The sequence below is a fragment of the Pan troglodytes genome, chromosome 10 (assembly GCF_028858775.2).
Source record: "Pan troglodytes isolate AG18354 chromosome 10, NHGRI_mPanTro3-v2.0_pri, whole genome shotgun sequence".
Taxonomy (NCBI): Eukaryota; Metazoa; Chordata; class Mammalia; order Primates; family Hominidae; genus Pan; species Pan troglodytes.
In genome coordinates this window covers 69,959,562-70,103,740 of record NC_072408.2, presented here as the reverse complement: position 1 = coordinate 70,103,740, position 144,179 = coordinate 69,959,562, and the positions used below count along the sequence as shown (strand labels likewise).

The following is a 144,179-nucleotide window of genomic DNA, read 5'->3' as shown; positions in this document are numbered from 1 at the left end:
TTTTTTCTCTTTTTTTGGATAAGCTCTTACTTTAACTTAACAATTTCTTCCTGTGTTTTTCTAGTTTTTCCTTCAAATTCATACAAAGCCTTGGCGCCTTTTTCTTTTTCTTTTCTAGTTGCTCTTGCACTTCTTCCCAGATAGGCCTTGGTTGATGGAGAGAATCCTGGATTGTTGGCCCTTAAGACTGGATTGGACCCCTTGATCTGGCCATTGCTGTTGGATTCACGTAGGCTACCCGATGATCCTGCTTCTCCTTGGTGCCCGAGTGAGCGCACAGTCACTCATCAAGGAACACGGTCACCCACCAAGGGAAACCTGGCTCGGGAGGCAGCTGAAGTAGGCCTGCCGCAGGTCCTTCTGCACTAAAAGTTCGTATTTTCATGAAAATCTTACCAATGTGTTTAGCAGGCTTGCTTGTTTCATTTTCCCCCATTATTCAGTGCCTACTTGGTTTACCACTAGAGGGCATTGTTGGCAGTGATATCAAGAGAAAGCATACTACAGCATTTTGCCAAAAAATTTTGTGCAATCTTTTTCAATTTTCATTTCAGCCAGTAAATAAAAACATACATTTAAAAGCTACTTCATTTAATATTTTATTTTTATATTTTATGCATCCCAAATACTGAGCTTCTAGGCTTTTTGTGTGTATTAATTTAATAAAAGAGAAATCATTGTAAACTTTGGTTCCAGTTTTCCAACAAACGCTAAATCTAGAATCTGTCAGTTTTCCCCCTGCAATGTAATACACTCTCACACATCCGCTCTTGGAATGTTATCGAGCACTTGGAGACTCATTATTTTTTATTTCCCAAAAGAGTGAAACTATTCTATTTTCCATATCATGGCTTTCCTGATATTTGTCAGAGGATCTCAAACTAGCAAGGGACCTTCAGTTTATCTAGTTCAACTATTTATAATAGACAGAATTTCTTCTACACAGTGATGAAGGGCTGTCTAAACCTCAAAATGATAAGAGAAGCGTTTTCCATTTTGGGACAACTGTATTATTTATTGGAAAGTTCATCAGGTGAAGGCAGAAGTTTGCCTCTTTGAAATGTATCAGATAAGATCTTTTAGTTGCAGATAACAGGAACCAAATCAAGCTTGCTTATGAAAAAGGGGGGTAGATTAATTGTTAGAAAATAGAGGTGTCCGGGGCCTTTTGGGGGGTGGGGGGCAAGGGGAGGGAGAGCATTAGGACAAATACCTAATGCATGTGGGGCTTAAAACCTAGACGACGGGTTGATGGGTACAGCAAACCACCATGGCACATTATGCCTACATAAAAAACCTGCACATTCTGCACATGTATCCCAGAACTTGAAGAAGAAGAAGAAAACAGAGGTGTCTTGTGGGCTGTGGGTAACTGGACACCTGAGATCTGTCGGTACTCAGTCTCTCTCAGTCTGCTGCATCTGCTTCCTTCTATGTAATTACTTCATTCATTTCTCTCTGCACATCAGGATTTTCTGCTTCTCGCATCCCCATGGTGAAATATGCCATTTGAATGATAAAAATGACAAATAACTTTTGTTACCTAGCTGGAGTAGGCTGTTTCAGCATTCTATGAAGCTGGCCACCTCGGGATGGTGCAGTATGTGATTTGATCTGTCGTTCCCAGGGTCACGGGCCCACTCTCACACTGCCTTCATGGTGAAGTAGGTCTCTTGGTTGGATGCTTTGTTGTGTGGGTTTCCAGGTCTGTGGATGAGGCACTCCAGAAGCCCTTGGTAATGGTGCTGGCTAAGGCTGTGCAGGCAGGAAAGGAATACACACGCTTAGGACAGGTATCTGTCCCTGTGAGGATGAACGGCTGACTGGTCTTTCCAGGATGGAAGGGTTCCATGTGGTCAACTTGCTACTAAGTGGCTGGTTGATTCCCTCAAGGAATATGCCATATTGAAGATTCAATGTTTATCTCTGTCGGATGTTCAGAGGTAACAGTAGGTAGACAGGCATTGGTAAGTGAGATTCATGCTGTCAGGCTCACACATAGCCTCCATTTCTGCCACCATGTCCACCCTGTTCATGTGTTCATCATGCCTGCTCTGGGTGACCAATGACAAAGACAAGTTAATGTCAAGAGGCTGAGTCATCTCATTTTACTTGGTTGTTCAGTGCTTTTTCCATGGTAGATGCTTTCTGGTGGGTATCCACATGTAAGACACAAGTCTTGACACTTTATACATTCACCCATTTGTCTACCCACATGGCTTTTCCTCAGACTCCTTGTCTCTGATCTTCCAGTCCTTTTCCTTCCAGTTCCCTGCCTGCACAACTAGGCCATTGGCCATTTCCTAGGAATTTATATATATTTTCACCTTGGGTCATTTCTCCTTCTATCCAAAGTGGATGACCAGTTATACTGCTCATAGATCTGCCATTGGGAAGATTTCCTCTTTACTCTCTTTCCCTGAATGTGGTTGTAATGAAGCCACTGTCTATTTTTTGGTTTTCATCCATATACTGAGCCAATCCATCCATAAACCAAGCTTTGGCTTCTTTCTTTCTTTTATCTGGTCACACAGGACCCCTCTGGCCCACCCTCCCTCATTCCCACCCAAATATGTTCATAAGTGCAAGAGTTGGGGGCATTGACTGGTATAGCTGTGCTTGGTGATATGGGGTCTTGGTTTCCTACGCATGAAACTTACTCAAGCCTTCCAGCCCTGTTCAGGTTTAATCCCACATATATCAGCACTCTCTTACAATGGACTGCTACTAGCAGGACTGGAAGGCATGAGTAAGCATCATGTGGCTTTATGATTTAGTGAATCCTACAGAATTCAGTGCATAATAAGCATTTCCAGATGGTCATTTGGTCTCTCGTGGTCAATTGTTCCATCACTTCTAGGACCCAAACACACCAAAAATAAGAGCTGTTTTTCAAAGTGCACATAATTTGATGTTGATGGCATGGTTTTGCTCCATAATCTCAGGGGTCTGAGTTGTGATTCTTTCACTTGAGCTTGCCAAACACTCTTTACTACATCTTTTCCCACCACATGACACCTCTTACCATGGGGCCTGTTGAATCATATGGACCAAGTGACAGGGCTGATTGCACTGCGGCCTGGTCCTGCTTTGACACCTTTTCCTGCTCAAGGCCCCACTCAAAGCTGGAAGCTTCCCGTATCACCTGATACATGGGCTGTAGAAATATTACCAGGCATGAAATGTATTACCTCCAGAGCTCAAGGAAGCTGACAAGTGGTGGCCTTTCTTTGTGGCAGGAGATGGAGACGCAAGATGCAGCAATTTGTCTTTAGTTTGGAAGAGCTAACCCTACACACCACTCACCTACTGGACTCCCCAAAACTTCACTGAAGTAGCTAGTCATGAATCTTCACAGGTTTTATCTCTCATCTCTTGGAATACATGTCAAGTGATAATAAAAAATATAGATTTGCCCCTTGTCCCTGGTTTCTGACACAGATCTTCTAAAATTCTTGGAATTTCCTTAGTGATAGGGGTAATAGAATCATCTTTTGGTATTCATAACAAATATCTTTCAACCATACCTGAGTTTATGCTAGCAGAGTGACTCTTGATGGGCCCCTAAATAGCTTCAGGAGGGGAGCTAGTTGCCAGAGGAGTTGACCATTGTAATTAGTGGGTTGAAACTTTCAACTTCACCTCTGAACCTCCAGGGAGGAGAAAGAAACTAGAGATTGAGTTTAATCATGACCAATGGTTTAATCAATCATGCCTACATAGTTGAACCTCCATCATAATCCCTAAACGATGGGATTCAGAGAGCTTCTGGGTTGATGAACACATCCAGGCGCTGGGATAGTGGTCCTCCCAGAGAGGGCATGGAAGCTCTACATTCCTTCTCCCATACCTTGCCCTTTGCATCTTTTCCATTTGGCTGTTGCTAAATTGTATCCTTTATAGTAAAGCAGTAAGTAAACTGTTTTCCTAAGTTCTGTGAGGCCTTGTAGCAAATTAACAAACCTGAGGTGGGGATTGTGGGAGCCCCATTTTGTAGCCATGTCAGACAGAAGTATGTGTTCACTGGAGACCCAATACTTACAACTGGAGTCTAAAGTAAGAGCAGCCTTGTGGGACTGAGTCCTTAAATCTGTGGGGCCCAACTCGAATCCCAGATAGTTAGTGCCAGAATTGGATTGAATCATAGGACACTCAATTGGTGTCAGAGGATTGGAGAGTTGCAGACTTTTTTGGTTAAGGGAAAGACCCTACACATTGATATCATAAGTGTTGTAAGTAAAAACAGCACAGAATGTCTTACCAAGGCCACCAGTATACTAGCTACCTCCTGCTTGACCTGTCCAAAGCATATGATGTCATGATGTAGTAGATGAGTGTGATATTCTATGGGATGTCCAGGTGGTCCAGACCTTTTAGGACCATATAGTAGTCCCTTATTATCTGTAGGAAATATGTTCCAAGATTCTCAGTGTGTGCCTGAAACTGTAGATTGTAGTGAACCCCATACATACTATGCATGAGTTTCTTTTTCCTTCTCAATTTAACAGATAGAAGATTCATTCTAACCATAGGTCTTAACAACCTCAGCATAGGAGAACTTTTAGTTTCAACTTAAAGGAAGCAATTTACAGCTTTTCTTTGGCATATCGAATTGCCAGCATCACTACTCTTGCATTTTGAGGCCATTATTAAGTGAAATAAGGGGTATTTGAGGAAGCACTGTAATACTGTGACAGTCGATCTGATAACAGAGATGGCTGCTAAGTGACTAATGGGTGGGTAGTGTACACAGTAGAGAGATGCTGGACAAAGGGAGGATTCACGTCCAGGGTGGGCTAGAGCAGGACAGCTTGAGATTTCATTCTGCTACTCAGAATGGCATGCAGTTTAAAACTTTGGGCGAGGGCACCACACTAAACGTGTTCTTGATCCTGTCTGGGTACTCTTCCTGTATCTTGCTGATGAGGAAAGTACCCATCCCAGACCCAGTCCCCCGATCCAAAGAGTGAGCCATCTGGAAACCCTGTAGGCAGTCACAGCTCTCAGCTTGGATTGTTTATTTCCTGAATTTTCCACGTAATACGTTCATACCATGGTTGACCATGGATAACCGAAACTGTGGAAAGCAAAACCACAGATAAGGTGGGACTACTGTATTGTGAACAAGGGCAGAAGAATTCACGTAACAAAAAGGCAAAAATATAGGAGAATATTACCCTCTATCCCATGTGAATGTGAAAGATTTATTATCCTGTTTTCTATTAGGGATGGAAAAAGAGCGCATGTACCAAGTCAGTGAGCACATACCATGTACCTGAGGTTTAATTAATCCAGTCATGTTACCTCTTCCAGCACCACAGCTACAATTCAAGTACTTCTTGGTTAAATCTACAGTAGGCTATAGTCAGTCTCAAGGATCTATCTGGCTTCTGAAGGAATGAGATTGCTTGCTTAAGTGGAGAAATAAGGGGTCATTATCCTTGCATTCATTAGGTCTTTAATAGTATCCTAATCTCTCTCATTCCTCCTGGGACACAATATTATTTTTGATTCATTATCTTGGCCAGGGGTATGGAGGGAATTTTCAGAGATTTCCATATTACCTTCCCCACTATGATAGCTCTTGCTCCACAGAGCAATGACTCCTCAATATGAGGCTTTTTCCAAGTGGAAAACCTATCGATTCCAATTATGTACTTGTAGAGTGGGGAAATGACCACAGTGTGAGTGGGCAGACTTAGTGGCTCCACTGAGAATCTGATTTTAGATAGGACTCCATTTGCTACCTGTCCCCTATAGGCCCTCATTCTAACAGGGAGGAGTTGTGATGACATCTCCAGGCATTAACATCATCATCTCAGGTCCTGTGTCTAATAATCCTTTCCACAGTGTACAGTCCATTGAGTAAGTGGTTGTATATCCCTTTGAAGAAGGGCCAGAGGAATCATTATGGTATATATTTTTCATAGTATTGTAGGGTCCTTTCTCCTAGGAACCTGGATACATCTTTAATCAGTGGGCCTAAATATGCAAGTTTGACTCAGCTCTGGGAACTGAGCAAACAATTGTGACTTATATTGGGGTGATTGCCCTCATATTCCTGCTCCTTCATTCTTGCTTTTTAAAAAAAATTATATATATTGAGCAACATCCTTGTTGACTGCCCATCTGTTTTCCCTCAGAGACAGTGTGTACTATTAACCATCTTCACAACTCCTTGAGCATAAAGTCTCCTTGACTGTTCCCATGGTCTTGCTCGTTCTTATATTAGTTGTAGCCTCCTGGCTTCTGGGGGTTAAGTATAGCCACCTGGCCTCTATTACTTCAGGGCCTCATCGTCTCCCTGGATATTAATGCACCACACTCCCATAGCTAATATAGTGCATGTTACAATTTTCTCCATACTTTATTTTATTTTTTATCAGTTTTATTGATATACATTATAAATAAAAATTGTATGTGTTTACAGGTTCAACATGATGTCTTGATATATGTATAAATTGTGAAATGATTATCACAACCAAGCTAGTTAACTTACCCATTAGCTCACATAATTATCATTTTTTGTGTGTAGTGAGAATGTTTAAGACCTATTCTGTTGGCAATTTTCAAATACACAGTATATTATTATTGACTATAGTCACCATGCTGTTACAATAGATCTTCTCCAGAACTTATTCCATCCTTTTACTTTCAACATTTCTGTGACCTTATATTTAAAGTTTGGTCTCTTATAAATGGCACTTACAAATCTCCTTGATGGGGTTACACCATGATAAACCCACGTAAGTTAAAAATATCGTAAGTTGAAAGTACATGTTTGATTTACAATATTGTCAATTTACAGTGGGCTTATCTGAGTGGAAGCCCATTGTAAGTCTAAAGAATGCATGTTGCTTTTGCACCATTGTAAAGTCAAAAAACTGTAAGTCAAAGGAATGTAAGTGAAGGACTGTCTATATTGGGCCTTTTTAAAAAAAAATCCAGTCTTATAATATCTGACTTCCTAATTGAAGCATTTAGTATGTTTACATTTAAAGCAATTACTGATATGGTTGGGTATAAATCTACAAACTTATTAAACTTTTTTTGATCTATTTCTATTTTTGCTTCTTCTTTCCTGCTGTCTTTGGGATGAATCAAAATTTTTTATTACTTTAGTTTTAAAAGGAATGTTTAAAAAGAATTAGTCTTTTAAATTTGCCCATGTATTTATTGTTCCTGGAGCTTTTCATTTTTTAAAAATTCCACATTTCCCTTTAGCCCAAAAAACTTCTTTTAGAATTTTTATAGAGGATATCTGCTGGTGATAAATTTCTTCAATTTCAGTATGTTTGAAAATGTCTTTATTTCACTTCTGATGAAAAAAATTTTCATTAGCTCAAAAGTCCTAGGTTGGCAGTTTTATCTTTTTTTCCACACTTTAAAGATGTCATTAATTGTCTTTTGACTTCCACCATTCTTATAATAATTTCTGTGAGTATATCTTTTTCCCCCGTCACCTTAAAGATTTTATTTTATTTTTAGTTTGAAGTAGATAACTATGATGTTCTTAGGAATTTTTTCTTGTATTGTCCTATTTGGGGTTCACCGAGCTTCTTAAATATGTGAGTGATGTCTTTCATCAGTTTTGGAAAATTCACAGACATTATCTTTTCAAATATTGCTTTTTCCTCCTTTTTATTATCAAAAAAAGATTTATTGAAACAATGCCTTACTAAAGGAAGATGAACTTTATTTTTTATTATTTTGAATTTTTTAAATTTCAGTAGCTTTAGGGGTACAAGTGGTTTTTGGCTACATGAATGAATTGTAGAGTGATAAAGTCTGGGATTTTAGTCACCTGAGGTAGGGTACATTGTATCCCAATAAGTAGTTTTTCATCCGTCACCTCCCTCCCATCCTTCCCCCTTCTGAGTCTCCAATGTCCATTATATCACTTTGCATGCCTTTGTGTACCCATAGCTTAGCTCCCACTTATATGTGGGAACACGTGGTACGTGCTTTTCCATTTCTGAGTTACTTCACTTAGAATAATGGCCTCCATTTCCATAAAAGTTGCTGCAAAAGACATTATTTTATTCTTTCATATGGCTGAGTAAGTATTCCATGGTATATATATCTCATTTTCTTTATCCATTCATTGGTTGATGGGCATTTAGGTTGATTCCATATCTTTGCAACTGTGAATTGTGCTGTGATAAACATACATATGCAGATGTCTTTTTGATATAATGATTTGATATAACGATTTTTTTTCCTTTGGGTAGATATCCAGTTGTGGGATTACTAGATCAAATGGTAGATCTACTTTTAGTTCTTTCAGAAATCTCCGTACTGTTTTCCAAAGAGGTTGTACTCATTTACATTTCCACCAGCAGTGTATAAGTGTTCACTTTTCACCACATCCATGCCAACATATATTGTTTTTTGACTTTTTAATAATGGCCATCCTGGCTGGGTAAAGTGGTATCTCCTTGTGGTTTTAATTTGCATCTTTCTGATGATTAGTGATGTTGGCATTTTTTTCTTTTTTTTTTTTTTGGCCTTTTGTATATCTTTTCTTGAGAAATGTCTATTCATGTCATTTGCCCACTTTCAAAATGGGATGATTTGTTTTTTTCTTGCTGATTTGTTTGAGTTCCTTGTAGATTCTGGATATTAGTTCCTTGCTGGTTGCATGGTTTACAAATATTTTCTCCCATTCTGTAGGTTATCTGTTTACTCCGATGATTATTCCTTTTGGAGTGCAGAAGCTTTTTAGTTTAATTAGGTCTCATTTATTTATTTTTGTTTTTGTTGCATTTGCTTTTGGGTTCTTCGTCATAAATTCTTTGTGTACATCAATGTCCAGAACAGTTTTTCCTAGATTTTCTTCCAGAATTTTTATGGCTTCAGTTCTTAGATTGAAATCTTTAATACATCTTAAGTTAGTTTCTGTATATGGTAAAACAGGAATCCTGTTTCATTTTCTACATGTGGCTGTCCAATTTTCCCAGCACCATTTATTGAATAGGGTGTCCTTTCCCGTTTATGTTTTTGTGTGCTTTATTGAAGATCAGCTGGTTGTAAGTATTTGGCTTTATTTCTGGGTTCTCTATTCTGTATCATTAGTCTATGTGTCTACTTCTATACCAGTATCATACTGTTTTGGTTCCTATAGCCTTGTAGTAATATTCAAAGTCGGGTAATATGATGCCTCCAGGTTTGTTTCTTTTTCTTAGGATTGCTTTGGCTATTTGGGCTCTTTCTTGGGTTCTATCTGAATTTTAGGGTTGTCTTTTTCTCATTCTGTGAAGAATGACATTGGTATTTTGACAAAAAATTGCACTGAGTCTGTAGATTTCTTTGGTCAGTATAGTCATTCTCATGGTATTGATTATTCTAATCTGTGAACATGGAATGTATTTTCATTTGTTTGTGTCATCTATGATTTCTTTCAGCAGTGTTTTATAGTTCTCTTTGTAGAGATCTTTCACCTCCTTAGGTTAAGTGTCACCATTGCATTCAATAGCAAAAACTGCAATTACTTTTGCACCAACATAATATATTCTTGATTTTTTTTTTTGTAGCTATTGTCAAAGGGATTGAGTTCTTGATTTGATTCTCAGCTTGGACATCGTTGGTGTATAGCAGTGACACTGATTTTTGTTCATTGATTTTGTAACCTGAGACTTTACTGAATTCGTTTATCAAATCTCAGAATCTTTTGAAGGAGTCGTTAGGGTTTTTTACATATAAGGCCATATTGTTGGCAAACAGAGATAGTTTGACTTCCTCTTTTCCAATTTGAATGCCCTTTATTTATTTATTTATATTTGCCTGATTGCTCTGCCAGGACTTTCTTTTATCCCATTCTTTTTCTTCTCTTTTTCTAGAACTCTAATTACACATATATTAATATTAGATCATTTGACAGTGTCTTCCATCTCTTGTTCTCTTCTTTTTTAAAAAAATTCTCTATGTGCTTTAGTTTAAATCATTTACTTTGAGCTGTCTTTAAATTCATTGGCTCATTCCATGATATCTTAATTTCATATACTGTAGAGTTTTAGAAAGCTATTTGCTTCTTTTGGGAAATTCCATTTATCTGCTTAAATTCTTCATAGCTTTATCCATTTTGTTCATCTTTTCCTCTATTTTATTTAACATATTTATAATAGCAATCTTAGTATGTCTGTGAATTCCAACCTCTGGGTCATCTATAGGTCTGCTTCTATTATTTTCTTGATTACAAGTCACATTTACTGGCTTCTTTGCATAGATTATTTTTTATTTTTTAACTTTATGCTGCGCATTATGTAAAAAGATGTGTAGATACTGAAATACATGTATTTCCCTCTAGGAAGGACACACTTTTCCCTCTACCAGGCAGTATGTTTGAAGGCCAACTGCTTCAGTCTCATCAGAAATTGAGTTGGGATGAGGGTGGGTTACAGTTTTAGGTGGTTTCAGTTCTCACCTATTTTCCAATATATTGATAATAAAATAGGTTTGCTTTTCATTACAGCTGTTCTATTTGACTTTGGGATATAATTCTTAAGAGACTATGGAGATCTCTATCTACCTTTCTAAGAGTACTCCAACTTTACCTACAGCCCGGCATTCATCAAAAGTCTTCTGGGTAAAGGCTGACTGGTGTGGAGGACTGGATATGCTTTTGGGGGATCCTCTGGATTCCAATATATCAGTCATGCTAATTTGGCTATTAGAAACTCTGCTGGATTTTCCTTTGTCTTGGAAGAAGAAACCCTCTTCTTACGACACAATCGTTTACCCATCCCAAACTCGGCAAATGTCACCAGAGAGGAAAAGGCTCTTCCGTATCTGGAATTTAAGTCTTCCAGACTTTCAGACTTCTTCACATCCTTAAACTTTTTCTTTTTTCTTTTTTTTTTTTTTTAGTTTATCCATCTCCCCTCACCCCCACTACTTGTTAGAGTGAGAGCTATGGTCTACCACACTCTTTTATATCATAATCTATAACAGAACTCATCTAAATTATTTGTAATCCTTATGAAAACAATGCAAATTAGAGGTTATCATCTTTACTTACAGATTAAAATTAATCTTACTGAGGGCCACTTGCCTAACAACATCCTACTTGTTAGCAACAGAGTGAGAATTTCAGTGCAGGTTGAACTCTCTATGCCTCTAGAATGTATACACACCTCTTTTCCCCACCCTGCCCCCTTTACTCTTTCTATTGTAAGTGTGGTGCTGCAAGGTGATTCAGAAAATATGAGGTACTTTGTGGTCAAATCAATCTAAGAAATGTTGTAGGCTATTTCCCCTCCTTAAGATTCACAATATCCATCAGCATGTTAAAAGTCCTACGGTAAACAACTTTTAATAGAATGCTTTCTAAACTTATTTGACTTCAGGACTTCCCCCAACCTCAGCAAATAAAACCTATTAACAGTCCACAGAACTAGAGTTACGTGGAGTACATTTTGTAAAAATGCAGCACTACATTATTCTGCCTCCCAGATACTACTGGTTATAATATTCTAAAAGGTCATCTCTGCATTATTTAATAATAATAATTCACCAAGGCATTTGACAAAAACTTCAGTGCTAAATTTTATTAATTTTATCATTCCCTATGGAAGAAACATACGTTTAACTGAATATTTAAAATAAATATATGTTAAGCCATGACTTTAAAAAAAAAGAAAATAGTAAATGTAAGAGAGAATAAACAGTTAGCATAATAAGGTTCATCCTTATTTCAAACATATTCTCTTACCTAAATTATGAAATGAGTTGCTCTACCCATATCAGTAATGAATCATTTTGTTGCATGTAAAAATGCTATTTTAAAAGTATTTTGATATCAAAATGGCAAGGAAGGTCAGGAACGGAGAAATTTATAACTCTTCATACAGAGGTCATAAAAACAGAAATATTTTCACCATAGGGTAGATGCATTAGATATCACTAGCTTGCCCTGAAGTTTTTACCTGGATTTGACTATCAAGGTTAAAGTAAAACCTGTAAAATATTTATTTTGCAGGAAATGTGTTAGAATATGTTCATTTGGTTAAGACTCATGGAGTGAAGTTTCTTATGAACTAACAATTAAGCTGGACTCCACTGGAACTTCTGGAATTTTGACTAAATTTTAAAGTAAATGAAGATCCATGATCTTCTTTGAGGCAGAAGGAGTCTTTTGTGTGATTTGAAGTCATCATGGCTACAATCTGCTTAGTGGTAAAGTTCAGTGTATTGAACACAGATGTACCAAGCAATTGCTATATCCCATAACATGGTGACATACTCCCTGATCCCAAATACCAGATGTTTGCTGAGGAACATGTGACTGTCCTTGACTAAGAAGACTCATTACATTTATCTCCCCTGTGTTAAATCTGTAAATGCTGTTAAATGGTGCCCATTATAGGGAATATAAAAACACAACTTCCACCTTAGAAAAATATAGTCATCTCTCACATACCCATAATCTCAGTTTAATCACTCGTCAAGTCTTTATAAATCTTGTTTCATCCATACCTCTTTCCACTTTCCATCAGCCCTAGCCCTTCCACCCGAAATGGATTCAGAACGATTCCCTAAAAACTTTTTGTTGGCCAGGAGCGGTGGCTCATGCCTGTAATCCCAGCACTTTGGGAGGCTGAGGTGGGCGGTTCACGAGGTCAGGAGATGGAGACCATCCTGGCTAACATGGTGAAACCCCATCTCTACTAAAAATACAAAAAATTAGCCTGGTGTGGTGGTGGGCGCCTGTAGTCCCAGCTACTTGGGAGGCTGAGGCAGGAGAATGGTGTGAACCTGGGAGGGCAGAGCTTGCAGTGAGCCAAGATTGTGGCACTGCACTCCAGTCTGGGCGACAGAGCCAGACTATGTCTCAAAAAAACAAACAAAAAACCCCACCTTTTTGTTGCCTATACATCGCTTTCTTGTTTAATAAACCTTTTATTTTGGAAGCACTTTAGGTTTACAGAAAAATTACAAAGAGCGCATAGAGACTTCCCATATACCCCACAACCAGTTTCCCCTATGATTAACACTTTATATTAGTATGGTATATTTGCCACAATTGATGAATGTTAATGTTAATACATTATTATAATTACAGCCTATGATTTATACAGATTTCCTTAGTTTTAAAACAATCTAATATCCATGTTTTGTCCTGGGAACAGATCCAGGATACCACATTCTATCTAGTTGTCATGTATCCTTAAACTCATCTTGGCTGTGGGTTTTCTCAGACTTTCTCTGTTTTTTATAATCTTGACAGTTTTGAGGAACAGTGGTCAGGTATTTTTGTAAAATATCCCTTATTTGGAACTTTTCTGATATTTTCCTCATGTTCAGATTGAGGCCTGGGGGTTTGGAAAGGAAGATTACAGAGGTAAAGTGCCATTACCCTCACATCATATCAATGGTACATAACTATCAGCATGACTTGTCACTGTTGATGTTAACCTTGATCGCTTGTCAGTTTCTTCACTGCAAAGCTGTCCTTTCCACCCTATTTCCGTACAGTACTCTTTGGAAGGAAATCATTATGTGCAGTCCACATTAAAAGAGTGAGAAATAAAGCCCCACCTTCTTTAAGGTGAACTCTCAAGATAAATTATTTAGAATTCTTCTGCCAAGAAATTTGTCTATTCTCCTGCATTTATCTACTTATTTATTCAATCATTTATTTATATCAGTATGTACTCATGGATAGTTATGTTATATCTTGGATTATAAATACTTATTTATTCTGTTGCTTAAATTGTTCCTTCTTTGGCCATTAGGAGCACCTGCAGTTGATTCCTGTGTCCTTTTGACATACTGCCATCATTGGGAGTTTTTGTTTATTTGTTCATCTTTTGAGCATTTCCTTAACTGTGATTCAGGCTCATCTTATATATTACTTCTCACCCAGTTCTGGAATCAGTCATTTCTGGGTCCTTTATTGGAAAATGATACTAGAAACTATGATCTGGGCTCCTCTAGGTATGCTCATTGCTGCTGGGATATCACTGCTTCAAGGACTTCTCAGCTGACAGAGCAGGGAAACATATGCTTATGTCCACATATCTGTAAGGATTTCCGCCCCGCTGGATTTTGGACTTGCACGGGCCCTGTAACCCCTTTGTTTTGGCCAATTTCTCCCATTTGGAATGGCTATATTTACCTAATACCTGCACCCCGATTGTATCTAGAAAGTAACTAGCTTGCTTTTGTTTTTACGGACTCACAGGTGGAAGGGACTTGCCTTGTCTCAGATGAAACTTTGGACTGTGGACTTTTGGGTTAATGCTGAAATGAGTTAAGACTTTGGAGGACTGTTGGGAAGGTATGATTGGTTTTGAAATGTGAAGACATAAGACTTGGAGGGGCCAGGGGCGGAATGATATGGTTTGGCTCTATGTCCCCACCCAAATCTCATCTTAAATTGTACTCCCACAATTCCCACATATTGTGTGAGGGACCTGGTGGGAGATAATTTGAATCATGGGGCGGTTTCCCCCATACTGTTCTCACTGTAGTGAATAAGTCTCATGAGATAGGATGGTTTTATCAGGAGTTTCTGCTTTTGCATTTTCCTCATTTTTCTCTTGTTGCTGCCATGTAAGAAGTGCCTTTCACCTCCCGTCATGATTCTGAGGCCTCCCCAGCCATGTGAAACTTTAAGTCCAATTAAACCTCTTTTTCTTCTCAGTCTCAGGTATGTCTTTATCAGCAGCATGTAAACGCACTAATACATTACACATCTGAAAAAGGTCTAATATATCCAGCATCTATAAGTAACTTAAATTTACAAGAAAAAAAACAAAAACAAAAAACAAACACTCCCATTAAAAAGTGGGAAAAGGACATAATCAGACACTTTTCAAAAGAAGACATATATGTGGCCAACCAGCATATGGAAAAAGCTCAACATGACTGATCATTAAAGAAATGCAAATCAAAACCATAATGAGGTATCATCTCACAGCAGTCAGAATGGCTACTATTAAAAAGTCAAAAAATAATAGATGCTGGCGAGGTTGCAGAGAAAAAGAAACACTTATACACTGCTGCTCGGAGTGTAAATTAGTTCAACCATTGTGGAAGACAGTGTGGCAATTCCACAAAGACCTAAAAACAGAAATACCATTTAACTCAGCAATTGTGTTACTGGGTATATACCCAGAGGAATATAAATCATTCTATTATAAAGACACAAACTCACATATGTTCATTGCAGCACTATTCACAATAGTAAAACATGGAAGCAACCTAAATGCTCACCAATGGTAGACTGGATAAAGAAAATGTGGTACATATACACCATAGAATACTATGCAGCCATCATAAAAAGAATGACATGGATAGAGCTGCAGGCTGTTATCCTTAGCAAACTAACGCAGGAAGGGGAAACCAAATACCGCAGTTCTCACTTATATGGGAGCTAAATGATGAGAACATATGAACACATAGAGGGAACAACAAACACTGGGGCCTATCAGAGGGTGGAGATTGCAGGAGGGAGAGGATCAGGAAAAATAAATAATGAGTACCAAGCTTAATACCTGGGTGATGAAATAATCTGTACGACAAATCCCCATGACAAAAGCTTATCTATATAACGAACTTGCACGTATGCCCTTGAACTTAAAATAAAAGTTAAATTTAAAAAATGGTGATATTTTAATTTTGTTATTTTTAGGCATTTATGACTTGCAATTCTTTCATAAAGAACTTTACCTATTCAACTATTTGGTTTCCATGAAAAACAATTTGTACAGGAGACTTGATTTTTCTCTTTATATTTTAGTTTTCAGCATAATAAATTGACAGTCTAACATTCCTTAAAGGCGGCCAATTAGTTTTTCAGTAATTTCTTTCTTTTTTTTCTTTTTTTTTTTTTTTGAGACGGAGTCTTGCTCTGTCGCCCAGGCTGGAGTGCAGTGGTGCGATCTCCGCTCACTGCAAGCTCCCGGGTTCACGCCATTCTCCTGCCTCAGCCTCCCGAGTAGCTGGGACTATAGGCACCCGCCACCACGCCCGGCTAATTTTTTATATTTTTAGTAGAGATGGGGTTTACGGTGCTAATGGTTTTCTGTTTGAAATACAGTTTTGAAAGCAGTTTCTACTCTTCTGGTTGAACTCTGACTGATTAAAAATGTTGTAGGGGAGAATTCAAGATGGCTGACTGGAAGCAGCTGATGCACACGGCTCTCACAGAGAGGAGAGTGGAGAGTAAATCCTAGCTCTTCAAGTGGATTGTCCAGGAGGCCACGCTGAGATTCATCAAGGAAGCAACGGGACCCACGGAGAACAGAGAAGAGTAAAGCAGGGCCGCTGACCACCTGGGATGGGTGTGGAGCTGGGGAGACTCCCCACCAAGGGGAAAGGGTGAGTGAGCAAGATTCCCCTGGGACCCACACTTCCCCCATGCTCCTTTGCAATCCTGGGCATGAGAGAGTCCCCCTAAGCGCTCGCCCCTCCCCTGTTAACCTCCCACCCTGGGCCTCCAGACTGACACAGAGAGCTGCCTGGAGTCTGGGCAGAGCCACTGCTGAAGCCCACATGGAGCCCCACAGACCTTGGATCCTTGAGCACCCTGTAGCCAGCTGCCCTACCTCCACCAAAAAAGAAGGGCAGGCTCCTTCACATGCTCCCAGGATAAGTGTTGATAAGGAGTCAGACTGCAGGCCCTGTCTCCACTGCTCCTCCCCAGCAAAGGCCCCCTGGCCTAGGCTCCCAACACAGCCACCCCACCCCACCTGAGCACTCTGGTCCCCCATTAGGGCTCTGCATTTCTTTGCAGTGTAGCTCCCAGAGGTAACCAACAGCCCCTCTGCCACTCTGTGGTACCTTCTCCTGTTGCCCCCAGACTAGGGAGGAGGAACATGGAGCCTGATTGCTTTCACAGGCACCTCCAGCACACCGCAGCCACCCAACAGAGAGGAGGTCAGACTGTCTTTCTTGCAAGCTCCTGCCCACTCTGCGCATTTCCAGGCAAGGCCCCTGGGCTTGGAAGTGCAGTCAGTCCTATGGCCAGGGCTCTGCATTTCTCTGCGGTGGAGCTCCCAGAGGCAACTAACAGGCCCTCTGCCACTGGCTGCCATTGCAGTGCCCTCCTGCTGCTGCCCCCAGGCTGGGGAGGGAACAAAAAGCCTGAGTGCTTTGGGGAGTCTCCAGCAAGCCAGCAGCTGCCCTGCAGAGAGGCCATGACCCCACTGCACCTTCCCAACAGGGCTTGCTGCTTTCTGACTTCCAGTGCACCAACACCGCCCATGTATGAACATTGCAGCTGTGAAAACCTTATCTTCACAGGCCTGTGATCTTCCCTCGAGATCCCACCACCTGACCCTATGTGAGAGTTCATCTGGTGACTCAGGGACCAGCCTGCCCCTCCCTGTCACAACCAGCAACTCAGGCTCCACCCGATCCAGCCCCATCAAGACTCATACAAGCTGTCCAGCTGGCCATTTAGGGGCTGGGGAGTTGGAGAACCCCATTCCAATTCTGCTGACACCTGACCATTTCTCCCAGGGCCTGAGATTGGACCCACCCACCCAGCCAATATCACCACAACCTGCACAGGCCCAAAGGTGGAGGCCCCCTAACCCCTTTTACATGAAGATGTAGTGCTATCACATTGGAGAATGGTGAGCCACAATGCCATCTGTATTAATTAGGCTGAGTGATGAAGTTCTGCCCCAAAACCACTGCCACGGAGAGTCACAAATTAAGCAACCCCTGAGGCTCTCAACTACATTGTGGTTCAGAAAAAGGCTACAGTGTACATCTGATCTAGGAGTCATGAGCTCTGGAACAGAGATGTGATAGGGCAGCAGTTCAAATTCCTGTCTATCTAGGATGAGGTGGTGGTGCACCTTGTATGTCTGGTAGGTAGAATTCATCAGTGAATCTGTCTGGTCCCAGGCTTTTTTTTTTTTTTGGTAGGTTTTTTATTACTGATTCAATTTTAGAACTCAATTTTGGTCTGTTAAGGGTTTCAATTTCTTCCTAGTTCAATCTTGGGAGGTTGCAAGTGTCAAGAAATTTATCCATTTCCTCTAGATTTTCTAGTTTGTGTGCACAGCAAAGAGTTGGTACCAATTCTACTGAAACTGTTCCAAAAAGCTGAGGAAGAGGAACTTCTCTCTAACTTATTCTACGAAGCCATTTATCACCCTGATACTAAAATCTGGCAAAGATACAACAAAAAAGAAAACTATAGGCCAATTTTATTTATTTATTTTTTTGAGATGGAGTCTCACTTTGTTGCCCAGGCACAATCTCGGCCCACTGCAACCTCCACCTCCCAGTTTCAAGCAATTCTCCTGTCTCAGCTTCCCAAGTAGCTGGGACTACAGGTGCCCACCACTAGCCCCAGCTAATTTTTGTATTTTTAGTAGAGACAGGGTTTCACCATATTGGTCAGGCTGGTCTCGAACTCCTGACCTCAAGTGATCTGCAGCCTCCCAAAGTGCTGGAATTACAGGCATGAGCCACCACGCCAAGCCAACCCCATATTTTTGATGAACATAGATGCAAAAATCCTCGAAAAATACTAGCAAACTGAATTCAGCAGCATATCAAAAAGTTAATTCACTATGATCAAGTAGGCTTTATTCCTGGGATGCAAGGTTGGTTCAACATACCTAAGTCAATAAATGTGATTCACCACATAAACAGAACTAAAAACAAAAACCATATGATTATCTCAATAGATAACAGAAAAAGTTTTCAATAAAATCCAACATCCCTTCATAATAAAAACCCTCAACAAACTCAGCATATAAGGAACATCCCTGAAAATAATAAAAGCCATCTATGACAAACCCACAGCCAACATCATTCTGAACAGGAAAAAGCTGGAATCATTCCCCTTAAGACCTGAAACAAGACAAGGATGCCCACTTTCACCACTCCTATTCAACATTGTTCTAGAAGTTCTAGCCAGGGCAATCAGGCAAGAGAAAGAAAGAAAAGGCATCCAAAATTAGAAAAGAAGAGGTCAAATTATCTCTTTTCACTGATGATATGATTCTATACCTAGAAAACCCTAAAGACTTCACCAAAAGCCTAAAACTGATAAATGGCATCAGTAAAGTTTCAGGATACAAAATCAATGTGCAAAATCAATAGCATTTCTATACAGCAGTAATGTTCAAGCTGAGTGCCAAATCAAGAACACAATCTCATTTACAGTAGCCACAAAAATAAAATAAACTACTTGGGAATACATTGAACCAAGGAGATGAAAGATTTCTGCAAGGGAAGTTACAAAACACTGCTGAAAGAAATCATAGATGACACAAACAAATGGAAAAACATTCCATGCTCGTGGATTAGAAGAATCAATATTGTTAAAATGGTCATATTGCCCAAAGCAATCTACAGATTCAATGCTATTCCTATCAGACTACAAATGACATTTTTCACAGAATTAGAAAAACAATTTTAAAATTCATATGAAACTAAAAAAGAGCCTAAATAGTGAAAGCAATCTTAAGCAAACGGAAGAAAGCTGGAGGTATCAGATTACTGGATTTCAAACTATACCATAAGGCTACAGTAACAAAAACAGCATGGTACTTGGACAAAAACAGACACATAGATCAATGGAACAGAATAGAGAACCCAGAAATAAAACCACACACCTACAACCATTTAATCTTTGACAATATTGACAAAACTAAACAATGAGGAAAGGACTCCTGGTTCAATAAATGATGCTGGGATAACTGGCTTAGTCATATGCAGAAAGATGAAAGTAGACCCCTACCTTTCACCATACACAAAAATTAATTCAGGATGATGAATCAACGTTTTAAATGTTAAGACCTCAAACTATAAAAATCCTGGAAGAAAACATAAGAAATGCCATTCTGGACATCTGCTTTGGCAAAGAATTTATGACTAAGACCTTAAAAGCAATCACGCTGAAAACAAAAATTGACAAGTCAGACCTAATTAAACTAAAAAGCTTCTGCACAGCAAAAGAAACTACCACAGAATAAAAAGACATCCTACGGAATAGGAGAAAATATTCACAAACTATTCATCCAACAAAGGGCTAATATCCAGAATCTATAAGGAACTTAAACAAATCAACAAATAAAAACCATCCCATTAAAAAGTGGGCAAATGACATGAGCAGACACTTCTCAAAAGAAGACACACAAGCAGTCAACAAACATGAAATAATGCTCAATGTCACTAATCATCAGATAAATGCAAATTAAAACAGCAGTGAAATACCATCTTACACCTCTCAGAATGTCTATTATTAAAAAATCAAAAAAGAGTAGATGCCGGTGAGGCTGTGGAGAAAAGGGAATGCTTATACTCTGTTGGAAATGTAATTAGTTCAGTCACTGTGGAGAACCGTTTGGAAATATCTCAGATAACTTAATACAGAACTAATCATTCAATCCAGCAATCCCATTACTGGGTTTATACCCAAAGGAAAATAAATCATTCTACCAAATACACACATGTACACATATGTTCATCGCAGGACTATTCACAATATCAAAGACATGAAATCAACCTCGGTGCCCATCCATGGTGGATTGGACAAAGAAAATGTGGTGCATATACATCATGGAATACTATGCAGCCCTAAAAAGAATGAAATCATGTTCTTTGCAGCAACATGTATGTAGCTGGAAGCCATTCTCCTAAGTGAACTAACGTGGGAACAGACAACCAAATACTGCATATTCTCATCTATAAGTGGGAACTAAACCTTGTGTACATGTGGACACAAAGATGGGAATAATAGACACTGGGGACTACAAAAGTGGGGAGGAAGGGAGGAGAACAAGGACTGAAAAACTACCTGTTAGGTACTATGCTCACTACCTGGGTGATAGGATCAGTCATACCTCAAACCTCAGCATCATGCAACATGTAATAAACCTGCACATGCTCTGAATCTAAAATAAAAGTTGAAGTTAAACAAAACAAAAGAAAAAAATTGTTAATAGAGTGTCTCTGTCTTAAGTTGAAATGGGAAGACCAGTTTAAATCTCTGATGATAAAGAAAATGGGAAGACACAAAGCAAGTTATGAAGCAGAAAAAAAGAATCCCATTTTTACTTTAAATGCAAAAAGAACAGCAAAGTCATAACTCAATATTTTGCTTTGTCTTTTTCTAACCATAAATATAAAGCTAAGTCTACTTTAATCTTCACCACACCCCCTACACTGTCATCTCTCATTCCCTTCTCCCTTCCCCAGAGTAATCACTAAGATGAGTTCGTTTATATTCTTCCAATCCATTTTTATGTATAAGTAATAGGTAGTAATATTTTATATTTTTAAAAGTAATATCATGTGCACATATTTTCTATCTTGCATTTTCCCTTCAACATCAAATTTTGGGTCCATGTTAATATAAGTGGATTTAGCTTTGTTTCAACTGCTTCATTGTGTTTCCTGATGACTATTCCACATTTCATTAATGTGATCCCCTATTGATGGCATTTAGGTAGTTTACAATTTTTATGCTGTCATTAAAACAACAGTATAATGAGCTTCTGTTGTTTTCAATGCTGTTTGAGACTTACATTTTAGGGAAGCTAAGATAATACATATATTTTAAAAAGTATCTTCTCACCCCTTGTTTTTTCTTATAAGACTTTTGCTTAACAGTGACATGGTCTTTTACCTAAAAACTGAAAATAGTTTTTTAAATGATCAAACAAAAGAGACAGTTTAGATAAAAAGGCTTTTTTTTTTTCAAACTCCATTCCTTTTGATTCTATGAAGTCATGAAGACAGAAAGGAATTATCAGTGTTACTAATTAATTGTGGACCCTTAGCTTTTAAAGTGCATCATTGTGTATTTGCTTTAATAGTACCTTCTTGGGTTTATATAAAAAAGCAGCTGCATGAAGCTCTTTGCCTCATTTGGACTTTGTTTATCTATACTTTTTGCTTATGCTCAATCCCAGTTTATTACTCCCTGATGATTTCCCTGGCAGTACAGAAATCGATGCTGGAGCACAGTATCTAAAATGTGACAATTATCCTTAGTGACTGTCTGGTATTGTCCTTAACAAGAGTATTTAGTCAATCCACTCGATGGCATGCTTTGTACAGAAACATGAGTTGATGCAGAGATACAATTCCAATAGGGATGAAAATGAATCATAGTAGTCAATTAGCTTTTGGTGATGATAAGTCACAGGAATCAAAACATTTTGCAAAGCGTTTGGCAGACGACCAAATGCTCTAGCTTGAGCTACCGAGATGTGACATTTTAGAAAATGGGAAGAAAATCGTCATATCTTAGTATCTCCTCATGGAAGATGTTTGTCAGTTACCTAGAGGAATATTTTCATTCTTGCACATACTGCTCCCTAGACTTGGAACACCTACTCTAATGCCACCACCTCTGATTGGCAAATTCCTGTTACTCAGGACCCATCTCAGACCGGAAGCATTTCCTGAGGCACAATTACTCACTCCCATCACTGAGCCCATAGCTGCTGGTTTCTCATGTTATTAAACCATCTATCAAGTGATATTACAATTTACCTGTTCCTGTGTTGATCTTTTCTCCCATTCTCTGGAATAAAAACCCTGTCTTAGTTGTCCCTATGTACTTAGTAAATGACACATAACAGGGCTCAATTCATTTTTGTTTCTTTGTTAAGTGGATGTGTTTCTATTTATGTGGGCATTATGAGATACTAACAATTATAAGAACAGTAATAGTTAACATTTACCGAGTGCTTCTTACATACTAGGCACTGTCTGGAGTGCCTTCAGTGTATTAACTCATTTAACTCTTCCAACATCATCTAGGAGGTAAGTACTACAATCCTCTTCAGAGATAAGAAAACTGAAGCACAGAGAGTTAAAGTAACTTGTCCTAAGTCACACAGCTACTTGGTGGTGGAGTTAGGAATTGTACTCAAGCAGTCTGACATCTGAAGCTACATACTTAAGCAATGTGCTATATGGCATCTATTTTTTTTCCTTAAGAAAAGAATCTAAAGACAATTTTAATGGACAGGATAAATAATTTTACATAGAAAAATAAAAATTGCCAGCACCAAAAGACAGTGTCTCAGGATTAACCTGAAAGCTATTTTTGAATGAGGCAGAGCTATACCTTTTTGCCTGAAGAGAAGTCTATGATGTATAGTTAAGAAAACCAAATTGTAAAGTAATTTTGTAGTGATTCTTTGTGAATAAGAAGAAAATAGTAGAAGGCTTATACAGCTTATACTTCTTCCTTTCACATCTTTCTCCTTGCTTACAAAACATATACCTGTTGATCAGGCTGTAAATATCAGTTATGGTATGGAAGGTCACTACAGTGGGAGGTGTTATTTTATTTTATTTTTTTGCATTATTTCATTGGTTTCAGTGGCAACATCACTCTGAATATCTGAAGAGGAATTTAATAAAGAAAAATTTATTGACGACTAATAAACTGAAATTCTAGGGAGAAATCCCAGAGAAGATGACTCTCCAAGTCACGCCTGGAGCAAGCAGGCAAAGTCAGCTTCGTTCAAAGCAGTTTCCTTGACACCCTCATACAAGAAGCAGTAGTTTCATTCTTAACAGGAAGCACTGTAGGAAACGAGGAAGTTGCAGTGAAACCAGAGGACTAGGCCTAGTGGTGTATTACATAGTCACGTATTCTTCTCCCCAGGCTCGCTTCGCCCCATTGCCCCTCAGGCCTGGGCGACTTGCTCGCTGCCCCCACCTGCCATCTCAGCCTGTCCTGGGTGAAGACCTCCTCAGTCATCCGCATCTGATGGAGCATCTCACAAAGGCTTTGGCTCCTGCCGCCATGTCTGGGTTCAGAGGAAGGACTTGCTGCGGGACAGGTGATCTGGCTTCCCCTGCAGCGGCCCCAAGGGACTGGGGACACAATCTGGAAGCACCAGGGAGGTCATGCTCTGTGCCGCAGGCTTGACAGGAAATGGAAAAGAGCCAGAGCGTCAACCTCTCTCTCATCCTCCCTCGAACACGTCTTCTGAGGCCCACTGCTTCCACATAGCCTTTGCAGAGATGTCCGTTGACCAGGCAGTGGACTAGGTCTTCTCGTGAAGCTACAGCTGCTCTGTAATGCACTGCCTTGTCTTTGCTTTCTCTCCTTCGCTGCTCCCTTCCCATTTTGCTCTCAGTCTTGCTGTCCTGGGAGCCAAGAGTCAGTAGTAGCAGGTTAACTTTCATTAGGCTTCGTCTTCTAGGGGCCCAGGGTGAAGGCATAGTGAGATATCCAGGTTTTAGAAACGTTAATATCTGATGTTATAAATAGTCTTTAGGTTGAAAACTGGGAAGCACTGTTTGAAGTTCAAGCACATGACTGATAGGCTTTGGGAAGGATACTATGCTCACTATCTGGGTGATGGGATCTGTACCCTAAACCTCAGCATCATGCAGTATGCCCATGTAACAAACCTGCACATGTACCCCTGTATCTAAAATAAAAGTTGAAATTTAAAAATTTTTCTTTGTTTGATACAAGAAAATGTAGGCTAGACATAATTATTCTGGAAAATAAATTTTATTTAAATTACATAGAAAAGAATTAACTTAGGATTTTTTGCAGAGCAGGATGTTGTGAATGTTTAAATACCTTGTTTTTAAAAATTGTATTGTGTGTCTTCACTAATAGTGTTATATCTTTTGAATTAATAATCTGTTATGTCCAAGTAAAAAATGGTAGCTTTATCGAACAAATATTTTGTATTTTGACCACTAAATATATAGTTAAAATAAAATAAATCCAAATAAAAGTAACATATGCTTATTTAGAAGTTTGATAAATAAATAAATGAATGTATGAAAATTAACAACCACCTATAATCTTATCATCCAAATACAGCCACGTTAACATTTTGGTAGATGTTTGCCCATGTTTTCTATGAATAGAATGTATATATTTTACATATCTACAGATTTACTTATATATTTTACATTAATGGATATAATATGGTAATATATGTACCACGCATATATGTAGAATATTTTTCACATGTGCTATGTTAATATTTGTATGTAATTTATAAAACCTGAATATATTATATATATGATTTAAAGTTTTATTGTTTAACTTAATATATTATGAGATATTCCCTAAGTTACCAGGTGTTCTAAGACATGCATTTTAATGGGGATATTCAGTATTTCACGGTATGGGTAGGTCAGAGTTTATACTTAACCAAATACTGTTGTTGGACATTTGAGATGCTTGGTTAAGAGTCCCTATATACCTTTACTTTTTTCTTTTCAGAAATGTAGAATTCAGAGGGACAAAAGAAATCTTCTAAAGATGGTCTAGTTTACTCCTCCAGTATTATCCTTTAATCATGTCTATAAGCAGGACATTTAACCATTTTCTTTTGTTCTTTCTGTTTAGGTGCCCAATACCTTCAGCCTCCTATCGCTTTGTTTCTTGCACAAAATGATTGTCAAAACTTCATCTGTATAGTAATAACAGTAATAACAGCTAGGCATATAATGCTTACCATGTTCCGGGTTCTAGTCTAAGTATTACATGTATTTCAACGCATTTAATTCTTGCAAAGCCTTCTGAAGTAGATACCCATAACTATCCCCAAATTAGAGCTGAAAACACAGAGAGATTAACTTACTTATTTAAATTCATACAGTTAGTAAGTGGTAGAACCAGAATGTGAGCCTAGACAATGAAGTTCCAGAATCTGAATTCTAATTACTATGCTCTAATGGATGACTCCTAAAATAAAGATGCAAAGAGGTTTCATTCTGAATTCTAATTTCAATCACTGGAAATGGCTGCCTGGAACAATATGTTCAGAATGATTCTGATGCTGTATCTGAGCTTAGAGGGGAAAAGGGCCATGATATATGAATAATATTTCCCTTGTTTGAAAGAGGAGAGTGATTGTATATTTGCCATTTTTGCCCTATAATTTTAGTTACCCTAGAATTATTTAAGTTCAAAAAGATAAAACTCTAGAGATTAAAAAAAGTGTAGGTGGAATAGGGTTTATGTATTTATTATTTTTGCAGGAGGGAGATGAGGGGGCAGAGGTTTGCGCTATTTTAGCCTGTGCTACCTCTGTCAGTGCAAATGACTCCATATGCATTTCAGGACCTCCATTTTTACAATTGTTTTTAAAAGGAGCCTGTTGCATTCTGTCTGTCCTTGGTAGATATAAAAGCAAAGAACAATGAAAACACAAAGAGTTTGGAGACGTAGACATATGGGCTTCCTTTTTCTGGTTCCATCAAATTAACTGTGTGTTCTTCTAGGATAGTTACTTGACCTTTCTTACCCTCAATGTTCTCATCTGTAAAATGAGAAAATAATTCTTACTTCTTAAATTGTTGTGAAATTAAGTTAGGTAATTGTGTATGAGGTCCTTTGCATACAAAAGACAAATGTTCTCTCCTTTACTGTCTCATATTCACCAACAGATTGTATCCTTGCATATTGTTTTTCCTTTGATTACTTCTCATAGAATCCATTTACTAAAATCTTTAATAGCTTAAAAGTTTTTTGTTTGTTTATATGGAAATATTATCAAGCTTTAGTTATAGATACTTCAGAAATTAACATACAAATGAAGTCCTTGCTAGTCTTTGGTAACCATACAAAACTGTACAATGGGTCAGTTTAGTGCTTGCTTGCTCAATAATTATGTTTTAAAAAGTTTTAATAGAACGTCTGTTCTTTTTATGTTCATAATAGCACCACTATCCAAGGCAGAAACTTGAGTCTTTATATCAGTTTTCTTTCATTTTAGATTACTTCTATTGCTATTTCTTCATGTTCACTAATCTTTTCTTTGGCAGTATCTAATTTGCTGTTAATTCCATCTGTGCAGAAAAGACATAATATAGCAGGCTTGATGTTGCTACCTTTAGAATGATCTGCTTGGGGGACTGGCCCTAGACTACCATCTGGGAACTTGGCTTTGGGATGTTCCCTACACTGATAAGGATGATTTGCTGACCTGAGACACCAAACTCTTATATACCAGCTTGCCTAGATTATTTGTGCAAACAATGTAATTAATGGTGAATGCCAGCCTTTCTACCAGATGTCTAAATTTGGTAGCTGTGGCTTGTCGGAGGCAGAGACTGCCAAAATAATCAGCCCCCAGTGAGAACTCTGAACTTTGAGTCTTAATCAGAAACACTGCATTTTATTGGCTAAAAGAGTGTGTTCTATGTGGCCACCCCATCTCTCTTCAGCCCCAGAGGGAGAACTTTGGAAGCCAGTGCCTAAATTCCTCCAGGCTTCACCTGGTTTGTCTTTTTCCCTTGCGAGGCTGGCTGTATATCTTATGCTTGATAAACCATAGCTGGGATCATCTTGCCTCTGAGCCCTATGAGCCCTTCTAGTGAGTCCTAAATGTGTGGGTGGTAGTTGTGAGACATCCAAAGCACCATCAATTGAATTTTTAATGCCTAGAAGTTTAATTTGAGTGTTTTAAAATATCATCCAGCTGGGCGTGATAGCTCAGGCCTGTAATCCCAGCACTTTGGGAGGCTGAGGCAGGCAGATCACTTGAGATCAGGAGTTCGAGACCAGCCTGGCCAACATGCTGAAACCCCATCTGTACTAAAAATAAAAAAATTAGCTGGCGTGATGGTGCGGGCCTGTAATCCCAGCTATGTGGAAGGCTGAGGCAAGAGAATTGCTTGAGCCCGAGAGGTGGAGGTTGCAGTGAGGCAAGATCACACAACTGCACTCCAGCTTGGTTGACAGAGTGAGACTGTCTCAAGAACAAACAAAAAACCAAATATTATCCGTCTTTTTTTAACAAGCTCAATATTTTCTCCACTTTCTTGGGCATATGGAATATATTTATCAGAATTGTTTTAATGTCCATGTCTGCCAATTCTACACTGTGTGTCATTTCTGTGATTGTTTCTCTTGAATGATTTATTTTACTCCTCATAAGAGGCTATATTTTCCTGCCTTTTGGCATACCTAGTAATTTTTGATTGGATGCCAGACATGACAAATTTTACTTTGTTACATATTGGAAGAATATTCCTTTAAATATTCTTAGGCCTTTTTTTTTTTTTTTGGTTGGCAATTAAATTGCTTGGAAATAGTCTGACCCTCTTGAGTCTTGCTTTTAAGCCTTGTCAGACACAGCTAGAGCAGACTGTGGTTCCAGCACTGAGGCAATCCTCTTCTGTGTTCTCCATCTTATGCCCTGTGTATTATGAGGTTTTCCCATTTTGACTGGTGGGAACACAACCTGCTCCCAGCCCTTTGTAAGTCCAAGGGATTGTCCTACCTGTTTCAGGTGGTTCTTTCCTTAGTCTCAGGTATCAAGACTCAAGGGGAACTCAGGAAATCTCCAGAAATTTCTCTCTGTGCAGCTTCTTTCTCTCTTGTCTGGTACTCTCCTCCTCCAGCTTCTAGATGGATTGACCTCGCCTGATGCTCAACTCTAGCTCCTCAAATCAGGGAGATTGCTGGGCTTTGTGTGTGTTCTCCTTCCGTATGCTGAGGCCTGGAAACCAGACAGTGAGTAAGGCACCCCCAGGGCTCACCTTGTCTGTTTCTCTTCTCTAAGGGATCACTGTTCTCTACTACCTGTTGTCCAATGTCTAGAGCTCATTGTTTTATGAACATGTTAATGAACATGCATTTCGTTCATTTCTTTTTTGTTATTTAAGCTGGGAGGGTAAACCCAGTCGTGTTTCTCTGTCATGGTCAGAAGTGAATGTCTATACTTTCTTTCTTTTTTTCTTTTTAATTTTAAAAATAGTATGGCTTGTGATGCGATTTTTTTCTTTTTCTTTTTATTATACTTTAAGTTTTAGGGTACACGTGAGCAATGTGCAGGTTAGTTACATATGTATACATGTGCCATGTTGGTGTGCTGCACCCATTAACTTGTCATTTAACATTAGGTATATCTCCTAATGCTATCCCTCCTCCCTTCCCCCACCCCACAACAGGCCCCAGTGTGTGATGTTCCCCTTCCTGTGTCCATGTGTTCTCGTTGTTCGGTTCCCACCTATGAGTGAGAATATGCGGTGTTTGGTTTTTTGTCCTTGTGATAGTTTGCTGAGAATGATGGTTTCCAGCTTCATCCATGTCCCTACAAAGGAATGAACTCATCATTTTTTATGGCTGCATAGTATTCCATGGTGTATATGTGCCACATTTTCTTAATCCAGTGTAGCATTGTTGGACATTTGGGTTGGTTCCAAGTCTTTGCTATTGTGAATAGTGCCGCAATAAACATATGTGTGCATGTGTCTTTATAGCAGCATGATTTATAGTCCTTTGGGTATATACCCAGTAATGGGATTGCTGGGTCAAATGGTATTTCTAGTTCTAGATCCCTGAGGAATCACCACACTGACTTCCACAATGGTTGAACTAGTTTACAGTCCCATAGGAACAGTGTAAAAGTGTTCCTATTTCTCCACATCCTCTCCAGCACCTGTTGTTTCCTGACTTTTTAATGATCGCCATTCTAACTGGTGTGAGATGATATCTCATTGTGGTTTTGATTTGCATTTCTCTGATGGCCAGTGATGATGAGCATTTTTTCATGTGTCTTTTGGTTGCATGAATGTCTTCTTTTGAGAAGTGTCTGTTCATATCCTTCACCCACTTTTTGATGGGGCTGTTTGTTTTTTTCTTGTAAATTTGTTTGAGTTCATTGTAGATTCTGGATATTAGCCCTTTGCCAGATGAGTAGATTGCAAAAGTTTTCTCCCATTTTGTAGGTTGCCTGTTCACTCTGATGGTAGGTTCTTTTGCTGTGCAGAAGCTCTTTGTTGAATTAGATCCCATTTGTCAATTTTGGCTTTTGTTGCCACTGCTTTTGGTGTTTTAGACATGAAGTCCTTGCCCATGCCTATGTCCTGAATGGTAATGCCTAGGTTTTCTTCTAGGGTTTTTATGGTTTTAGGTTTAACATTGAAGTCTTCAATCCATCTTGAATTAATTTTTGTATAAAGTGTAAGGAAGGGATCCAGTTTCAGCTTTCTGCATATGGCTAGCCAGTTTTCCCAGCACCATTTATTAAATAGGGAATCCTTTCCCCATTTCTTGTTTTTGTCAGGTTTGTCAAAGAGCAGATGGTTGTAGATATGTGGCATTATTTCTAAGGGCTCTGTTCTGTTCCATTGGTCTATATCTCTGTTTTGGTACCAGTACCATGCTGTTTTGGTTACTGTAGCTTTGTAGTATAGTTTGAAGTCAGGTAGCATGATGCCTCCAGCTTTGTTCTTTTGCTTTAGGATTGACTTGGCAATGCAGGCTCTTTTTTGGTTCCATATGAACTTTAAAGTAGTTTTTTCCAATTCTGTGAAGAAAGTCATTGGTAGCTTGATGGGGATGGCATTGAATCTATAAATTACCTTGGGCAGTATGGCCATTGTGAATGTCTAACTTTCCCGCTATTCTTTGAAACATTAAGGGTTTGGATTTCTCGTCATGAGGGTTAATGCTTGGCACATAGTAGGTAGTCAAACATTATCTGTTGAATAACAAAATAAATAAATAACTGGTGTCCTTAACTTTACTGTGAAGTTAAAGATACAGTATTATTTTTTATTCACCAGACTGGACACTATTAAAGTTTTGAAAAACTCTATTGAGATCTATGTAGGGTTGGGTTAAAAATTCCTGCCCTGCCACAGCAACTCTCTGATCCTGCATGTTTTCCCTTCCTAGAATGAGATGTACCTTGTAAGGTAGGCATAAAAGTTAAAGGAGAGGGGTTGTACGCAAAGCACATGGTAAGTTCTCAGTGAAAATGGGAGTTCTTGCTGTTCTTGGTGTGCTGAAATAATGAGCATACATTGATACAGAGATTTTATCATTCATGTGCTTTTTATATACGTATCTTATATAATCCTAACAATTTATTTCCCCCAAATAATTAATCAGCATTGTCATAAAGCAAATGAAAGTCCACAGAATCTTCCAGAATAATAAAAAAAAACTGGCTAAAATTGGAATATTTGGAGACTTGACAACAGAGCTTTGCTTGTATGGAGGTCTCCTAAACACCACCTCTATTTCTGGTTTTCAAGAAGAACATCTGAGCTTGCATGATAGACCTTGTCTCTCAAGTTTTCTACCTGTTCTTTCTCATCTAGTTGTGTGTGCCAAAAACTATTTCTCACACACTCTCCTTTGTACTCACCTTTTATAATGTGAGGCCTAAAGTTAATAGTATGTGCTGTCTTGACATCTGGTAAAATTGGGAAGGCCTTGAATGGCCTAACTGCAAGTTCTCCTCCCTACTCTCCTCTCACAGATGATGTCTCCCCAGCCAAACAACCCTCCTTTTTGAGGGGACCAGGTGCAGTTCCTATTTATCCCTGAGTAGTGGGTTTTAATTTCCTCCTAAGCAGTTTTTCAAACAAGCCAATTACATCCTCCTGTGGGAACCAGGAGGCACCACACCCTCTTGACACTACAAAGCCTGCCTCTCACAGCCCCTGGTTATTCATTCTGTTCCCAATTGCAACCCCTGTGTGGCCCTGAATGGTGTGCTGTGTCCTCCTCCCCTAGGCTGGGGTATATGTGACTAATGAACTGCTGTTGGTCTTATCTGTCCAATGCTTAGTGTCGTGTGTTTGGCCATCTTCCTAACCCTAAGGGGGAATCTCTCTGTCACTGATAGGATGAATAGAAACCCATTCAAACCCACTATGCCTCCTACTTGCATTGCCGCTCCCAGTCTTTCAGTTCTTATAGTGAAATGTCAAGGCAGTGCCTCCAGATTCACTCCATTGAACACGAAATTTAGGTTAAAGAGTGTGAAGGGGAGGAATGGGAGGAAGAAATATGGCATTTAAAAACGTGCTTGCTAATACTTTGAAAACTCTGGAGGTTTAAAGATAGGTTCCTGTAAGAGATCAGGGAGGAGGGAATAAGAAGTGAGACCTGGCTTCTCTTGCTCTGGCTTTGCCACGTGTTGGGAGAGGATAACCTGAAGTGTGGCAGACAGGATGCTCTTCCTCTTCACTCTATTCTTCTCTTCATTCGCACCCATCGGGGGAAGGAGTCTTTAAACCCCATTATATATCCAAATTATGCTGTGAGATGTGGCCGGTAATTGGGAAGAAGAAACCTTGCTTGTTTAATGACCTCTTTGGTCAAGGCTCCCAATAGGAATATTGGAATCCACTGTTACATCCCAAAATAGAACCAGAAGCAATGGTCTGGTTGTCTTGAAGAGCTAGTAGGTAGGAGGGATGGAGGCCAGAGTCTTTGGGTGAGAAAAGGGAGGGTAAAACAGAAGTATCAGTACAGCATCTGTCCTATTGGAACTGATACATTTAGGGGTATAAAATATAATTTTTACCACATATATAAATAATAAGAATATAAGTAAATTAAAAAATATGATGTTTCTGTCTATAGTGTATTTCCTCATAAAATTCCTAGTTTTAGACACATTTGATTGAATACTTTCAGTTAAAAGGAGAATTTTAGATGAATCTGGGAACTTTTCATAGGTAGCTGAATTTATAGTTTTCCTGCTAGCTGGTAAGATGTGTAATTGTCTCAGCTGGCAAAGATCTTCTTTCACCTTGACTAAGAATGGTCTTTCCTAAGATAATGAGAGAGAATTCTACTAATATTCATCGAACAGTCTGGGAACCATATAAATAATACACCAGGCTCTATGCTAAGCACTTGCTTACACGTGTTAACCCATTTAGTCCCCATAAAACCCTACAAGATAGACGGTGTCACTGGTTGTTACTTAACTTCTCTGGGCCCCATCTATAAAATGGGTGGAGTCACAGTACCCATCTCATTGAAGTACTTGTGAAAACGAAGTGACAGAATCAATGTAAAGCACGTCACCCAATTCCTAGTACACGTTAATTGCTAAAAACATTAGCCATAAAAAGCTACACTAATTTTATTCCTGACTAGTCATGGGAAGTGTTTACAGATGTTAAAAATATTTGAAATTTTTAAAGCACTCAAAATGTTAAACATTTCATCACTGGGCCATGATTTGAGCACAAGCTTGGATCAGTACCTGTTACAGCTAGGTCATCTCTCAGACCAAAGGTGTGTTGTGTTTTCTGGCCCACGGCACAGGGTAGGCAGTGCAGTATTTGGGCTAGCACAGTGGCTAAGACAAGGACTGTGGGGCCAGATTGCCGCCGTTTAGTAGCTGAGTAACCTTCGGCATTTACTTAAACTTCCTGCGCCTCAGTTTTTGTAAAATGGAGAGAACTAGTACAAACTTCAGAGGATGGTCATGAGGATGAAAGCAAACAGTGCATGTAAAGTGTGCCTGGCATGTAATGAGCACTTATAAATGGTAGTTATGACACCTCGATGAACAGCATTTGAGTAGATCCTAATACAAATACTAACAAGGCATGAGACCCGGAGTTCTCACCATTATCATGTAGAGAAGCCTTTGATAAGAATGGGTTTGGGTGTTTAAAGAGCCAGCATGTATTATTTGCAAGGCATCATGTTAGCACTTTACCCATTTTATTTAATCTTCATACTAATGCTGTATGATAGGCACTATTGTTCTTCCTATTTTACAGATGAGGAAACTGAGGCACAGAGAGGTTAAGCACCCATTACTCCAAGCAGTCAGCATGACTCATTACACTGAAGGGCCATACAAATGTGGTTTAGGGTACAGGGTACAGAGCTCACTCAGTGATAGTGTTCACATGCTCAATGCTGGGCCGTTGATCAGGAGGCAGCAGCCTGGTCTTGGAGGGCAGAAGGCATGCTAAGCCCTTGCAAATTCATTTGTTTGTTAGCAGAGAGGGCCAGATGTGGTGGTGATGGTCTGCGGGCACATTTCTTACCCGTTCGCTGAGAAGCCACTGTCTCAAGAGGCCACCTCACCGAGCCTATTAGCTAAGGAGATACCAGAGAAAGTGTTTCCCAAACTGTGGGTACCTGGCCTTAGGGTGAACTGAAAAAAATCAAGGGAGAAAGGGATGGATCATGTTTCCTAGAGTAACATGCCTCCCAGTACAACACTGAGATGAGTCAGTGATGGCTTGTTTCTGCCCAGAAATATCCATCCTACCACCTATCTAAAAACCTCTCTATTTCCAGAATTCCCTGTTACAAAGGGAAGGACACAGGGGCCATGTTTAACTATCTTCAGTTAATCCCTCAGAGTAGCTGCTTTATGTATATTTGCTGAAAACATCAAATTTAATGTCATCCAGCTGAGGACAAGAAAGGTAACAAGGATGGGAAACTAAAGGGTGTTTGTGGTTGGGGATAGGGTGGTGTGAGAGAAAGGATGGGGATGGGGAAGGAGGAAATCTGAGAGGGAAATTGGTTGAGCACCAAAGACAGTCCTGCTGGCTTCCAATTTCTCTTAAGCAGCCTTGGAAATGGCATTCAGGAGGACCTCGTGATTTCTTGGCATGTGAGTTGTACAACACTGACCTTAGAAGAGGAGTATTGTTTCTTTCATCTTTAAAAACACTTTACTTTCTATTCAGCAGCTGTCTTATTGCAATTTGAGTACCCATCAGTCAAGTAGACATTAAGTGGTTTCTTATATAAATACTTACAGAGTTCTGACTTTGCAAGCATCTCTGAAAAGCATTCTGTTCCTTCTAAGTTCTTTGAAATTTTCTTTTGGCTCCACCAAGTGTATACAGACATATCCAGAGATGGAAATTGTTCCTGTGCAAATTAACTTCACAATCACAAAGTTAGGACAAAAGATAATGCTCAAAATTCACTACTGGAAGCCCTCTGGAGGATCATCACCAGGTAACATGATTAGGAAATTTCTTTTGCTATAAATTATTGACCTCATTTAGAAGAGAAACTTCAAGAACTGTTTTTCTTGATTTAAAATGGTCTTGATAAAATGGTGTCCTGGCTCAAGCTATCCTCCTGCTTCCACCTCCAGAGTAGCTGGGACCACAGGCGCGCACCACCATGCCCAGCTAATTCTTTTTTTTTTTTTTGTAGAGACGGGGTTTTGCCTTATTGCCCAGGCTGGTCTCAAACTACTCCTGGGCTCAAGCGATCTGCCCGCCTCCACTTCTCAAAGTGCTGGGATTACAGGCGGGAGCCACCGTACCCCATTAACAAATTTTGTTCAGATTTTTTTTCTGTATTCTTATCTTTGTCTCTATTGATCTACCAATTGATCGATGAGCACAATACCATTTTGAGATATTAATAACTTTTTATTATGCATTTTATTGAAGTATCATATATAGACAGAAAAGTACATAAATCACAAGTATACTAAATGTGTTTCTGTAAGCTGAACACACTTGTGTGCCTAATACCCAGCTTAAGAAACAAAACATTACCAGCACTGGTGTGTGTCTCCTCTGAATTTACTTGTACCCCAAGGCCCTTTCTTCACCTCAAGCATGTAGGATTTTCCACCTTCATGCCTTGGGAAAAGGAGACATTAGCAGATGTAGAAAAAAAGAGCTTTAGTTTTTGACAGAAATCTAAGAATAAGCCAAGGGATTTGGAAGAACATGAATCAGTTTGAGCTGATATTTTGAACCTTAAGTCTTGATAAAGGATTCTTGTTGAGGGGGAAGAGAGAAGACAATAAGGAAATGGTGCATAGACATTGGTGAGTCTCCCAGAAGTGCCATTGGTCCTGCTTTAAGTTCAGAGATTCTGTAAGAGAAGCTGTGGATATGAATTTTGATGCATATGGAAATATTTCCAAATCTTCCTACTTCAATAGGGTGAAGGCCTGAACTCTTGTTCAATTCAGCCAGAGCAGCCCCCAGTGTTCCACTTCTCAGTGAAGCCTTCCATGTCCTAATGTGCACATCTCAGACATGCAGGTGACTCTGATGCAGACGGTCCTTGGTTCTCACTTGCAGAAACGTAAGTATAGGTTTTTGTCCATGCCATGACCATGGTTCTCAGGCTTGTCTGTACATCAGAATTACCTGAGGATCTTATTAAAAACAGATTCCTAGGACCAGCAACTGACTTTTATCAGGTCTGGCAATCCGAATGTTCGCCAACTCCCTAAGTGATTATTATATACCAGTCTGGCATCCATTGGAGGGTTAGATTTGGGATGGCTCGTCCCTATGGCCTATGAACTGTATCGTTGTATGAGGACAAAGATTCAGTGCAGTGCTGTCCAAGTGACCCAGCAGATCCCATCTGATGTTGATTGGAGGAGAGGAGAAGGTGTTGATGGGAGGAGAGAAGCTCAGATGGTAAGGCTCCTTACCTGCCTCTCATTCAACCAGACCAGTCCCTCCTACCTAATGGATACTTGCAGAAAGGATTCCAAGGTCAAGAGAGGTTTTCAAATCACTCTCTATGCCACAATACCAACCATTATCAACCATACCTTTTGCTCTGTCATTTGTTTTATCAGCAGAGGAATTTATGTGAGGATAAGGGCACCCCCTTTGTAGGCCAAAGTCCTCTCTTATTCCCTGAAGAAGATCAGCACTATCAGCTCTGATACTGCTGATCTCTTCTTTTTAGCACCATGCCAGCATCTTCAGGCCTCCTGAGGCTCCTAAGAGATGCTGTCACGGATTAGATTATGTCCTTTGATTACAAGGTCCCCTGAGCATGGATGTGGAGGCTTTTAGAATTCTGTTGTCAATTATTAAAAATGTAGTAAGGGTCCAGAGAACATTTACCATTAAAAAAGACCTTTAAAAGCCACAGTTATAACAGAGCTGTATGTATAATTTTTTTTAAACCCCTCTAGGGGTGCTACTCTAAAGTGAGAACTCCAAGTGCAATAAACTGTTAGGATAATATATAAGCCATTGATCAGTTACATTTAGAATATGTTCTGCTAAAGCCAGCACCTGGCACCACTAATGATGGGGTATGTCTTTTTGTTTAGGGCAGCTGCTGACTGGGATGAAAGTACAATTGAGACTCCATGTGTGTCAATGGGAGCAAATGGAAAAAGGAGAAACAAGATAGAGCAAAAACTGAGAATTTCAGACCCCCTCAAAACAATCCTTCAAATTTGATACTGAAGGATAAGTTAGAGAGGATACAAAAGAACTCACAGGAACCAGGTGATTTTCATTCAAAATATGGAACTGGCCAGCAAAAACAAAGGATGATGAGGTCATCATTCTGTCATTCAAAATCCTGGTACTGGCTGTAGGGTAAGATGGTGTCTTAGTCTGTTTTGTGCTGGTATAACAGAATACCTGGGACTAGGTAATTTATAATTAACAGAAATTTATTGGCTAATAGTTCTGAAGGTTGGAAAGTCCAATACTAAGGTGTCAGCATCTGGCCAGGGCCTTCGTGCTGCATCAGAACATAGTGGAAGGCAAAAATGTGAGAGTGCAAGAGAGCAAACCCATTTTCAAAAGCTTTTTAAAATAATGTTTTTACTCTATTCATGAGGGCAGAGCCCTCATCACCTAAACACCTACAATTAGGCCCCATTTGCCAACTCTGTTGTATTGGGGATTAAATTTCCAACACATGAATTCTGAGGGACACATTTGGACTATAGCAGATGAGGAACATTCTAACCTCTCAACTGGATTTAAGAAGCAAGGATAGGAAAATCAGAATCAGGTGGTGTTTTGTTTTTAAATTTTCTTTTTTCCAAGTAAACTTCGGTGGTTTTTTCTGAGACATGGTCTTGCTTTTTCACCCAGGCTGGAGTGCAGTGGCTCAAACACAGCTCACTGCAGTCTTGACCTCCTGGGCTCAAGCCCCTCCCACCTTAGCCTCCTGAGTAGCTGAGACTAACCATGCCTGGCTAACTTTTTTTTAGTTTTTGTTGAGGCAAAGCCTCACCTTGTTGCCCAGGCTGGCGTCAAACCCCTGGTATCAAGCAATTCTCCCTCTTCAGCCTCTCAAAGTGCTGGCATTACAGGTGTGAACCACCACATCCAGCTCCAAAGTGGACTTCTTGTTGAAAAATATTGTACATACATGAAAGTACTAAATCGTGAATGAATGGCTAGGTGAATTTGGATAAAGCAAACTTGTCATTTTACAAAGTGAGCACAAGATGATAAGACAGGACATTCACAGTTCCTCAGAGGCCCCATCTTGCCTTCTGATCACTGCTTCCCAGGAAGGAGACTCCTATTCTAATTACTAACACAACAAATTCATTTTGCTTATTTTGAACTTATATAAATGGATCCAGACAGTATATACTTTAAAAATCTTCTTTAGCATTATACTGTCATTCATCTATGTATTTGTGTGCAGCTGTTCATTTTCATTACTGTAGAGTGTTCCAACATATGAACACACCACACATCCTCTATTCTGTTGTCAGACCATTTAGCTATTCTCAATCTTTTTCTATCACAGATAATGCTACTATAAACTTATGCATTTTTAAAATAATTTTTATCCTTTATATTATTATAAAAAGAATTCAACTATTTTTATTGAAGGAGAAAATGTAGAACAAACAGCAAAATATTTTCTTAGAACTAGGAGCCACATTACAGCAATACTATTTTTTCTATAATAATAAAATATAATTAGCATACATATTATTGATTAATCACGATCTTCTTTTTTACATTTGAAATAGTGGTAGAAACCCACAAACACATGATTAAGGGACTGAGAAAGTATTAAGTGGCAATACAATTACATTTATGGGTGGAGCTTCTTTAGTTGAGAAGACAAATGTATAATGTAGTTTTCTGCTTTCCTTATTGTCTATAATCTCAGTGATCTTTTCATGATAGGAAATTCTTAAACCAATTCATAATACGTTATAACTGTATCTTTTTTTTTTTTTTTTTTTTTTTTTTGAGACGGAGTTTCACTCTTGTTGCCCATGCTGGAGTGCAACCTCTGCCTCCCGGGTTCAAGCGATTCTCCTGCCTCAGCCCCCCGAGTATCTGGGATTACAGCCACCCACCACCATGCCCAGCTAAATGTTTTTGTGTGTATTTTTAGTAGAGTTGGGGTTTCACCATGTTAGCCAGGTTGATCTCAAACTCCTGACCTCAGGCAATCCACTCACCTTGGCCTCCCAAAATGCTGGGATTACAGGCGTGAGCCACCGTGCCTGGCCTATAACTATATGTTAAAGTTTCATTCAAAACTGTTATTTCCCCATGTGTGTGTTCTAATTCTGGTCTTGTCTTTATAAGCACATAATGAATGAGTATTAACTCACTGCTGTTTCTCCCCATTCTCTGTAACTTGCAGGTGATCTCCGTGTCTCAGTTAGGGTTAAGATCAGCTCCACATGACAAAACGTCAATATGGAGCAAACAAAAAAATAACTGGTTTAAATACAACAGAAATGTATGTTTCTTAAGCAGTCTAGGGATATAATATGGTATCTTAAAGGTAATATCAGAGATACAAGCTTTTATCTTTCTTATCTGTCATCTTAAGCACATGGCTTCCATTTCTGTGGCCACTTTGTGGCTCGGCATGGTTGTTAATGATCTAGCTGACAGCATGTTCATGTTACAAGCTAGAAGCAGGAGGGAAGAAAGAAGGGCATGCCACCTCTGTCTAGAAAGATTTCCTGAAAGTCACATGTACTTCCATTTACATCTCAGGGGCCAGAATTTTATTGGGAAATATGGCCACCCCATATGAATTGCAGCTATATTGAGGAATGGGAAAATTGGTAGAAGTAGGCATTAAAAATGTTTGCCACATCTTTCAAGGCCCCAGGAAAATTCTGGATTTTGCTCAGGGGTGTTGGGTCAATGCTGTGTAGCAATGTGATAGATACCAGAGAAAGAGACAGAAGACTGCAGAGATATAACTGTATCTGAGAAATACCAGGTGTTAGGCCTTATCTGGCATAAGGAACTCTAGATTACTCCTGTAGGGGCACCTTCCTTAGTGCCATGCTCTTTCAAAATACAAAAGATAAGTGAAGGGAAAAGAAATATCTTACTTTGATTAGGAGCATGAAGAGACAATGTGTTTTTGTTTGTAGGTTGGTTTTGCTTTTGCCAGTGAGGCAAAGAAAGACAATAGAACCTCCTCTGGGGACTTTTATTAATTAAAAAATATATATCTGGCTAAGTTAGTGTTAAATATGGTCCTTTCTGAAGGAAGGAGTATTAACTAGATTACATTGTAATGGATTTTTAAATCTAGTAGGAGAAAAGAAATCTAAGTTTAAATAGCTCTTACTGGATTTTTAAAATATTTAGCAAATGACTATTATTTATTAGTATTATATAGTGTTCTCACATTGTAAAAACTTAAAAAAAACATTTAAATTTATTTGAAATATAGCTCTCACTGTATGTATATCCAGAAAACAATTTTTGAATATTTTCTCTAAACTGGCTTGGGAATTCTGTGCTATTCATTTCTTATATAATTTGTTGGGTGTACTTATAACAAGAACAACAACAAGAAGAACAAAAACAATAATAAAATCGTGTTAACCTTTAAGTAAAAATGAGCATGTAGGTTGAGAACAATCTGAAAAAATCAGGGAACAACATTACTCACTCCAGCTTTGGGAATATGCATGGATCCAGATCCCATAATGGAATCAAAACCTCCAGTGAATATTTAATGAAATGTGGCACAGTTATGGAAAAAAGAGATTTATCAGTCAATGTGAAATGGTTAAACAATTGCACATGCTCTTCTTTTGTGAGGTCTGTACCCAAAATAACTTTGTTTACAAAAAGAGAAATCTAAGGCAAATAGCAATTTTATCCATTGAATAATACTAACCATCTGCTTGTTTTCTGCAGGGATTTGGAAGGCAGGAGTGGTAGGACTTGTGATTTCATCAAGCATCTATAATTCACCAATTCTACAGCAATACAAATTTTGGATCCTTTTTCCATATAGAAATGTGATGTCTTCACCCTCTCATGCAATAGCAGTGAGGTTGCAGAGCAGGCCTCGGGGATTTGAGTTCTCTTTGGCTTTTCTAGTAGCTGGTTGAGGGTGGACTAGATTACTAGTAATTATACAAAATGAGAGTGATCTGTTATTGAGCTCTATGTGTCAGACTATGCTAAATTCTTTACACTACTATCTCAATTAACTTAATCCATACCATAGTTCTATGAGGTACATGTGCTTACTCTCTTCATTTTACAGATAAAGAAATCAAAGAAGAAAGAGATTGAAACTGACCAAAGGTTGCATGGATGCTTGGGTTGAATTGGTAGAACTGAGGGCTCTAGACTAAAGGATTTCTATGATTTTCCCCAGTTTTGACCTTGACTTCTAGAGTTTTTTTAATGTGGATATTTAAACCATGTTGGAAAGTCATCTATGAGCACACTGGGCAGAACTCCTGACTGAAAGCAGCCCTGGATAACGGACTAATGGAATAATGTCCTCAGTGTTCATGTTGTTGGAATTATTTACAGAAATAATTGTTTAAAATCTCCCAGGGTCTCCAGGGCAAATCAAATAGCTAGCCGAGGTGCAGCTACTGCCATGGCCAGGGTAATCCAGGGCCATTATCACCACACCAAGGTGAGTTTCCTGAGGCAGCGTGACCCATATTCCCTCTGTGCCCATCCCCAGACCCTTGGAGAATCAACACATGGGCCTCACGGAATCCATTAACCTCCTGAAAGCAGATGAGACATTTGAATGTAGGCTATATGAACGTTTATCTGAGAGGAAACTGACAGCTTTTCTGTGGAGAACTATTACATTATTATTATTTTTTAAAAGAAGTTTGTCAATGAAGAGAGAATAAGATGGTAAAGACATCTTGAAGGGAAAGTGGGGCTGACAGAAAGTTTATTTTAACATACGAAGGAGCTGGGGACATCTTTGACTTCAGGGGAAAAAGGCGACAGAGAGAGGGAGAGAGAGAGAAAGTGAAGAAATAAGAGGAAAAGAGTCAATAGAACATTGTTCTAGTGGGGATTGGTGGGGATAAAATCGGTCGTAGAAAGCAACCGTAGAAAGTGACTCTTTCCCCTGAGAGAAAGGAGAGGATGGTGAAGATAGAGGATAATAGTTGGAAGGAAGAAAAATTGAAAGGTAAGTTACTGGTTAAGAGTAAGAGATCAGGGATGAGATTAAAGTCAGGAGAAAAGTAGACAGATTTGGAAAAGCTGTCTTGAGGGATGCCACCAGCATAAGGAGCCAGCTGGGATGGAAGAACAAAGATTTGTTTTTTTCCTGGTGGAGTGACCCAAACTTTCATTCCTGAAGGGCCTGGGTGATTTGTAGTTCTGCCTGGATTGGGCTGTTGTAGTTTCCCATTGACCTTTATCACAGGGCATGGTAATAGTAAGGGATACCATATATATACATATATATATGCAGGGATTTGGAAGAAAGAGTGGTAGGACTCTTATTATTATTAAAACTTATTAAGTTTTAAGTCACACGATCACAAGGTCCCACAATATAGGCTGTCTGGTGGCTGACAAGCAAGGAAAGCCAGTCTGAGTTCCAAAACTGAAGAACTTGGCGTCCGATATTTGAGGGCAGGAAGCATCCAGTGCAGGATAAAGATGTAGGCTGGAAGGCTAGGCCAGTCTGTCTTTTCACATTTTTCTGCCGGCTTATATTCTAGCCGTACTGGCAGCTGATTAGATTGTGCCCACCCACCCAGATTAAGGGTGAGTTTGCCTTTCCCAGCCCACTGACTCAAATGTTAATCTCCTTTGGCAACACCCTCACAGACATACCCAGGATCAATACTTCAATCCAATCAAGTTGACACTCAGTATTAACCATCACAAGTCCACCCTTTGTCAACTTGAACCCATACACATCTCCTGAGATCATACATAATCTTCAAATAAAGACAATAATAAGGTCATAATTACACCTAAGATAATATAACTATCCTTCATACAACCAGAAATGCACCAATCCCCAACCCAAATACTATTACATAAAGTTAACAATACTTTATGCTGATGTGATGTGCTGATGTGAAGTCAATAAATCTTACATGATAAAAGAAAAAGGAAATAAAATGAAGATATTTTCTTAGTACAAGTGTATACATGCACAAACAAGTTTTTAACAAAAGAAGGTGGCTCATGCCAGTAATCCTAGCACTTTGGGAAGCCGAGGCGGGCGAATCACCTGAGGTCAGGAGTTCGAGACCATCCTGGCCAACATGGTGAAACTCTATCCCACTAAAAAGTACAAAAATTAGCCCGGTGTGTTCGTGGGTACGTGTAATCTCAGCTACTTGGGAGGCTGAGGCAGGAGAATCACTTCAACCTGGGAGGCGGAGGTTGCAGTGAGCCGAGACTGTGCCATTGCACTCCAGCCTGGGCAACAAGAGCGAAACTCTGTCTCAAGAAAAAAAAAGCTGGTATTGATGACTACCTTCTTCTACTACCCCTTCTGTATTCCCTTTGCCTTCAGCAAACATCTCAGCAGGTCATGATTTTTTTTTTTTCTTGGTGGAGTGACCCAAACTTTCATTCCTAAAGGGTCTGGGCCATTTGTAGTCCTACCTGGATTGAGCTGTTGTGGTTTCCCATTGACCTTAATCACAGGGCATGGTAATACTAAGAGATGCCCTAAGGGATCTCCTGTATTCCATTAGTACTCTTCCCTACCTCTGTTGTGGAGTAGTAAACTGATTTCATTTTGATAGCTCAAGTCAATCACCCCAGCCAACACTGTAACTCCCTTCTTAGCCTGTTGACTTAAAGGTAGGAGGAGCCCAAAGTGTCCAGGTGGCAATCTTAACTTCCAGTTTAATGGAATCGCTGTTGTGTCTACTGGTGGAAGCATTCCTCCTTCTGGAACTAAGACTTCTAGACTAGCAGAACGTATTGTCGTGGGAATAGGAATAAAAAATTTTGCTAGTGGATCACTAGGGGTGATGGTGAGTGGTACTACTTCTACTTCTACCCCTTGATTCCTAGTCCTGTGAATCCTGGCTATGGGAGAAACAGTACCATATATTGGATGCTGATTCAGAACATACACAGCCTTCTGGAGACTTTGCCCTAGCCCTGCAAAATATTGTCATGTAGTTGCATTGTGATTGTGACTTCAAAAGGCCATTCCACTGTTTTATCAATCCAGCTGCTTCAGGATGATGGGGAACATGGTAAGACCAGTGAATTCCATGAGCATGAGCCCACTGCCACACTTCTTTAGCCATAAAGTGAGTGCCTTGGTCAGAGGCAATGCTGTGTGGAATACCATGACGGTGGATAGGGCCTTCCAATGAGTCCACAGATGGTAGTCTTGGCAGAAGTGTTATGTGCAGGATAGGCAAACTCATATCTGGAGTAAGTGTCTATTCCAGTGAAGACAAATCGCTGCCCTTTTCATGATAGAAGAGGTCCAATATAATCAACTTACCACCAGGTAGCTGGCTGATCCCCTGAGGAATGGTGTCATATCAAGGGCTCAATGTTGGTCTCTCCTGCTGGCAAATTGGGCACTCAGCAGTGGCCGTAGCCATGTCAGCCTTGGCGAGTGGAAGTCCACGTTGCTGAGCCCATGCATAACCTCCATCCCTGCCATCATGACCACTTTGTTCACAGGACCATTGGGCAATGACAGGGGTGGCTGGGGAAAGAGGCTGAGTGGTGTCCACAGAGTGCATCCTATCCACTTGATTATTAAAATCCTCCTCTGCTGAGGTCACCCAATGGTGAGCACTCACGTACAATACAAATACCTTCACACACAGATTAAATAGTTCCTATCCAGACTTATTCACACCTTCTCCTACATGTGTGGCTGCCACACATGGTTGTATGGTTTGTGCAGTGTGCAACTTGAGGGCATGCACTCCCATTGTAGGCATGGTGCATTTGTATTTTATCATGATTTTCTGGCAGATGGCAGTAAAGCATCTTGTTCTCACAACATCAGTATGCCACAGCTTTCCAGTGCTGAAAGTAGTGTCTTGAAGGGACACTTGAGCCTTTCTCAAACTTGCAGAAAGGTGTTCTGTGGCCTAGCAGCAGCCCTAGGTGCAGAGGGATAGCAGAAATAATGCAGTAGGTGGAAGGATGCAAGGCAGCTCCTGATCCTATGCTGTAGTCAAAAAGGTCAATCCTCTGTCTGCTCAATAGACCTGGGCTTTTCTGTCTTGGCCAATGCAGATCATCTTACTTTGTGCTGCTCTTTCCAAATACCAAGGATGGTTAAAAACCTAGACCCATTCTCCCTTTATCCTAAAATCCTTTCCAGAATTGAATGCCTGATTATTTTTCTCTGCTAAGTTTATTTGCCAGTACCTTATCTGCTTCTAACAAGGCACTACCTTGTATTAATATTACTATATTTTCAGATGCATATGTCTTTATAGTCCCTAAATAATTTGAAATCCACAGATAACAGCAAAGCTAGTTGAGCCATCAAGGCACTATTGATCCATGTGGGTCAACCATGAGGTAAAGATACCCTATCTCACAGGTGGGCCTGTCTAGCTTGCTGTCAAAATAACTGAGGCCTATACTATTCCGTAAAGTCAAGAATCTTTAGGCATCAAGGTAATTTATTTCACAAGGCTCTACAAGACCTGCTCTACTGGTTGCCTCTCTGATCTACTCTCCTCCCATACTCACTGGTCCCAGTTATACCCCCCTCTTATTCCTCCCACCACAGAGTCTTTGGGCTTGCCATTTCTACTGCTGAACTCTTCACTCCACATCCCACGTGGCTTGTTCCCTTGCCTTCTTCAGTACTGGCTGACATGTCACCTTCTTAGTGACACCTTCCTTGTCCATCCTATTTGAATCACAGTAAACCTCCTTCAGCAGTTCCTTATCATCCTTCTCGGTTTATTTTCCAGCATATCACCACCTTCTAACATGCTATCTTAAAGTACTTATTTTGTATATTGTTCATTTCCCATCACTAAAGTACAAGCTTCATGAAGACAGATAATTTTGTCTGTTTCTTGCCCTTGGCACCAGTCCAGGATCTCCCTAGCACAGAGAACATAGCAGGCAAGTCATTCTATATTTAAGTTGTTTGCAAATAACTTCATATATTACTCTCCTAGATTGTGTGTACAACCACCAAAGTATTTTCTAAACCAAAATTTGATACACATGTCTGACATTTTAAAGACACTTCCAGATTTCTGTGCAGCCTCAACATAGACTTTGGGCACTAATGCTGCCATATTTTGGGAAAATTTTGAGGATTCAAAGACAATAAAATGGTGATTTGAAATCAGGATCGTTCTGTAAAACATAGAACTTATCACTGCTAAACTGTGGCTGGATAGACAACAGGCTAAATCCCAATAGAAATTCTTTAAATCTCTGAAGAGGGTATCTTGTGTGACGGCTGTGGCTGTAGAGAGATTCTCGAGCCCTCAGGTTCTTTCAAATCGCAACCTAACTACCTAGTTTACTTAAGTGAGGTCATCAACATATAGTAATATATTGTCTCTTCACACACACACACACACATATAGTGAAAGGTGGTTGAAAAATTTCTGTAGGTTTGTATTTAAAGACCCTCAGTCGAGCAATAATGTTTCTTTGAAACCTAAGTCTCTTCAGCAGTATTTTCCTTCCCTTGTGGTAATGGAAAATAGCTGACTATGGAAATAAATGAAATAATTTGGAAAACATTTCAGGATAAGTATGAGGATAAAATGGATGCAAAAAATGAAGAAGTAATTTCTCATATTCTGCTTTAAACTTTAGGCTATACAATTGCTGTCATCAGCATGTACACATTTGAAAGTTATGAGGTAAAGTGATGAACTGGCTGTGTTTGATTAGAATCAATAGAAGATAACATGTTAAGAACAAATAACTTAACCCTGCATGTTAATCCCAGAACCACATTAACTTCAGCAATCTCCATCAGCTTTAATTTTACATCCCCCAGTAACTATATTTTTTTATAGTTGTCAGAGACAGTTAATCTTAAAGTTCTAAGATAGTCCATCTACTTTCATGAAGAAAAAAAAGAAACTGAAGCCTTCGATTTAACACAAATCTAAGTGCTACAATAAGGGATTATTAATACAGATCTGTTGACCCATTATGCTTTTTGACAATGAATTGGGGATGTCTCTTTTCCTTTGAACAAAATCAGCTAAATTTTGAATATATCTTTGAAAATGTTTCCAAGTGTCAATCAGTCATAAAATTTAAGCGTTAGAAACAAGTGGCTGCTCCTAAAATGAAGAAACAGGAAGTGGTATCCATCTTATTTTCAGTTTTTCCAGAAGCCTCTCTTGTGTGTCCAGAGCAAGCACAGAATGTCTGCAGGACCCTTCTCTAATCCTCCTGGTGCTGAGTTGGTGAGTGTGTTTATGTCCTGCCTCTCACTTGAAGAGGCACACGCTTAGGAAACAGCTGTTGACAATTAAATTAATTATCATTTGTCAACAGCATTCTGAGGCCCAGAAAGTCTGTGTTCACGGAAAAGAATGCTGTCGGGCCACAGTGCACTTTGGAGCGTGTGTTCACTTACAGGACCCATCTAGTTTGGTAAAGTATCTTTAAGATTAAGGTTTTCAAAGCAGTGACAATAACAACTGCCACACAGTTCAGTAATCTCTGCCTCCTAACTTTAGGGTACTTGCTCATCACTTATTTCAGCATTTGTGTTTACCTTGCATTTTAACACAACCCTTAAAAATTAAGGACAAAGAGCAGAGACTAAAATGGATATAAGAAGTCTTAATGTGGGCTGGGCGTGGTGGCTCATGCCTATAATCTCAGCACTTTGGGAGGCTGAGATGGGAGCACTGCCTGAGCTCAGAAGTTGGAGACCAGCCTTGGCAACATGGCAAAACCCTGTCTCTAAAAAAATACAAAAATTAGCCAGGTGTGGTTGTGCGCACCTTTAGTCCCAGCTACTCGGGAGGCTGAGGAGGGAGGATTGCTTGAGTTCAGGGGTTGAGGCTGCAGTGAGCTATGATCATGCCACTGCACTCCAGCTTGGTGACAAAGGGAGATCCTGTCTCAAAAATTTATATTAAACAATTATTTTAAAAAGGAAATATCAATGTGGGCCTTTAAGAATGAGTAGTTAGGCTGGGCATGGTGGCTCATGCCTGTAATCCTAGCACTTTGGGAGGCCGAGGTGGGTGGATCATTTGAGGTCAGGAGTTCCAGACCAGCCTGGCCAACATGGTGAAACCCCGCCTCTACTAAAAATACAAAAATTAGCCAGTCATGGTGGCGCTTGCCTGTAGTCCCAGCTACTCAAGAGGCTGAGGTTGAAGCATCATTTGAACTCAGGAGGCGGAAGTTGCAGTGAGCCAAGATTGCGCCACTGTACTCCAAGCCAGGGCGACAGAGCGACATTCCATCTCAAAAAAAAAAAGAATGCATAGTTGATGGTTAAAGCTTAAGTTCCTTGGGTAATAACCCCAAACAATCTATGAATGAGAAATCTAACCATTTAACTCCTTGGTTAAAACACTTGGACATAAATAGTCTGAAGAGCTAAATATGACAGAGGACCAAGAGCTTTAACTTGCTGACTAACCTTTATTGGTTATGTCTATTTATACAAAGTTCAGCCAAAAAGCAATTAACCTCAAACTTGACAGATGACTGAGAAAAAAACAAGTGTATTTAAGTCACCCGGATAGTTAACTTTTGTGTTTTTCTTTTGTAAATTAAAAAAAAATGTTGGGAGTTGAGAATGAAAGAGACATATTTAGAAAATATACTTTATCCAATTAGAGCTTTCAATTAAAGTCAACTTCTTTCTAAATTATTTTTGTTTTTAAAATAAAAGTGTTTACGTAGAAAAATAATTTGCATGAAGATGCTTCTTGAAGCATTGTTGTTTTTCGTTTTTTTGTTGTTTTAAGAGACAGGGTCTCTCTATGTTGCCCAGGCTGGTCTTGAACTCCTGAGTTCAAACAAACCTCTGGCCTTAGCCTTCCAAAGTGCTGGGATAACAGGTGTCAGCCACTGCGCCTGGCCCAGCATTGTTTGTATTAAGAAACATTTGGTAAGGAATTTAAATATCCCGTAGGTGAATGGGTGAGTACATTATGAGAGAATTGACCCAATAGCCATTTTAAGTAGTTATGAAGAAACACGCTTGTAATGAAATTGCAAAAGAAATGAAATTACAAAAGAAAACCTGGTGATATTATTGAAAAATAAAAAGGTGAATGACGATTCAGGATATAAGGATTGTATGTACTGATTTCAAGTATTTGAAAGCACTTCCAAAATCTTTATGTTGAAAAAGCTTCCAAAATCTTTATGTTGTGGCTATAAATTTATTGGTTTCACTTGAAGTAATATATCAGAAAGATTTATTTTGATGCCAAAGAGAAACTGTAAAAACGGTACTGATAAAAATCTAAAGGAAACCAGAAAGCTTAGTTTCTTTTTAAACTATTTGACTGTAAATAAAAACCAGTTCAGCAAATACCCTTTCTAACTCTCTGCTTCTCCACCCCACAATTTGTTCGGTATCTGAAGGCTTGAATAAGCCTGTAATGTGTAATGTATTCTTCTGTAACGCTATCCCTTACTTTTCTCTAATCCCTCCTGTTTAAAAAGTTAGCAAGAAATAAGCAAGCAAACAAACCTACAGCTAGCAAAGAAACTATGGAAAATGACAGATATTCACAATGGGTTTTTTGCTAGTTGCAAAAGAACTAGCAAAACTCCACTTGGGAAGTTCAAAGAGGGTCTATTGACCATAATTTTTTTTTAACATTAAGTGAAGTTTAAACTATAATATCCTTTTTCAAGGGCCTCATTTCTGAAACACTTGGCAATTACAAATCTGAACAAGGTATATACTCTTTAGTTGCCAATGAGCAAAAGTAGTAAATCTATTATCTAGGTGGAATGGATCATTCTATAAAAGTTAGAAGTGAAGCCCTTACATTCTTACATTTAAGGTATGGAAAAAGGAAACCTCATTTTACAGAGGTGCGGAAGGGAACTATAAACATGAAAATCAGTTTTTAAGTTTTTGCAAATAGTTTAAATTCAGAACTAAAGCCTTCCCTTTATTTTTGCACAGTTATTTTGCTGCTTCTTCTGGAAATATAGGGTCATCAATGTCCTCTAATGCTGAGCCAGCAATCCTAATTGAATACAGACATTAATCAACAAGAATCTATAAAGATACTGTGAACCTAGTAATATATGGAGATTTGTGCTTCTCTAAATCTGATGTGCACACTAACCACCCAGGAAGAGAGTTAAAATGTGGATTCTAATTTGGTAGGTCTGGGTGGGTTCTAAGATCTTGGAGTTCTAACAAACTCCCACCTAATGCAATGCAACTGCTGTAAGGACTAGTCTTTGACAAACACAATTCCAGGGTGACAAAAGGCAAAGTGGCATGCCTTTATAAAAGTGAAATCAACAATTGACTGAGGCAAACCATATGGCTCTTGCCAGATAGAGATGGAGCAGCTACAGATGAGCTCTAGCTGGCTACTGGTGTTGGGGCCCAGTGCCGCCTGAGGATGAAATGATAACTAGTTAAAAGTATCTAGTTCAGTGACTGATTACCACGTAGGTGCTTGATCATTTTTTCCCCTTTTTTCTATAAAATAATTACCAAAGGAAACTTAGCATTTTATACGGAGAAAATCAAATGTTGATCAAGAGAGTGGGGCAATGGGTATAATGCAGTATGAAGCAGACGTTGTATCTGAAATGTGTTTCTTTTGGAACAAGACTAACCTTATTTAACCAAAAAAGCTTGAAAGAGAAACTTTCTATAAGAGAAGTAACAGGAAAGTCTACAGAGGGGTGGTGGGGAGGAGCTAGAACTGGACTATGAAGCTAAGGAAAAGAGATGAGAAAGGAAGGTTGATGGAGCAACGTAACATGCCTGTATGGGGAGAAAGTCCTTGAGAAATTGCTAGAGATGGGAATGCCCAAAAGACTTCAGAGACAATAAACTTTCAGTTCTAAGTTATTTGCTGGGTTATAGACCAAGTAACAAATTCTCTCTATTGCCCCAAGGCAATGTGGGCTGGACACATACAGTCTTGTGTAGAAAGTAGTTTGGTGCTGGAGGATTTGAGGTGGTGCCAGCCTGATGGTGATGTGCTGCTGGGAAAGAACAGCATGCACAGAAGGCAACACAAGGATAGACCATGGGGAATTCACCAGGAGGTCATTAGTGACCAGGGAAGCTTAAGCCCTAAACAATCAACATTCCTCAGAGTTATTAGGAGAGACAATAGGTTTCCCATTGTCGGGGCAGGTTACAAGCCAATTTTTTGTTAGCCTTTTAAAAGGATAAGGTAACTTTAGCAAGCTGGAGTCCTTGGGAATATTTAGGGAGTTGATAATTTACATAAAATAAGGTGCTAATTGAGGCAGTGATTGCACAAATAAACACAGAAGGGAGAGATATACGTCCAGAAATCAACCAGAAAACTTAGCAAACATTAGAGTTTACTTTAGATTTCAAACTATGGGAAAGTAAGAGTCATTGTGGGATCTTGAACAGTAATGTGAACTAAATGGTGCAGCATTTTGGCAAAACCAGTAGGACAAGTTTAGAAGAGCATATCAGTCAATCTTATGAACACATTTTTTCAAAAGTCTTAAGACTGGAATATCCATCAAGTTTTTACCTGAAAATGTTATAGCATAGGCTTAGCATAATAATTCAAGCCAACTTTTCAATTTAGGTTGATACTCTTAAAGGATGTCCTTCTTACTTCCTGAGACAGCTCCTTGCACATGTCAATTTCCCTATAGCATATTTTCATAGCGGAGATGGAACAATGTGTAATTTATTAATTAGGGATCATGAGTTGCATTGTATAGATTGATATTGGCTTAACACTGAATTTTTAGGGGAAAAAAACCTGTCACGAATATTTTATGCTTTGTTCATTCAGATAGTAGATGATAAAGGAGAGAAGAATTTTAAGAAGTCTATGCTGATAAGGCAGACATTTACTCTGAAGCCAAAGCTAGATGTCATCACTGTATTTGATCAATCAATGATTTTTAGGTTTTATATCTATACATGTGAGCTAGAAATGCTATGATCCATATTTTCTTTAGTAAACCTTTTTTTAAGCAAGTCATAAAAAGCAAGATTGAAAAGGTTGAGGTTTCTTAGAAAAATAACCGCTATTTTATAGTGGAACAAATTCTATCTTCATCTCTCACTATCCTACATGCTGCTGGACTCCAAAGGAGAAGCTGGGATTACTCTTTCTCTTCTATAACTTATGGGAGCATGTTCAAACACTTGGCCCCAGAATACAAAGCTCACAATCTACCTTTCTGGACTCATCTCCTTGTTCCTTCTTTTATTCCATATTCTAAACGTACCAACATAAATGACCATTCCTTAAAGCTGCCCAGTGTGTTCCATGTATTTGCTGCATGTCCTGATCAGCCTTCCTTTTCTCCATTAGCCTGAAACATCTAGCCTGTCTCTTAAAATCAGCTCCTTGGCACCTATCTGCAATTATTGTTCTTCAAAGAACCCTCAGGATTTTGTATTTGGTTTTCTTGTAGTAATTCTATGATTCTTTAAATATTTGATTACAAGTATCTTTCCCACTGGTCTATGACTTCTTTAAAGGTATGAACAATGTATTATTCTTACACATTATTTTCATGCTTAGTGTATAATAGATGCTCAAAAAATATCTGATGATTACAATGCATAACAGGGAAAAATAAGCTTGAAAGGTAAAAACTAAACAAAACTACAAGCCCTTCACAGTATATCTCCAGCTAATCCCACTGGATTTTAGTGACTAAACGAAGAGGGAAAGATGTTGAGGGGCCCTGCAAAGGTGGTGCGAGGAATTAAGAGTTAATTTATAATCTGTAGAACCAATTGTTGCTTCAGAGAAATATTCAAACAGATTCTCCTTGTTTCAATTAAATTCACAATATACCCACCCAAAACATAAAAGGCCATAGTTTCTTCCTTTGTTCTGATTCTTTGAAACATCAGGATTCAATGGGTCCACCAACTGAATTTGGGGTGGACTTGGAATATATTTTATTGTCAGTGATTGGGGCAGACATTCCCGTTCCCAATGCATTTAGAAAGGCAAGATCAAGTTGAAAAGTAGTAATTGGTTGGCAATTTACAAATAATAATGGGTTTCAAATGGCACACAATCCTTTGACAGGCCTTCTACAGAGAGGTGAGTTCTATATTCCCTCCCTTTGAATCCAGGCTCTGTAACTGCTTGACAAATAGAACATGTCTGAGGGATGCTGTTGGTTTCTGCATCCATACCCTAAGAAATAGGCAGCTCCCACTTCCTGTTTCTTAGGCCACTCACCCTTGGAACTTAGGGACCAGGTGTGAGGAAGCCCCAGCTGCCTTAAGGAGAGGACGTTGTGGACAGGAATGTGCTGTCAGGACCGCTTTGCCAACCATGTGAATGGGGAGTCATGGAAGTGGATTCCTTCCCCACCCCAACCTATCCAGGAGGCTCCTTGTTTTCTGCATAGTAGGAGGCATAAGACATAAACTTGAAAACCATTTCTTGTGGTAGTTATGCTCCTGTGACTACGTTCCTCCTTCTGTCTGAACTCTATTCATTGACTAATATAAAACATAATGTGCTATGCAGATAGAAGGTAGAGAAGAGTTTTATTACTGACCTTTGCAATCTGTTGATATTAAGGTAAAATTTGGTCACTTCGTAATCATATTGACTTCTTATTTAGAGAAACTTTCCCCTCATTTTCAGTACCACAATCCAGATACATACATAACTTATTTAGGACAGAATAATACTGTTCTCAAACAATTCCGAAAGTTTCACATTTTTTCATATTGCTGTAAAATTTAAATAACAGGCTGATAATCTTATGGCATTGAATATACTGAAACTATCGTTAGCCTACGAAAAGTAAAAGTTTAGGAAAGCAAAACCTCAAAAATAAAATTTCTACTTGTCTCTGGTTTGTCTCTATAATGTATTCCAAAGAATATGATTATGAATACATTTATATAGATATATTTTAAGTCAGTACTCTCATAAGCATAATTAAGTGGTAACCATCTATATTGTCTAAGCACAAAGTCACATTAATTTTTTCCCCCAGCTTTATTAATATAGGATTGAAAAATAAAAATAGTAAATATTTACAGTGTACAACATGGTATTTTGAGGTATGTATATATTGTGAAATGATTAATTATATATTGTGAAATGATTAATTCAATCAAAATAACATTTATGCTCACATACTTAACATTTGTTTCGTGGCAAAAACATATAAGATCTACTCTTTTAGCAACTTTCAAGTATACAATACATCATTATTAACTGTCATCGGGGTGTAAAATAGATTTCCAGAACTTGTTCATCCTGTTTAACTGAAGCTTTGTACCCTTTGAGCAACAATTGCTACAAAGTTGTATTGTTATTACGAATGTAAAACTTAGATTGGTTAAGTGCTAATGTCCCCTCTACTTAGACACTGGAGTAAGGGCCAAGAATAGCAAAAGTTTGCCCTCTAAAAGAACTCTAGCCCTGATACTTATCTGAGAATTTGGATTTCTCTTCAAAGCTCATTGGTAATTAATCAAAAACATTATCATAGGACTAGTGCTTACCATTTCATATTTTCTTTTACTATTTATTTCCTGCCAAAATCATAAAGTGTGTACGTGTGTGTGTGTGTGTGTGTGTGTGTGTAGGCAGGATAGTTTAAAATGTTTATCTATTTGGGGGTATAAAGCAGTAGGTAAAGTTTTGGATTTATTTTTCATTGTATTCATCTAGTTCATCCATCTGTAGATGAATTTGTTTCCCTAAAATGAATATTATTAATGCTACTCATTCAAATGTTAATGAAGTAACACTCACAATTCCTGCAAGATATTTATAAACAGAGTGCTGTTGCTAACTTGCAGAGGGCGATGATGAAGTGGCAAATTTCTGACACCATAAGATAAAGCCCATTGCTATCTAAGGCTGTTGAAACCTAAAAATCAATCTTTTAGCTTTTATTCATAGAAACTTAGGAAAATAAAATGCTGCAAAAACACATTCTTTCTTTATAATGCCTGAATAGTCCTGCATGACCATCAACATTTAGGCAGTTAATTATTTATACCATCAGAGATGAGTCTATCTTCCCTCACCTATGCCTTACTAGACAGTTCCTGAGCAGCAAGATAGTGGAGGCATTGTGCTGGAATGCTCTATGGTGATGTAACTGACAAGGAATCTACCACAAATCCCAGTGCTGAGCATTCATTTCTCTCTTTCTTGCAAGGGCAAAGGTTATATACTTTCTAAGAGCACACTTCGCAAAATAAATACTTAAATATACCACATTTTTGGCCACTCATGGAGGAAATAATTGTGTAGAAGAGCTCCAAGGAGATGCTTTATTGATGAAGATCAGTGAATCAGAGATATGTAGATGAAATTTTCCTGAGACGACACCATCTTCAAAAATAAGGAAAACCCTTTGAGCTGAAACATGTTTTGGATCCAAGAAACCTCTGTTCATAGGAGGGAAATAATTGAAAACACCTGAACCTTACATACCACTTGTTTCACGTGTTCCTATTACAAATCTTTGAGGAAAAGAGGTTGGGAGGGAAGTCTGTTAGGGGTGAGATGGCTTACTGGCCATAGTCACCAGAGCCCTTTTGGTTGTATGTTTATACTCCCAATGTGAACATGATAATTATCACAAATGGAGACAGCTGGAAGAAATTTTAAACCATGAAATAAGTTAACTTTTATTGTACACTCTTAAATTTCCTGCTAGTCTCCTCAAAACATTATGACTGCACAGTTTCCATAGTAACCATGAACAAAACAGAACAGTCTACACGATTTGGCCAACACCTGATTCAAAGATAACACTTAATGGTGCAAAGTGGCAAAAAATGTTATTGACAGTTTTCTGAAAATGTACAAGTCTGCTCCGGAGTGTCCAAAAATGAGGAAATAATGTCAACGGTGTGGCCCAGCAACTAGAAAATATTTATGTTGCAGTATAACCAGAAAGTATACGTAAAGTTGTTTTGTTGAGCAATGGATATCTTCTCAGAGGCTTCAGACTAGAATATGATTTTCTTCCATCTTGGAAATACTAGTTATATTTTATTAGAAGTACTTTGTAAACCATTTTAACCATTTTAGTGTACAATTCAGTGGCATTAAGTACATTCACAATGTTGTGTGGCCATCACCTTTATCCATTTCCTGAACATTTCTCATCATCCCCAACAGACTCTATACCCATTAAATAATAGCTTTCCATTCTCCCCTTGCCAGCACAGCCCCTAGTAAACTCTGTTATACTTTCCATCTCTATACATTTTTTATTCAGATAAGTGAAATTACATAATATCCTTTTGTGTATGGCTTATCTCATTTAACATAATGTTTCAAAGTTTATCGACGTTGTAGCAAGTATTAGAACTTCATTTTTTAAATAACTGAATAACATTTCATTGTATTATACACCAGATTTAAAAAAATCCATTCATCTGTCGATGAACACGTGTTGTTTCTATTTTTGGGCTTTTGTGAATAATATTCTATGAACACTAGTACAAAAGTGAGTCAGCCAGGTGGGAGGGGTTGCTGGAAAAACTCCAATCAGCCTGCAACTGAGGTGGAGCCTTGGGTTCCTGCCCTTTGCAGCGAGGACGAGACTGGCCCCCCCTCTTCCTGTGTGGAACCTGGTATTTCAACGGCCGGCGGGAAGCACTGTAGCAGGGGACTGGCCTTGCAGAGGATCCCTGTTTCCCCCATTTAACCCCGCTTTCACCCAATAAAACCCTGCTTTACTCACCCTTTAACCATCTGCGAGCCTAAATTTTCATGGCTGTGGAATGGACAAGAACCCCGTCTTTAGCTAAACTAAGGAAAAGTCCTGCAACAAAAGCATATGTTTGCGCTGGGCACGGTGGCTCACGCCTGTAATCCCAGCACTTTGGGAGGCCAAGACAGGCAGATCACCTGAGGTCAGGAATTCGAGACCAGCCTGGCCAACATGGTGAAACCTCATTGCTACTAAAAATACAAAATTAGCCATGCAGCGTGGCGGATGCCTGTAATCCCAGCTACTCGGGAGGCTGACGCAGGAGACTCACTTGAACCTGGGAGGCGGAGGCTGCAGTTAGTGGAGATCACACCACTGCACTCCAGCCTGGGCAACAGAGTGAGACTCCATCTCAAAAAAAAAAAAAATGCATATGTTTGAATCCCTTGGCATATTTTTTAAAATATATTTTTAGCTCTTGGTGCTTGGGTGTAATAAACCAACAAAACTCAATGAATTTCTCTTCATGGTCACCACTGATAAAATTTTTGGGTTATTTTACTTTTAGTCTTTTAAAAGAAGATATTGGGGAAAAATTCTCACTTCTCTCCTTCCCCTCAAACTCCAAGAAAGTATGCACCGTATCTTCCTGTATATGCTATATAAATATACATGAATCAATTTAAATAGAGCTACAAGGAATAGGCAGGATATTGTCACAGAATCTGAAGCAATCATACTTTCTCACTACAAATAGGGTCAACATTAATAATTGGCATATTTCATTTTTTAAACTTTTAGACTTGATAGGTATAGAATAAGATAGCTGTAGAATAAGGACTGAGGATGGCATTTTTAAAAGGTAGCTCCATTACATTATTTAATTAAAATATTTTCGTTCCTTTGTCATTTCCTGTTCTGTCCATGGGATTTTGCACATAGTAAGTATCACAAACTGAAAGGTGAGACTCTTTTGGCAAATTTTAGATAAGTGTAGGCAGGTTTAAAAACTCCCAGCTGGTCACTCCGTAGAAATTTAACTCATTCTTTCATTAGGAAGCTGAATTAACCCCATACTTCAAGGAGACAGATTCCAACTGTAGAGAATCAGACAGACTCCAAGATTCATAATTCCTGGCACATATGCTTTTGGAAAATGCATCTGTAGAAACTGTGGAAGTTGTAGACTTGATAGTTGGGTTGGGTATAAAAGACTGAAGTCACAAGAGCACTTCATGTGAAAAAAATAAAGACTGTGCTGGTTTTGCTTTTGACCAATGTTTTTTTCTCAACTGCTTAGAAAACAAATACTTTAACTTGTCCACTAACTCTAGCTTTTTCTTTCAGAAATGGTGACAGTAAAGTCCTAAGGAATTATTTTTTTTTTTTCTAAAAGAAACTATTTTCTTGCTTGCTTGCTGCTGGCTTCCTCTCCTGTGTGATGAAGGTTGGTTGCAACATGTTAGGCATCTTCATTTTCTCTAGACTTGGATATTATTGTCCTGAGCAAAAAAATTAATGGCAATGCATGGTGAAATGTAATTCTGACCGGAATGCTTCAGTTGTTATAGCAATATGAAGTAGAGGTGTTCAGAGTCTTTCCATTCATATTAACCTTAAATTAAGACCCAGAATCATCAGGTCTTGATCATACTCACAGATGCACGACAGTAACAGCAGGAAATAAATTCTTTTTTGTTGTCTTTTCAGACAGGGTCTGGCTCTGCAGCACAGGCTGGAGTGCAGTGGCATGATCCTAGCTCACTGCAGACTTAACCTCCTGGGCTCAAATGATCCTCTAGCCTCAGCCTCTCAAGTAACTGGGACTACAGCCATGTGCCAACACACCCGGCTGTTTTTTAAATTTTTTTTGTAGTGACAGAGTTTCACTATGTTTCCCAGGCTGGTCTTGAACTCCCACCTCGGCCTCCCAAAGTGTTGGGATTACAGGCATGAGCCACAGTGCCCAGCCATGGGAGGAAATTATGAGAACTCAACTTTTGCCAAGGTGAAAGGATTATTCATTTTTTTCCCCTGTGAACTCAACTCTGTAATGTGCACTTGTTTAGTTTACAGTTTAATGGTGATTTATGATGTTCAGGGCTCTTTTATGCCTAAGCAGCTTAGCTATTATATTTCATTATCTGGGTATGGATACTGTTTACTTCTGGTTTTGAATATGGGGATCAAAATTGTTTTGAGGCAGCCAGTTTACTGACCCATTTTTAAATGTTCACACCCTTCATTTTCTTCTTGGTGGTACTTGAGTAGTGCCTAATTATCTTTTCCTTTAAATATTTCAGGTGTGCCCCAGACTTGAAAGAAACCAGGTAACATACTTAAAGTGTGATAGAAAAAAAACAAAACAAAAAAAACAAGCTTTGTTTTCCTGTATGCAGCAGGCTTGAATTTTCTGTAGAAGTCTTAGTAGGAGGCATTACAGCCTGAGATGTTTGTGTTCTATGCCTCCTCTATGAAAGCGGAACCCGCTACGTTTGCTCAGGCATTTGATTTTCTTGAAGTTGTGGAATGTCTTTGACCGGCATGGCAGGGAGCCTAGATTGCAGGTCTTTTTACTCTTCCATACAACTGGACCATGACACCATAAAGGTAAAGCTGGGAAAACAAGAACAGGGTAACTAACAAGAAGTGCACAGTGTACTTCTTTGAAAGAAGGAGGTTGTGGGGAAAAAAATTCATGAAATTTCAACTGACTGAAAAATTTTGGAAATTGATAGATCAGTTTGGGGCTGAGAGGAGAAACATATTATCAGTGCAGAGATTGAAGGAATATGCCACAAAGTAGAGATAGAAAACACTGATATCAGAATATGTAACTATTAGACTTTCAAAACTCCTTTAGGGCAGGTTTCACATTAAAGAGCATTAAATATTAGTCCCTCTCTCTGGGGGTTAAATACCAACTCCCCACTGACAAAAAGTGGCCCCAGGAGAAACTGTTATAAAAACTTCTTGTCAGGTCCCAAGGAACACTCCTTGGAGGGCTAGAAGAATATCCCATGTTTGGACTGTCCGGTTTAGACCACTGAGGACAGTAAGAGATATGTGAACATAGCTCAGTTCATGAAAAGACTCCATCACCAGCACTTTTATTAGGAATGCCTCCTATGTGTAAGAGCGTTTACTGGTTGTGAGTTTATATGCTGTGTTTCCAATGTTGGTGCTTTCTATGGGTCCTAAGCAATTGCATACTCTTGAGGACAGTTCTGGTGATCTGTAACAAGACCCATTTGTTGCCTTGCTCTTTCTTCCATTTTTATACTTTTTTCGAGAATCCTCAGTATTTCCTAGCAAGTCTAAATGTTCACACGACAGGTGGCAGCCACACAGGAAAATTACCTGGCCTTTCCAGAATTCTCTAACTTGCGAAAAGTTCTGTTTCTGTGGCATTCTTTGGCATCGCCCACAGTCACTGTTCATTAGTCACACAACAGAATGCCCACACATTCTTTGTAAGGTACTGAGTAAGGAGAGCATTTGAGAGCCTGACTCTGAGCACATCGCATGCTTTTAATCAGTTGTTGCATAGAAATGTGATTAGTGGTCAAATAAACTTGAGATTGAACTTTGTTTTTGTTTGTTGGTTTGTTTTTGTTGTTGTTTTGAGACAGAGGCTCACTCTGTTGCCCGGGCTGGAGTGCAGTGATGCAATCTCAGCTCACTGCAGCCTCCACCTTCCGGGTTCAAGCATTTCTCTTGCCTCAGCCTCTCGAGTAGCTGGGACTACAGGAATGTGCAACAATGCCCAGCTAATTTTTGTATTTTTAGTAGAGATGGGGTTTCAACCATGCTGACCAGGCTGCCTTTGAACTCCTGACCTCAAGTAATCCACCTGCCTCAGCCTCCCAAAGTGCTGGGTTTACAGGTGTGAGCCACTGTGCCCAGCCATGAGATCGAACTTTCATTTGCTTGTTTGTCTCTGTAATTGGCATTCTGTTAAATTAGCAATTTTAGAAGTAGAACCTAAATCTTTCTTGCAGTTTGGAACAGTGGTAGCCCACTCCTCCTTTTGTGAATGAAAATGTTTCTTCTGGTCCTGCTTCTAAATGTGTGGTGTTTCTTTCTTTCAGACGAATTTGAGTGGGGAAAAAAAACAAAGACAATCTTAAAGGTTAATTAGCAGAGTGGTGTGGAAGAGCAATGGCATCAGGTTGAGATTCTAGTCTTAACTTTGCTACTTACTATCTAAGTGACTTTGGGCAAGTCACTTAATCTCTCTCATCTAAAGGTTCTTTAGCTATAAACTGGAGATAGTATCAGCCCTGCCTACCTCAAAGGCTCAAGTGACATAATGTAAAGCCATGAAATGCTATCCAAATGTCCAGCATTACAGGTTGACAAGGATGCTCATGAATACCAGTAAGAACCAAACAAACAATTGCTTCATCTCTGAACAATTTTCCACAAACTGACAAGTCCGACTCAGGAGCTGATAGCAATAGATAAGTCATCCACTCATGAACAGTTAAACTGAATAAGTAAAATTTTGCTCCCAGTAAGGCTTCAGAAGGGCACAGTGAAGGGCACATTGATGATCAACTCTGAAGATACCACCAGATGGGGGTGGGAGCTCTGAGAAAACAGAAGTAAGGCATCTTAGGAGGCCCAGAACTTTTCAAAACAGGGTGGGCAGATTTTTTTAAAGAATCAAAGCTACCAAAGAATATGCCACAGAGCGGATCAATGAACAAGTCTTTTACCGTGGTCGTTAAGCAAAATAATAACTGAGGAAGATCAACGAAGGCTAAAAACCTCTGCCAAATTGTTATTCAATATCCAATGGGATGATTCAGAACATTTTTTTCCAGCCAAAACAAAAAAAATTCCCCCACTTTTTTTTGTATACAATAAAATGTCCCCTTTCCAACTCATATGCAAATTCAGTAGAATTCTCTCTGGCTACACGGAGTGAAACATAATCAAATTATGGAAGTGCTGTTGCTAAATGCCTGGGCAGATTTCAGACCTCATTCTTTGCATTTCAATTGCACACTACTAAAGCTTATGACAACTGAAGGAAATTGATCACCAGGTAGACATAACTCAGGATCTCTGGGAGCAAGAACTATATTACTAGGAGCCAAGTCTGAATTCTTGGCTCCCAGTAATACAATTCTTGCCATTAAAATACCTTGGGATTAGTTCTGGCTTTGTGGTTAATTACTGGTTAATTTTGGTAACTAACCTCTTCAGACTGCAGTTTCTTTTGCCCTAAAGGAAAATGGTTGGATAAGTCCCTTTTCAGTCCCAATGTCCTAGAAATGTCTGTGAAGGAGGCTTTGAATAGAGAAGTTGTGGCTATCATATTTTTAGGAAGTTGGCAGTTCAAGGATATGACGCTATAGGAATGGAGAGAGTGGGCTTGACAAAGAGCAGTTGACTTTCAGAAAAATAGAAGATGACAATTAGGGAAAATCTAGGGAGAGACAGACTGAAAGAAACTGGACAGCTGAGCAATCAGACAGAACCTGAAAGGCTTGTGCATACATGAGGAGAGCTGGAGAAACCCTGAGAGCCAGTAGGCTGTATGGAGTAGTAAAATTAAGTTATTTCTACCACGAGAGTCCAGAATACCAACAAGTTAGGGTTCACGTGGCTGTAGTTTTCACCTTAAGTCAAGTAAAGAATAGGAAGCCTAGGCAGAAAACAACAACAACAACAACAAGAAAACATATAAATAGACCAGTAGTGAACGAGGGCAACAAAGAATGTGAACTAGAGAAAGACACCAACCAAAAGGAATCTTCATCAAAACACCACCTTGTCATTAGCTATTTAGGGAAGCATTTAAACTCAACCACTTAAGAGACAGAAAACCAACTTTGTTGAGATATTCCTCAATTACTTAGTTGATATCATCGTGAAAAAGAGATGATGCAACATAGGAATTGACTCATTAAATGATACAATATCATTTAGCAAGTGAGAACAGCTGCAGTCTCATTAGCCAGAGTGATTTCTGTGATGTAATTAATGCTCTCTTGCTCATAGGAATTAAAATGTACTGGTGTAGTTGCAGAGTTGTTTTTTGAGTGTTTGAAGTGACTCTGGAGTTCAAGGGCTCATTACTTAGCCATCAACAAGGATAAATTGAGGATATGTGGCAAAAAGTAAAGATGTGACATTTCCAATTTCCCATTCTTAGAAAGCTTATCATTCAACATGAAGACAAAAACTGATGGCTTTAAAGGCAACATAAATATTTAACAGAAAATTAGTGACTATGGAATATATAAGGACAACCCATGTTCTGATGACTTTCAAAGACATTTCTGCCAATTACTTTAGTCATATTATTTTTCTGTGGAGAAAGCAAATTTGCAATACAGTTACTTACCCTTAAAGGTTGAGTTGACTGCTTATTGCTTTTGTGACTCAGATGTCTTCTTTTTCTTAGTCCCTGAAAATTAAAAAAAATAATTAAAAAAAGGAGAGAGGATAGGTAGGGAAGGGCAAGAGTTCAGTCCAGTTTTCCAAGTATTGATTTCTCCATATTAAAACAAATCGTGGAATAAGCTAACAACAAAAGGATTTTCTTTCACTTGAAGAAGAAATTTGTGGCTTAAGGATAGTATTTAGGGGAGACTTGAACAAAGTGGTTTAAAAACCACCTGAAAAGTATTATTTGATTCTTATGAAGTTCAAGTTTCCAATGAATCATTCTAAAAGGAAGCATATATTTCAGGACATAATTAGTCAAAATTTTGGGACACAGAATATCCATCTGGAAGATATATTTTTTAAAATGGAGGTTTGCAGAATAATTTTACCAGCGTGTAAAATTCCTCAAATGCTTTCTATATGTAGAACTGCCATAACAACAAAGTAGCTAGGGGAGGGATGTCCAGCAATCGGCTACATCAGGAGGGATGTGACAGAAGGGGATGATGCTTCGCCTGCTATGTCAGTCAACTCCAGCCTGGTGATGAATGAGGTGACAGATACGGTGGCCTTCCTCACTCTCATCTACTTAAGCAGGAATTGAAAGTCACTTTGTTTAAATATAATTTCCAGATATGAAGCAAGTGTATCAAACTGAAATAGTGTTGAATTGAATGATACCAAGTACGAATTACTTCTAGACCAAAGATGAGTGTTATTTTTATTCCTGTAAAACAAAAGAGAAGAAAACGAAATAATATCCTAGGTGTAGACGATAATGAGCTCCTTTGGAAAAAAACAAAACAAAACACGAAAATCTCCTCAGTCATACCTAAGCCTTTCTTTTTCCATGCAAGCTCAGAAGAATTATCAAGTTAAATTGCTGGTATTTTATTACAGAGAAACAATATCCAAAGCTGGAAGTGAAAATGTGATCTACAAGGAAGATTAACAAAAATGAAGAGTGTTTCTGATTATCACGGTAATTTTCTTAGCCACAAATAGGATTCTGAATCTAAAGAATCAGGATGCTGTTTGGCACATCACAGTATAAACTTGCTAAATAGTAAGTTATGAACCTAGAATATAAATAGGCTTCTAAGATATTTTCCTTACTATAAGCAGTGGCTTAGATATAAGAAGACTCTGGCTAATCTTCTAGAGCAGTTTGTTGGCATGAAATAGACCTTGTAAATATTTTATGTATGTCCTTCCAGACTGACTAATCTAAGAACAAAGGTTTTCAATTGTACCCTGAAAGTTTATCCTCAAGAAATGGTGTACTCTATATTTTAGAGCTACAAACATTTGTAGAAAATTCCCATCTACAAGTTTTTGAAATTGAATGACAGGACTGTCAGTAGTGGTGGTGTCTGTCTGTTTCCATGTCAGTGGGTAATGGCAATTTTGGGTTTTTTTTTGAGCCTCAAGCATTTAGCACCTAGTAACTTTAATCTGAATCCCCTGAATTTCTGAAATCATATTTTTTACTTGTGTAAAGAAATGGACATCTATTTCTGTAAAGAAGGTTACAATCTTTCATAACTAAAGGACAATTTAAAACACTTGTTTTGTAATATTGAAATGTTTTGAAATAAAATATCTGGTCATAATGTTACCTAATTATTCTGTTACTAAGACTAATACCTTGGAATTCATTATTCAGCCATTAAAGAAACGTTTATTTCAATTGTAAGAAGCAGCACATAAACTGTTCTTACTTGTCTATTCTTTTTTTAAAAAGTCCTGCAGAAACATGGTGACTTTTTAATCTAAATTTTCTGAAAACAAGGGAAGAGAAAAATTATTACTTTTGAATATACGATGTAGTAAAATTTTCCTTTATATAAAAGTTTCTAATTTTTTGGAAAAATTATTTGATAATAGAATATGCACAGGACCCATTAGTATTTTGCAATGTTCCTTCAAATTATTGTTTTCTACTCAGTCTGATGATAAGTGGTCCAATACAATAATGAGTTTTTTCTATCCCTCTGGATAGTCAGATTTTTTTCATTTAACATTTTTTATACATTAACTCATATAATTTCTAGTTATGTCATTGACTAATTTAGCCATATATGTTTATATGTATATAATATTGACTAATACTCTGCCTATTCACAGAAATGTCATGTTATTCCAAATTCCTAGTCTGACAAATTTAAACCATGCAATACATGCAAACATCAATAAACAGAACAGACACTAATCTGAGGAATATATAAGGAAAAACTCAAAAATCTCAAACTTGTATTGGAGGCAATTTCTTATGGGAAAAATATACTTTGATCCTAAGACAGATAAGTCAGATCTATTAAATTATAATGAGCCCACAGTCCAGCTTAAGTAAAATTCTATAGATATGATCTTAATGTGGAGCTCACATTGATGAGATTTTAAGTGTTTCATTCCTGCGTAAGGTTATCTATGTTCTGCTTTTATTTATTTTCTAGCAGTTAGTTTTTCACAGTGTGGCTTTGCCACACTCAGAAACAAAGAAGCATCATCATTATTATTACTATGATAACATTTGCATAGAAGACAGTAGCAGGTGCAGAGTCCACAATTAAGATGAATTCCACTGCAGTATATGAGATGGATTGCAGAAGATAGGCAAAGCGCATTCAACCATGAACAAATAAAGTACATTAAACTGAACATGCTCACAATATCAACTCGAAACAATGCAAAATACTATCTTCAGACTAGTTTCTGTCATTTAACTTGAATTACAGAAGAACGCTGGCAAAATTGTCGATAATCTACAAGCTAATCAGAGCAAGAAGAAAGCACATTCTCTCTAGGTGTAGGATGAATAATGGCAACACAGTGTAAACTTATCTGCTGTGTTAAAGGGCCATTAGCCTTCATTCTGACGACTCCTTCGTGCTGTACTCAGGGCCTTGCCTTTGTGCTCTAACAGCTCCTGGTACATACTAGATTCTATCAAAAAATCGGTCTTATTTATTTTACTATTTCAAATTTTTATTGTGAAAAATTTAAACATACAGAAAATGTTAATGAATAATACAACCAAATTTGTATACTTATCACCCAGATTTAATCATTAATATTTGCCATATTTGCATTATCTTATTTATTTATTTATTTTTTGAAATGGAGTTTTGCTGTTGTTGCCCAGGCTGGAGTGTAATGATGCGATCTTGGCTCACTGCAACCTCCACCTCCCGGGTTCAAGCAATTCTTGTGCCTCGGCCTCCCGAGTAGCTGGGATTACAGGCATGCTCCACACTTTGCTAATTTTGTATTTTTAGTAGAGACAGGGTTTCACCATGTTGGCCAGGCTGGTCTCAAACTCCTGACCTTAAGTGATGCACCCACCTCGGCCTCCCAAAGTGCTGGGATTACAGGTGTGAGCTACTGTGCCCAGACACATTATATCTATCATATATGCCTACATAACCAGACCATTAGAGAGTAAGATTTCAGTATGAATCTCCTAAGAACAACTAATATAACCACAACACAATTAACACACCTAAGAAAAGAACAATGACTCAATGTCTAATATTCATTCTGTATTCAAATTCACCTAATTATCTTTAAAAATGTCTGTTCTGGCTGTGATTTTTGTTTTCTTTTTAACCAATAGCCTATTAAGGGAAACTAAATCTTGAAATGGTAGCATTATTCTATGGGCCATCTGGCTCAGACACAAAGATCCAACTTAAAAATGGCATAAACAAAAGTATTTCTCTCTCATTTAACAGTCTGGAGATGTGCCAGTACAGGGCACTTTGGGTGGTTCTTCCATCCTCAGCTCATGGCTTCATCTCTCAGTTGAAATGTGGCAGCTCTAGCCCCATGGTCATGCCATAGAGAAGACACAGGGGAGCACACACTCCCAGGGCATGATCCAGATATTGTAGACACAAGTTCTGTTCACATTCCATTATACAGGATGTTGACACATAATTCTACTATTTGCAGCAGAGGCTGAGAAAAACAGTTCTTATTATTGATGGCCATGTGTCTAGATTTCCCTGGACCTGTGAATCTTGTATATAAAGGAAGAATATTTTAAGGGCTGCAATTAGCTTTCTCTGCTATGAGGTATTTCTGGAAATGACTGAGCCTATGACAAACTATATTAAAATTAATTCCCAAGACACTGCAACATAATGATGGGTTTAAGCTTATTAATGGTTAAGACTGTTTTTCTCTTACACTGAATAAGCTTCATGTTATTAATATTCATTTTGAGTTCATCAATGTGTTTTTTTTTTAGATTTTCTTTGTCCTTCTTTGTCAGTATATAAGCTGTCCATGCTCATTAATGGAACCATGCTTTCTTCCCTTACCAGTTTTTATTGCTCATTAAGTTTTTTAAAATAAAATGTATTTAAGTATAATATACATGAAGGAAAGTTCACAAATCATAATTTACAGCATGGTGAAGCCAGTAAAACATACTTGTAAACACCACTTGGATCAAGAAATGGAACATGTCAGTGTTCTAGAAGCATTTTTGGTAACCTCTAAATATTACTCCTTTCTTCTCCCAAAGATAACGATTATTCTGACCTTTGACACCATGGTTCAATATTGTATGTTTTTGAATTTTATATAAGCAAAATCATTCAATACACATTCCTTTTTGTCTGACATTTCTTGTTCAATAGTATGCTTATGAGATTCACTGATATTATTGCATGTAGCAGTAGTTCATTCATTTTCATTGCCTGTGGGATTGTATGAACACAGTATAATTTATTTATCCATTAAATAATTGATGAACACCTGGATTGCTTCTAGTTCTTGGCTACTACAAATACAGTCACTCAGACCATTATTGTATGTATATTTTGGTGCACATATGTATATATTTGTTAGATATATATAGTTCTTGGGAATGAAATTGCTGGTTTATGGGGTAATTAGTATGTGTATATTCATTTTTCTTGCCTTATTTCACGCAGACTTCTAGTACAATGTTGAATAGAAGTCATCATAAAGAGAATTCTTGTCTTGCTCAGGACCTCAAGGAAAAATCTTTCACCACTGCACCTACTTCACCATTAAGTATGATATCGTTTGCTTTAGGAGTTTTGCAAATATCATTCGTCAGATTAAGAAAATTCTTTCTAGTCCTAATATTCTAAGGTTTTCCTCTCGTGGGTATGGAGTGAATATTTTATCAAATGCTTTTACTATTGAGATGATTATATAATTTTCCTCTTTATAACCAGCCTTGCATTCCTGAAATAAACCCAATTTCTTGGTGATATATTATCCCCAAATATCCCATGTATCAAAGAAGATATTACGTTGGAAATTATATATTTTTAACTGAATGATAATGAAAGTATGACATATATCTTTTTGTTTTTTGAGACAGAGTTTCACTCTTGTCATCCAGGCTGGAGTGCAATGGCGTGATCTCGGCTCACTGCAACCTCCGCCTCCCAGGTTCAAGCAATTCTCCTGCCTCAGCCTCCAGAGTAGCTGGGATTACAGGTGCACACCATCATGCTCAGCTAATTTTTGTATTTTTAGTAGAGATGGGGTTTCACCATGTTGGCCAGGCTGGTCTCGAACTCCTGACCTCAGGTGATCTGCCTGCCTCGGCCTCCCAAAGTGCTGGGATTACTGGCATGAGCCACTGTGCCAGGCCGACATTCTTCTACTATTCTTTTAGTTTCCATCCTATATTACAACATGTATTTTTGATTTATTAAAATCTAATATAAGTTGCTATTTTTACAACCTATTGGAAAAACAGAAAATTTAGAGAACTTTAACTCCATTTAGTCCTCTCCCAACTTTTGTTCTATTTCTGTTGTAATGGATTGAATTGTGTCTCCCTAAAAGATGTGTCCTAACCCTTGGAACCTGCGAACATGACTTTATTTGGACATAGGGTATTCGGAGATGTAATAAAATTAAGATGAGGTCCTGGTGGATTAGTATAGGCCCGAACCCAGTGACTGATGTTCTTATAAATAAGAGAGAAATTGGACACAGACACACAGGAAGTTAAGGCCATATGAAGACAGAGGCAGAAATTACAGCGATGGATCAACAAGCCAAGGAGTATCAAGGAATGCTGGCAATGACTAGAAACTAAGAAGATGCAAGGAAAGATAATTTTCTAAAGTCTTCAAAGTGAGCATGGCCTTGCCAACACCTTGCTTTTAGACTTCTGCCTCAGTATTGTGAGAGAATAAATTTCTATTGTTTTAAGACATCAAGTTTGTGGTGCTTTGTGAAGGTAGCCCTCCCTAGGAAACTATACAGTTGTCATGTATTTAAATTCTATCTAAATTTAAAACCCTGTAAGACAACATCAGTATTATTTTGTGTAGTAAACATTTATGTTTGTTCATGTTTTGATTGTTTCCAGTTTTTTTTTTACTTCTCCCTATAGCTCTGCGCATTCATGTGGGATAATTTTCTTTCTATTTGAAGTATTTCCTTAGTGTGGATTTGCCATTAATAAATCCTTCCAGTTTTTTTTTTTTGTCAGAAAATGTCCTTATTTTACCTTCACCCTTTCAGGTATATTTTTCCTCAATATAGAACTCAGGATTAGAAGTTCTGCTAGCACACTGAGGCTATCATTCCATTATCTTATGACTTCCATATTTTGTTTTCTGAAGTTTTATTATGATGTACATAGATGTGGTTTCCTTTGTATTTATGCTGCTTGGGATTTATTATTATTCTTAATTCTGCGGCTTGATGTCTTTGTATCAGTTTTTGAGAATTTTTGCCATTATTTATTTAAATATTTTTTCTGTCCCAACCTCTCCATCATCTCCTTTTGGGATTCAAATTACAACTCTACTAGACTTACTTGTGCTCAGTCTTTCTCTCTAATCTTTTTTTGTTGTTCCTTTCTTTCCTTATCCTTTGCTTCCTTACTGCTTTTTTTTTCTAGATTTGGGGATATTTTGTATTCCATTTTATTTTTTATATTCCTTCTAAAATTCTCATTAAAATACCAGTCTAACTCTATGAGATGTCATTTAAAAATCTTCAGTGTCTTTTTTTCAGTCTGTCTTTCAGTATACACATATTAACTCCTATGTGTCATGTACTGAGTTTGGTGCAAGTGACAAAAAGACAAGCAAAATAAAAGCAATTTAACACTTATAGTCCAGAGATAAAAGAGAATTTACAATACAGTGCAATAAATGCTTTGCTTGGTGAGTGTAAGATATTACTGAGAACACATATTAGGAGCAAAAAACTCATTTGGTGGGGACCAGAGAAGGGTTCTTTGGAGATAGTGACATATAAGTGAAACTTTAAGGATGAAAAAGAATTATCCATGAAAAGAGGAGGGGTGAAAGAATGTGTGAAGGCCTGGAGGTAGTCAGGGTGTGTTTGAAGAACTGAAAGAACTTCAAGATGACTAAAGCATAGAATGCAAGAAGGAGAATGTGTGATGAGATAGGACAGCCCTGGCTCAAAGATACTTAAACAATTTTATGGATTTGGACTCCACCATGAGGGCAATGGGGAGAAAATGAAGATTTTTAAGTAAGAGAAGAAATGTTTAGGATACCTAAACAAGATTGATTATACTTGGGAGTTGAGGAAGGAAAAGGAGTAGAGAAAGACCATCAGGATACCTCGGGTTTCTGAATGGCATTCACTTATATAAGGAAAATCAGTGGAATGACAGACTTTGAAGGAAAGACAATGATGAGTTGCTCTGAACATTCTGAGAATGAGACACTTGTAGGGCATCCAACTAGAGATTATAAGTAATTAGCCTCATAAATCCGAAGTTCAGAATAGAATGTTGGGCTGGAGATAAAGAGTTTGGAATCTTTCCTACTCCATTTCATTTTTCACATTGCTTTTAAAATTCTCTTTTAAACACAGATCTAACTATATGAGACTATTAACTATAACTATTAACTATTAACTATAACACCTATTTAAAATCCAATTGTTGCCTCCTCAGTATTTTCATAATACAGTTGAAACTCTAACATGGTGGTGTACAAATACCTCTAACATCTAGTCCTTACCAAACTTTCTGGACTAACACCTCAATTTCTACTTATATTTCAGTCAGATACAATTTCTCTCTGTTCACTGAACCCAAAGTTTATTCTTGCCTCCTTGTGCTTTTAATATGTACTGTTTCTTCTACTCAGAATGCTTTGCCCACCCTCTTTTCAACCTGAATAACTCCTATTCGACCTTCAATACCTTAGTTCCAATGCTATCTCCCCTGAGCCTTTTCCATTGCTCTCGTCTTTTCATAAATATTTCTAAAGCAATGTTTCTTAAACAGCAAATCTTTCCCTCTCTATTGGTTATGAAATAAATTTAGAAGGTCATGGCAAGTATTTTAAAATGAAATAAAAGAGTAGGAAATATCAGAATCTGTCATACTTAGAAAAATCAGTATTGTCTTTTGCAACATTGGCTTTGGTTATATAGGTTTGAAATACATATTTGCAGCTACAGCTGAGTTTTTTGAGCTTCAACAGTTGATAGTGGAAAAATGTTTGAATTTGAAGTTAGATTTGCATTAAGCAGCAAAAAACAAGACAATAGCAAAAAGAAAAAATATCCCTAGTTCATGGATGTTGCTTTAGGGAGCAAAGGAGGGGAATAGGACTAGGACTAGAAAAAGAAATCTAGGAGACTTTTGACATGTAATGCTTATTTTAAAAAATAATTAATGCAAATACGACAACATATTAATATTTTTCATTTGGGGAAGTGGGTAGAGAAGTGTCTTTTTTGTTCTTTATGTATTTTATAACATTAAAAAAAGATTCAAAAGCGGAAAATTTTCTAGCTCCATCACTTACTAAATTCTTATTTGTGAAGTCAAAATAATAGTGGAATTTATAAGGAGGTGAAAATGTTTCCTCTTGACATCTGCTGTCAAATTCCTCTTAGGATAGGGGGAGGATACCTTATCAGGCTTTTGGTAGAAGGTATGGTGACTCCTGAAGCTATGGGAGTGAGAGCTTCTGAAAGAGACAAAGAGGGCAATTATGGCAAGAGCTTTGGTAGTGCATGGCGTAAGGGGCCAAGGGTAATCCCTCTTGGGGCCAGCTGAAAGGATTCTTAGGAGAATCTACTCACAGTTTTTTTTTTTTTATGGGGAGGGGGCTTTAATGAAACCTCTTCTCATGACTCCCAAATCATCAGAAACATGTATTGCCCATGAGTGGTTTCTGGCATTTTAGTTTGTTGTGAACACCGAGGGGCAGGATGAGTGTCACATTGTATTTAATCCTTTAATAATCCATAGCCACAAAGTTAGCTAGAGGCCCTGTGCATTTGATCTGCATTATACTGAATAAAATTCCTAACCCCATACATTGTAGAATTCAGAACATTCCCCCAAATTTGTGCTAATTCCCACAGGAACAAATTCTCAGCAAAATGAATGCTCAGTGGTGACTTTCAGCAAATCTTCCACTAAGATGCATCCCGATTAAAAATATGAATAAGACAAAGTTGGCCATGCTCATTGGAACTATCTCGCATTATTGCCAATGCAATAATGCAAGAACACGATATAAATTTATAAGCATTGGAAAGAAAGGATGTCATTTGTACACAATTGCACAATACAGAGGGGGAAAAACAACCCATGTGGCCAGGCACGGTGGCTCATGCCTGTAATCCCAGCACTTTGGAGGGCCAACACTTGAGGTCAGGAATTTGAGACCAGCCTGGCCAACATGGCAAAGCCCTGTCTGTACTAAAAATACAAAAATTAGCTGGGTGTGGTGGCGTACACCTGTGATTTCAGCTACTCGGGAGACTGAGGCACGAGAATCACTGGAACTAGGGAAGCAAAAGTTGCAGTGAGCTGATACCGTGCTACTGCACTCCAGCTACAGTGAGAGAGTCAGACTCTGTTTCAAAAACAAGCAAACAAACAAACAAGCAAACAAACCCATGAGACTACAAGCTATCAAAACTAAAAAGTTCAGAAAATTTGTTGAAACAAAAGCAATATACAAAGATAATTTTCCTCTTCTTTAAAAAAGTGAAAAAAAGTTATAGAAAGAGATAGCATTTTCAAAAGCAGTAGCAACAATAATAACAAATCAATACACCTGCCTGGGTGAGAAATCTACAAACGATATACAAGAATTTTATGGAAAAAAATGAGAAAATATCAATGAAAGCCATGAAAGAAATCTGAATGAACTGACAATTGATTTCATATACCATGACTCAGTATCATAAAGGTATCAACTTTCTCTCAACATGACCTTTAAAATTCTTACCATTTTAATCACACTACCAACAAGATGGTTTTTCTATGTGAAACTTGATAAAAATGATTCTTATAAAGAGGAGTAAAAAGTTTAAGAAAAGCCAAATCACACTGAAAGGGAAGAGCAAGAAGAGAGCAAAAGAATGATTACGTACCAATAACAACAGGAACAGTGTTATTGGCACAGTGATAGATCAATAGAACAGTCTAGAGAGCACAGACCCAGACCCAAGCATAGGAGGGAGGTGGTACTAGAAATCAGTGTGCACGTGATGGACACACTCTCTGGTGTTGAGACAAATGGTTTTCCATATGGAAGAAATCTGAGGTCAGTATTTCATACCATACATAAAAACAACTTCAAATATATTAAAGACATATACAAAAAGCAAATTGGAAAAACTATCAGAAATAAATATAAACACACGACGTTCTCACTTATTTGTAGGATCTAAAAAGTAAAACAATTGAACTCATGGACATAGAGAGTAGAAGGATGGTTTCCAGAGGCTGGGAAGGGTAGTGGGGGACTTGCGGGGCGGGGAGGTAAGGATGGTTAATGGATACAAAAAAAAAAGAAAGAATGAATAAGACCTACTATTTGATAGTACAATAGGGTGACTACAGTCAATAATAACTTAATTGTACATTTTAAACTAACTTGAAGGGTGTAATTGGATTGTTTGTAACTCAGAGGATAAATGCTTGAGGGAATGGATACTCCCCCAAAATTAATAAATATAAGCACATAACTTTATTATTATGAGAATTATTATGAGATAGGGAAAGATTTTATTTTTTTACATATGAAAATATGCACAACACCACTATTAAAGAAGAACTTCACATTAAGATAATGAGTTACTAGTTAATGTCCATCAGATTGGCACATAATTTAAGATTCTGGCAATATAAAGTTAGGTGAGAATAAGGGGAATGGGAAATATTTTACTATGTTGGTGGGAGTATAAATTAGCAAAATTCTTCCTAGAGCAGTTGAGCAAAATCTAATAAAGTTGAAGATACAGGTACCATACAACTGAATAAGTACATGTAGGAATTTTAGAAGATTTTAAAAGTTTAGGTATGAACCCCAAAGGAACCTTTGTTTGTATGCACAAGTAGACTTTCACAAGGATAATCATTGCCATAGACATAACATTTTCTTGGATGCATTCAAAGACATGGTAAATTTTTTTAAAGTAAAAATGAAAATTAAAATATTTAAAAATTTTTTCATCTACATTATTGATGAGAAAAACATTAATAGGGGAATAAACAAGATACAGTAAATTTGTATAATGAAATACTACATAATAGTTAAAGTGACTGAATTAGGTCTCTCTATATTACTATAGTTAAATCCCCCAAATTACAGTAAGTCAAAAAGAGCTGGCACATTTAGCATGATGCCATTTATGTAAATTAAAAACACACAAATTATTTTAAATATAATATATGGATCCATATGCATGTAAACAAAGTATAAAATGAGAACCAGAATGATTTATTCCAATATCAGATCAGAACTGCAAATACAATTAAAGGGAACTTCAAATTTATGAATTTTTCTTTTTGGTAATGTGAAACAATATAATAAAATGTTAACATGCATTCATTCTGCATGATTAATATATGGGTGCTTTTAACATTATACTTGCTGTATTTTAACATGTTTTTAAAAACAAAATGTGTTCAGCATAAGTTGGAAATACAGTGTGTAGATGTTTCTTTAAAATTATCCTATTTATTAGTCTCTAGGCTCCTCTGTAGCATATTTGAGAGACACAGTTTAAAACAAGGCAACCACTTTCAGATGGAAGATAGATTTCTTTCTATCTAAGATTCTTCTGTAACTCAGCAAACTAGCCTATTTATTATTTTAGGGTAAATGGAGCAGGATTAAACAACTTCCAAGTATAATTACTTTTTGTTTTGTCTGTTTTTTTCTTTGCCAGCTATTAAGTGTGTGCTAATGGTGGCAAATTTTCCAGTAGCAGGCAAATTAAAAAGATAGTGGATAATTAACAAACCATGTAACTTTCCCTTGAAGAATCATGTTACAAATCCTTTCAAGGAGATGAACTGGTAATTCAGGGATTACTTGATTCAATCAATCAGCAACCAATCATTCATAATATCTGTTTCTTTGTGGCCATCTTTTGTGGTAGAAATCAAAGAAAAAATCGTACAATTCTGACGTATATCTGTTCATACTGAAAATTAAGTGAATGGAAAAAAAGTTATACAACGATTTATAAAGACTGTAGAGGTATCAAAGCAACTATTTTTGAATTACTACTACAAAATATGCACATACGGTGAAGTGTTTTGTGTTGAATAGCAAATGTTATTGAATAATCAAGATGAGTTGCCACCATCATATGATAGAAAAGTGCCTCAAAAATTTTGAAAACAAATTTCTCTGGAAAATAAGTTGTTCTGAATAAGTAAACTAGTGAAGGTTATCATTAATTAAAGAAAAACATAAATTAATGTATTTCTTGAAAGCCTCAAATTTAAGTCATAAAGTACTAAAGATTATAAAGGGCTAAAGTTGTTTACATCTATCTAATATATCTATATCTATATCTAAAGTTCACACACATGCACAGAGTTTATTGCTAAAGAGACCTTCAGTTTCAGAACCATATCTTTACAGATGAGGAAACTCAGACATAGAGCTACATGGTACACAATTTTATGAAAAAGAAATATAAACTAAAGAGCTTCTGCACAGCAAAAGAAACTACCATCAGAGTGAACAGGCAACCTACAAAATGGGAGAAAATTTTCGCAACCTACTCATCTGACAAAGGGCTAACATCCAGAATCTACAATGAACTCAAACAAATTTACAAGAAAAAAACAAACAACCCCATCAAAAAGTGGGCAAAGGACATGAACAGACACTTCGCAAAAGAAGACATTTATGCAGCCAAAAAACACATGAAAAAATGCTCACCATCACTGGCCATCAGAGAAATGCAAATTAAAACCACAATGAGATACCATCTCACACCAGTTAGAATGGCAATCATTAAAAAGTCAGGAAACAACAGGTGCTGGAGAGGATGTGGAGAAATAGGAACACTTTTACACTGTTGGTGGGACTGTAAACTAGTTCAACCATTGTGGAAGTCAGTGTGGCGATTCCTCAGGGATCTAGAACTAGAAATACCATTTGACCCAGCCATCCCATTACTGGGTATATACCCAAAGGACTATAAATCATGCTGCTATAAAGACACATGCACACATATGTTTATTGCGGCACTATTCACAATAGCAAAGACTTGGAATCAACCCAAATGTCCAATAATGATAGACTGGATTAAGAAAATGTGGCACATATACACCATGGAATACTATGCAGCCATAAAAAATGATGAGTTCATGTCCTTTGTAGGGACATGGATGAAATTGGAAATCATCATTCTCAGTAAACTATCACAAGAACAAAAAACCAAACACCGCATCTTCTCACTCATAGGTGGGAATTGAACAATGAGAACACATGGACACAGGAAGGGGAACATCACACTCTGGGGACTGTTGTGGGGTGGGGGAAGGGGGGAGGGATAGTTTTAGGAGATATACCTAATGCTAAATGACAAGTTAATGGGTGCAGCACACCAGCATGGCACATGTATACATATGTAACTAACCTGCACATTGTGCACATGTACCCTAAAACTTAAAGAATAATAATAATAATAATAATAATAATAAAAAAACAATTCTAAGCAGGAAAAAAAAAGAAAGAAAAAGAAATATATTCAGTGATTTACAAAATTTCCATCATTCCACTGCTAAAAGGTACTATTTTGGGGGTGCCATTTCCCAGTGATGTGCTAGCATATTAACACAATGGTTGTCATATTGTTTCATGGAGAATCTTGTGATTTCGTGGTGTCTTAAAGATCACAGGCAAAGAGAAATGGAAGAATAAGGGGGACATGAGCAGTGGAAATTGCTACATCCTCCTCACCTTGGGTGGATCTGTTTTATGCATTTTATATATTGGGATCTCGCTTAAGATTTCATTTTTTAAAAAACAAGCTCTTCTTTCCTAAGTCAAAGTTTGTGAATCATTACAACTTCACCAGGATATTGCTGGTGTATTAAACAGGCTTTCTCCAATAGTTGAGTCTGGTTCCTTCTTGGCTTTATGTTCTTCTACTCCAGTTCTTGTTAAATACTTGTGGACATCTGATGAACTTCATGGACTCTCTCCCCAGAAAAAATCATATAGACACACACAATTTTGTGAAAAATGTAGCAAGTGCATGGATTTCCTAAAATCCATTCACAGAGTGTGTGTTAATCATACTAACTCTAAAAGCTTTATTTAGAAGACTTAAGAAACTTCTGAAGGAGAAAGAATTGGGGATTAACATTAGAGTGTGTTTGGAAAAGGTGGAATTTTTTTCAACACAGCATAACTTGTAAGAACAGTTTTTGCTGCCTGATGAAAAAACAAAAAGTGTTTTTCATTGAACTTCAAGAATCATACATACTCTTGCTGGCCACGCTGTTCTTTTAATTCATTGATTCATTCAACAGATATTTATCAAAGACAGATGTTTATCTAGCACAGTGGAAGACACTGGGCTAGGGGAAATGTAAGTGAATGGTTAACAATACTTCCTTTAAGAGCCATCTATTCTTGAGAATATGAATCATCTTTAACACTTAGCACATTTTACCACTTAACCCACTAGTTAACACATGTGCATGCACACACACGCACTCTCCACCGGAACAAGTACTCTTTTAACTGACCTGAGGCTCGATTAGGTCTGGTTGACCGAGACCTGGGCTGTCTATCCAAGCTGCCTCCAGCGGTGGATGTATTGTGTGGTTCAATCAGAGGACAGTAAGGATGTGCAGAGACATAGGGATTCTGGCACCAAGGGCTGCGATTGGGGAAAACGGTTGGTGGGATTTCCTTCTCTCTGTAAAAGAAAAAAGCCTAAATGGAACTCAAAAGCCATTTTATGCTGTGGTGTTAATGTTGAAGGCACAATTAAAGGGGAAGCATATTTCAAAACCAAGAGAATATGACTTTTTAAACTTTGTGGGCAGAACTTTTATTATAACTTCAGAAGCATTTGCCTACAAATGAATAATATATTCTGCACCTCTGTCCATAGGCAGCTTTTGATCCAAGATGAAATTCCTGGATAATGCACCTCTCCCTCCACCTAAGCACTGCTAAAGACTTGGGGATACCTCACCTTTTCACCTCTCTGCAGCAGCCTTGCCTCTAATAACAGTGCCCATGAAAAGTGAAATGGCGGCCAGCCGCGGTGGCTCACACCTGTAATCCCAGCACTTTGGGAGGCCAAGGCGGGCGGATCACAAGGAGATCGAGACCATCCTGGCTAACATGGTGAAACCCCGTCTCTACTAAAAATACAAAAAAAATTAGCCGGGCGTGGTGGTGGGCGCCTGTAGTCCCAGCTACTCGTGAGGCTAACGCAGCAGAATGGCGTGAACCCGGGGGGCGGAGCCTGCAGTGAGCCAAGATCGCGCCACTGCACTCCGGCCTGGGTGACAGAGCGAGACTCTGTCTCAAAAAAAAAAAAAAAAAAAAAGTGAAATGGCCAGAGGGGTCTCAATACTACCTAGTGAATATCGCCAGCCTTCATTGCCCTGTGAGTATTTACCTGCTCATTCTGTTTTCGTGCTTTTCCTATGAGTTCTATTCAAAATAGTAGTTTCCAAAAATCACTATTGATTTAATTTATACATTACACATCCATTTGTCATCTAGTCGTTCCCACATGCTCAGTTACTAATTGTGGGAAGGACCCATTCAAACAAACAAACCAAACAACCCTTACCTCTTAAGAAGAACTTGAGCTTGTTCCACCTGATAATTTGAGATATCTTTCTTAGGTTGATCTTGTTTTTCTTTAGTTATTGTAGTTGTAGATGCTGTCCACTGAAACACACGCTTTCGGAATGTTGGAGATACTACTGAACATCTGTTAAATTCAACGTCAGTATCTAATTTTTCCCACGCTTGCTTCCAGTGGATAGGGGTGTACCAGGCAATGGCCTAATGAAAATGATTTATTAATGTTGGCTATGTATATTTGAGGTTTATAACATGCTGTTATGAGATAGATATATACATATAGATAGTAAAATGGTTACTATGGTGGAGCAAATTAAGGTATTTATTGTCTCACGTAGTTACTTTTTTATGACAAAAGCAGCTAAAATCTACTTAACAAAAATCCCCAACACAATTTCATGAACTATAGTCCTTATATTGTACACTAGATCCCTAGACTTCATCCTACAAATCTCTGCTACTTTATATCCTTTGACCTACATCTGCCTATTTCCTCCCCTGCTCCCATCCCTGTGAACCAGTTTTATTCTCTTTCTCTGTATGTTTGACCTTTTCAAAAATTCCACATATAAGTGAGATCATGCAACATTTTTCTTTCTGTGACTTATTTCACTCAGCATAATGTCCTCCAGGTACCTCCATGTTCTTTCTTAAGGCTGAATAATATTCCATTGTGTATAGCTACATTTTCTTTATCCATTTGTCTGTTGACAGACACTTAGGTTGTTTCCATATCTTGGCTATTGTGAATAATGCTGCAATGAAGATGGCTGTGCAGATACCTTTCCAAGGTGGTGATTTCATCTTTTTTGGGTATGTACCCAGAAGAGGGATTGCTGGGTTGTATGGTAGCTCTACTTTTAATTTCTTTAGGGACTTCCATACTGTTTTCCATAAAGGCTGCACCAATCTACATTCCTGCCAACCATGTACTGGGGTTCCCTTTTCTCCACACTCTCACCAACATTTGTTATTATATCTCTTGTCTTTTTTGGAATAACCATCCTTATGAAGTGTGAAGTGATAGCTCATAATGATTTTAATTTGCTTTTATTTGATGCTTAGTGATGTTGAGCATCTTTTAATATATCTGTTGGCCATTTTTTAAATGTCTTTGGAGAAATGTCTATTCAGGTCTTTTGCCTGTTTTCTAAATCAGGTTATTTGCTTTTCTGCTATTGAGTTGTAAGAGTTCCTCATACATTTTGAGTATTAGCTCCTTCTCAGATATGAGGTTTGCCAACTTTTTTTTTTCCCAGTCGGTAGGGTGCTATTTTATTTTGTTAATTGTTTCCTTTGCTGTGCAGAAGCTTTTTAGCTTGACATACTCCATGCCCACTTTTATTTATTTTTGTTTTTGTAGCCTGAGCTTTGGTGTGATACCAAGAAATCATTGGAAAGGACCACGTCAAGGAGCTTTTCCCCTATGTTCTTTCCCAGCAGTATTATGGTTTCAGATCTTACGTTTAGGTCTCTTAGCCATTTTGAGTTGTTTTTTATTTACCATGTAAAATATGGTACAACAGAATTTAAAAACTGAACTATATAATGCCATTTACCTGTGTGTGTGGCTTAGCGAACTACATGATGAGGATACAGAGTAACGCATCTCGGCCTTAGTTTCCTGTTCTGAAAATTACAAGCAGCATAATCTCAGATAGCTAAGTTACTTTCTAACTTGAACTGTGACTTCATGTGTAAAACTGAGAGGGTGGTATTGGGAACTGCTTTATCGAAGTGTTGTAAAATTCATCCAGCTATTGAATTTCACAACTCTAAAGAACCGTGCAAAAAGTAATGGTAACATGAAAAAGTTAAGATTTTAAACATTTAAGACACTGTGTGTGTGAGTGTGTCTTATCTGAGATGGGAAAATGGACAGTAGAGCTAGAAACATGGACAAGAAAACACATTCTTCAGGCTAGAATCCTAGGTGAGAGTATTAAGGAGACCCATAAGCACTGAAGCTGGAGTTTGTTTGGATTTCCTGAATATGTGACATGTGCACAACATACACGTGCAAAAATTATTCAGGAAAATCCCGTATAGCCACTAACAGTTATATTTCTATTCAACATGAAAAAGTGCCCTAACATTCTACTTGTTCTAGTGATCTGTTTTTAGTTTACCAAATTAGAGGTTTGGACTTCACACTGTAACCTTTGAACATCCCTCTGCTTGGCTTGACAAATAACATAGACATAAAGACAACACAAGGTCAGTTCAGCTAGGCTAAGCTTCTAGCAGAGAAAGAAGATGAATTCTTTTTTAAAAAGTTTATTTTCATAGATTATGGCAAAAAATGGACTTTTGCTACAGATCATTAGTTACGAATCCTCCCTTTTTAGTAGCTCAAACATATTATATTTTGAAAATATGTTCATGATCTTTTTAGTGTGATCTCCCTTATTGAGATGTGTACCTTTCCTAGACAAGGCAATATTTTATTTTCCCCTGTATTGTAGGAAGTTGAGAAAATTTTCGATGACAATGATGATAATGTGATGAAATTCAGCCTCAGCTCTAGAATGTCGGCCACATGAAACTTACAAACTATTTTTAGTGCAATAGAAAAATTATTGAGAGTTAGAAGATATGGTTTTATTTTAGTTCTATCACATTACTTATCATGTGACCTTAAGCAAGCCATTTAACTTTCCAAGCCCCGTTTTTTTCCCCAAAATACTGAAACATTACTGAGAATCAAATGTAATAAGGCATATATAAACAGCCCTTCAATAAGTTCCTATTGTATAGGACTGGTCTGTTCCACATCTGGATGTCTAATGCAAAACAATGTATTGGGAAAGTACCAGGCATTGATAAACATGAGACATTTATTAATTATTTGACATGTAATTTAGAGGCTGCAAACCTGTCCCTGCTTTAAAGGTCCATAGACTCATGGAATCTTAGTGATTATATTATACAGCCTCTTACTTTACAGATGAGAAAGTAGAATAACAATTATGTAGTTAATACATGGCAAAGCAAAACTAAAAGCCACTTTTATATTAAGCCATAAGATTTGTAGCTGTATCGAATATTAAACACTGCCATGTTAGTGACAAGATGACTCAAAAAGTAGTCTAAGACATACTTTATTTTAGCCTCCTTTTAATTTTTTAAATTTATTTTTATTTTTATTTTTTTTCGAGACAGAGTCTTACTCTTCGCCCAGGCTGGAGTGCAGTGGTGCAATCTTGGCTCACTGCAACCTCCGCCTCCCAGGTTCAAGCAATTCTCCTGTCTCAGCCTCCCTAGTAGCTGGGACTACAGGCAGGCACCACCACACCCAGCTAATGTTTGTATTTTTAGTAGAGATGGGGTTTCACCATGTTGGCCAGGCTGGTATCAAACTCCTGACCTTGTGATCCGCACGCCTCGGCCTCCCAAAGTGCTGGGATTACAGGCATAAGCCACTGCGCCGGCCTAGGCTTCTTTTTAAAAATGACCCATAATATAACTTCTCTTTGCCCCATCTTACAAATATAAAATATTATTCAAGTCCAGAAACAGGGTCTATTCTGATCTGTATAGCTGGCTATTATTTTAGACAGTAGATTACAGGCTTTGTGACTTTTTCCATAAGATATGGATTATTTTCTACATACAAATAGAAAGCAATTCCAGGCTCATGATGACACTTTGAGTTTGTGTTTCAGCATGTCTATGAGAAGGCAGTAAATTGTCTTTTTAAGGAAAATTTACCTGGCGGTTGCAGATAGTAATATCCAGTGCTGTTAAAGTGAGAATGAAAATGAATTTATTAGAAAAGGAACTCTATACTTACATTAGGGTTTCAAGCTGATTTTAAAGTCACATTTCCACCTATTTAAAGGAAATATTTTCTAGTCGAATTAAATAATGCATATGGCTTTACCATAAGGTAGAATTTCCAATGGGATGTGACTCAGGTTAAAAAAAAAAAAAAGGCTTGAGCTGAGTTCTGAAGGGCAGGTAGGATTTAATAGGTAAAAAGGGAGGGAAGAGAGTCTATTGAGAGGCAAGAGCATGCGCAAAGGCCCTGTGGCATGAAGGAGCAGTCAAGCACTGGAAAGCAAAAGTAGTATGAGAAGTAGGGCAGTGTGGCTAGAGCAGAGTGCGTGAAGAAGCATGGAGAGAGGAGAGTCCAGAAAGTGAAAAGGGGCAAGATCACCATGGTTCAAGTTAGGTGGGCAAACTCCTCTCCACTACAGATTCACAACACATGGCTCTTCCTCTCAATGCTTTTTCTCATGCTCTCCTTTACAGAGTTGATATTTCCGATCTGGGCTGCCCATATTTTATTAAAGCATTGTTTCACTGTATTGCAATTACTTATTATTACATATCAATTTCTACTAGCAGACTCTGAGTTTCTTGAGGACAAGAAGTGTGCAATATTTATGTTCTTTTTTCTAGCACCTAGCGCCATTCCTGACAGATACGAAATATATTTAAATATTTTCCGTATGGATTAATCAGTCAGGTTTAGTCTTTCATTAGCAGGCACAGTTATTTGTGCTTACATCACCCCACAGAAATGGTCTGATTCTATATGTGCAAAGTCATCAAAATCACTGGGTAAAAGGAACAGTCTAAGTACAAAGCCTAATTCAGTTGCAACAAATGAAAACATTAAAATCTGCATTCCAGGAGCTCAGGGACCTGGTCTGTCTGGTTCAACACTCAGTGCCTGGAGCAATGCACATACAAAGTAGAAATCACAAACTGGTTTACAGAGTGGATAACTATGGTGAAAGTTCTGAGATAAGAATGCCTTAATCCTAAACTGGGTTTTGCTAATGATTTCTTATGAGGCTGAGTAAATAACTCACATTGTGTATCCTTATTTTCCCCATCAGTGAAAATTAATCTAAGTAAATAACTTAGATTGTGTAGCCTTATTTTTCCCATCAGAGAAGTATTATAAAATTCAGTTCGAGCCCACAAGGAGACCTAAAGCTGAGTGGGTGAAGGCTGCTAAGTTATATCTCATGGGTGCTCTCCTCATCTAACAACAACTGTTCCCGCAGAAAGAGAGTAAATGGCTCTTAAGAAATCAGCCAAGTCTATTTTAAAGGGAAAGTCAGTCTCAACATATATTATAATGCAGCAAAAAAGAAACTCAGAGATAGATTCTAGTTAACATATTCTGTTAGTAGTTATATGACATAGTAAGTTAGACTGAGGGTAAGAAAAAGACACAGGTATGTAAAAGTGATCTAAAAATCATTTTGAAAAAGGATTAACTTTTTTGTTGTTGTAAAAAGAAATACCTTTGAACCTTAATGGTGTGTCCATGGATATATATGTATGCTAATATTATACCGAGAGAAAGGTTGAGTGAAAATATAAAATTGTCAAATACTGGGAACAAATTACACAAAGCTATTGCCAATACCCTTAATTTTATAAGGAGTAAAGTATAGTCATTTCAAATTAATACTGTAAGCTCTTTCATTAGAATATTAGTTCCTTGGTGCAGATCTTAATCTGTTATATTCCCAGTACTTAGCATAGCTGTAAAATAGAGAAGAGTATCAATAAATATTTGAGAAATGAAAAAATAAATGGAAAAGACCTGTATGGAGTACCTTCCTTATCCCACTCTTCAGGCTAAATATCACAAATTAAATCTTCCCTTGACTTCGAAAGTTGAAGAGGCTTCTTAGGAATATGAGATATCAAAATTATTTTTGCCAAATTGTAAGTGACTCTTGGGCCCTTTGACATTGGGAAGAGAATGCTGTTGATTTGCCTGATGTGTTGTGGCATTTAGTGATGGTTCTTCCCAAGCCTTAAGGATAAAAAAAATTGGGTGAGCTAAGAGGATGGGGGACATAAGGATAACTATCCATTCTATGAAAAACTAGCCCAAATGCCCATCAAGCAACAAGTGGATAAAGAAAACGTGGTATATACGTACCATGGAATACCACCACTTAAGAACTAATGAGTGCTCTTCCATTTGACAACATGGTTATCCATGTAACCAAACACCACATGCTCCCCCAAAACGACTGAAATTAAATAAATAAATAAATTTATAAGAACCTGACAATAAAATAATCTTTTAGGCATAAAGTCAATTTTACTGACATTTATGCATTGGACACATTGTATAAAATAAAAAGAATAAAAAATACAGATATGCTCAATAAGCACAATATTTTTTAAAAAACGATTGTTAAGAACCAGAAACTAACTTGACCGTTCGGTTTGCACAGGATTGTTATACAATCAGGACTTGCTCTAAACTTGTCTTGTTCCTTCCAAAGAAAATCTGATGGAGGTTGATGCTTTGCTTCAGATGCTGCTGCCCACACCTGTAATAAAATTGTTAATGACAAATGCCACTGGAGTTGAACACAATTTTGTAAATGTCATAGGGTTACTCCAACATAATCTTTCTGAACAGATGAGGTTTTAAAATATAATGACTATATCATATACAATGTCAAGCTATGCAACACCAAACAGCTACTCTACAGGGATTAAAGGAAAAAACGAGAAAGAGAGGACCCCTCCTGCATGAGCTAATTACCTGTTCTCTAAGCAAATAATCTCTTTGCTTGTCTTTTCAGGTTTATATTTACTTGGTTTCAGGAAATTAAGAATTTCATTTTAATAGTTAAATTATAAAAACAAAAGATATTGTACACAAAATTGAAGACAGCCGTGGAAATTTAACTGTGGGTATTAATTAACATCCAGAAGATGGACAAAGTGCGGTAATTAACCAACAACAACAAAATCACATCTTAAGTACAGATCCAGATAGAGTGATAACGAGACAGTGCTGAGCCACAGACTGTCAGTGTCAACAAGTTTGTCCTGTACAATTCTAATGTACAGTATTTATACTCTTATACTCACTGTTACTGTGGAATTTGCCTGCATTACGATGTTTGGAAGGAATTGGTACAAAGAAATGGTTTGTCCATTCACATTTTGCTGGAGAATATGATCTCCAATTGCCATTTCTTTGTCAAGGGAAGAGTTAATGAGCTTCACAAACAAACCCTTGACATTCACTTCAGCTATTTCAACATCTCCAAGAGAACTAGAAAATAAAACACAAAGATTGTAAGCTGCCTTCGGATAGGAGTGTATTTGACTCACTTTAAGAAGTGAATAATAAACTGCTTGAAAGTTGTTCTTAAACTGTATATTCTATTGGGCAAGTTCTATATAGAAATAGTATATTTTGTAACCTCAGACAAATGGCTTGAGTTTTTAGTTCTATTTCTTTATCTGTGCAATAAAATAATCTATTTCACTTAAAATAAAGAAAACTTAAAAAGTATTTTAGGTGTCAAGGTATAAAAGCCACAGGAAGTTGTGAATTATAATAGTTTAAATTTCCTACTGTTCAAGATAAAATCATTGAGACATGAAACTCTCAAAAGTAGATCAAGAGACAAATCATTTACTTTATTTCTGATAAAGTGACTGAAGATAAATAGCAACTATGTGATTAAAAGATTTTTGAAAGGTAAAAACTTTAAATAAACATAGGATGGTGTTTTTCACCTTTTAACTTGCATTGAGAGCTTTCTATGTACGATCCAGGGACCAGGCTAATCATTTACATATCATTATGTATCAGCATTTTTCAGATTGTGAGTCACAACTTATTAGTGGGTCAAAAATCACTTTGGTAAGTGAGGACCCCCATCTTGGAAATAAGATAAATCTGTACCAATAATAATAACAATACCACTTATATGCCAGGCACTTAAAAACACTATATATATATATATACACACACACACATACACACGCACACATATATATACACACATATATATACATATATATGTATATCTATGTCTATGTTTCTATTTATTTGTCTACCTATCTCTGTATATAGTTCTCCACAATTTCTTATCCACAGTTCCAAAATCCAAAAAGCTCTGAAAAAGCAAAAAAATTTTTTTAAAACATATTTGAAGCAAAGCCTGGTCCAAAACTGAGGTGAGGCTATTTATAGTCTTTGTTCATGGTTTATGTGAATATTTATATATTTTTCTGTGAAAAGATTAATGTTTGATTTTTGATACTTCTGTAATCCCTGACAGTGTGTTATATGATATGTGTTCTAAAATTTCCTTTCCTAAAATTGTCAAAATTCTGAATTTGGAAATATGTAAGTCCCCAAGTATTTTGGTGAAGGCATTGTGGACTAATAGTAACTCATATAATTCTCACAATAACATACATATTTCTCATTAAAATACTTCTACATGTTTCTTGTTGAAGGTCACATTAAAAAATGTGAGGAACACTGTATTATCTCATTTAATTCTTAAAACAACTCAGACAGGTAGTATTTGAGCCCCATTTTATAAATAGAAAAACTGAGGTTTAGAGAGATTAATTCCCATGTCCAAGGTCACTCAATAAATGTTAACCCTTGTCCTTCTGCCTCATTCAACAAGTAAAATCTCAAATAGGTTTGACCTAACCATTCAGGTTGTTTAAATTCTGTACACACCATGGTGGTTGAACTCTGCTAGAAAACGCACACACAAAGATCGCTGCTACCAAAAACTTAGTGGTCTCACACCACCTGGGCCCTTGCTGATTGACAGCAAGTTGTCATCTTCATGAGCCAAGTCAGCAACTTCTGCCATCCTTCAACAATATCTCTATTCTCACTCTCGACAAATTATCTCACTAAGAAAACATGGCCATCAGAGAGACTAGTGTATTTCCCTGCTTCACGCTTAGAAACAGGCTCTCCTACAGCCGAGCCCACCTTTTCTCCATAGCCCACCCCATTTCCATGGAAGAGGCCCCTTCTTCCATCTGCATTGAAGCCCTCTGGTCACCAACTCCTCCTGATGCTTCAGCAACTCAGTCCCCTCATTGTCCTTCCTTTCTCCTTTAACACCAACTTCTCCCTCTGGACTACCTATTTCCCCCAAATAGGTACATATCCTTGAGGGGCTACCACCTTAAAAAAGAAAAAAGAGAACAGTCCTTCTCCAGCTTACAATTCCTACTGCCATCACAACCTAGCTTTTGGAAAAGGCCAAGTCACTAATTAATCACCTCTTATTTACTTCACAACCACCTGCCTCTGCTGGAGACCCAGATGACCAATGCCCTTCACAATCGGTAAATTGAGTGGCAACTGTTAGTCTATATCTTCATGTCTCCTCAGTATTGGCCTCTTTTTGGAAACTCTTCCCTTTGTTTCTTGAAGTCAACTGTTTTGCCTCTATCAGTTTTGTTACTTTTCAGCCCCCTTTTCTTATTTCACCCAGCCCCTTCACGCATCTCCCAGATGTTGATCCCTGGGATTCTGTTCTTAGCCCTCTTTTATTTCCCTGATTTATCCTTATAGGTGATGTTATCCATGACAGTGTTTACTAACCATTAATACACTCATGACTGCTAAAACTAAATCTCTTGCCTAGACCTTCCTACTGAGCTTCAGATCCACAGAAACAACTGACCACAAGATCTCAAAAGGTACCCCTGAACTCATCACTTTGGCCTGTTGTAAATTTACTCTCCCAACTAGGAAACTATTCCAGTGAATTGCACCATTTACTCTGTTGGCCAAGCCTGAAACTTCCAATACTGTCCCAGTTTCTTATCCTTCATTCCTTATTCGTGACCAGGTTCTGCTGATTCTTCCTCTTTAGTGGCATCTATTTACATCTTTTCTCCATCCCTGACTGCTGCCTTTATCACGCTCTCATCATTTCTGTGAGACATTGAATCAACATCCTAACTATTATCTTCAGTCTTACCCCTTTCTAAACATTCTCCACTTTGCTTCCAGAGCAATCTTTGTACAATCCAAACCTATTTCTGCTTCCCTTGTGGAAATCCTTCAATATCTTACCATTTCCTTCTATAGAAAACACAAAAATCACAGCACTCAAACAAAGCCCTACCTTATCTGTCAACTTCTTTAACCCCTTTTTCCTTACTTCCTACCTTATGCTGAAACTGCAACCATAAAGAATTCCTTGCAAGAGCATAATTCATGCTGCTGCAGGCTTCACTCACCATGCACACACATACTATTTCCTCTTCTTGTTTCCCATGTCCTTATAAACACTTCAAATTTTCAGCCTTCTTATTATTTTCCTATCATAGGTACAAAATGGAATCTCATTGTATTTAAATTTGTTTTTCCCTGATTATAGTGCAGTTGCACAAGCTGCTTATTGGCTACTCAGTTTTCCTCTTTGATGAACTGCATGTTCATATCATTTCATTCACTTTTCTGAATTTACATTTTTATAATTGATTTATGGTATTCGTAGCATAGTATTTAATTATATGCACATGTTTTCTGCAAGAAGAGACTTTAAAAATACTTCATCTATAATGTTTCTTATGGTATAGTTTACATTTCTAAAATTTTTACTGTGATAAAATTTATCCATCTTTTTCTTTATAGTTTCTGCTTTTGGTGTCCTATATAAGAAATCTTTCCCTGCTCTTATGAAACGTTTAAAACGTTTCAATAATTTGCTTTGAACAGCTTTGTTTGTATGTATATATGTGTGTGAGAGTGTATTTCATATAAGGAGCTAATTTTCCTACTTAGATTGTCCATCATCTCCCTGCTGATTTGTAATGTCACCTTAGTCAAACAGCCAGTTTCTGAATATTGTAAGGCGTCCTAGCTGTTCCGTTGATCTAGCTGTTCATCGTGTGTCTATGCCAAATGGTTTTAATTTATATTGTTTTAGATGAAGTCTTGATTTTGGTTGGACAAGTCCCCTATCATTTTCTTTTCCAATATTGTGTTAACTCTTTTTAGACTTTAACCCTTTGTGGTAAGCAAAATAGCTGTCCAAAGATGTCTATCTCTAATCTCTGGATCCTGTGAATATGTTATGTTAGATGGCAAAAAGGACTTTGCAGATATAACTAAAGTTATGAATGTTAAGACAGGGAGAGTAGCCTAGGTTATTCAGGTGGAATTAATCTAATCAAATGAACCTTAAAATTAGAGAATTTACTCCAAATGGAAGCAGAAGAGAGCTGCAGCAGGAGGGAAGTCAGAGAGAATCCAAGCACGAGAAGGATTCGATGCACTGTTGCTGGTTCTGAGATGTAGCGGCCCATCTGCAAGGACTGGGGAGTGGCCTTTTGAAGCTAAGGGTGACTGCATGCTGACAGTAAGGAAGTACTATCACAGCAAGGAATTGAATTTGGCCAACAACCTCAAAGAGCTTGGAAGCAGATTTATTTCAGTGTCCAGATAAGAGCCTATTTAACATCTTAACTTTGACCTTGTAAAACTCTTAAGAAATCAGCTGAGACAACCCAGATTTATGGCCTAGAGAACTATGTGTTAATAAGTGGGTGCTATTCATGTTATTTTAAGTCACTAAGTTGGTGGTAATTTGTTATGGCAGCAATAGGACACTAATATATATTTCTTGTGATTTTTAGAGTCAGTTTGTCAGAAATGTTGCCCTGTTGGCCTGCAGTTTCAGTCCCAATGTTTTCATTGGATATTTAGTCTAGTGTCTCATTATTCTATTTTTCTGTTGATGTACCAACTGCCAGCCAATATTTTTGTTGTTTCTTTGAAGGTAAATGTCCTTTTTCTCTGGCTGACTTTAAGACTTTTTTTTGTCTTCTGTTTTAAAAAGTGTTTTTGTTTTTGTTTTTGTTTTCAACAATGTACCTGGTTTGTTTGCTGGCTTGTTTTCTTTTAGCCTGCTAGATGTTGGTAGTACTTTTTGAATATTTGGCTTGATGTCTTTCATTAGTCTGGGAAAATCTTCTTCTGTGTTTCCATCAATACCATTCTACCTCAATCTTTCTTCTCCTTCAGTGACTTTAATTAGAAGTAGATTAAAACAAAATCTTGCCTTATTTTTCTCTTATACTTATTTATAACCTTGCTATCTGTGATTCAGTCTAGATATTTACTTCTGAGAATATTCCAGTTCAGTGATTCTCTCTTCTGCTATATCAAATGTAATGTTAAACCCACCTACTGAAATATTAATTTCCGTTATTGGATTTTTTTTACTTCTAGAACTTGTTTATGATTCTTTTAGTTCCCAGGTTTATGTTAAAATTTTTATCTTGTCATTTAATTACTTGAATATTTTAGTCATTGTTAGTTTGAAATCCTGGTCAGAAGACTACAATGTCTGGACCTTCTCCACCTGTTCCTGGTGTCCACTTTTAATTTTGGTGTTTGGTCAACTCTTATCTTTTGTATACGTTGTTTTTTTTTGTTTGTTTGTTTTTGTTTAGTGCCTAGTATTACAGAGAAAAAACTGCAGAGATAATTTAAGGTTCTGTATATTTTTTCACTCAAGATTTACTTTTGCTTCTGGTAGGCATCTAAGTTGGGAACAAATCACTTTAAATTAAATGTGAAATAATTGGACACTGTACTGGTCTGTTTTGCATATAGACTTACTCTTCCATCTTTCCTTGAAGTTCCAACTGAAAGCCTCAAGTGACCCTCCATTTTTTTTATAGGCCCTAAATGCCAACTTTTATTCACCCAGTCATACGAATCTTGAGAAAAACTTCTAACTTCTCAGTCTCTTAGTTGTGGCTTTCAAAATTGGCAGCTGTTTTGAGGAGAAAAGTGGCTTTAAGTGTCAGGCTATCACTCTGGATTTTGTCTCTCAGAAGAGGAATTATGAAATTAATGGGTGTAACCTTCTATGAAATCTCGTCATATACATTATCAAATTCCCTTCAAAATAGTGGTCTCACCTACATTGTATGAGAATGCCTTTTTTACAGAGGTTCACTTTTGAACAATTTATGTCATAATTTCTTTTCTTCTTCTTTTTCTTTTGCATTATCATTATGGTTCTTACCAAATTTTGGATGTAACGTTTTACTCTTTGACATCCCTAGAACTCCTTTGTGTCATCCTCATCTTACTGTTACTAAATTCTCTGCAGGATGTTTTTATTTTTTGACAGAACATCCTTTTGTTTTTCAGACTTGCTTTTTCTGCCTGGGAAGATGAGCACTAATTTGACTTTTGTTTTTAAACAGATAAGACCCTGGAATAGCTCAGCTATTCCTTCGTTATTATACATATAGCTGGATATTTACAGTTGATTTTCAAAAATCCTTCATTATACAAGCAAAGTGCTTATTTATTAACCTTAAATTTTTATTGTATGCATATACATAGAATAAATGTTCTTGTCTGAAGGAAAAAACAACATTGTCCATATCAGAGCACTTTATTTGCCTTCTTTTTGATATAAGATCAATGCATGGAAATTCACAGAGGCAGGCTGTTAATCTGCTGTCACACAGCCTTTAGTAGTTATCTTTTTCTCTTCCCTGCCAGCCTTCCCATTTATCTTTAATAGGAAAGTGACCTGAGACCTCTACTTATAATTTGTGGTTGACTGAGAGTGGAGAGTGATGTTGCAATCACCATCAGTAGCCTTTGCACAGTCTCTATTTGTAAAGAGATTGAGGAGAAACATGGCTATGTCACTTTTTAAACAAAATTACTTTCCATTATTTAAGCACTAATTTATCTATTTGTTGGGCTCTCCTTGATAGCTCCATGCTATTTATTTGCTTTTAGGTTTCTGATATTCTGCGGTTTGCTAAAATTATCTTTGAAGTTCCAGTTCTTCCAACCTGTATATACCTAACATTTCCTATATAGGTGTTTGTAGTTGGGGGCATATGGGCTGATGAAGGGGTACAGCATTTAAGAGTCCTTAAATTTTTAAAGGACAAAGTTAGAAAGACTCAGGGAACTTAATTCAGTTCATTGGTACTACAAGAGCCCTCACACCTAAAAGTTTTGATGGTAGATCCTTAATGTAATGGAGATGTAAATTTGTACATCACTACGACAAGGTTCTAAATCATCCAAGGGAAGAATAAATGGGGTTTAGTCTGAATAAGAATCCTTTGGGAAGATGAGGATATTTGCAGCCTCAAAATTGTTTTAAACCAGAACCATTCGTGTGTTTATCATGATCTCAGTGAGGCCCATCTGAATCCAGAGCTTACTATCATTTTGACTCTAGACTTGTAGGATGCAGAATTTCTAAGAGGTTGAGATGGAGGATGAATGAGAAGTTAGCCTTCTTAATATAGTTTGATCACACCTGAGACATCTAGAACTAAACTTGAAGCCAAGGTAAGGTCCTGGATATAGTGTAACTAGTGAAAATCCTAATAATGTCTCTACTTTGTTTCTTGTTTGCCTACAACTCCTTTTTTTTTCCTTCTGCTGTCAGATATTAAACAAATCCCTAGAGATAGTGGGTGGTAGTAGGAAAGAAACAACAGCTTTGATTGAAAACAACCAAATTGAGAATCAGCTTCTGTTTCCAGCCTAGATGAAGTTATAAGAAGTGACTTTAGCCTTCCATCTGAAACAACTAAAAATCTGGAAAAATATATGAAACAATATTTTTGAAGATATTTGATACTGGTCAACAAAGAATAGTGATACTTGAGAGACAGAAGAGAAATGTAGTGAGACTTAAAATTTCCCCAGATTATTTCTCGAGAAAATTTCCAGGCTGCATCATGGAGGATGCATCCTCTCTGACTTGAGGAGATGGAGCTGAGAGTCTGGGGAGACCAAGGTGGCTGGAGGTCACAAGCAGAGTATCAGACATGGGAAGCTGCAAAAAGAGCGCTGGCGATTTTCAGATGGTCCCCTTTGAGTATTTAGCAGAAGACTGATCAGCACATGTATTTGAGTAAATGCCCCAAGACTGTAGAAAAAGACTATTTTGAAAAGATTAGAAGGAACAGTACTTGAAGCTCTCACAGGGTAAGGAAGTTCCCACAAGCCAGACTGAAAAAGCTCATAATTAATGGGGCCTTGTGTACAGTACTAAGGAGACTTTTGCCTCACTAGTGGAGAATAATTAATAACAAAGTGAAGACATTGCTTTGTTTCCACCTAACAAACTGTAAAAGCTAGTCCTTAAAGCCTCAAACTATTTCCAAGTAACTTAAGTGGGTCCCAGAACAAAACTCAAGAAATGAAAATTCATAGAAATACAAAAATATTCTAGTCCCCAAACAAGGCAAAATCCACAATTTCTGACATACAATAAAAAATTACCAGGCATGCAAATAAATTGAAAAATACAACCCATAACAAGGAGAAAAATCAATAAAAAATGATGCAGAACTGACACAGATGTTAGAAACAGTAGAAAAGGAAAAATCCTTATAACTGTATTTGTATGTTCAAAATGTAGAGACATGACTGAGATTTAAAAATACACTGGATGGGATTAACATAATAGTAGTCATTGCAGGTGAAAAGATCAGTGAACATGAAGACATAACAATATACACCATCCAAAAAGAAACAATCAGAGGAAAAAGTACATAAAAAGATAAAAAATAACAGAGCATTAGTAAACTATGGTACAACTTCAAGTGGCCTAATATATGTGAAATTGGAGTCCCTTAAAAGGAGAGAGGAAGCAGGGACAAAAAATATTTGAAGAAATAATGGTAAAAATTTTTCCAAATTTTTAAAATTCAAAATCTATAAATATGCTAATCAAAAAGCGTAACAACCCCAAGCATAGGAAATTTGAAGAAATTTACACCAGGCACATCATAATCAAATCTCCCAAAAACAATGATAATGAGAACATCTTAAAAGCGGAATATTTGTGCAGACGAGCAAATACAAAAATGAAAGAAAATTTATTAGAAACAATTTAGACAAAAGGTAGTAGAGCAAGATCTTGAAAATATTGAAGAAATGAGAAAAACTGGGACAAAGAGAAAACAAATAACAAGATGGTAGACTAAACCTAATCATATTAATGATAGCCTTAAATGTAAATAGTTTAAATGCCCCAATGAAAAGACAGAGATTTTTCAGATTGGCTAAAAGAGCAAGTCTCAACTATATGCTACCTACAAAACATGCACTCTAAATATAAAGACACAAATAGTTAAAAAGTTAAAGTATGGAAAAATATATACCATGCTAACACAAGTAAAAAGAAAGCTCCTGTGGCTATATTAATATCAGACAAAATATATTTCAGAACAAAGAATATTGCCAGGATAAAGAAAGTCATTTCATAATGATACAAGGATCAATTCATCAGAAGGTTGTAACATTCCTAAATGTTTCTGTTTCTACATCTAATAACAAAGCTTTAGAATACATGAAACAAAAGTGATTGAATTGCAAGGGAGAAATCAACAAATCCACAACTTTGGTAGATATTAATAGCCCTCTCTCAATAATTTATACAACAAGTAGACAAAAAAATCAGCAAAAAGACAGTAGACAACACTATCAACCAACGTGACATGGTTGACATGAAACACTCCACTAAACAACAGCAGAATACATATTCTTTTCAAGTGCACTTGGAACATTTACCAGAATAATTAATATCCTGGCTATAAAAGAAGTCTCAGTCAATATAAAAGGATTCAAGTCATACAAAGTATGTTCTTTGACCACAATGGAATTTAATTAGAAATCAATAACAAGAAGATATCTGGAAAATCACTGGAACTGAAAAATCTGTAAAACACTTTGAAACTAAATAACACACTTTTCAATTACCCAAGGATAAAAAAGAAAATGAAAATTAGAAAGTATTTTTAACTGAATGAAAATAAAAATACAACATATTAAAATTTGTGGGATGCCACTAAGCTGTACTTAGAGGAAAGTTTATAACACCAAATACCTGTAGTATCAAAAGAGAAGAAGGTATCAAATCAATGACCTCAAATTTCACCTTAAAAAATTAGGGGAGAAAAAAAAGCAAATAAAGCCCAAAGTAGACAGAAGAAAGGGAATGTAGCCCAAAATGAAAATCAATTAAATAAAAAACAAAAAATAGGGGAAACCAATATAACGAAACACATGTTCTTTGAGGAGCTCAATAAAACTAAATCTCTAGTGATATGATCAGGAAAAAGAGAAGATACAGATGACCATATGAGAAATGAGAAAGGTGATACCAATAAAGATTCTACAGTTCTTAAAAGGATAAGAGAATATTATAAATGACATGATGCAAAAAAAATTGGACAACTTAGATAAAAATGGACACATTTCTTGAAAGACACAAACTACCCAAGCTTATGCAAGAAGAAATAATTAGAATAGCCTAATATCTATTTAAAAACAATTTATAGTTTTAAAACTTTACCACAAAGAAATTCGAGGCCCAGATGGCTTCACCAATAAGTTCTATAAGACGTTTATGAAAAAAAATTACTTCTACACAATCTCTTCTAGAAAAGGATAAAGGAGAGACTATATCCCATCTCATTCCATAAAGAGTGGAATTACTGTGATACCAAAACAGACAAGGACATTACAGGGAAAGAAAACTACAGACCAATAATCTTTACAAACATTGATGCAAAAGTTTGAAGCAATATTTTAACAAATGGAATTCAAACAGTATAGTAAAACATAAACATTATGACCAAATATTTATGGTAAAAGTGCAGGGATGTTTAACATTCAAAAAGAAAAACCATACGATCATCTCACTAGATGCATAAAAAGTATTTGATACAATCCAACACCATGGAAAAAAGCCAACTTTTTGTTTGTTGATCTATATTTTTTGGTCTCAATTTCATTTATTTTTCTCTGATCTTTATTGTTTCTTTTCTTCTACTAATTTTCAGTTTGCTTTTTTTTTCTTGCTTTCCTAGTTCCTTGAGATGCATTGTTAGATTGTTTACTTGAAGCTTTTCTACTTTTTTGATATAGGTATTTATTGCCATAAATTCCCTTTTAGTACTGCTTTTTTTTTGTATCCCAGAGATTTTGGTATGTTGTGTTTCCATTTCCATTTGTTTCAAGACATTTTTAAATTTTCTTTTCAGTTTCCTCACTGATCCATTGGTTGCTTGGAACTGTGTTTCTTAATTTCCATGTGTTTGTGTATTTTCCTAGGTTCCAAGAATTGATTTCTGGTTTTATTCCAATGTGGTCACAAAAGTACTTGACATAATTTTTACTTTTTTGATATTTGTTTTGTGGCTTAAGAGAGAGTCTATTCAGGAAAATGTTCCACGTGCTGATGAAAAGAATGTATATTCTGCAGCAATTGAGTGAAATGTTCTGCACATGTCAGGCCTAGTTGGTCTAATGTGCAATTTAACTCTGATGTTTCTTTGTGATTTTTGTGTCTGGTTCATCTGTCCATTACTGAGAATAGGATGTTAAAGTGCCCCACTACTGTACTGCAGTCTATATCTCTGTTTAAATCTATTCGTTTGCTTTATATACTTGGGAGCTTTGGTGTTGGGTGTACAGATATTTATAATTATTATATCTTCTTGCTGAATTGACCCCTTTATCATTATATAGTGACCTTCTTTGTCTCTTTTTATAGTCATTGATTTGTAGTCTATTTTATCTGATATAAGTATAGCTACTCCTACTCTTTTTTGGTTTCCAGTTGAATGGAATAGTTTTTCCATCCCTTCACTTTCAGTCTGTATGCCTTTGTAGGTGAAGTGGGTTTCTTCTAGGCAGCATATAGCTGGATTTTGTTTCCTTATCCCTAAGCCACTCTATGCCTTTAAATTGAGTATCGAGTCCATTTACATTAAGTATTATTATTGAAAAGAAGAACTTATTTCTTGTTTTTGGGTTGTTTTATAATTTGTCTCTTCCTTTTGTCCTTTATTACTATATTCTTTTGTGGTTAAGTAATTTTCTTTGGTAGTATATTTTAATTCATTGCTTTTTATTTTTTGTGAATCTATTATAGGTTTTTGCATTGTGGTTACATGAGGGTTACAAAAAACATCTTACAGCTATAACAAGTCATTTTAAAGAGATGAATACTTACCTTGAATCACAAAGGAAAGAATAGAAAAAAAGAAAGAATAGAAACAAAGAAAAAATCTCTAGACTGGAACTCCATCCTTCCATATTTTGACTGTTAGTTTTCTCAATTTACGTATTTTTATACTGCCTATCTCTTAGCAGACTGCTATAGCTATTACTGTTTTTGATAGATTTGTCTTTTGGGATTCACGCTAGAGTAATGAGTGGATTGTATACCACAATTACAGTTCTGGGTTTTTCCATGTACTTAATTTTATCAGAGGTTTTATACTTTCAGGTGTTTTCTTTTTGAACATTAGTGTTTTTTTCTTTCAGATTGAAGAACTCTCTTTAGCATTTCTTATAAGATAGGTCTCGTGGTGGTGAATTCTCTTAGCTTTTGTTTGGGAAAGATTTTATCTCTTCATATTTGAAAGATAGCTTGGCTGGATACACTATTCTTGGATAGCAGGGTTTTAACACATTAAAAACATTGTCTCATTACCTCCTGACCTACATGGTTTTCACTGAGAAGTCTGTTGCTAGACAAATTCTTTTCTCTCACATTTTTTAGCTTCTTCTCTTTGTCCTTGACCTCTGGGGAGCTTAATTATTATACGAGTGTTTCTCACTTCTCTGTGGCCTCAGGAATTGTCTCATCCTCATATTTGAGTTCTGAGATACTGCTGATGATAATGATAATCTTGGCACTGTATATTTGTTTTTGTTTTCTGGGGTGGCTGGATAGGGATTGAAGACAGCTTGCTTCTACACCACCATTTTTAATAGGATTGCATTTTAATAGAAGCTTTGAACATTTTATTTTGTTCCAAACTGCTCATCATTTTAACATAGTAGGTACTGAATGAAGGATCTGATGAGGTGTTTTTAGACAGTAGAGCAAATGCTTAGGTATTCTCCACTGTTAAATTGTAATAGGGCATGGGTGATTGATTTTAGGAAACATGGCATAAAGGGAGAGAAAATTTCCTTCATATCTGACCCTCAACTCTGATTTCTTTTAGCCATCTAACAACTTCTATCAACGTGTCTTATTACTAGCATTTCAAATTCAGTATGTTGTTCATGTAATAAGTAAGGCATGGTTATATTAATATAAATGAATAGATCATAACTCTTTTATTTTAGTCTTAATATCAACTTTCTTCCTGATCAATTTCTTTTTGCATAGATACTAACAGTCATAAAAATGGATCAATGAAGTAAAAATTTATCTTTCTCCTTCTGTCTTGAACTCAAGAGCTACTAGAAGAAAATATATATATTAGATCCATCTAAATAATTCAACAACGATAAAAAAGTGCCTTGAATAATTGAATTGACCCTATTAGTAAAGATTATGTAGCATTGTTTACTCTGGCATCTTTGAAGAAGTCACATTTCTTGTTTGGTTCTTTAGACCATTATATCAATTTATTTTAATTGCTCAGAAGATGAAACAGTTATATTTCAATGAACTGATTAGTGTTTTAGATAAAATAATGCATATAACTACAGATTAGAACTTTGTTTTCTGCTGATTTATTGGTCCTACCCCGACAGAAGATACTAAATAGTTCAAATAAAATATGTACCTGGAGGTAAACTGGCCAACTTCTTCGAGAATCATAGAAAAGTATTTTAAAGTTTTCTGAGTGTAGTTTGAGTGTGCTGTAAGTTTCTTTGAATCACCAAACAAAGAAAGGAAATAATCTTCTCCATCCCCAATCATGGGTGATTCATCCTGTTTCTTCGGAACTGAGAAGGGGCTGGCATCTTTCAAGTAAACAGAAGAAAGAAGTAACCAGGAGAGAAGTAAATAAAATGACATTAAAAGGACCTAAAGCCATTACCTTTATTCTCTGCTTCTACAAAATTATATTTTTACATTTTAATATCACTATCAAACTTAATGAGAATAGTTAGAAGCTTTAAACAAAAGCCTATAAAATAATCAGTAAGTGGATATTTATAGTGACATCTTCAGTTCCTAAAGAGTATTTCAGTTATCTTAAACAATAAATTATATCATTAGAATAATGACTATTTAACTGATTATTTAGTGGTACTAGAAGCATCACCAATTTTGAAATAGGGAAAACATTTTAGTCTGTCAAATTTAGATATGTTACATATAAATATAGCCTTATTCTACTTCATGTATGCTAAAATTCCCAAATGGCTACCCATAAGTTAAAGCCTCATATGAATCCTTTCCTGCAATGGTTAGTACTCTTGCCAGGTAAAGACTTAAACTTCCTCTATTTAATTAAAATACTTTATTAGAAAGATAAAGTCATGCTTAATCAGATTCTAGTGTCCTATTAGAAGTTTGCTCTTTTAAATCCTCACTACTTTGATTCAAATACAATATAGGTTTCATAATTTTAAGCATAAAGAGCCATTCTGGACAAATCTAATAATATATCCGCAAAGAGGGAGTTACATTACAAAGACGCATTGTGATGAAGTGGAAAGAACAACGTGTCTTGCATTTAGACAGACTTGTAATTATATTTCAGTTCTGCCATTTACTAAGCCACGTGATGTAAATTTTCCAAGTTTCCGTTTTCCTGAACATAAAATAAAGATACCATCACCACCTTGTGTAAGGAGATAAGAGAGCTGGAGATCATGTAAGTGTCTAGCATAATATTTAATATTTATCTGCTAATAAATGATAGCTATTATTACAGTACAGAGTTTTGGTTAATGTGACTCTCGGTCCAAAATCCTCAAAGGATTAAGACAATCTAGAGTTTAAATCTTACATCTTTAGCAAAACCAAAACAAGGTGAAAGATATAAAGAAATAAAATCATCGTTTTTAAAGAAGATTCCTCAAAGTATTTTGTTGAGAAAAAAAAGCATTTGGAATTAGATTAGCTCATTCTCAGTCAAGTACTTCCTTAATCCTTAAATTCCTTTGGGGAAGGATAATATACAGCATCTTTCTTAACAGCTCATCTTGAGAAATAAAAGCCTTGGTATTCCAAAAGAAAAGAAGACACATTAACTTTGGTCCCAGTTGTTATTTTGTCTAGAACAAAAGCTAACAATGAACCAAGTGCAACAAATCTCAGTGAACCTATACATCTATCTAGAGAAGTGGAATCTACAGTAATGGAAGGAGAAGACTACATCCCAATTCAGCTCCCATACCATAAGGGGAAGCCACTGTATTTCATTTTTTTGCCCCATTACAAGGAGCCAAAGTTTAACCCAAATATAGAACATATGCCATGATGATATAATGATGAATGATAGAAAATCTTTTCTTCCCAGATCTAAAATTTGTATTTTCATTTTCAGTATATGGGTTTTGGTCATCCTAAAGGTCAATGTAAACTTAGGAGGTTTCTTGGGAAATTTTATACTTGTCATACAAAAAATGAAACATAGGGAATCTGACCATAATGGCAGGAGAAAAAAAAACCCTATATAACCCATGTCAAAGATTTTTTAAAAATATCAGAAACAAAATGAAATATATTAGAAACAAAATGAAATATAGATGAGGGGCAGCCAGGCTGTAAATGGGCACAGAATGTTAGAGGATAATGGAGGCATCAGATAGTCACTGGACTATTTGTGCTACCAGTTTTGAAACTTGAAACTTGTTAGTTGATTGGCAATTGAAACACAAACCCCAAATCTCATCTATTTTAAAAGAAGGTGCTTACAGGTACGTTCAGATTCATAACTAATGTTTATTGAGTATTTATTATGTGCTAGGTAATTTTCATAAATATTTAATCTTTAGGATAGCCCTGTGACATTTCTATTTTAATCCCCATTTGCATTTGTGGAAAATGAGATGCAGAGATGTTACGTACTCTACCTGGTGCCTAACATTGTAGAAAAACAGTAGGTCCTGTGTTTCAAAGGATGATAGTGTTTTCAGTAAACCACGGAAACATACCCTCAAAGTTCCCTAAACATGGTGAGAAACAAACACCCTAGAGCATGGGTATTGCTGAGCACATTGTTGATAATAGTCAAAACTTTACTTTTTCTGATCATAGTACTGTTTTCATTTTCCTTTCCTTCAAGTTCTCTTTATTGTTTTACCATTTTCTCTCCATTATTTTATACCTACTTTATGTTACTTCTTTGTCTCATCTACCTGTCTATTCATTACTTAAGCCATACATCTCGTAAAGGCACAAAATACACAATCCTTCTGGTATTTAATCCTTCTGGTAGTGTTCAGAGGAAGGGCAGTTAATGCTATACATTGTAATTTTTAATTCTCTAGCAATTCTAATGTATGTTAGCGGTCAACTCATGAACCTTCATGATAACTCAAGATACCTTAATTATAAGGATGATATATTTGGCACATGCATGTATGTGGCCTGAATTTAATACCCCAGTTCTAGGATCAGTGATGACCATAGTTAAGTTACTTTTCATAAGATGCTAGGAAGTTAGCATTTTGGGGGAGTAATAATAAAACATCATTCTGACTGAGAGTCATATATGCAATCTATTGAAATATAAGCTTTAAAAGTACTCTAAAAATATGGGTTCCATATTTTGCTTACCCAAGATGTTTTCCACTTGGGAACAGCTACCTACAGTAGCTTTAGAAGTCAATTGTCCAGTTGTTGATATAGTTACTCTACTAATCTGAGGACTAGACAGAGAGTAACCAAGAGGCATTCCACTGGAATTTGAAGATGACAGTGGCAGTGTTGTGGCAACTGAACCCAACATCTTTGGGGAAAAATGTACTAAAGAATATACTCCAAGTTTGTCTTCTCTTCTGTGTACAAAAAATATAATAAATTAAATAAATAAATAAGAAAGTAAAAGTGGCTGTGAATAAAAGAAGCATGGGCTATTATTATTACCAAGAATTCTGCTTTTCAAAGGTAATATGCATCCAACACAAGCACAATAACATCTTGTATTTCTAGTTTTAACAATCTAAATAAAACACTTTATTATCAATTTGTTGTATGCTTTAAAAATATTTGAAAATTAACAAATTTCTATTGTAGATAGTTCTGAAAATGTGTAAGTAGAAAAAAGATAATACTAATCATTACAATGCCACCAACAAGACATTTTACCATCTCCTTCCAGGCTTTTAAATGTATTTTTTACTCTAAGTGGAGACTTCATAAGCCATTTATACCTCCACTTTGATCACTTACCATTATTTTCCCTTTCCAATATCATAAAATCATGATTATAATTCTGGTTTAATATATCATTGTTTCCTATATGCTTTTCCTTTAATTCTTGTTGCTGCTTAACTAACTTTTCTATATTAATTAAGATTGTTTAGTGAATGTCTGCCTTCAAATAAACTGTACATGTTTGTGTGTGTGTATGTGTATTGGAGGGAATGACAGAATAGAGGGAGAAGAAAGATCATTTTCGTGTACTATTTTTATAAGTGAATCTTACTATGAACAAAGATTTCCTTTTTTATATCTATAGGAACATTTGTTAACTAGTGCACAATCATTTGAACAAGGTTCATAAGCTTCAGTACAATTATTTTACAAGTTAAACAACACTTCATTGACATGAATCCTGAAAAGACTTAGGACATTTCATTTTATGAATCACACTGAAGCTCTTCCCAGTGACCTCAAAGCAATTTTTGTGGGTGCATGTGTGTATGCATGCGTGTTCAGTGCTTAAATTGTGGGCAAAGTCCTCCAATCCAAACCCTTTACTCTGAAAAATGAGACAAATGGCCAGTTCAGCCATCCCCTTTCTGGGGGTCCACATATCTATCCACTATAAGTCAGGAACTAATTATTTTGCCTCCATGAATTATCTCTGTTTTGATCTATTTCCCAAAGCTCTTATAAAGTTATGTTAGCCAACCTCTCCTTGTTGTTCTTTCAGGTTCTTACAGGAGAATGAGGGCCTGGAGTTTCCTACTCTGCCATCTTGCTGCTGTCACCCTCAATATCTCTGTTTACCAAGAGGTATTCACAATCATTTTGTTCTACAATGTGAAAGTTCCTTTATCAGAAATCTTATACCTGGAGAGTTTTGTATTCAAAACTAGACTGCTCTTTAATGTGCCTCTCAGCAGACACAGACATCTCAGGCAAATTTTTAAAATAATTAAATGGCATTGGCTTTGAAAATGTCACTATTACTAGCCCAGTGCTTAACAAGCATGTGCACTTAACATCCTGCTGACACTCCAAGCATTCATATTTGTCAGAAAAGCTCTAACCTATGAAGATACACTATTGAGTATGACCGTAGAGGTAGTGGGAAGGAGACTTTAGAGGTAAATTGTCAGATTACAGATATTTCATCTGTGTTCAACATGAGACAGGATTGTAAGACAGGACTTCTCCCTGACATTGACTACAACAGCAGAGAAATGTAGAGAAATGCTTTTCTCTTTCAACATTCCTTACATCTGGGCTTCATAACAGACTGGCTATTCTTTTCAGCATGTTCATTTTATAAGATCTCAATTTTTTTCCTCTAGTAAAACAATAGCACTTTAAAATAAATTTAATTCCACAGAAGACTCCCAAGAAGGCTTAACAAAATCTTTGCAATCACAGAAACCTGTCCTGGAGCTATAGGGTGTTCTTATTTTGGTAGGTGAATAAGAAATTTTTTTCTTCTCTTTTCTTTTCTTTTTTTTATGAGACAGGGTATCTCTCTGTCATCCAGGCTGGAGTACAGTGGTACAATCATAGTTTACTGCAACCACCAACTCCTGGGTTCAAGTGATCCTCCCGCCTCAGCCTCCCAAGTAGCTGAGACTACTGGCACATGGCACTATGCCTGCTAATTTTGAAAAAAATTTTGTAGACATGTGGTGTTGCTATGTTGCCCGGGCTGTCTCTAATACTCCTGGCCTCAAGTGATTCTTTTGCCTTGGCCTCCCAAATTGCTGGAATTACAGGCATGAGCCACTATGCCTGGCCGAATAAGAAATTTCTAATGGCTGCACACATCTTTGAAAGAGCTGAGACATTTCAGGAACAAACTCGTGTGATACAGCCCATCACCTGAACCTTCCACTTGCCTACCTATTAGTCTTCTTTTGGAAGATGAGAGAGTTTTCTCAGTGCTTAGTTAACTTTCCCTTAAGCATAAGTAATTTTCTAAGCCCCTTCTTGGTATCTCACTCCCTCCGTAATTGATTAACATTAAACCAGGGGCAGTTACAAAAGCTCAAGTCTAGCATTTCAATGTTACTTTGGGAGACGCTGCATTGATAATATTGACGACAATCATTTCTCAGAGGACCTCTAAGAACAAATATTTAAAAATGGACTTGGACTGAACAATAAACATAGGACTTGTAGGTCCAAAGTAACAGTAGCTTTAAATTATGTATACTCAATAAGTCAATTTTAAAGAAAACATTGGAAAACCAATGGTAATGCTTTAGTTGATGAATGATTTATATTAAATGTAAAAATAGGGATTATAATTTTATATAACATTCTCGTGGACATTTCCAAAACCAATATTCTGGTAATTTTTTTGTCCCCAGTTCTGTAAAATAGTTCTAGAAAGAAACTATTTCTGTAAATTGCCTTAACATATTAAATGGGAACTTTGGAGGCCAGGCGCGGTGGCTCACGCTTGTAATCCCAGCACTTTGGGAGGCCGACGCGGACAGATCACGAGGTCAGGAGATCAAGACCATGGTGAAACCTCGTCTCTACTAAAAATACAAAAAATTAGCCAGGCGTGGTGGCGGGCACCTGTAGTCCTAGCTACTCCGAGAGGCTGAGGCAAGAGAATGGCGTGAAACCGGGAGGCGGAGCTTATAGTGAGCCAAGATAGCGCCACTGCACTCCGTCTGAAAAAACAAAAAAACAAAAAAAGGGAACTTTGGATGGAATCTCAGCTAGGTCTTATACTATGGAGATCTGTCCAGGTGGATTTTTATACTTCTCAAGGACTAGAACCTTATAAAACAGTAGTTGTGGAAGTAGTTGTATGCTACAGTCCATTATTTCTAGAAAATTTGTGAGATATATTCTAGTTCTAACTGGTTCATAAGAGTATTGAAACAAAAGAGGTCAAGCATGCCATCATTCGTCCTCTATAACTCAGCTCTAACTCTGCTTCCATCGCATCTATGCATGCTCACTGTTTTTGTTTCTCATTCTTATCTTCCTGCTCATGGACTTTATTCTGCATTGCCTCCGAAGCTTCCTGAATGTCTTGTGTATCTCTCATCTTGGCTAGAAAAGAAGTCTCTTTTCTTTCCTAGGAAAGCAGATCATGACATCAGATGATGAATATCGCTGAGGTTCAAGGCAGATTTTTCTTTTCAAAGTGACCTCACCTGTTAATCCAACTACCTTCAAGCATCAGCCAGGTTTAATAATTTCTTTACCAAACTAGTACCAGAACCACAATTCTCATGAGGATATGTAAGTACCAACATAGCCAATCCTGATCTTGGCTAAGGATGTCGGACAAACCATGGTGCAGGTGTGTAGCATTCACTGGAAGCAGCTTGAGAGGGCAGTAACTTGGCAGAGACCTTTATGACTACAGTTGTTGCATCTGGCCAACACTGCCTCTTAGAACTGTGAGGTAATGTCTCCATAGTAACCAAGTTTCAGTTTCTGAACAATTCCTATGTTGATGCTGTACCTTCTTTGCAGTTTGAAGACATTAAATAAAGTAATTTGCTCCTAGGAAAGCCATATCTTCCACTAGACTTTGCCACCAAAATTATTGATATCTTGTTTTGTATTCCTAAGAGTCAAGGCCAGTATGTACATACTGGGGAAATTAATCACAACTCTTTTCTTCTTTTTTTTCTTTCTCTCTCTCTCGACAAATACTTTGAGCACACGGAAACAGCTAGGCAGCAAGAATAGAAACCATAAAACTTCAATGCAAAAAGAAGTCTATTGGTAGAAATCATAAAATCAAAGCCAGAACACCTAAATTCTTCTCCTAGTTATGCCAGCAGTATGATTTAGAAGAAATCACTTAATTCAGTTTCTCCTCTGTGTAAAACACTCACACTTAATGTTTCATGATGATAGTATGACAATAAAATTAATAAATATGAAAGTACATGATTATATACAGTAATAAGATATATAAATGATGATTACTGGATGAGTGAGCTTATTAAAAATAGTTAATAAGATTCTACTATTTCTTAAAAACTGGCTAGGTACCATGAATAAACAATACCTGCTTTCAGAAATAATACTAAAATATCTTCTAATTTAGATTTGAAAATGATTTTTAAAGACAATAAAGTAACTGTTTTAAAAAGCCAGAAAGAAAAAGTCAAGACGTATAACACATAATAAGGTAAGTTAAAGGGAAGTAAACGTTTGACTGTATTTCCTCCCTCTCAGAGATGAAGCACAATTCCTTATGAACATTATGGGCCAATTATGTAAATATAGCATCAGAAGGTTTATAAATTTTTACTTACACTTAGTAAAGAATTAAAAATGGACTTGTCATTTCTTGTCACTCTCCCAGTCTCCCTACCTGTACCAGTCTGGATGGCTTTCTAGCTGTTAAAAATTTCTCTACTCGAACTGCATATATTAGCATAAAGTCATTATGACCTCATTGGTTTTATCAGAGAGCCTGCTCGTATTTTCCAACATATTTTGGAGAAATAAAATTCTGTCAGCTGAGAAAAACTTTTGAAGGCTTTGAAGTTGTGAGTGTTTCAATACTCATTCCCCATACTAGACATTTTTCTTATTTCCTTTTCTTAAATTACTGTATATATGCAATGAAAACCAATTTCCTCTTTTGTTGTTGCTTAAACTAATTTAGTGGTTTTCAACAGGGGACAAAGTGAACCATAGAGAGCATTTTGTAAATGTAAGAGGATGTTGATAGTAGTCATTAAAGATTCGGGTCGGGTATTAGTGGCATTTGGTAGACAGAACCCAGAGATGCTAGACTTTCCACAATGTGGCAGATAATCCTACTTAGTAAATAATGTTCCCACATGACACATGCCTTTCTAGGCATTCATGCAGGTGAAAAATAGATTACAATTATCTGGCCAGGCACAGTGGTTCCCACCTGTAATCCCAGCACTTTGGGATGCCAAAGGGAGTGAATCACTTGAGGTCAGGAGTTCAAGACCAGTCTGGCCAACATGATGAAACCCCGTCTCTACTAAAAAAAATACAAAAATCAGCTGGGTGTGGTGGCGGGTGCCTGTAATCCCAGCTACTCTGGAGGCTAAGGCAGGAGAATCGCTTGAACCGGGGATGTGGAGTTGCAGTGAGCTGAGATCGTGCCACTGCATTCCAGCTTGGGTGACAGAACCAGTCTCCGTCATTAAAAAAAAAGAAAAAGATTAAAATTATATGAACCTAAGGCCTAGCTCTATATGTCATATAAATACAAAATATTTTTGCAGTTTTAGTATATACCAAAGTCTTTAGGATGTAACTATTTATTGTTTAAATTCCGGAAAGACTCTATATTGATTTCTTCAGACGTTTCCAAGAGTTATCAGTTTGGAAAAAATTACATCACCAATAGCAGTACAACTTGGTAGTATTCATGTGGTTGATACAACTTATTGGACAGAGAATAACAGTAGCAATAATACCATCAGCAGCAACAAAATCAACCTGAATCTGATGAATCCTCTGCTTTACATGTAATACAGGAAACAGAAGAGCACATTAGCTAATCAACTAAGAAATTTAAAAGACACTTTTTGTAATTTGTGGATATAACATATCCTAATTCAAGCAAACTGTAGAAATTTATAAGACAGTAGAAACTTAAGCACATGGTACTTAATGATATTAAGGAATAACTGGTAAATATTTTAGGTGTGATATGGTGTCATGATTATGTTTTTTGAAAAGGGTTCTTATCTTTTAGTGATACATACTAAAACATTTATAGATAAAATGATATGACGTCCTCTGTTTCTAATGAATACAGACAGTAGGAAGCAGATGAGAATGTAGATGAAAAAGTTGGGCCATGACTTGTAATTATTAAAGCTGAGTAATAGTTACATGGAGATTCATTATAGATTATGATTATTTTTGACTGCAAATATCTGAAGTTCTCCATAGCAAAAAGACTAAAATGGAAGCGTCAGTTTGGGATGCACAGACTCAAATGTTAATGGTGTCATCAACATGGCTGTGTCTGCTCAGGAAGGAGAGGGTCAGCAAGAACTGAAAGGAAGAAGCAGAAACACTGCATGAGGTGCAATAATCTTTTTTTTTTTTTTTTTTGAGATGGTTGTCGCTGTGTCATCCAGGCTGGAGTGCAATGGTGCAATCTCGGCTCACTGCAACCTCTGCCTCCCAGGTTCAAGTGATTCTACTGCCTTAGCCTCCCATGTAGCTAGGACTACAGGCATGTGCCACCACACCCGGCTAATTTTTGTATTTTTAGTAGAGACGAGGTTTCGCCTTGTTGGCCGGGCTGGTCTTGAACTCCCGACCTCAAGTGATTTGCCTGCCTCGGCTTCCCAAAGTGTTGGGATTACAGGTGTGAGCCATTGTTCCAGTGCAATAATCTTTATATGGTTCTTTCACCACAGCTCTAGAAGATGAGAATTTCCTCATTTTCCAAATGAGGAAGTGGAAGTTCCAAGAGATGAAATACCTCTTCCAAGCTTATACAGCCAGTAAATGGCAGAGCCAAGATTTAGTCTCATCCATCTATTAGAGAGACCTCCTCACTGTACTTGCTGTTTCTGCTTTACTCTTGTCCCATATCTTCCTTTTTCTGTGGTATCTGCCTAAATGCTTGTCCATTCCTGAACCAGCTTTATCCTGCTTTTTCTGGTCTGGTCTCAAATCATCTCGAATCACTCTCTCCTCTGTCTTCTTGGCCCTCTGTCAATTCTCTTTGCCTTTACCCCGCGTTGGGAAAGTACCAGAATTTTGCTGGGGAATTGAAGCCCCATAAGAGTAGACATGGGTCAAAATAGGGTAATGAAAACTGAGTTTCATGTTGTGAGATTTCTACCTTAAGAAAAAATTAAAAGTGGCAAAATTCCATATTCTTAAGTTTAAAAAACAGACAAAATATTACATATACACAATTTTTAAAGAGTTGAAGAACACAAAGAACTGGCTTTATATATTTTAGTTCTCTACCTCCACATGTGGAGAAGATTTGCACAGCAAGAGATTTTATTAAATTGGTAATACAAATAAAATGTCTTGTGTGAATGAAGGCAGCATATATAAAGATAATTTTCTTCCCCTCTCAGGCCATGGGTAATATGCAGTTGAGTAATAATCAGTTCAGGACTACAATTTTAAACACTATGACATGTTCCATTATCTAAGATTCAAAGAGTTTGGAATACAATTGTAGGAATTCAATTTCATATTTACACCCACATAAAAATAGTATAAATTCCTATCATAAAGCCTTTTGCTAGTCCAAAAATGTACTCAGTCAATTCATTTCTTTTACACAGATCCACGTGTAATAACAGCCTCAGACACAGATGCTATTATTTTACCTTCAAGTTAGAGTCACATTAAGCTCCTACGAGGGGTATTTCAAGAGAGGCTAGAGGACATGTATTGGAAGTTTCAAGTTTCAGACAGTTTGCTCAAAGTAATCTTCATGGAGCTTCCCAATCACAAAATCCTGTTGAAAAACAACACTAAGGTCTTAGATCTGCATTTCTGAGGCTGAGTCTCAAACACTGGTTTGAATCCTCAGACATACCAATTTTAGCAATAGTTCAAAATAACTGTCTAATTACTTTACACATTACATGTATTTTAGGAGTAGTCTTTGTCTGCAAATCTTTTCTATTCATACTCTTTAGAGGAATATAGCACTTATTTTTCCAAGTCAAGTCAGGACACCTCAGACTTGTTCAGGAGACAAAGATTCATAACATTTGCTCTTATTTGCAGAACACTATATTCTGTATAGTAATTTTTAAAAAAATACAAACCAATACATTTATTTCACCTATACTCTTTTAATCTATCTTATGAAATCACAACCACCAGCCCACGTGTCTTGAAACAAAATGACACCCAACAAATGGTTGAACCAAGAGCAAATAGTTAATTTTGAGGTTTCCTATTGATATAAATTTGCAGTTTCATTTTCTTCTATCATATATGGGCAATCTCTAGCAGAAAAGTAGTCTGGAGCCAAAGCCTGTAACACATTATTGGAGAACAATTTGAATTGAGAAATTCTATTCATTAGCTTTTATTCCCTATGCAAACAGGATAAAGGCAGTCATTATTCAACATAACAGCCAAATATTGATTCTCTAGCTTATGGAACACTAGCGCCCCCTAGGAACCCTGTTTAAAATATGTAAAAATTTTAACCTATGAGAGGAGCACTCAACTAAAGGAGTAAGAAAGATCAATATCAGTTGTAATGTCTCCTTTTTCATCTCTGACTTTATTTATTTGGATCTTCTCTTTTATTCTTAGTCTGGCTAAAGGTTTGTCAATTTTGTTTAACTTTTCAAAAAACCAACTTTTTGTTTTATTAATCTTTTGTATTGTTTTCATTTCAATTTCTTGTATTGTTTTCATTTCAATTTCATTTGTTTCTGCTCTGATCTTTATTATTTCTTCTACTGATTTTGGGTTTGGTTTGCTCTTATTTTTCTAGTTCTTAAGATGCATCATCAGACCTGTTATTTGAAATTTTTCTTCTTTTTTGACGTAGGCACTTACAGCTATAAAATTCCCTCTTAGTACTGCTTTTGCTATATTCCACAGGTTTTGGTATATGTGTTTCCATTATTTGTTTCAAGAAATTTTCAATTTTCTTTTTAAATTCCTCATTGACTCACTGGTCATTTAGGAGCATATTGTTTAATTTCTATGTTGTATTAGTCTGTTCTCATGCTGCTAATAAAGACATACCCGACACTGGGTAATTTATAAAGAAAAGACGTTTAATGGCCTCACATTTCCACATGGCCGGGGAGGCCTCACAATCATAGCAGAAGACAAAGGAAGAGCAAAGGGTTGTCTCACATGGCAGCACGCAAGAGAGCATGTGCAGGGGAACTCCCTTTATAAAACCATCAGATGTCATAAGACTTAGTCACTATCATAAGAACAGCATGGGAAAAACCCACCTCCATGATTCAATTACTTCCCATTGAGTCCCTCCCATGACACGTGGGGGTTACTACAATTCAAGGTGAGATTTGGGTGGGGACACAGAGCCAAACAATATCACGTGTATTTGTATAATTTCCAAAATTTCTCTTGTCATTGACTTCCGGTTTTTTTTTTGAGACAGTCTTTTTTTTTAGATGCTAATCCCCCAATTTTATTTAATCACTATACTTCCTGCATAATTATTATAATTATTATTTTATTATACTTTAAGTTCTAGGGTACATGTGTACAACATGCGGGTTTGTTACATATGTATACACGTGCCATGTTGGTATGCTGCACCCGTTAACTCGTCATTTACATTAGGTATATCTCCTAATGCTATCCCTCCCCGCTGCCCCCACCCCACGAAAGGCCCCAGTGTGTGATGTTCCCCACCCTGTGTCCGAGTGTTCTCATTGTTCAATTCTCACCTATGAATGAGAACATGGGGTGTTTGGTTTTCTGTCCTTGCAATACTTTGCTCAGAATGATGGTTTCCAGCTTCATCCATGTCCCTTCAAAGGACATGAACTCGTCCTTTGTTATGGCTGCATCGTATTCCATGGTGTATATCTGCCACATTTTCTTAATCCAGTCTGTCATTGATGGACATTTGGGTTGGTTCCAAGTCTTTGCTATTGTGAATAGTGCCGCAATAAACATGCGTGTGCATGTGTCATTATAGCAGCATGATTTATAATCCTTTGGGTATATGTCCAGTAATGGGATGGCTGGGTCAAATAGTATTTCTAGTTCTAGATCCTTGAGGAATCGCCACACTGTCTTCCACAATGGTTGAACTAGTTTACCGTCCCACCAACAGTGTAAAAGTGTTCCTATTTCTCCACATCCTCTCCAGAACCTGTTGTTTCCTGACTTTTTAATGATCGCCATTCTAAGTAGTGTGAGATGGTATCTCATTGTGGTTTTGATTTGCATTTCTCTGATGGCCAGTGATGATGAACATTTTTTCACGTGTCTGTTCACTGCAAAAATGTCTTCTTTTGAGAAGTGTCTGTTCATATCCTTTGCCCACTTATTGATGGGGTTGATTTTTTCTTACAAATTTGTTTAAGTTCTTTGTAGATTCTGGATATTAGCCTTTTGTCAGATGGGTAGATTGTATAAAATTTTTCTCCCATTCTGTAGGTTGCCTGTTCACTCTGATGGTAGTTTCTTTTGCTGTGCAGAAGCTCTTTAGTTTAATTAGATCCCATTTGTCAATTTTGGCTTTTGTTGCCATTGCTTTTGGTGTTTTAGACATGAAGTCCTTGCTGATGCCTATGTCCTGAATGGTATTGCCTATGTTTTCTTCTAGGGTTTTTATGGTTTTAGGTCTAACATTTAAGTCTTCAATCCATCTTGAATCAATTTTTGTATAAGGTGTAAGGAAGGGATCCAGTTTCAGCTTTCTACATATGGCCAGCCAGTTTTCCCAGCACCATTTATTAAATAGGGAATCCTTTCCCCATTGCTTGTTTTTGTCAGGTTTGTCAAAGATCAGATAGTTGTAGATATGTGGCATTATTTCTGAGAGCTCTGTTCTGTTCCATTGGTCTGTATCTCTGTTTTGGTACCAGTACCATGCTGTTTTGGTTATTCCAGCCTTGTAGTATAGTTTGAAGTCAGGTAGCATGATGCCTCCTGCTTTGCTCTTTTGGCTTAGGATGGTCTTGGCAATGAGGGCTCTTTTTTGGTTCCATATGAACTTTAAAGTAGTTTTTACCAATTCTGTGAAGAAAGTCATTGGTAGCTTGATGGGGATGGCATTGAATCTATAAATTACCTTGGGCAGTATAGCCATTTTCACAATATTGATTCTTCCTATCCATGAGCACCGAATCTTCTTCCATTTGTTTGTGTCCTCTTTGATTTCATTGAGCAGTGGTTTGTGTTTCTCCTTCACATCCCTTGTAAGTTGGATTCCTAGGTATTTTATTCTCTTTGAAGCAATTGTGAATGGGAGTTCACTCATGATTTGGCTCTCTGTCTGTTATTGATGTATAGGAATGCTTGTGATTTCTGCACATTGATTTTGTATCCTGAGACTTTGCTGAAGTTGCTTATCAGCTTAAGGAGATTTTGGGCTGAGACGATGGGGTTTTCTAAATATACAATCGTCATCTGCAAACAGGGACAATTTGACTTCCTCTTTTCCTAATTGAATACCCTTTTTTTCTTTCTCTTGCCCGATTGCCTTGGCCAGAATTTCCAACACTATGTTGAACAGGAGTGGTGAGAGAGGGCATCCCTGTCTTGTGCCAGTTTTCAAAGGGAATGCTTCCAGTTTTTGCCCATTCCATATGATATAGGCTGTGGGTTTGTCATAAAGAGCTCTTATTATTTTGAGATACATCCCATCAATACCTAGTTTATTGAGAGTTTTTAGCATGAAGCGCTGTTGAATTTTGTCGAAGGCCTTTTCTGCATCTATTGAGATAATCATGCGGTTTTTGTCTTTGGTTCTGTTTATATGATGGATTACGTTTATTGATTTGCATATGTTGAACCAGCCTTGCATCCCAGGCATAAGCCAACTTGATCGCGGTGGATAAGCTTTTTGATGTGCTGCTGGATTCGGTTTGCCAGTATTTTATTGAGGATTTTTGCATCAATGTTCATCAGGGATATTAGTCTAAAATTCCTTTTTTGTTGTGTCTCTGCCAGGCTTTGGTATCAAGATGATGTTGACCTCACAAAATGAATTAGGGAGGATTCCCTTTTTTTCTATTGATTGGAATAGTTTCAGAAGGAATGGTACCAGCTCCTCTTTGTACCTCTGGTGGAATTCGGCTGTGAATTCGTCTAGTCCTGGACTTTTTTTAGTTGGTAAGCTATTAATTATTGCTTCAATTTCAGAGCCTGTTATTGGTCTATTCAGGGATTCAACTTCTTCCTGGTTTAGTCTTGGGAGGCTGTATGTGTCTAGGAATTTATCCATTTCTTCTAGATTTTCTAGTTTATTTGCATAGAGGTGTTTATAGTACTCTCCGGTGGTAGTTTGTATTTCTGTGGGATCGGTGGTGATATCCCCTTTATGATTTTTTATTGCATCTATTTGATTCTTCTCTCTTTTCTTCTTTATTAGTATTGCTAGCGGTCTATCATTTTGTTGATCTTTTCAAAACACCAGCTCCTGGATTCATTGATTTTTTTGAAGGGTTTTTTGTGTCTCTATCTCCTCCAGTTCTGCTCTGATCTTAGTTATTTCTTGCCTTCTGCTAGCTTTTGAATTTGTTTGCTTTTGCTTCTCTAGTTCTTTTAATTGTGATGTTAGGGTGTCAATTTTAGATCTTTCCTGCTTTCTCTTGTGGGCATTTAGTGCTATAAATTTCCCTCTACACACTGCTTTAAATGTGTTCCAGAGATTCTGGTTCATTGTGTCTTTGTTCTCATTGGTTTCAAAGAAATCTTTATTTCTGCCTTCATTTCATTATGTACCCAGTAGTCATTCAGGAGCAGGTTGTTCAGTTTCCATGTAGTTGAGCGGTTTTGAGTGAGTTTCTTAATCCTGAGTCTAGTTTGATTGCGCTGTGGTCTGAGAGATAGTTCCTTATAATTTCTGTTCTTTTACATTTGCTGAGGAGTGCTTTACTTTCAACTATGTGGTCAATTTTGGATAAGTGTGATGTGGTGCTGAGAAGAATGTATACTCTGTTGATTTGGGGTGGAGAGTTCTGTAGATGTCTATTAGGTCTGCTTGGTGCAGAGCTGAGTTCAATTCCTAGATATCCTTGTTAACTTTCTATCTCGTTGATCTGTCTAATGTTGGCAGTGGGGTGTTAAAGTCTCCCATTATTATTGTGTGGGAGTCTAAGTCTCTTTGTAGGTCTCTCGGGACTTGCTTTATGAATCTGGGTGCTCCTGTATTGGGTGCATATATATTTAGGTTAGCTCTTCTTGTTGAATTGATCCCTTTACCACTGTGTAATGGCCTTCTTTGTCTCTTTGATCTTCGTTGGTTTAAAGTCTGTTTCATCAGAGACTAGGATTGCAACCCCTGCTGTTTTATGTTTTCCGTTTGCTTGGTAGATCTTCCTCCATCCCTTTATTTTGAGCCTATATGTGTCTCTGCACGTGAGATGGGTCTGCTGAATACAGCACACTGATGGGTCTTGACTCTTTATGTAATTTGCCAGTCTGTGCCTTTTAATTGGAACATTTAGCCCATTTACATTTAAGGTTAATATTGTTATGTGTGAATTTGATCCTGTCATTATGATGTTAGCTGGTTATTTTGCTCATTAATTGATGTAGTTTCTTCCTAGCATTGATGGTCTTTACAGTTTGCCATGTTTTTGCAGTGGCTGGTAACGATTGTTCCTTTCCATGTTTAGTGCTTCCTTCAAGAGCTCTTGTAAGGGAGGCCTGGTGGTGACAAAATCTCTCAGCATTTGTTTGTCTGTAAAGTATTTTATTTCTCCTTCACTTATGAAGCTTAGTTTGGCTGGATATGAAATTCTGGGTTGAAAATTCTTTCCTTTAAGAATGTTGAATATTGGCCCCCACTCTCTTCTGGCTTGGAGAGTTTCTGCGGAGACATCCGCTGTTAGTCTGATGGGCTTCCCTTTGTGGGTAACCTGACCTTTCTCTCTGGCTGCCCTTAACATTTTTCCTTCATTTCAACTTTGGTGAATCTGACAGTTAGGTGTCTTGGAGTTGGCTCTTCTCGAGAAGTATCTTTGTGGCGTTCTCTGTATTTCCTGAATTTGAATGTTGGCCTGCCTTGCTAGGTTGAGGAAGTTCTCCTGGATAATATCCTGAAGAGTGTTTTCTAACTTGGTTCCATTCTCCCCGTCACTTTCAGGTACACCAATCAGATGTAGATTTGGTCTTTTCACATAGTCCCATATTTCTTGGAGGCTTTGCTCATTTCTTTTTACTCTTTTTTCTCTAAACTTCTCTTCTCCCTTCATTTCATTCATTTGATCTTTAATCGCTAATACCCTTTCTTCCACTTGATCAAATCAGCTACTGAAGCTTGTGTATGCATCACGTAGTTCTCGTGCCATGATTTTCAGCTCCATCAGGTCATTTAAGGACTTCTCTACACTGTTTATTCCAGTTATCCATTTGTCTAATCTTTTCTCAAGGTTTTTAGCTTCTTTGTGATGGGTTCGAACATCCTCCTTTAGCTCAGAGAAGTTTGTTATTACCAATCGTCTGAAGCCTTCTTCTGTCAACTTGTCAAAGTCATTCTCGACCCAGCTTTGTTCCGTTGCTGGTGAGTAGGTGCGTTCCTTTGGAGAAGAAGAGGCACTCTGATTTTTAGAATTTTCAGCTTTTCTGCTCTGGTTTCTCCCTATCTTTGTGGTTTTATCTACCTTTAGTCTTTGATGATGGTGACGTACAGACAGGGTTTTGGTGTGGATGTCCTTTCTGTTTGTTAGTTTTCCTTCTAACAGTCAGGACTCTCAGCTGCAGGTCTGTTGGAGTTTGCTGGAGGTCCACTCCAGATGCTGTTTGCCTTGGTATCACCACTGGAGGCTGCAGAACAGCAAATATTGCAGAACGGCAGATGTTGCTGCCTGATCCTTCCTCTGGAAGCTTCATCTCAGAGGGGCACCCAGCTGTATGAGGTGTCAATCGGCCCCTACTGGGAGATGTCTCCCAGTTATGCTACTCAGGGGTCAGGGTCCCACTTGAGGAGGGAGTCTGTCCGTTCTCAGATCTCAAACTCCATGCTGGGAGAACCACTACTCTCTTAAAAGCTGTCAGACAAGGACGTTTAAGTCTGCAGAAGTTTCTGCTGCCTTTTGTTCAGCTATGCCCTGCACCCAGGGGTGTAGTCTACAGAGGCAGGCAGGCCTCCTTGAGCTGCAGTGGGCTCCACCCAGTTTGAGCTTTCAGGCCGCTTTGTTTACCTACTCAAGCCTCAGCAATGGTGGGCGCCCCTCCCCCAGCCTCGCTGCCACCTTGCAGTTCAATCTCAGACTGCTGTGCTAGCAGTGAGTGAGGCTCCGTGGGCGTGGGACCCTCCAAGACAGGCGTGGGATATAATCTCCTGGTGTGCCGTTTGCTAAGGCCATTGGAAAAGTGCAGTATTAGGTATTAGGGTGGGAGTGTCCCAATTTTCCAGGTACCACCCATCATGGCTTCCCTTTGCTAGGAAAGGGAATTCCCCGACCCCTTGTGCTTCCCAGGTGAGGCAATGCCCCGCCCTGCTCCATGGGCTGCACCCACTGTCTGACAAGCCCCAGTGAGATGAACCTGGTACCTCAGCTGGAAATGCAGAAATCACCCATCTTCTGCATCACTCACGCTGGGAGCTGCAGACTGGAGCTGTTCCTATTCGGCCATCTTGGAACCTCCTCCTTCAGACAGAGTCTTGCTCTGTCACCCAGGCTGGAGGGCAGTGGCACAATCTCGGCTGACTGCAACCTCTGCCTTCCAGGTTCAAGAAATTCTCCTGCCTCAGCCTCCCAAGTAACTGGGATTACAGGTGCCCACCACCATGCCCAAGTAATTTTTGTATTTTTAGTAGAGACATGGTTTCACCCTGTTGGCCAGGCTGGTCTAGAACTCCTGACCTCGTGATCCACCTACCTCAGCCTCCCAAAGTGCTGGGATTACAGGCATGAACCACCATGCCTGACTTGATTTGTAGTTTTATTCTGTTGCGATCAGAGAAGATGCTAGACATTATTTCAATTTTTTTAATGTTTTAAGATTTGTTTTGTGACTCAACATACGATCTATCCTTGAGAATGATCCATGTGCTGAGGAAAAGAATGTGTATTCTGCAGCCATTGGGTGAAATGTTCTGTAAATATTTATTAGATCCTTCTGGTCTATAGTGTACATTAAGTCTGATGTTTATTTGTTGATTTTATGTCTGGAAGTTCTGTCCAGTGTTGAAAGTGGGGTGAAGTCTCTAGCTATTATTGTATTGGAGTCTATCTCTCTCTTTATCTCTAATAATATTTGCTTTATATATCTGGGTGTTTCAGTATTGGGCACATATATATTTTAAACTGTTATAACCTCTTGCTGAATTGACCCCTTTATCATTATATAGTGACCTTCTTTGTCTCTTCTTATAGATTTTCTCTTGAAATCTATTTTGTCTGATATAAGTATAGCTCTGCCTGCTCTTCTCTTGGTTTCCATTGGCATATAATATCTTTTTCCATCCCTTTATTTTTAGTCTATGTATGTTTTTATTCATGAAGTGTGTTTCAGCCACTCTATGTCTTTTGATTGGAGAGTTTAGTCCATTTGCATTCAATATTATTATTTATAACTAAGAACTGACTTCTGCCATTTTATGTGTTTTTTTTTTTGTGGTCTTCTCTTTGTTCTTTCTTTTCTTTCTGTCTTCCTTTTAGTGAAGATTATTTTCTCTGGTGATAGGATTTAGTTTCTTGCTTTTTATTTTTTGTGTATCCATTATCTGTTTTCATATTCTGAGGTTATCATGAGGCTTGCAAATACTCTTATAACCTATTATTTTAAGATGATAACAACTTAACATTGTTGTATAAACAACCTAACAAGCAAAAAGAAAACTAATAAAGACTCTGTGCCTTAACTTTGTCCCCAACTTTTTCACATTTTGTTGTTTCTATTTATATCTTATTGTACTGTCTGTGTCATGAAAAGTTGTTGTAGTTATTATTTTGGATTGGTTCATCCTTTAGTCCTTCTACGTAAGAGTAGCTTAAACACCACTGTTACAGTGTTATAATGTTCTGTGTTTTTCTGTATATTTACTATTACCAGTGAATTTTGTATCTTCAGATGACTTCTTTTTGCTCATCAACATCCTTTTTCTTTCTGATTGAAGTTCTCCTTTTAGCATTTCTCGTATGACAGATCTGGTGTTGAAATCCCTCAGCTTCCGATTGTCTGAAAAAGTCTTTATTTCTCCTTCATGTTTGAAGAATATTTTTGCTGGTTATACTATTCTAGTGTAAACGTTTTTGTTGTTTTTCTCTTCAGCACTTTAAATATGTTATGCCACTCTATCCTGGCCTGTAATGTTTCCACTGAAAAGTCTGCTGCCAGGCATATTGGAGCTCCATTGTAGGTTATTTCTTTTCCCTTACTGCTTTTAGAATTCTTTCTTTGTCCTTGATCTTTGGGAGTTTGATTATTAAATACCTTGAGGTAGTCTTCTTTGGGTTAAATCTGCTTGGTGTTCTATAACCTTCTTATACTTGCATATTGCTATCTTTTTTAGGTTTGGGAAGTCCTTTTTAATTATCCCTTTGAATAAACTTTCTACCCCTCTCTCTTTCTCTACCTCCTCTTTGAGGCCAATAACTCTTAGAATTGCCCTTTCAAGTCTATTTTCTAGTTCCTATAAGTGTGCTTCATAGTTTTTTATTCTTTTTTTCTTCTGTCTCTTCTGACAGTGTATTTTCAAATAGCTTGGCTTCAGTTTCTTTATTCACTCATTGATTGATGGCCATTTGGGTTGGCTCCACGTTTTCGCAACTGCCAATTGTGGTGCTATAAATACGCATGTGCAAGTATCTTGTTTGTATAACGACTTCTTTTCCTCTGGGTATGTACCCAGCAGTGGAATTGCTGGATCAAATGGTAGTTCTACTTTAGTTCTTTAAGAAATCTCCACACTGTTTTCCATAGTGGTTGTACTAGTTTACATTCCCACCAGCATGAGCTCTATCAATGGCTTTAGGCACAAATATAAGACTGTGTTGAGCCCAACCAACACCAGTGTGAAAACACAGGCAGGGAGAGGCCTCAACCCTGTCTTTTCTTCCTCCCTGGTAAACATGCATATAACAAATTTGAAGTTAGGATTTGTTGTTAGGGTTGCTCACTGTTGATGAACAATCCTATCATTGTTTGATGATAGCAACGGGTGTCAATGAAGGGTCCAGTTCACCAAAGTCAGATTATTCTTAAGAATTCCATGATGCTGTTTACTAAATGAAACTGTTTTAATTATTCTTTTGACAATTTGAAGTGTAAACAAATTTAGGCTGGTAAATAGAAACATCTCCCTTGTGTGCAAATGAGAGAATGGAAGAAATTGGGAGAATGCTAAGGATACTAAGGCCCTGAGGTTCGAGTTATGTCTTTTGTAAGTGCAGGACACCTCCAACTTTCACTAGGAACAGAAAAGAGAGTACTAGGGTGGATGACATAGTGTCTGAAGTGACCCTGGGTTGTTTGTTTGAGACCATGTGTGTGAGAAAGATGTGAAAAACCAGACATCTGAGGTAGAATAAGAAAATTCATGCATTGTTAGGAAACTGAACTCTAAGAACCCTATGGTCAGATATGGACTAGTCTGCAGTAGAAGAAAGACAACTTAGACATCTTTATTTTCTTGAAATTTTCTTCAGCTGTTCTATTATTCTTAGTGTTTATTGTTGTACTGTTTGCTTCTGTTTCTCCCTTAGTTTTCTGAGTAAATACTTCTACAATTCAGAGTCAGCCATACTCAATAGTGAGTAAATACTATTACCACCACTACTATATAGCTATTATTTACCATGATTCCTATATGTGTTAAATACTTTACATATATTATCTCATTTTATTCTTATAATGATGTGATATGGCTTGGATATTTGTCCCCTCCAAATGTGTTGAATTGTAATCCCCAGTGCTGGATGAGGGGCCTAGTGGGAGGTGATGGGATCATGGGGATTGGTCCCTCGTGAATGGTTTAGCAGCATTCCCTTGGTGATAAGTTAGTTCTTGCTTAGTTAGTTCACATGACATCTGGTTGTTTAAAAGAGTGTGGCACCTCCTCCCTTGCCATCTTGCTTCCACTCTCACTGTGTGACATGCTGACTCTGCATCACCTTCCACCATGATTGTAAGTTCCCTGAAGCCCTCACCAGAAGCAGATGCCAGCACCATGCTTCCTGTACAGGCTGCAGAATTGTGAGCCAACTTAAATCTCTTTTATTTATAAACTACCCAGTCTTAAGTATTTCTTTATAGCAATGTAAGAGTGGCTTAATACAGAAAATGGGTACTGAGAAGTGGGGTGTTTCTATAAAGATACCTGAAAACGTAGAAGCAACTGTGGAACTGGGTAACGGGCAGAGGTTAGAGGGGTTTGGAGGGCTCAGAAGATAGAAAGATTAGGGAAAGTTTGGAACTTCTTAGAGACCACTTAAATGGTTGTGACCAAAATACTGATAGTGATATGGACAGTGAAGTCCAGTCTGAGAAGGTCTCAGATGGAAATGAGGGACTTTTCAGGAACTGGAGCAAAGGTCACCTTTGTTATGCCTTAGCAAAGAACTTGACTGCATGGTGTCCATGTCCTAGGGATCCGTGGAAGTTTGAACTTAAGAGTGATGACTTAGAGTATCTGTTGGAAGAAATTTCTAAGTAGCAAAATGGTCAATATGTTGCCTGGCTGCTTCTAACATCCTACTTTCAGATGTGAAAGCAAAGAAATGACTTAAAATTGGAACATATATTTTAAAAAGAAGCACAGCCTAGAAGTTAGGAAAATTCACAGCCTAGCCATGTGGCAGAAAAGAAAAGCCCATTTTCAGGGGAAGAACACAAGTGGACTGCAGAACAACAACTTGCTAGAGAGATTTGTATGACTAACAGATAGCCAGGTACTGATAGCCAAGACAATAGGGAAAAGGCCTGGAAGGCATTTCAGAGACTTATGAGGCAGCTCTTCCTATCAGAGGCCCAGAGATCTAGAGTAAAGAATGGCTTAATGGGCCAGGCTTGGAATGCCAAAGCCCTGCATCACCTGGGGGTGCTGCTCCCCTCATTTCTGCAGCTCCAGCTTCAGCCATGGCTCAAAGTGCCCCAGATACAGCTTAGGCCACTGCTCCAGAGGGCACAAGCTATATTCCTTGGCAGCTTCCACATGATGTTAAGCCTGCAGGTGCACAGAATCCAAAAGTAAAGGAGGCTTGGCAAATTCCACCTAGATTTCAGAGGATGTATCAGAAAGCCTCCTAGGCTTCTGCCTAACCCCTAACTCAGGTAGAAGCCTGCCACATGGGAGGAGCTTCCACAAGAACCTCTACTAGGGCAACACCAAGGGGAAATATGAAGTTGGAGCCCTGACACAGAGTTCCAACTGAAGCACTGCCTGGTGGAGCTGTGGGAAGGGGGCTGATGCCCTCTAGACCCCAGAATGGTAGAGCTACTGGCAGCTTGCCCTCTGTGCCTAGAAAAGCCACAAGCACTCAACTCCAACCCATGAAGGCAGCTGCAGGGGCTGCACCCGGCAAAGCCATGGAGGCAGAGCTGCCCAAGGCCTTAGGAGTCCACCCATTATACAGTGTGCCCTGGATGGAGGACATGGAGTCAAAGGAGATTATTTTGGAGCTTTAAAATTTAATGACTGCCCTGCTGGGTTTCAGACTTGCATGGGGCTATTGGCACTTTCTTTTGGGCAACTTTTCCCTTTGGGAATGGGAATGTTTACCCAATGCCTGTACCACCATTGTATCTGGGAAGTAAATAACTTGTTTTGATTTTGTAGTCTCATAGGTAGAAGGAGACAAGTCTCAGATGAGACTTAGGACTTTAAACTTGATGTTGGAATGAGTTAAGACTTTGGGGGACTGTTGGGAAGAGATTATTGTGTTTTGCAATGTGAGATGGACATGAAATTTGGGAGTTCAGGGGCAGAATGATATGGTTTGGATATTTGCCCCCGCCCTAGTGCAAGATGTGGGGCCTGGTAGAAGATGACTGGATCACAAGGACAGATCACTCATGATTGGTTTAGCACCATCTCTTTGGTGATAAGTTCTCATTCAGTTAGTTCACATGATAGCTGGTTGTTTAAAAGTGTATAGCACCCCCTGCCCACCTTGCTCTCTTGCTCCCACTCTTGCCATGGGAGATGCCTGCTCCCCCTTTGCCTTCCACCATGATTGTAAGTTCCCTGAGGCCCTCACCAGAAGCAGATACTGGTACCATGCTTTCTGTGCAGCCTGCAAAACCGTGAACCAATTCAACCTCTTTTATTTATAAATTACCCAGTCTCTGATATTTATTTATAGCAATGCAAGAACAGCCTAATATATGATGTATTATTGTCTGCCTTTCACAAATGAGGCAATTGATGCCTTTAGCAGTCAGATAATTGCCCAAAGCCACACAGCTGTAAAGTAGCAGAACCAGGACCAGAGTTCAGTTTTGTCTGACTTCAGAGGCTGCATTCTCAATCATTATATTATACCATTCCCTGCAAAATACTGAGCACCATCGTTTACAAGGCAATTGAATAGATACTCTATAATATATAAACATGTTTCAGGCATGCTCCTTGGTCTTCTGGAATTTATTATTTAGATGAAACTATAGTATCTGCGAATAAAAAATAAATATAGTGCATGACAGAATGTGATAAGAACCAAAGGAATAGTTTTTTCGAAGGCTCAAATAAGGGAAGTAATTACTTTGACTGTTGTAGTTAGAAAGACTTTATAGAAGAGGTGACATGAGTGGGCCTCAAAGGTTGGATAGAATTTTGAAAGGTAGAGAACAGGAAGGAAAGCATTTGTTAACTAATTTCTTTATGCATGCATTCAATCAATCAACAAATACACATATTAAGTGTGTGCAGTGGCTAGGCAGTGTTGTATGTACTTTCCTGGCATGCATCAAAATGCAGGGATGAAAGTACAAGCAGATACAGCAAAGATGAACTAATTGGCTGAGGCAAGAGATGGCATGGGTGGGGAGTGCCAAGTAGAGCCAGAGAGACAGGGAAGACCAGACTGTGGAGAGCCTTGAACACCAGGCCTAGGAGTTGAATGCATTCCCAGTATGCATTATGTAACCATGTGTTTGTTCCTAGTGGATCAATAATTAGACGAATTATAGGATACTAAAAGAAACTTTTGCTAGCCCACTCCATTCTTTGGTTGGTGGCTCTAGAGGCAATCTCTTTAAAAGGCTCTGCAGTACATTAATACTACAAGCAATCATTTGCACATTATGGGAAAGGTCCTCTTTGTTAGTTCAGTAGGAGTAAAATTCATTCTGCTGTTATTAGTAATAGATAGGATGGAGTAAATGCTGAGCAGCCTTAACAAATCATGTTTAAAAGTACACCCAGGGCCCACTTTATGGGCCTGTGACCTGTACAGTCATGGGTGGCTCAGTGCTCAGCAGAGCCCCATGCTTGGTTTAATGATCTGTTGTTGCTGCCTTGAAATCCTTAGTAATTTTTAACAAGGGGTCCGGTAAATTCTATAACTAGTTCTGAGTAGACCAGTTTTAAAATTGGCCCCTTAGGATAGGAGACAAATTACCTCAGCAAATGAAAACTAAATTTAGTTATTTAGGAAATTAAGGTAAATGACATTCCTGAAAAATAAAAGATCTGAAACATTTTGTTCTCGTATCAATGTGAAATGATTTTTAGCTTCAGTCACCATGGGAATTTCTTTTTTCAAAAAAGTATTTTTATTTATTTATTTATTTATTTATTTATTTATTTATTTATTTATTTTTTGAGACGGAGTCTCGCTCTGTCACCCAGGCTGGAGTGCAGTGGTGTGATCTCGGCTCACTGCAAGCTCTGCCTCCCAGGTCCACGCCATTCTCCTGCCTTAGCCTCATGAGTAGCTGGGACTACAGGCACCCACTACCACACCCGGCTAATGTTTTATATTTTTAGTAGAGACAGGGTTTCACTGTGTTAGCCAGGATGGTCTCGATCTCCTGACCTCGTGATCCACCCACCTTGGCCTCCCAAAATGCTGGGATTACAGGCATGAGCTACCATTCCCAACCTTTTCAAAAAATATTTATTTATTTAGAGACAGAGTCTTGCTCTGTTGCCCAGGCTGGAGTGCAGTAGTGCAATCATGGCTCCCTGCAAGCTCCGCCTCCCGGGTTCAAGCAATTCTCGTGCCTCAGCTTCTCAAGTAGTTGGGATTACAGGTGACCACCAACATGCCCAGCTAATTTTTTGTATTTTTAGTAGAGAAGGGGTTTCACTGTGTTAGCCATGCTGGTCTCAAACTCCTGGCCTCAAGTTGATCCACCTGCCTCAGCCTCTCAAAGTGCTGGGATGACAGGAATAAGCCACCACACCCAGCTCAACCAAGTGGATTTCTATAAAGGTAGGAAAGGTGGAGGTGGCATGAATGGAGACCAGAGGTTCCTGCCCTAGGTTTTGGAGCCAGATACGTTTCAGTGCAAATCAGGGATCCTCCATTGATTTGCTATGAGAACTTATGTAAAATAACTTCATAGGTTTCAATCTCTTCTTCTGTAAAATGGGGATAGAAAGAGCATTGTCATAAGAATATGACATAAATTAGGTACTCAAAAACTTACATCTATTATTTAATCATCCATCTTATTAACTTTAATCATTTGAACATTATGGGAAAGGTCCTTTAGTGCTAAAAAGAAAAAGTATTTCCCCTTCCATTATATTCAGAGTATTGTGATTTAATTTTATTTGATGCAAATGGCTAAGTTGTATCTATTTGTGAGACTGTTTAAATGATTTGATGGCATACAAGAATGTTTTTATATTCTTTCCAAAGCATCAATATAAATTAAAATCCTGTTGGGGAAACCTATGTGTATACAGAAATCCATCATTTTCATAGTGTCACTAGTCAAATGAAGACCATATACAGATAATACCAATCAACAAAAAATCCAAACTCACAACATTGAAACCTGCAGGGTTACACTGGGGAGGAGGGGAAGGAATGAAAAAGGGAGAGAGTTGAGAATATTAACAAAAATACCATGTGACATGAAGTAGAGGCAGTAAGACAATGGAAAATTAGAGGTTGCAGACTTAGAACAAAGACCTGAAAATCAAAACAAAAAGCAAAAAACCCCTCAGAGCTACTGTGCTAGCATATTTCCTTCCTCTCTTCCTCCCTCTCCCAATCCATCCATCCCTCCATCCCTCCCTCCCTCCCTCCCTCCCTTCCTTCTGCCAGATAACTTTAGGGGAAAAAACAGCTATACTGCTTTATTTCCTTACTGCTCACTCGCATTTCCCACTGTGCTATGCTTTCTTCCCTTGCAGGTAAGTCACGCCTGCTCTCAGGGTCACAGTGTCCTCCTAGTAGATCCATCTAATGGCTTTAATCCTCAGTCTCCTTCTGCAGCACTGACATGATTAATCCCTCTTCCGTTTGCACTTTCTCCTCTGTGTATATCGCTCTTTCTTGTTTTTCTCCTCTAAATTCTCGTTGAACTCCCCAACCTCCTGTCATTCTCCAAATTCAGAGAATCCATCTGGTCAGTCCTTGGCCTTTTCTCTGTTTGTTTTCCTTTCTTATTTCAGTAACTTCACTCCTTTTCTTATCTTCAACCATTACATCTTTTTGACTCTAGAATCTCTGATTATACGTGTTTCCTAAGCTCTAGTCTAACAATTCCAATTGCCTACTACAAGTTCCAGATTTTTCCAACCCTTCTCAGCTGTCTCTAATTATTAGGTACCTCACTAGAGGCAGCAGAGCCCAGTCCAGTCCTAGAATTAATAAGAATTCAGGCTGGCAGGAGATGTCAGCTACTTTGCCTATGAACAAAGAGGATCTAGAAATAATGCAGTCTTTTAACTTCCCCATGCCTAAAGTCTGAGCACTCTAAAACGGACAGAGCCCTAAGTTGGCCAATAACATAACATGCCAGGGAAAGATGAAAAAACTGCAAAATCATGCCCAGAAGGGTATTTAGCTGGTCCTTTTGCCCAGGTCCGTGATGCCTATTTTGTTTTTTGCCAGTTCACTAGGAGCAGAATTGGAAGTATCTTTGTTCCCTAGGAAATTGGCAACTTGTAATGGGGAGGATAAAACTGACTTCTTAGCCTAAATCAATCCTTTTCCTCGTGGCTTGATTTTGATCTTTCACTTTTTTCATCAGGCCCTGAAAATCTTCCCTGATGAGTTAATCTTCACCTACCACATGAGTCTCCATGTCTCATGCTATGAGGATCGCTTTCGGAGCATCGTGGGACCTGCCTAACTGGACTTGAGTTTGCCTCACCCTGCCCTAGATATCCCTCTAGGGAGACTCTATCCTTGATGTTCAGAACTTTTACAAACCTACCACTGTTGATTATTACTCAGACCTTGCTTGCCTCTCCCCTCAAGCCTTTTCTCAACTAGCACAGCCAGTATCAGGACATTTATAATTCAGCTCTTTAGGACAGAACTCAATGTCCCATATTCTCCTGTGTTTACTAGTTCTTCTCCTCATATCACTTTTTCCCAGACATCCAATCTCCAAATCATTTGTCTTTGACAAACTTTCTTCTTTGCAACTCTAGAACCCTTTGCCACCTTATTTTATTCCATCTCCATGACAACTCCCATCTGTTCCTCCATTACCTAGCTCAAACAAAATATTCATTTTTATCTCTCTTGTTACTTGCCTTGACCCAGCTCATCCTCTAACCAAATTAATCTGTGTGGTGTCTTTGCCAGTGACCCTTGCCCTCCCCTATCCAGGCCTTTATTCTGACTGTTCTCACAGATGACAACATTTTTCCCACACCGCTTCTGACTCCAAAGTTGTATTCAGTTTTCAAAGCCAGTTTTCTAATCTGTAAAATGAAATTAATACCCATGTCATGAAGGATTAAATAAATAATGTGAGTAAGGCACTTGAAATATAATTATTGTTATTATTAATGTTAATATGATTATCACTCATCTCTTTCATAAAGTATTTTCTGATTCTCCCCAAACTAGAAATAATTCCTCTCTCCTGAATATTCATGGGGGCACACTTGCTATTCCGTCCCCCAGCGTCATCACTTTCTATATTTCATTACCGTTGTTTTTGTGTATGCCTTATCTAATCATAATGGGTCCTAAGCTCCCTGCGGTCATGGATCGTTTATTGAGCATCTTTGTTCCTTCTCCAGTGCACAGAATAGACACCTTGTAAGTATTTGCAAAAAGAAGGAACAAAATCACCACACTGGTAATTATAGCTTTGGTACAATCTCTACTCACAAATTACATCTTGATGAAATTACAAATTAACAAATCCCATTACACTTACAAATTACATAGTGAATCATTCATCTGGAGGGTGATTACCTGGCTCTTTGAGAGGTGTTGGCAGGCTCTAAAAGACAGGCAAAGACCTGAAGAAGGCGTTGCTGCTGCTCAGAAGTAAGAAACTGGCAAGGCTTTTTGTCCCTGGTGAACTTCTTTACTTCTTATATTGAATTTCTTCCATTCTTTTGACTATAAGATGCACCATTATTCTATCAGCTACCAAGAAAAAAAGCCCCAAAATAGGGAGTCTAATAGGAAACTCTGGCATGAAGCTGGGACACCCCACACCCCAAGGAATTTTTATTTCTCAACCTTTGCAATGAGAGGAGGGAGAAAATAAAAATCTCCTCTGGGATTTTGAACCTCAAGCCATTAGTCACATAAGCATGAGGTCTGAATACACACTATTGGTGTGATGAAAAACCTCTAGAAGAGAATTTAATTTGAAGTGGTCTCTGACTGGTAGTGTCCCTAGTTAACTGTTGGAAATAAATGCTTCCATAAGAAATTCATTCCAGGGCAACAGCAATGCCATAAAATGTCATTGATTGTACCATGCATCCCAATGTCAGAGGTGTTAAATTGTGAAAAAATGCCATCTTAGAATTAATGCTGTATGTTGCTTCCATTAAAGACAAAGAAAGGTCTGCAAATAGCTCAATGGGGAAGATATAAAATAAAAACAAACCTCTGCTTCTTTGACATTTTAACCAGGCCAATTGCCTCTTTTCCAGGAACAAGGGAGGCAAGAACCCTAGCTCTATTTTCTTTTTATAATTATACTTTAAGTTCTAGGATACATGTGCACAACGTGCAGGTTTGTTACATAGGTATACATGTGCCATGTTGGTGTGCTGCACCCATTAACTCGTCACTTACATTAGGTATATCTTCTAATGCTATCCCTCCCTCCTCCTCCAACACCATGACAGGCCCCAGTGTATGTAATGTTCTCCACCCTGTGTCCAAGTGTTCTCATTGTTCAATTCCTACCTATGAGTGAGAACATGGGGTGTTTGGTTTTCTGTCCTTGTGATACTTTGCTCAGAATAATGGTTTCCAGCTTCATCCATGTTCCTACAAAGGGCAGGAACTCATCCTTTTTTATGGCTGCATAGTATTCCATGGTGTATATGTGCCACATTTTCTTAATCTAGTCTATCATTGATGGACATTTGGGTTGGTTCCAAGTCTTTGCTATTGTGAATAGTGCCGCAATAAACATATGTGTGCATGTGTCTTTATAGCAGCATGATTTATAATCCTTTGGGTATATGTCCAGTAATGGGATGGCTGGGTCAAATGGTATTTCTAGTTCTAGATCCTTGAGGAATCACCACACTGACTTCCACAATGGTTGAACTAGTTTACCGTCCCACCAACAGTGTAAAAGTGTTCCTATTTCTCCACATCCTCTCCAGCACTTGTTGTTTCCTGACTTTTTAATGATTGCCATTCTAACTGGTGTGAGATGGTATCTCATTGTTGTTTTGACTTGCATTTCTCTGATGGCCAGTCATGATGAGCATTTTTTCATGTGTCTGTTGGCTGCATAAATGTCTTCTTTTGAGAAGTGTCTGTTCATATCATTTGCCCACTTTTTGATGGGGTTGTTTGATTTTTTTCTTGTAAATTTGTTTAAGTTCTTTGTAGATTCTGGATATTAGCCTTTTGTCAGATGGGTAGATTGTAAAAATTTTCTCCTATTCTGTAGGTTGCCTGTTCACTCTGATGGTAGTTTCTTTTGCTGTGCAGAAGCTCTTTAGTTTAATTAGATCTCATTTGTCAATTTTGGCTTTTGTTGCCATGCTTTTGGTGTTTTAGTCATGAAGTTCTTGCCCATGCCTATGTCCTGAATGGTATTGCCTAGGTTTTCTTCTAGGGTTTTTATGGTTTTAGGTCTAACATGTAAGTCTTTAATCCATCTTGAATTAATTTGTGTATAAGGTGTAAGGAAGGGATCCAGTTTCAGCTTTCTACATATGGCTAGCCAGTTTTCCCAGCACCATTTATTAAATAGGGAATCCTTTCCCCATTGCTTGTTTTTGTCAGGTTTGTCAAAGATCAGATGGCTGTAGATGTGTAGTATTATTTGTGAGGGCTCTGTTCTGTTCCATTGGTCTATATCTCTGATTTGGTACCAGTACCATGCTGTTTTGGTTACTGTAGCCTTGTAGTATAGTTTGAAGTCAGGTAGCGTGATGCCACCAGCTTTGTTCTTTTGGCTTAGGATTGTCTTGGCAATGCAGGCTCTTTATTGGTTCCATATGAACTTTAAAGTAGTTTTTTCCCATTCTGTGAAGAAAGTCATTGGTAGCTTGATGGGGATGGCATTGAATCTATAAATTACCTTGGGCAGTATGGCCATTTTCACAATATTGATTCTTCCCCATGAGCATGGAATGTTCTTCCATTTGTTTGTGTCCTCTTTTAATTCGTTGAGCAGTGGTTTGTAGTTCTCCTTGAAGAGGTCCTTCACATCCCTTGTAAGTTGGATTCCTAGGTATTTTATTCTCTTTGAAGCAGTTGTAAATGGGAATTCACTCATGATTTGGCTCTCTGTTTGTCTGTTACTGGTGTATAGGAATGCTTGTGAATTTTGCACATTGATTTTGTACCCTGAGACTTTGCCGAATTTGCTTATCAGCTTAAGGAGATTTTGGGCTGAGACAATGGGTTTTTCTAAATATACAATCATGTCATCTGCAAACAGGGACAATTTGACTTCCTCTTTTCCTAATTGAATACGCTTTATTTCTTTCTCCTGCCTGATTGCCCTGGCCAGAACTTCCAACACTATGTTGAATAGGAGTGGTGAGAGAGGGCATCCTTGTCTTGTGCCAGTTTTCAAAGGGAATGCTTCCAGTTTTTGCCCATTCAGTATGATATTGCCCAGCTCTATTTTCTAAGTTCAGTAAATAGATTCTGCGCATGTGAGGCATCAGGGTCTGTGCTGATCCCACTTCCCTCTCCTATCATGCCCATGGTGGGAGCATATGTGGGGTTGGTAGCAGGTGGTGAGATTGGGCTTCTCTAATCCCACTGGACTGAATCCTCCTACCTACTAGCACCTTGACTTCACTCCATGGACAGGCTTCTTCCCTTGTCCACCTGCCTAGTTGTCCACATGCTTATTTGTCCTCCTTTCTCCCATTTTGCAGAACACAACAGGAAGCAGCTCATTCATCTAAGAAGACATTCTATGTTATAGGGTACACATGTGCACACACACACACACACACTCTTTAAGAAGATTGTCCAATCATGTTTACACTACTGTGAATAAACTGAAATCCCTAAAATATAGCATTTACCCTAAATATGAGTTTAAATGACACCTAGGGAGGAGGAGCAAAGGTGATCTGTATACATGGGTGAAATACTGCAATGACAGTTACTGGGTAAGTAGAGCTAGTTTAAGGGCTGTAGGTTGGAAAATAGTGGCACCAGTAGGTGAGAATGTGCCAAAAGTAAATTACTCAACTCCATAGCTTTTTTTTTTCCTGGGGATCCTCATAGGAGCAAGTAACCAAATAAAAGTAAAATATGATTTCAATGTGATTTGAGATACAGTCACACAATGTATTACATATGTATGTGAATCAGTTTAATGCAAAACTATGTAAATGGGGGATCTGTTTAATACTATACTGCTCCTTGATATGAAGATTCACTACCACTGTGTAGACTAGTGCAGATTCAGACTATGAACCAAATCTTGGCAATTCCCACAGTTGCCATTTGCCAAGTCAGCATTGAATTTTTATGTGCAGCCTGTTACTATATCACAGCATATGCAATCTTGAAATTCACTAAAGCAAAATAATGAAAACATCCTTCAAAGACCTGTCTCAGGGATCTTTGCAAATCAAACTCACCTGTAAAGCAGTCAAAATCTAACTTTGGCCTTAACAGTACAATGAAATCCAAATAAGCAAAATTAAGTTTTAAAATACATGTTGATATTTATAAAATATGTGCAATCTATAAATTGATCCAAACCATCTAACCAAATTAAGCTGATCTAATTTAGGCAGATCTGTTCAGCATCCCGATTCTGTTCTTAGACAAATGAAAACATGGTGGAAAAAGATAGCATTACGCTCAGAAAAAGCACTAACCTAATCCATGTTATTTTCAACATAACTTCTCCTAAAGGAGGAGTAATTACATATTTTAGTTTTCAAGTTTCTCCTTCCTAGGCTATGAGTTATCTGTCAAGTAAGTGTAAATATACACAGTCAGCCCTCTATTTCTGTGCATTTTGCATCTGTGGATTCACCCAACAGCAGATCAAAAATATATATTTTTTTAAATGAATGGTTGCATCTGTACTGAACATGTACATACTTTTTTCTATTATTCCCTAAACAACACAGTATAACAACTATATATATATAGCATTTACATTGTATTAGCTGTTGTAAGTAATCTAGAGATAATTTAAAGTATACAGGTGGTATGTGTAGGTTATACGCAAATATCACACCGTTTTATATCAGGGACTTTGGCATTTAAGGATTCTGGCATCTGCAGAAGGTCTTGGAACCAATCCCCTATGGATACCAAAAGATGACTATACAAGGCATTGACTAATAAATAGGGCAGGTGCTATCAGTTATCTATAATAATACTAACTGCCTCTTTGACTTCTCTATCTAGGTGTTCTGTATGGCACACTATGCCCCAAACCAAGCTTATTATCTTGCTCAATTTCCAAACATCCTGGAGATGTTATCTCCATCTCCCTGCGCTATCTCAGTAAAAACCAACTAAACTGCTCAAGCCAAGAGCTTTGGACTCATTCTTGATTCTTCCTTTCCCTCTCTCAATATACTCAACCAACCACTGCATATTATCAAATGACTCTTGCATCCATCCCCTTCTCTTTTCAACAATACCAGTATAGACTCCAATCGCATCTCTCCAGAACTACCCAACGAGCCTCTGAGCGGTTTTCCCCTGCCAGTGCATTCTCTATTGTACCCCCCAAATTACCTCAAGCATAGATGTAATTATTTGGGTTCTCTGATACCCAGAGAAGAAAGTAAAAACTTATTAGATTTGCTAAGGCCCTTCAAGATTGGGCCTAAGACAAATTTCATTATCATCTGCCACTACTCTCTGCAAGCCCTGTGATCTAACCACAGTAGGCTACTAGACACTTCCCTATGCCACCCAGGCTTTGTTCAATTTAGTTGTGTCCTCTGCCTAGAATGCCATGTCCTCTTTTGTCCAGTGGAAAACTCCCACTTATCTGTTAAGGTTCAGATCATGCATCATCTCTATTTTGTAGTTTTTCATGACCCCTTCTGGCCCCTTCTTCCATCCACCTTTCCATTGATATTTTCATGTATCTCTATTTCAGTATTGATTCCATTGTTAAGGCAAAACTGATATGCAATCATTTGCACTGTGGCCATCCATACTAGCTGTATATAGTCAGTCTCCATTCTGATTGGTGGGTACTTGTTCAGCACAAGTATTAAATATTATGAATAACACTCCCAGTTGCTGGCATTATTTCAAATCTATCTTTACCATGATGCTATGAGATTAAGGGCAAGGGCTGTGCTTTATTCATCCTATTTCCAGGGACTGGCATAATATCCTCATATAGTTGTACCCTTATATGTTTGATAAAATGAACAAAATATAGACAGTCTTTATAGTAATTCTTTCTAAAACAGAATTACTTTTATCTAAATAATTGTGAAATTTGCCTGATCTATACCAAAATTATCATCAACCTGTTTAACGATCAAAGCTACACTATGGATTTGGTAAGTTCAGAGATCAGATATAGTAACCTCTAGTTTGGGTAATTTCATGGCTTTTCCTTCTTTGAACCTGGGTGGGAAAAGCCTGGACTTTGAAATCAGACAAACCTGAAATTGAATTGAGAGCAATCTCTTAAACCTATGAGACTTTGGTAAGCTGTTTAACCTCTCTGAGATCTATTTCTTCTTTTCAAAATGGGGAAATGGATACCTCCCTTACCAGGTTGTTATGAGAACAAGTAAGACCATGCATTTAAGGACATGGCATATAATCCCCCATGAACAGTAAGCTTTAGCCTACTTGGAACTAATTTAAGTTAGTAGAGAAGCTTTCTATTCTGAACAGCAATCTCTCCAATCAAAAGAGAGGAGGAAAAGGCAGATAAGGCTTATATTTCCTGGAAGCATCCTGTAGCAGCGTACAGAAGACATCACAATGGACTGCATGCCTATTATTATGAGCCAGTGCTGACTGTGCTGCTGAGAAATGGTCATATGGCCAGAGTTATGTACTAGGGATAAGCTAAAAGCCCCGGGCAGTGCTTTATTTGTCAAACAGAACTACTGTTGTTTTATCTCCAAAGCATCTGCGTTTAAAACATCTGGATTCATTTTCAATGGAGGCATCTCTTTTGCTGATAAAATGTGAGGAGCAACAAGGTAACGTAGTTGGCAGGTCAGCTGTCAAGATGGGTAATGTTATCATAGTTATGTTGTTTCTCTGACTCTTTGAACCTATTAGGATTAGGAAAGGCGATTCTAAGACAAGAAATTGAGCACCTCTAAATCACAGAATTTAATAATGAAGCCATTATTTTTCAAATATATTACTCTTTGATTAAACTTTATCATCATAGGTATCAAATTCTGACATAAAAACTGACAAAAATAATTGATATTATAAAGAGTTAAATCTAGTTTAGAAAATATACAGTTGTGTGTTGCTTAATGATGGGTATATGTTCTAGGTCTGAGAGATGCATCATTAGGTGATTTTGGTTGTGCAAACATCACAAAGTGTACTTATGCAAACCTAGATGGTATGGCCTACTACACACCTAGGTTATATGGGATAGCCTATTGCCCCTAGGCTACAAACCTGTATAGCATGTTACTGTACTGAATACTGCAGGCAATTGTAACACAATCTAAGTATTTGTGTATCTAAACATAGAAAGACTACAGTAAAAATGCAATAAAATGTTATGAGACCACTGTCATATTTGAAGTCCATCATTGACTGAAAGATCTTTATGCAGGACTTGGCTGTATTTACTTTTATTTACACCTGACTTCCTTTATTCCTCGACTTTTATCTCATCCTCATCCATGTGAAGGGGCAAAAGCCTGGTTATCATGGGTCCCACAGCCAACAGGTCTGAAATGTTTCTTCACTGAGGGAGAGGAAGATTATATGGTAGCTCCATATGGATTTTCAGGATCTAACTAGGATGCCAGAGTGACCAAAAGAAGAATTCCAGGCAAGATCTTGCTGTGGTTTCTTCCCTTCACTTCCAAGTACTGTCTGCTTCACATTTTCTACAGCCACAAATAACCCTGTCTATGTATCTGTGTCAACAGAGGATGGTCATGACAGGGAATATTATGCAAAGCTCACTTCCAAGCTTATCATCCTATGATGTAATAATTAAATTAAATCAGCTGTTATTTTTCATACCTGTTAATCGGTAAATTGCATACAAATTTATAATTCACTTTAGATAAGTCTGTCTCCAAATGGTGATCTTGCTCAGAAGCCTATAAAGAATCAAACAAAACACTTAGATCATGAGAAAAGTGGAATATTCAATAGGAGACCTCAAAGTGCGGAAACATTAAAACTTCATGGGCTCCGAATAAATTTTTGGAAGTTGCAGATGGCTTCTCATGAAACCATACATCTGGAAAAAACTTTTTAAAATATGACAACCTAAATTTGATATTTAAATAAGACTGTGTCAATACTCTATAAGCAGAGTTATGTGAGAAATCATCTGTATTTGATTTTCATAATCATTTTTATAGTATCTGCTAATTATAGAATTTTAGAGTTAGGAGATAGTTTGCAATGCTAACTACGAAATGCACACCAAACCTATACCTGAAAACTTTTGTCACCTAATATATAATAAGTTATTTAAGCAGTTTATTTATTTATTTGAGAGTAGGTCTCACTCTGTTGTCCAGGCTGGAGTACAGTAGCACGATCATGGCTCACTGCAACCTTGACCTCCAGGGCTCAAATGATCCTCCTGCCTCAGCCTTCTGAGTAGCTGAGACTACAGGTTCGTGCCACCATGCCTGGATAATTTTTTTTTTTTTTTGAGACGGAGTCTCGATCTTTTGCCCAGGCTGGAGTGCAGTGGTGCTATCTCGGTATCTTGGCTCACTGCAAGCTCTACCTCCCGGGTTCACACCATTCTCCTACCTCAGCCTCCTGAGTAGCTGGGACTACAGGTGCCCGCCACTGCACCCGGCTAATTTTTTTTTTTTTTTTGTATTTTTAGTAGAGACGGGGTTTCACCGTGTTAGCCAGGATGGTCTCCATCTCCTGACCTCGTGATCCACCCGCCTCGGCCTCCCAAAGTGTTGGGATTACAGGCGTGAGCCACCGCGCCCGGCCGATAATGTTTTTAAAAAATTTTAGTAGAGCCGAGGTCTCACTATGTTGCCCAGGCTGGTCTTGAACTGCTGAGCTCAAGCAATCCTCATTCCTTCTGCCTCCCATAGTGCTGGGATTACCAGGCAACCACACCTGGCCAAAAATATCTTTAGACAATATAGGAACACAGATTTTATTTTTACCCTTTTTAATCCCCTTGCTCCTATTTGAGATACCATATCTCATTCTTAAATGTGCCTTGGATTTCCCCGTATCTTTTTGAATCTCAGTGATTCAATTCTAATATTTTGTCCTTGTAATCTTGTACCTGGGTTAATGCACCAGCCTCTGCTGGTAGAGGGAGCCACAAGTGCAGAGATCTGAGATAGGACCTGGCAAAGAGCCTAGTAAGGCTGGGAGAGGGAGCAGAGAGTGATGGGGATGGGCTTAGACAGTGATAAGAAATGAGTGAGAGGCGAAGGAGAGGCCAGAGCCTCAGGGTCTTATCAGTACAGGGGGAGGACTTTGGCTTTCCTCTGAGAGAGAAGGAAAATCACAAGCCAGGGAACCTTGAGCCAATGAGTGTCATGATCTGGCTTGTGTCTTTAAAGGACTACTTTGGCTTCTGTGTCGAAATTAAGAGAATAAGAAGCAGAGAGACCAGAGAAGATGAGACTGCTTCCATCATCCAGGGAGAGCCTATGGCACCAACCTCCAGAATGGTGGCAATGGAGGTGATGAGATGTGTTTGGACTCTGGATATAGTTTGAAAGCAAAGCTGGCAGAATTTGCTGGCAGATTAGATAGGAAGTGTAAGAGGAAAAGAGAAGACAAGATGACTCCAGGGATTTAGACCTGAGCAATGAGAGGAATTGAGCTGCCAATTTATATATATCAATAATATATGTGATGAATATATATGATGTATACAATATATTTATGATTTTTCTCACTTAAAGCACAATTGAAACAATCAAAAATTAACTTTGAGTTAGGCTAAGTGGTTGACCCAAGGTTGTCTTGCTAAGAAGGGACAAGCTTGGCCTTGAGCACTGCTCAGTGTAATCACTGAACCTGTACTCTTTAAGCTATGGCACATCAGCTCCTACACATACCTTTAGTTTTTGGTCAGCAAAAGTCCTATATGATGTTTTGACTTTCAAGAATTGACTTCCAATGCACGGATTTTATATGCCTGAGGACATTTTATAGACCTAATCAGGTATGCAGAATCCAGGTTGCCAGCTCTAGTCCAGAACTCCAGAACTCCAGGTCTCCCATCTTGCAAATGTGACTACATGTAATGCTTTGACAAATAGTAAAGAAACGCATTTTAACATCTGGTTTGACATCTGCAAAGAATGATTCCTTTTAAAATACAACTAACAGGGTTAAAACTTATTTGGAGACTTAAGGAACATAAAATCATAGCTTCAAAGTCGATTATATCATGATGGTATTATTTGCATTTGTTTTCTTTTGGCCATGTGGAAAATGTATATTTTCATCATAGACTGGGGTCTAATACTTATTCAGTAAGGAGTGTTTTTCCATGGCTGAAAAATACAAATTTGGTCCTAGAGGTCATAGATGTGAGTTCTAAAATATTTTATTTATATCATATTTTCAAACTTTCTTTGCATCAAAAGAAATACTAGTTGAAACACTTCTCAAGTAAAACAGATTATACTTGCTGAAAGCATTACTGGTTTTTATTTAAGTTGCTGATTTTTTAATAAAGGGTCTGACCTTGAGGACAGCTGCCAGTTGGCAGAAAGCACAGAGGAGATGAGAAGAGAGTCTGGGGCCAAAATAAACACCCGAGTCTGACAGTTGTGTCCCATGGACTCTTTCATGTGTCTGTAAGACATTCAGGGTCTTGGATTTGAACATTCCTTCATAAAGGCTCACCCTCAGCAAACTCTCTGCTCTTCCAGTTTCATTGGCAGTCTAAAAACCTGGCAGCATCCTTGGGTTCTGCTTGTTAAGACTTGTGAAATACTATGGACTTGGGCTGCAACCTTCAGCTGAATTTAGATGTAGGAAATTAGCAATTACAAAGTGTTCTTTCTGCCAAAAATCACATGCTGCTGCGATTACCTTACTCTGTGATGAAACAGGTCATTTTAATCCTTTGTAGTAGGTGGAACATTATGTACTTAACCAACCAAAAGGAAAAAACTTCTTAACTCAAGGGAGATATTTTCAGCAACCACATGTAGGCTTATGCACATAATAGGAAAAGTAATCCTTTTCCCCCCAGGTAAAATCTTTTAAAGTAATTTTGAAATGCAATTGGCAAAACCCTCTTCACTTTAATAAAATACTTTGTAAATGTGCCAAAGTTTAATACCAACAGACCACACTAAACTAGGTTTCCAACAGCCAACTGAAGAGATGTGATGTCTAATTAGGAAATTGTGTTTTACCTGACCTTTAAGTTTTTGCCTCAATTATCTTTTTTCATTGGTGAGTTATGCATGGCTGGGGTGACACAAGGTTGTTCATTTTTTTGTGATGTTGATTAGCGTGGGTGATTGCTATGATTAGTGAATCCAAGAATTCTATAGCTGAATGAGATCACAAACATTAGCTAGTTCAACTTTCATATTTTACAGATGAAGAAACTAAGTCGCAAAGGATGAACTCACTTGCCCTCGGTCATTGGTCCCGTTGGTGACAGTTAGGTCTGGAATTCAGTTTTCCCATCTCACTGTCTTGAGTAGAAGGAAAAGGCCCAGTGTTCTATGTCATTTGGATGTTGGTGTCTTCCCTTCTGCTGGTAAGGATTATCTAAACCTTTGGAGGAAGCACTAGGGGAAGGGTAGTGTCAAAGGCAAGTAGACTTTATCCAGTAAAAGTACTATTTGATTTTTTTTCTTGTTTTAATATTTGTTTTTTTTTCCCCTTCCGTTTGTTTTATGTTGAAAATTCCCCATGATGATACCTCTACCTACTCAGCTACTCAAGCCAAAAACCAAAAGCCATCACCCCATCCACTAGATCACCAACTCTTAACCACTCTGCTGCCTAAATAGCTCTCAGGTCCTGCTTCCCTTTCCATTCTCACCAACACTACCTTCATGCAGCCCTTGTTATCTCCCACTGAAATACTGCAGTAATCTTTTTATTGGTCTTCCTCACTTCCAGTGTCTTATTTCTTAGTAGCAAAAACTGCCAGTTGTCCTCCACTTTCATTTTTTCTCCTCCCAGTTTACCTTGGGTTTGGGTGTGACCATGTGACTAAGTGCTGACCAACAGGAGGTAGGTTGAAAAGTCATGCGGCACTTTCTGAGGATCTTCTCAGAAAGACCATTGGCAGGCACAGTTTGCCCTCATTTGCTTTGTCCTTCCTTAAGCTTGCTGCATGGACTGTGGATGCCCTCCTAGACATTAGATTGGGGCTGACATGACAACCAACAATATAGGAAGGGGCTGAGTCTCTGATACGATGGTGAACTGGATCTCTGGACTAGCTTTTTAAGTGGTGAGTTACTGTCAGTCAAGCCAATCCTAACACTTAGTGTATAGCTGATGACCTAAATTCCACAACATCTTGGAGGTTATATTTCTAAAACACAAACTCCTTGACAAACCACATAGCATGCCCTTTGTGACCTGACTTAAGACTTCTCTGTAGCTTCATCTCTCTTCAGGCTTCCCCTTGTGATTAAAGATCCAGCAGCACTGAACCACATGTAGTTCACTTAACCCATTGTAAGCTCTGGATTTTGCCCATCCTGTTTCTCTCAGCTGGAAAGTTTCTATTCAACCTCTTAAAACCATCTTGGATGGCTCCTTCTTCTGTGATGTCATTTCTTAACACACTGAACTCTAATAGAGTGAATTTATCTCTCCTCTATGTGATTTTCACCTGTTCTTGCTTCTATTATTGCCCCTGTACTCTGTTGTCTGTACATATGTCTTCTTTCCTGGATTATTTTCTGTGTCAGTTCGTTCTATTATTGCTATAAAGAAATACTGGAGGCTGGGTAATTTATAAGGAAAAGAGGTCTAATTGGCTCACTGTTCTGCAAGCTGTGCAGGAAGCATGGTGCCAGTATCTGCTCAGCTTCCAGGGAGGCCTCAGGGAGCTTTTGCTCACAGCAGAAAGGGAAGCAGGAGCAGGCACGTCATATGGCGAGAGCAGAAGCAAGAGAGAGGTGGGAGGGTGCTACACACTTTTAAGCAACCAGATCTTGTGAGAACTCACTCACTCTTGTGAGGACTCACTCAATCTTGTGAGGACTCACTCTTGTGAGGACAGCACCAACCGGATGGTGCTAAACCATTCATGAGAAATCTGCCCCCCATGATCCAATCACCTCCCAATGGGCCCTGCCTTCAACACTGGGGATTACATCCCGAAAAGAGATTTGGAGAGGGCATCCAACTATATCAACTGCGAATCCATTGAAGAAGAAATCACTATTTTTTTCTTCTTTCTTCCTTTTTAATGGTTAAGGGAGGGCATATTGCCTAGGCCCTCAATAATTGTTTGTTGAACTGCAGTAATATGAATTAAATTCAGAGGGTATTTTAGGAAAGAAGATCAGAAACAAAAAAGCTAGGTGAATATCAGTACATTTTTTTAAAAAATTAACTCACTTATGTATAATTGGCAACATCCTTGGGCCCTAATTATTAATATTTACCAAGCACCATGGTCTTGGGCAGCAAATTTGTTTACTTATAACTTATCAAGCTGTTTCATACTAAGAATCAGAAGTTCTTCTAAGGTACGTAGTTAGGCTACTGGTATTAAGGAAAAAAGAAAAGAAAAGAACTGGCCATGCCTCAGAGATAGTAAATGTGAAGTGTGGGTGTATAAAAGTTAATTACTGATTATACTAAATGGAAAATGTTCAGGAATAAGGTACCAATAAAACAAAAATAAATCTGCTACTATAGCAACTAACTAGAAATTTAATCAAATCTCCTGACTCATCTGGAATTAACATGGAGATATTTGTAAATTTGTGTAAAATGGGAGACGTAAGTGGAATTAGATGAGTATTAGTTTGTTTTAAGTTTATTTAAATTTCAACTCAGATAATCCCATGTAAATCTGAGTTATAGGCCAAGCTGTAGGGCTAAAATAAGATAGACCACAAATTCTGGACACTTCAAGATGAGCTATGAAATCATGCTTTCACAAGTATAATATTGATGTAAAGAAGTAAAAGCCAAAAGTATAAAAATAACATACAGTTCAAAATAGACCACATTAAACTATATTGTTCAGGGATGCACACATAGTAAAACTATCAAAAAAGCAAAGAATTGATTGTCCCAAAAAAATCAAGGTAATGATTCCTTCTAGAGCAAAAGATGGGATTGAATTAGCAAAACATGTGGGGTTTCTGAGGTCCTGGAAATATTTATTTCTTGTCTTAGGTTGTCCTTACACAGCTATTTCCTTTAAATTATTTATTAAACTGTACATAGATGTTTTATGTATTTTTGCAAATTATTTCACAATTAAAAAGGGAGGAAAGCCTATATATCAATAAGTAAAAGTCAAATACTCAGAAGAAAATGGGAAAAAAATCAGAACTCAATGTTCATTAAATATAAGAAATATGCTTAACATTATTAGTAGCCAGGGAAATTCAAATTAAAATCACAATGAGATAGTATTTAATACTCATAAAATATGTTTTAAAAGTCACAATAAGACTACACTAAGTCTTAGTAAGGGTATAGAGGAACAGAAATTCTTACGTTGCAAGAAACCAAATTAGAAAACAACTAGGGATTATCTAACAGAGCTGGAGACATAGGTACCCATAACCCAGCCATTACTGTCCAAGGTACATGTACAATGACGTTCATAGCAACATCATTTTTTATAGCAGAGTTCTGGAAACAACCCAAATGTTCATCAATTGGAAAAAGAATAAAATGTCTATGTATATAACAGTCAGAAATCAATTAGTTAGAGCCACACACACCTACATGAATGAATCTCATAAACATGTTAAAGAAAACAAATCATTGGGAAAAATATGATATATTTTACATAAAGTTAAAAACTTACAAAATTATAGGCACACACATATATGCACATGTTAGGGATACATACAACAGTGGTAAAACTGCAAAGGAAAGCAAGGAATTGATAAATAGAAAATTCAGGATAATGGCTGAGATTGCCTTTTATAGGGGCTGGGATTGGGGATGGAGGGAGACACAGGTGACTTCAAGACATAGTTAATGCTGTATTTGTTTTGTTTCTTAAGCTGGGTGGTAGGCATGAGTTTGTTCATTTTACTTATTTTTAAATTACATATACCTTATGTATACTTTTCTCAATATGTTATCTATTTTATTTTATATTTTTTACATTAAAAATTAGGAATTTGATTATTGTTTTGATGCTCCAGACCAGCCAAATTTCCAGGAAGGGATGATGAGATTTAAAATCTTCATGGCACAAATATTCTCCACAGAATAACTATAAAAATACTTTCTTGTCTATAAACTAGGCTAAAGAGAGTGTAGATGGTAAAACTTAATTATTCATTGTGTAGATCTCTTAGAACCAGTTACTCTGTGAGTATCTGCATTCGCAGAAAAAGAATTATCCACCAAGGCTGAGCTTGAAGTAGCCACCACCTGTCTCACCCAGTTTACTAGGTACAGGGAGTTGGCACATTTGTGGGAATTACAAACCCAGAGAAGGGGCAGAGCAAGGCAGTGGAAGAGAAGTTTCCACCAATCATGCCCCCTACAAAGACACCAGTTTAACAACTATCTACATGCTATACACAAAAGAAGCACCTCTATAAGAACCAAAAATCAGCTGAGTACACACAGTACTTGGTTCTAACTTCATACTGCCGAAAGAGCCACTGAAAAGGTAGGATAAACAGTCTTTAGTCACTGACACCAACTGTCCCCCACTTCCTGGCAGCAGCAGTGTGGTGAGGAGAGTGTTTCAGTGTGCATGGGAGAAGGAGATCACAGCAATTGTG

General features: G+C 37.8%; 1 protein-coding gene and 1 pseudogene across 23 annotated transcripts; both read right to left on the bottom strand.

The window, feature by feature from the left end:
* LOC740438 (protein FAM133B-like) overlaps positions 1-277 on the bottom strand; it is a 4,669-nt pseudogene extending 4,392 nt beyond the window's left edge.
* Positions 278-40,525: 40,248 nt separating this feature from the next.
* Positions 40,526-107,292, bottom strand: LMNTD1 (lamin tail domain containing 1). 23 transcript variants are annotated; one of them, XR_008538497.2, is made up of 11 exons: positions 107,182-107,271; positions 105,865-105,983; positions 102,311-102,531; positions 99,360-99,540; positions 85,851-86,037; positions 85,181-85,300; positions 78,973-79,190; positions 77,909-78,081; positions 62,849-62,911; positions 53,356-53,533; positions 40,526-40,796 (listed from the first exon to the last, which is right to left on the bottom strand). XR_008538497.2 is itself a non-coding variant. In XM_063785802.1 (10 exons), exons 2-9 carry the CDS (start codon positions 105,951-105,953, stop codon positions 62,871-62,873), a joined length of 1,230 nt encoding a protein of 409 aa, XP_063641872.1. In that variant the 5' UTR covers positions 105,954-105,983; positions 106,063-106,589; the 3' UTR covers positions 40,526-40,796; positions 62,849-62,870. The 23 variants fall into 23 exon arrangements, 16 of the variants coding, with proteins under 16 accessions (XP_063641872.1, XP_054520409.2, XP_016779263.4 ...); XR_010148054.1 differs by lacking the exon at positions 107,182-107,271 and adding an exon at positions 106,063-106,589; XR_008538496.2 differs by lacking the exon at positions 107,182-107,271 and adding an exon at positions 106,079-106,311.
* Between the last annotated feature and the right edge of the window lie 36,887 nt (positions 107,293-144,179).

Bases quoted from the DNA above. Each gene is read 5' to 3' on its own strand.
- LMNTD1 (XM_063785802.1), bottom strand. From the start codon at position 105,953: ATGAGAGATACACAAGACATTCAGGAAGCTTCGGAGGCAATGCAGAAT. The intron at 99,541-102,310 runs GTAAGCAAAATA...TTTACTTGAAAG, and splicing joins CCAAGTGGAAAACATCTTGG to ATGCCAGCCCCTTCTCAGTT. The intron at 78,082-78,972 runs GTAAGGGTTGTT...TTTCTTTTACAG, and splicing joins GCTCAAGTTCTTCTTAAGAG to AGAGAAGGAAATCCCACCAA.